Below are 136,209 nucleotides of genomic sequence, written 5' to 3' on the forward strand. Positions count from 1 at the left end.
GAACTTTACATTTGACTAATAAAATATTTTTTAAAACAAAGTATATTTAATATCTGCTTAGAGGTTGTTAATTTCAAAATGTACTTTTAATCTGACATACAATGAGACTTGTATGTATAGTCCAATTTGCTGAAATGACTGTATACACAAATATCAAAAGTTCATTCTTGTAACTTTTGATATTTGTATGGAAGCCATCTTTGGTAAACTAATTTGAACACAGTAATTCTGTAATGTGTTAAAACTAGAAATTAAATTGGCAGCTTAAAACAACTGAGTTTCTTCAACCAATGGCATCCAGTCAACCTGTGTTTGACATGTTCCTTTTAGAGTCTGAATGTCAGAGAGAAATGGACTGCTATGAGTTTCTACAACAAATATCACTTTGAACCAGGATTTCACTTTTGAATGGTCTAAGCTGAAAAAATATAAATCCATATCCTAATAAGGCACCCTGTGAGTTCTGCACTATTTAATAATCTGCAAGAGATATTTTAAATCCATTAAAAGTCAAAGCTATAGTTTGTAGAAACATTCTTGATCTCATGTTTTGCATTGTAAATTCTGTGCTGGTAAAGATTTTTTGCAGAATGCTTGGAATGGAAAGAGAAACTGACTGCATGACCTTCAGTGTGATTACTGCAGTTAATGATTGTCTGACCTCCCAGAGACAGAGCACTTCCATGGTTGTGCAAAATTATGAAATGGAATATGCATTTATTGAATGAATGAAAAAATATATCAGGGTATGTTGGTATATTTATAATAATTTTCAGAGACAAGAAGTTTAGTACATTTTCTTTTTTTGGAAGACGAAAACTAAAACTGTTGAAGTTGATAGACTTCAGCCAATTGTAATTTGCAAGTGTAAAAGAAACATAGGTCACCAAAACTGTCTATTTAAATCTGGCACTCTTTGAACTATATAATTTAGTTGATATAAAAAACATTAAAAGATACGTTACACCAGATTTAGCTTAAACTAGTTTCCGTCTGTAGTCTCTGTGCAAATTAAAACAGACATTTACACAAAGTGAATTTGAAAGTAAGAAGGAAATGTTTGGCAGACGACAGTGCGAGAGATAAAGTGGCAGCCACAGAGCACTGAGGGGGAAAGCATCGCAACAATAAAGGAGAACTGCTCAGTTCATGTGGGCTTTTTTATTAAGCCAACACAACTATCTGAGAATTTATCATTATTGGCCTGGAATATCGAAATTTTCAGTAAAACTAAATTTACAACTTAAGTTTGTGTTGAAAAGAATACGAGTTCTTATTTAAATGAATCGGCACAGAGAATCGACTCGGGTTCGGGCGGCACAGCATTGGTTTCAATATGGCCGCTTCTTATCAGGCCCTCCCTTTCAGTTCAGGAATGTCATTAAAGTGCAAGTCAGGGCAGGAGCTGCTGGATGATAGGACAGCACAAATATGTGAGGTTAATAAAATGTTTTAGGCTACCACATGTGCAATAATTATTTTTTAAAATCCAATCAGTGGATCATTAACTCATCATGTGACATGTTCTACTTTTATTGTAGGGTGATTTTTACAGAGACTTCAACTCATGCGGAAAAGTTTAATCGACTCTTTTCTTATGTTGGAGGAATCTAACCTTTTACAATTATTTACATGAAATTAATGTTTTACGCTTTTGTAAACGTTTCTCATTAAGCATTAAACGTCTTGGCAGTTCACTTTCTCCTGAAAACACGTGGGTATATTATTCAAATCCTTTCCACGTCCACACCTTGCAGGGACACAAACAGAGAAACTCCTCCAGGTAGAGAGGGAGGAGAAAAGCGCAGCCAGGTGTCTGAGTGGCGCAGGATCCTTTCTGTTCTGGCTTGAACAGTTTTACTCATGGATTTAACAAAGGAATCCATCATTTCTTTTCTGGTGGCTCAGGGGGGGAAAGTGGAGAAGTCTGATCTGGAGGCACACTTTAAATCCTCAGTGAACTGCGTCGATCCGGCGCAGCAGGACCGGAACAGAGAAACATTCAAGACTTTGGTGAACAGTGTCGCCTACGTCAAAGCGATCGACGGGACCCGGTTCGTTATTCTCAGAAAAAAGTGCCTGCATTTTCTCGGTGGGAGCCAAACGACTGAAAATGGTAATGATGATAGAAACACGGATGAGTCAGGCGAGCAGGCTCCAGATGTGCAAGATGAAAAGACTGAGCAGTCAGAAGGTTTGGCTGCTTCTGGGGGAAATCCTCCATCTTTATCTCCCATCGAGCTGGCTCTGCAGAGGAGCAAATGTGAGGACGTCAAGGTCAGAAGGAAGCTGAATGTTGATGTCAACAGGAAGGAGAACGATGAAGTCAAGGCCCAGAGCAAACCTTATGGACTTCCTCTGAGAATACCTGTTTCTAGCAGGGTGGAGATCCAAAAACTGAGGGTGAACCCAGAAGACCCTCCCTACAGTCAAAAAGCAGACACCTCCAAGACTAAGAGGAAGCCGTCCTCAGTGGACAGTTGTTCTCCCCAGCTGAGGAGGGCAGCGAGGGGCTGCAAGGTGACAGAGGAACCCAAAGACTCCAGGATTTCCTCCATGTTCCCCCTGGAGCAGCTGGAACATGAGTGGCTGGTGAAGTGTGCTGCGGGCCAGTGGACCCACGTTCACGGCCTGCTGCTCAGCGACTGCCATCTTGCCCAGAAGAAGGACTTCACCTCGGGGTTCACCGTGCTGCACTGGGTCGCCAAGTGTGGGAACAGTAAAATGCTCTCTGTGGTCATGGACATGGTCCGGGAAAGAAAGGTCAACATCGACATCAACGCAAAATCCCACGGGGGTTACACTCCTCTACACATAGCTGCTCTGCACGACCAGGAGTACATCATGGCCATGCTGGTGGGCGAGTTCGGGGCCAACGTCAGGATCAGGGACAACTGTGGCAACAGGCCCTGCCACTACCTGCACAAGGGCATTTCTAAAACTGTCAAGGAGATGTTGACAGAGCCCAAAGCGCCGACCCAATCTCAGGCGACAGACCCTCTGTCCCAGAGGGAGGAGCAGGACGTGCTGCCAGACCTCTCCAGGGGTCTGCACTCCTTTAGCCGTCTCTTCCAGCCGACGGTGATCAGCAACAAAAAGAAACCCGCTCAGAGGTCCGGACTTTACTCTCTGAGTGAGGACAGCGAGGAGCAAGAAGCCTCTGGCTTCAGACACAGAGTGATGTCTAACGCTTCTGTCTGCTGATGAATGATGGAAACATCACTTTATTTAAATTTTCAGTAGCCTGCTGCTGCTAAAACAACCAAACATATTGACAATTACAGCTGTAATAAAGACGACTGAATAAGAAACCTTTAAGGCGGTGTTTACAGACTCTTTACATTATTTTTATGGATATATTAATTTGTTTTCAATCATTTCAGTTCCAGAAAGAATTGCTGGCGACTGGAATCTATTTTCATGAGAAACATTTCTGAATCAAGACTTGACATGTTTTGCCTCTTTAGTCAGAGATGAACAAAAAGGAGCGACTGCAAAAGGAGAGAATCAAAATGTGTGACTCCAACTCTTTATCAGCAAGAAAATTCATTCATAAATCAAAATGTCAGTGAAATGCATGAAAATATTCACTCCTTCTGTAACAAAATACGTAATTATAATGTTTTTATATATTCTAAGTCACTGAGTTGAAATGTTTTGATGTAAGTAAAGTAAATCAAATCTGGCTAAAAGCTTTAAAGTGGCTCATTTATTAAAAGCCATCCAGGTTTTCCTGAAATCTGTTAAGCATCTTGCTGCCAAGATTTCTCTGAAATATTGCTCGGCTTGTTGGGACAGCTGTGATTCAGGCTGATAAGCAGCTGACTGGGACGTTATGTGCAGCTGGAAGCTGTAGAGCTAACTGTATCGTTGTACTTTATGACCAGCAGCCTGAAGCTACAGAGATCTGCAGGGGAAAAAACCCTCTCCCTCCCTGCTGTTTCTTCTGTGACTTATTATGATGTCACTTCCCCGGCATTCTTCATTGTTCCTGCAGCAAGATGACGGGTCAGCTCCTCGCCCAAAGGTTTTGTTAAACAAATGTCTTTTTCTAGGGCAGCGATGAGGGAAAAATAGGCTGGGATGAGTAGAATGAGGGGAGGAAGGTATACTGTCTTTGCATTTGAAAGTAAAAAAATTTTTAATGTCACCAATCAACTACCAAGATTATATTGAGGCACCTAAGAAGATTTTGACAATGGTGGCACTGAGCTGGGGACACTTTCTATAAGAACACAAACTCTCTTAGTAGCTTTAATTGGGAAAGGGACACAGCTAAACTGCAACGCTGAGCCAAGAATACTTCCTGAGGAATAGATATGGCTTCATTGAGAAAATGAATACAATTACGCACAGAAATACTAAGCCTGAAGTACTTTCTATTGCTCTCAAAGAGTTCATATCAATTGTAAAATCAAAATGGCTTCTTCCAGAAAAGAGATGCTGCTGAGTCTCAACATTTCACATCATATGAAAGTGAATGTTGCATTTTTAGTGTCTATTTGAATTTTGTTCATATTTATTTTATTTTACTATCCATGTTTCAGAAAGCTCACCAAAACATAAACTAAACAAGATAAAGCACTTATACAGATGTTTATGCTGGACATGTATAGATACTCGTGGCATGATAACAGGAAGGAGCAGAGCAATCATTCTTAATTTTTTTTTCTACTCTTCCTTTAAAAAAATAAGACATGCTTTTTTTTGGCTTGAATTTTGTTTTATTTGCAGGTTTTAGGTATGGAGTTTTTCATAAGAGTCAATTTCCTGGTCAAACTTTCATTGGAGATGCAAAGAACATGTCAGTGGAGTTAAAACATTGCCCTAGTCTTTTTTTCAGGCCAAATTTAGAGAGGACACATTGTTCTAAAATGTGTCCTCCAAATTTTACCAGTACAGACCAGAACATTACATTTCCTGAAATAGCCTTAGACAGGGAGTTTGTGGTTTAAAATATTTTATCTGTACTTGCTCAAAGCAGCTGCCCTCATGTGATGCCATAATAAAAACACTGCAGCCCCTATGCTTGCAGTGTTTCCATTATCCCAGCAAGCCAGACGTTGATGGTTTCCTGTTAACAATAAATATCAAGTGACTCCAGCAGTGTGAAGTAAAATAAAACTGTATGAGACCTACAGTAACCAGCATGGCTGGCTCAATGTGTGATTTCTCAAAAAATGATTTCATAAATAGCAATTTGCTCTTTTCCACCAACTTTACACTGAAATCTACTATAATTAAATGAATCTGTCAGAAAAATAACCTGCTCTGAACAATTTATAAAGAGTGTGGGGTTATTTTATATCTAGGAAAGGTCATGTACAATTGGAGCCCAAAATCAAATTCTGCCTAAGCCCCCATTGAATCTTGAGCCGGCCCTGATAACAGAAACAACCAGGATCACCAAATAATCATTTAAAATTGTCGGCCAGCAGGCAAGAGAAGACACAATTACTTCCAGACAGACAAACAAAAGCAAAAAATGTGACCAGAGGTAAACGATCTAAATATAAAGAAGAATTTTCAGGCTGTTTTGTTTTCTGCTGATCCACAGCTTTACATTTGTGTTTAGTCTGAATACAATCTTTGGTTAATCTTCCTGGGTGTGGCGGCTAATGACCGACAACTGGGGGTGGGAGGCTGACTCAAGGTGTGTTGACATTCCTGTGGGTGGAGAGTTCAGAGTTCAGACTGAAACCTGAGCCTTGAAGCAGATCTGGTACCTGAAACATCTGTGGTGTATATTTTGTCTATTTTATCAGCTGAAAAAAAGAAAACATAAAAAAGCAAAAACAACCATGTTATGTTCAGTGTTTTCACCAGTTTCTCCCACTGATTCCTGCTGCAGCTTTAGAGTTTTATTCTGTGGTTTGTTTTCAACATCTGTGCTGTTATTTTACAACAAATATCTTGTTTTTGAAAAATCCCCCTCAGTTAAGCTCCTTGTCTTACCTCTACTGCTACTGTTATTACAGGTTTTGTTGCTTTTGCAGTTCATCCTCCTTCCTCTTCCTTTTCATTACCAGTTTGGTGAGGCCAGAAAAAATAGCATCAGGAAAGAGAGATTTTGCATGGAACCTGCAGACTGAACTCTCAGGAAGGGCTTGGAGATAATTAGCCCTGTTTACAGACCAGAGGAAGCCGTTACCATGACTCTGTTCAAAGTTCACACCTCGCATATTAACCACATCTCACTGTTTAACTTGCATGCACGGCTCTTTGGGTTAAACAGTCAGGTAGCTGCTTATGGAGGCCTTCATAGGCTTGTTTTTTATGGTTTGTTTTCACCTTTGAGGATTTCAAACATTCTGTTTCCTCAGCTTGACTCACTAAATCATCAAATCTTTAATCATTTTACCTCCTGATACAAAAGTGACCTTTTGCTTTCGTGGAAACCGCTGACAACATGTGTGAATGGTGTAACATGATGCCTAACATGATGGTCAACTCTCAAACACATTTGAAAGTTGACCAACTGCATCCATTTTTCCAGCTAACCCAGTTTTTTGCTGAAAACAAACATCCCACAGCATGATGTTGCCACCACCATGCCTCTCCATATAATCAGGTTCAGGGTGATGTGGAGTATCTGTTTTCAACACATTGAGTTTGAAATGTTGACCAAACTATCTATTAGCTTCACTTCTGAAAGTGGCTGCAGTTGATTTTATTTAGTGGAATGAGGGTAAAGGAACTGAATGAAAAGCCTGCCACATTATTCAGATTATATTTGTGAAACATTTTAAAATCATAAGTTATTCCCCTTCCACTTCTCAATTATGTACCACTTTGTGTTGATCTATCACCTTAAGTTTGAGTTGAGTAAATTGAATTAAAGTTCATGGTTTATTATGAAAAAGGGGGAACAATTATAAATATGTCCACATTTTGAAAGCAGCTGTGTCGCGGCCGTCTATGTTCCAAAACAAATATCCCAACAAAGGCAGTTGGTGGTAAAAGGTGGTTTGATTTGCACACAATTCTGACTTGATTGTTTTGAAAAATATATATACTTTATTTCTTGAAAAAATACCGACAAAATAATTACTAAAAATGTCTTACAACTTAATTGAAAACAGAAATAATCTTAATTTGATGTTTCAAGCTCAAAAAAATTATTAAAAAAACAAAAAAACATTACAAAACCTGCTATTAACACACCAGACATTTGACAAACGATGGACCTGGTCTGTTCTTATTTATTCCAATTAATGGGAGGGTCTAACAATTACCAACGTAATCTATACAATTCCAAATAGAAAAATTGATTACAAATTTTGGTTCTTAACTAACAAATATATTCTAACTGCCCAAAAGAGAAAACTAAATTGATAGAAATTAAAAGTCACAAAATAAAGCATAAATGGCCACAGCAAGCTGGAACAGCTTTATTGCTACTTTTTAAAGTTTTATGCTTTTATTTTGTTGTGTTTGATTCCTCTCATTATTGTATAAAATATTACTTAAATTGCCAGCAGAGGGCATAAGCGAGCTCTGATTGAAGTCAGTTTACTGCAAACAACTTTTTCTTATTCATGAATGCACAGTTGCATATAAATATATTCAACACATCACACAATTACATGAAGCATACAGCAGCAGGTAGAACAAATCTCTCTTTGCTGCTCATGTGGTTTTGGGTGTAGTGAACACATTTACTGTCTTTCTATTTATGTAGGTTATGTTTTTATTATTAATATTGACAGTATCACATAAACACCCACAGTTTTTGTTGTTGTTTGTCTCTCTGTCTCTTTTCTATGTCCTTCCCAGCAGACTGACTGAACTAAATATCTTCTGACATGCCATTAATTTAATAAAGTCATTTGTGTAACAGGAAGAGTCTCATTTTCCCTTGCTATGAAGCAAATCTGCCTCCCACACAAAAAGGCAACCATAACTTACCAGTGGTTAGTTAATTTATCTGCATGTCTTGTACTGTACAAAAAGGCTCATCCACAGTGTTTGGAGCAAAATTATCTCAAAGGTTTGGGAAATAATTGGAGTAAATATATTCTCTGTTTGGATGTCACAGCATAAATATATATAAAGTGAAGGGGATGTAAAATGAAAACCCACAGATCAACAATGAAAGTTTAATTTATTCACAATATTACAAACGTCATGGATTTTTTAAAACCCCAAACAGGCACAAACAAAACTCTCAAGAGAAAATGGGAGTGAAACAAAGCAGAGAAAACAGATTTTTAATTGTTTGCTATGATCAATATCACCATGGGTTAAAATGGTTTTTTGACTTGGCTTTTATATAGATTTGTTTCATTCTGATGTCAGAGATCTGAAGTTATTAAACTATATTCCCAACAAACATTATTCCTGAATAAACTATATATATATATATATTATATATATATATATATATATATATATATTTTTTTTTTTTTTTTTTTTTTTTTATATATAAACTGCTCCTCCTTTCCCATCTCTTTCCTCAAGTCTTTTTGTTTGGTTGTTAAACAAAAAGACTTGAGGAAAATGTTAGAGGTTTGCATAATTTAGGAATTCCAGCCATCTACAGAAAACAGCATAAGGGTCTTTTCAGCCTTCAGCCGTCAGGGGGGAAAAAAGGACCAAAACAAACTTGTTTGTTTAGAAAACTGTGACGGACGGAGGTAAAAATCTCCACAGAATATTTTCTGTGCTGGTGGCAAAAAGTGAGTCAATTAGTGTAGAAGAACTTTAGCTTTTTCCTCCTACATTTAAATGTTGGAGACGGTGCAGTGAGCAACTTTACTACCTGAGGGAAAAATAACATGGGGATCAGTTTCTGAACACACTCATGATCTCTCACAAAGAAAAAGAGTTCAGAAAATTATCTAACAGCTGTTTGATGACATTGAAAGAAAAATATGGCTGAACTAAATGCAGTACGACTGCATGTAGATGGGTATTTGATTCAAGTACCAAAAGACAGCTGGGAATAAAGACACCCGAAGTAAATTTAACCTATTAAAGAAAAGTGTTTCAAGTATAAGATGTCGCTTCTGCAAAAGGACATAAGAGGAAATACTCCATGATAGCTGCTTTTGTGAGTTTAGTATCTATTGATTTAGGTAAGGAAATATTTAAGATTCTCCATGTTGTGTAGTCAGGACCCTAAAAAATTAATTTACTGAACAGCAGTGAATAGCAGGCAGAAAAAGAATCTCATGGGTAACAGGAAGGGGCCACCACTTATAGATAATGATCTTTAAATTATACAAAGGATTATTTCTTTGACACAAAAAGGCCATTTTAATTGAAATATGTCAAATGCATGTGTGGTCACTTGTTGGCAACACATAAAAAAATATGAACTAGATACAAAAATCATCTAGTGAACACAGATATGAAGGGTGGATTTCATCTAACCCATCTATGTTTTAGTAGCTTTAATTTCCTTGGGACTATATGTAATTAAAATCTTGGAATTATGGGTAAAAAAATTGCAGAGCTGAGAAAAAAGGACATAATACCATCAGTAGTACAGCTGGAACCAATAGCTTAACACACATTTTACTGGTGACACAGTTGGGTTAGATGCTGGTCAGAAGTGGAGCAGAAATGACAAACTGACAAATTACAGTCAGACTGGGTTCACCACAGAATGTTTTTAATGGGTGCCGGTATATTAAGTCTCCAAGCCACCAGACAGAGACAAGATTTCTTCTTTCTGCTCACTGGATTAATTATCACATACATCTCCATTTTATAAACATATTTACTGTGGAGACTTTGCAGTCATCAATTTTGCCTTTGGTGAAGATTGTACTATGCATTTTATGTACTTATTTGTTGTGGACATGAAAATGAATGAAGATGAATGCAACTACCTTGGAATGCAAGCCTGAAAAAAGTTAAAAAGGAAAAGTTGTAAAAGTGATGATAAATGCCCTTTAAACTGAAGAAGAAGGAAAAAAAACATTTTAACGGATGGAGTAAGGCTTTCACTTGAAATTATTTAGACTCCAGTTTGATGTAATGTGCATACATGTATCATTACAAAGTGCTTTTTTTCCATTGAACTTATTATTTCTTTTGGTATTTAGAACCTTAATTTGAAATGCATTTAGAAATACAGACAACCAAAAAGAAGAATATTAAATCTTCTACATCTACAGTACATTTTTCCAGACATGGAACAGCACACCGCCCTCCGTCAGGCTGCTGAAGCCTCATCGCTGCTCAGAGATGATCTTAAAGCTTATTGCAGGTTTCCACAGGTGCAGGTAAAGGGCTGCGGGGCTATTATCTCAGTGGACAACAAAAGTGGACAGTATATGGATTACTACAAGTTTCTGCACAGCAGCTCTATGATAAAAGTTCCAACAGCTACAATAATATATATATCAAGGCACACTGACACAGTTCAATTCTGCTCAAAGTGAAAACAAATGTACAACATTAAGACATGTTTTAATGCACACTGCTGCTTGTGCAAATGGAGATGGGCGAAAAAAGTCCACTCGACTCTCAGCAGATATTTCTGTCCTCCATAAACTCTTGAAAGGAGGGAGAGAGAAAAATGAGTCATGATTGGATTGCATCCAAAAAGCCTGAAAACCAGAGCCACAGTGTCTGTTCCTTCACATGTTCAGACTGTTAGAAAGCGCCTCCAGCTGCTCCTCTCCCAGCCTCTGCTTCTCCTCCAGGTCCTTCTGGCGGATGAGGAGTGAGGCCTTGGTCTGGACGAAGCGGCGGTAGTCCTGTAGCTGCTCGGCGGACAGCTGGCGCGACAGGAAGGTGGAGACCAAGTTCTCCCGGCGGTCCAGGTTATCTTTCAGATCTTTGGCATCCTCCCTCTGTTTGCACAGCAGGCGGTGGCGACTGTCCAGAGACTCCTGCATGGAGCGCAGCAGACTCGTTATAATTTAATGTTTTTAAATCCTATCACCTTATTGGAATTTAATATTTTAGATTATTACTATATAACTGCATAATATGTTGCAAATACAACATTACTGCAATATTAAGGTGTGCAAAATTAATCCCACAAAGGACAGCAGAATGCTGTAACCAGCCATAAGCTTACACTTTGTGGGGAAATGTAATATTCCACCTGTTGGATGGAGTCTCACTGCAGTAGAAACCCACACCTGTCACAGATTAGTGTCAAACACGCCAAAGGTCACAGGGATTATTACAATGTTTGTATCTTTTTTGCTTTTAATGCCTGTATTGTTACAGCTCAATGTATAATTTTTGCAATGCTTTTATGATTCTTTATATTAATGTATCAATGGCACTACATAAATAAACGTGCTTTGCTGTTTCTTACTCAAAACAAATGGAAAAGTTAGGAGTGAGGCAAATATGGAATTGCAGGTTTTTCTAAATAAGTGCAACAAAAGAGTAACATGCATTTGTGTTCAGGACACTATACTCTGAAACCTCTGAAGTCTCCAGAAATCATCTAATCATCTTATCAAGGAAAGTCCACCTTCATGTAATTTAATCTCATAAATTAAGCAGTTCTGTGGAACTGCAGCTTTTTTGACAAGACAAATACGTTCATAAACTAAAGCCTTGCAGCTATAATTGCAGCACAGAGTAGCTTTACAAACTTATAACTCAGAGCTTCAATTCAATTGCATGCAACACTTTTATAATTCTTATGTATTTAAGAAAATTAAAACTTGGTTGTTTTTCTTTCATTTAAAAACTTTGTACCAATTATTACTGAGTTAACACATAAAACAAAAAAAATACATTAAGCTGAAGTTTTAGTTATAACAGTACAAGACCCACAAATTTATTTATTTTTTTTTTAACTTTGGAGGCAGTTTTCTCATTGGAACTAGATAATGTGGAAGTTGCAGCATCACGACAGAAGCTGCAGTGTGTCCTTATGTCAACAGAGGGCAGAGAAGATACAAATGTCATCGAAACTGGACCCGAGTTTCGGTGAGTCAGTGTAAATACCACTATTGCTGATAACAGCAAGAGAGTAAATGAGGCTCCAACAAGCCCTGTGTGTGCATCACGCTCTGCAGTCAGGTCCAGCTTATGGACACATGAACAATGAATGCTTTCAAAAATAAATCTAGAAGTCAAATGCATCCGTGCAAACATGAGCTGAAGATCAAAAAAACAGGTGAGGGTGTTGGTGGTTGAATTACATCACAAGGGACAATAAGGGACAGGAAGTTTCATGTTTCTCAACAAGGCTGACACTTTAATAAAAAAGCAATATGTCTTCATTTTAAAAATTGTACTAAATGCTTAGAAAAAGTTTGCATATAATATTTGTTAATCAATCCTACAATGTCTATTAAAGTGTTTGTCCTGGAAACAGATAAGATAGAAAATTTGGTCATTAAATACAGATAAACTCAAGAGCATTTTATACATTTCACACAGTTAGAAACCTTGACTTCATCAGAGCTGCCCTTCAACTTCTCCCTGCTGCTCTGTTTGCTTTGGCAAAAGTAAACCCAACCAGCGTAAAGCTGAAGGCATCAGAGCCGCTTGTGCTTGTTGTTTATTCAGGAACTCTGAATGAGCTGCAGTAAATCCAGAAATCTGCATGGTTACATAAAATAACGTGTCCTTAGAAGCACCTGCTGACGGTCTGCTGTTAATCACGCGCGTTAGTGTGTATGTGTAAACAGCATTAGGAGGGACAGGCAGAAGCGTAAAAAGAAACATAATATGCAGTGCTGATGTGAGGGCTTTAGAGGACATTAGCTGATTATTATCAAACCTTTAACTCATTGATGATATATTAACTTAATTATATATTATATTTTATGCAGACAGCAAAGAGAAAACTACTTAGACTCATAAAAATAAAAATGATGCCAAGAAAAATAGCGTGCCAGAATATATATATTTTTTAAACTCTTGAAATTTTCAAAGTGCTTCAAGATTTTTTTTGAAATTTAAAAGAGGATTAAAAGTACAAGAATAAAGTTGCAATATTACCAGAAAAGTCATACTATTACAACATTATTCTTGCAATATTATGACTTAATTCTTACAATAGTATGACTTTATTCTCATAATTTCCTTTTCTTTTCTTTTTTTAAATCTACTTTGAATAATTAATTGAGCATACTGTATGCTCAATTAATAATAACTAGGATCAATTGGAATGTATGTGATTGAATTGACATTATTAAATGTTTTATTTTAAAATTTTTTCCAAAGCACCTTCAGATGACATTTATTGTGAATTTGTACCATAAATCAACTCAATTGAGCTAAACTGAATTAATATAGCCCTAATAATCCATTGAATCACAAGAAAGCAGTGTAAAAGTGAAACTCTACAAACAACAATACTCTTAACAGTAACAAGAACAAACGGGCTTCCTACCTTTTCCTCAGCGTCAGTGTGTTGGTCCACGACACTCAGGGCGTTTTGCACCCTGGCCAGCCGGGCAGAAAGGCACAGCAGCAGGTTGACCACTCTCTCCAGGTCCCCGATGAACAGGTTGTACCTCTCCAGCTCCACTGGCAGACAGCGCTCACCCACCAGCAGCTTCAATGCCTCCCCGAGGGCCGCGTTCTCCTCCATCTCTGTCTGCAAGGCTCCACGCGACTCCTCCAGAGAACCCAGATGCTCATTGATATAAGAAACTAATAAATGCTGTAAACACAACAGAAAAATATGCTTTGAGAAACTATTCACAACCTCTGAATCTTTTTACTGTTGCTATGGCTGCAAGTCAAATGTTTAATGTATTTGCAAGAGATTTTCAGCAGTAGAAGACTAAAAGAATAGTGCATAAAAGTGGAACAGAAGGAAAAAATACATGACTTTTAAAGTTGCAATTAAAGTCTGAAAAGTGTGGCCAACATTTGTAGTCAATCTCATTTACTCTGCTGCCCTTATATAAAATTCACATATTATTCTTTACAATAATACCACAAAAATCTGACAAAAGCACTAATAAGAAAACCATTGCTGATAGAAAGTCAGAAATTTCATCTGCAGTTTGTCATGAGCACAGCTAACACAACAAAGACCTGGATGAAGCTGCTCTTACCAAATCAGACCAAAACTGAACTATTTTGTCTACAAACACACTTTGACTGGGCCATTCTGACAAGACTTGAACCACAATTCACAGATGCTTTCAATCTTATCTCGTCTGAGCTTGAGGTGTTTTATAAAAACGAATGGCCACAAATTTAATATCCAAACCAGGTGCAGAAAAATCCTAACATACTTGCATCTGTATTTGCAAAAGTTAAAATTTGTGCCTCGTTTTTCCTTCCATCTCACAACTATGTAATACTTCAGGTTGGTCTATCAAATAAAACAGCAATCAAATGGACTGGAGCTTGTGTTTGTCACAGCATAAAATGTTCAACATGCATAAATAATATTCCAAGGCACAGAAAATGATTAAGGATGAAGATATGAAGTTACAGGAAAGAGTCTGCAGGGCAGCCAGGAAGAAAAACGAGAGCTAGCTGCAAAGCCAAATATTACACAAGTTAGAGACTGATAAGAGGCAGACAGAACATAACGTGATAAGGGACATGGATATCTGCAGGGAAATGGGTCCGCTTAAGGCCAAACAGCAACCAGATGCTATCAATTTAAAATCACCAGGTTTGGTTAAAAAGTAGAAACCCAAAGGAAGCTGTCGTTGTGCAATTTTCATCCTGTTTACACCAAATTCAGGAAATAGGTAAGTCGTATAAAACACTAGGACATATTTAAACTCATTTATATTATTTAAAACCCAGGAAAGACTTTTATGCATGCCAGTAATTCATTCTTCATAATGAGCTCATCATCTGAGCTGCTTTTTTTAATCTAATAATTACCTTCATCTTAGTGATATCAGCTTGGCTATGCTCATCCGTACACTGAGTCTCGCTGTCTGAATGAGGCGGACATGGAGACGGTTCAGCTCCTTTACTCGCTTCGTTGCTAAAGACAAAAATACATTTATGTCAATACAACTTCATTCATCCACACGTTCTCTGCTGTTTTTGCAGTTCAGGCATGATTTGGCAAAAATTTCATATTTGCAGTGTCAGGCTTGAGGAACGCTGAGGAAAGCCACGAGGCATTGCAAAAAGCAGAAACAGAAGAACACTGTCTCCATGTATCTGATTACCCAGCCACACATCCCAGTCTAAGCAAATAACCAGGTGTGTCTGCACATGTGGCGTAACAAAATGTAATGCAACACTGGCAAAGCTCAGTTGTGGAGCCAGTGTAAAGTTTCATGGAAACATTCATTAAGCAGTCATGATTAACTTGTCTGCCCTGTCCAAATGCGTGAATAAAGTCATTTTTGATACTAGATTCAGTTTTTGTCACTTGGAGGGATGACAGGTCAAAATGTGTGTGAAACAAATCCACTTCTGAACCAGGTTTTACCACTAACTTCACCTTTCAGCAGCTCCTTTCTGCTCCTGTTTCTTTTTGTAGTGCTCCTCCATCAGCAGGGTGTCCTCCGACAGAAGCTGCTCCATCAACATCAGGGCAGTCTTACGACTGGACAGTGGACAGAGCGCCCTGGCCAGTGACTGGTCAGCTTTTACCACCGCCTTTACAAGCTCCTCCCACTTAGGTTTCTTGGCAGACGTTTCTGAGCTGTCTGTCTCTCCCTCTTCTGGCATTTCCCTCTTCTCCGTCTCCTCCTTTTGTCCCACCGTCTCAGCTTCCAGATCCGGTTCTTTTTGCTCGTCTGCCTGGTGACTGACTTCTGCTTTGGAGGTAGACGTAGAGGAAGACACAGAGGAGACACTTGTCTGCTTTGTGGAGATGGAGCTGCCACGCTCGTGGGAAACATCGTTTGACTGAAAGGAGTTCCGGAGATCCTCTGTGAGCTCTTCTTCTGGTGGGAGAATCCACAGTGACGGATCAGTGGTGACGCCGCAGCTCAGAGTCACTTCGTAGTTTGTCTCGCCACTTGATTCGTCGACAGGTTGCTCCCTCTCTAATCTTGGGGAAGTCCCACTTCTACTTATAAAAAAAATAATCATAATTAAGAACTGAAAAGGCAGAACCAGGTACATAATAACTTGGGAACCTCAATTAGCATCCAGAAAACAGGATGACAAAGTCTCCTCTTACCTGGAGATAGGTGTGCTTTCACAAGGACGCTTTGTCTGGGTGGGTGTGGAACAGGTGGATTTGATCTCCCATTCACTGATCTTTTGACCTTTGGGGGAAGGTGGGTTGGAAAATGCCTCGCTGGGTTCTCCACAGGAGACTGGAGAGACGGATCCACCAGAGCCCGTTTCTCCTGTTGCATATTCCCTCTGCTCAGAGCTTTGCTTCTGGGGAGGATGTTTCTGGGTTTGGTGTTGGTTCTGTCCCTGAGAGTTATTCTGACCAACAAACTCTGCTTCTTTTCTTGTTTCCTGTTGTCGAGCGTCTCTGTCTTCAGCAAAGTGTGAAATACTCTTGCTGTCATTTCTGTTCCCTCCTGCAGGCTCAGCTGAATTCCTCCGCAGCTGATCCAGATGCTCTGAGCTTTTGCTCAGGGTTGATACTTTAGTTATCTTCGATGCCCCAAGTTCCTCCATGGACTGTCCCCTTTGCCCCACCTTCCGAGAATGCTGCTGGCCTGCAGGGACTCGCTTCTCCAATGGTCGTTCTGCTTCATTCTTCCAGCAGCTGAAATAGACAATAAAAATCAGAATAAAACAGAAGGAAAAAAACATAAATAAAGCTCTGGCAAAGTGGATTTTTAAATATAAATGACAAAAAAATAAAAAAAATAAAGTGACTTGCCAATCTACTTGTAATTTTTAAAATTTTGCTCCATAGCTTGAATGTATTTCAATGGGATCTTAAAAACCAGCACAAATCAGTGGAAAATTGTGAATTGGAAGAAAAATGATACATGGTTTACGGCCAATCAGACTGCATGGAGAGTGTCTGAAAAGCAATTGTGATTAGTTATCAGAGTCTCTCAATAGGATTTGCATCTGGACTTTAACTGGGCCATTGTAGCACATGATTATCCTGTGATCTAAATGGTTCCATTGTAGCTGTATTTTTATTGATGTTGTCATGCTGAAAGAATAATCACCGGCCCAGTCTCATAACTTTTGCATTCTCTAAATGGTTTTCTTCTGTATAACAGCTCTTTTATTCCTGGTTTATGGTGCTTATGTAAATCTTTTCAAAAGAATGTTGTTCACTGGAGTGAGTGGGTGTTAACGTTTTAGGTGCCACAATGAATTAAGATGAGATTTATGCTCGGTGAACACATCATTGACCTAATACTCTCCTGACCTAAAAACCAATTAAAATGTCCCTTTTTGTTGCCACTGGTACATACCTCTGGGTTTCCATGGTGCTGACTGGTTCTGGATTCTCTTCTTTGCCATGTGCCTGCTGTCCCAATGGAAAATATAACAGAAGCATGTGCATTTTGCCAGCTTTTTATGGTTTTATCTTTTTGAGTAGATACATTTAGTTTAAAAGTAGAAACAAAATAATGGGTAAATCTATAAGTGATGTACCTGAAATGTATGTGGTGTGGATGTGGATCTGTTCCTGAGGAAACTGCCCGACTCCCGCTGGTCCAACAGACTCTCTGCAGATGCAGATTTTCCCTGAGGTGGACCATGACTCTCCCTCGGTCTGGAAATGTTTTGGTGGCCAGGATAGTGGCCTGAGCAGGACTGGGCAGAAAAGAACTGGGCATACCTGTTTTGAGAGATTAAAACAAAATTTCTAATTTATCTGAGTATCAAGGTAGAAACAATAAAGCTCTCCCAATGTGTGATTATGTAGTACCTGATGGAGCTACTGGGTGAATCAAGAATACGCCCTGCAGAGTGAGGTCTATGGTGTTTCTTCTTCGTATGTTTCTCATGATTCCACGATTGTGGGCGAGGATTCCAGTCAAATGGTTTCTCACCGAGAGAATGTCTTTGTCTGGATGGAGTTGGTAAATGAGATGTTGGGTGCTGTGGCTCAGCCACTTTCTGGCCCGTCTTTCGTTCCATGTATTCCACAAGGGCCTGATGCTGAACATGCTTTAGGTTAGTCTTTGACGCGCTTGAGACAGATAGAGCTCGACCTCTTGGCTCAAATATCTCCCTCCGTGTTGCGACCAGTCCCTGCTCCGCTTGCTGCGCCGCGTCCTCTCCTTCAAACTCAGCTGCAAGCAATCCTTCACTCTCATTCCCAAACGAACGGCAAACCGAGTGTTTGGGCGTGTTGCCGAGCTCGTTGAGTTTCTCTGGCTCGGAGAAGCACATCTTCTTCTGCTCGGGGGTCAGTCTTTTTCTGCCTCCGATTCGCGCCACTTGAGGCTGAGCCACATTTGCCAACCGCACGTTTTTCCTCTCAAACGATTTTTCAATTTCCTTCTGAATGTCCCCGACCTCTGTTATGCTGCCTTTCTCTGTGTCCTCGGATGTCAAAGATGGAGTGAGTGTGTCTGTTGATATCTCAGAGTCTTGTGATGAGGAAAATGAGTGAATCACTGCAGGCCTGCACCCAGAGTTTTGCGTCAAACAATGTGGCCAAGGCAGCTGCAGGTCTCGCCTCTTAAATGACGTCTTACTCAAGACTTTGCACTGGGCATCCTTAAGTTTCTCTTTGTAGTACTTTTTAAAAGAATCATCCAGGGTGCCGCAACCAGCGGACAGAACATCTCCTCTGTGGTTCCTGCTACCGTCACCTGGTGGAGGCGTCTCATTGTTATTTACTGCTACCTCTTCCTGGACGGATTTATTAAGGACACCTTCCTTCCTTCCACTGAATCCAGGATCTGGATTGGGCTGCATTGCTGTTCGACTGGCTCCAGTTAGGTGATACAGCAGTGGTGTTGTCTCTTTGTTTATTCTCTCACTAGCAATGTCTGCCAAAGGCTGCCACTTCCCTCTGTTGGTATGATCTTCTCCTCTTTTGTAGTTTGGTGACTTGTTGCCCATCACCAAATTGACGTCACTTTGATGAGTAGCTGACTGTGGTGGGCTCTTTCCATCAGGTCCGCAGTAGAATATTGGGTTGCTTACTGTGTGGCGGCCAATCTCACGACTTTCATCCAAGACATTTAAAACATGCGGTGGGGTGTAATTCTCCTGGTCCAGGCTTTTGGACATCTGGACCATTCCCTGATCCACAGGAGTGAAAACCTCCTCATCTTCTGGAATTATACCGCTGGACGTATGTGAACTCTCATAGAAAGGTCTGAAAAAATTATCCATAGTGCTGTGGGATCGCGGTTTGTCTCGATGGTGGGTTTCTAACAAAGCTGAGACCTCCCTTGCAGCTTCTGTCCCACTTATGGTTGCAGAATGTGTCCTCACAGCAGGTTCAGATGGTTTGTACACCCCTGTGACAAAGTAGAACTGTCCCTTGTGCTGAATGCTGCTGCTTAGACAACTCTGGCTGCCGTTCCAGGGACTGTCGGCTCGCTGCAGATCTGAAGAACCATGCACTTCCTGAGCTGAGTGTGTCCTTTTGCGCTCGCTTCGAAAATAACCACCAGATTTAATCTGATGGTCTCCATTACAACCAATCATGCTAGAAGTCTGTTTGGGTGTCAGATGTTCAGGCTGGTTTCTACCATGAGGTGGTGATTGGCTGTGGAGCTCAGAGGCAGCATTGCTGTCCACAATGGAAGGGTTTTCTGGGTTCACCCTGGTCTGGTTGTGAAGTTGGAGGTGCAGCCGGTAGCTTGGTGGATGCTGGACCTGCTGCATCTCGTGAGAGCCTCTCCAAACAGAGTACAATGGTTCAGAACTCAGGTTTGAGCTGCTCTTATCTAGGATCGCCGTCTCTGACCTTGGGGAATTTAGACTCTGAGAATATGGTTGGCCATGGAGTCGAATCTGTTGAGGTTGTTGGGGCAGGGGTTTAAATTCAGTACCATGGAGGTGAGCCCTGCTGTTCTCCAAGTTTTTAGTGGCTATAAAACTATCAAGGCGTAATGGTACTGGTGGGGCCTGACCACTTTGGGACGGAGTCCTTGACTGTACCTCTTTTTTAGGGTGTGCATTGTTGTTGGTGTGCAAACTCTCGTTGCCATTAAGACTATGGTAGTTCAAATCAGAGTTTTTGTGATACTGCTGGGAAATGGCTTCGACAGAGCGGTAGAGCTGATCCATGGTCTTTGAATCAGACTGCAGAAACTGGGTTGGATGGTAAATAGACTTTACATATTTAAGGTCAGCATAGTGGCTGAAGGAGCTGGACTGTAGGTCATCAGGGAGGAAGGGAGATGGGTAGTCTGGGGCAGTGGACCCACCAGAAAAAGAGCTGTATGCAGAATCTCCTTTGCCGTGCTGATGGTGGCTTAGATGGTCAGCAATACTGCTGTTGGACTTGGCTGGCGAAAGCCGGCTTACAGACAGGCTAAGAGGATGCAGGTCCACGTTGCTCATTCTCTCAAAGTGCAAGCTGTAAGAATCCATGAAGGGTTGGGGTAAAAGGCAGGCAGGGAAAGGCAAGGCTTGTAAATCGTATGTATAAGAACGTACAATGATGCATCTGTGCGTCTTGTGGATGGAGGGGAAAACTTGGGGAACTACCACTAACGTGACTGCACCCACTTGTCCTTTTAATCTCGAATTAGGTCATGTTCCTCACTTTCTTGGGTTAAAGCCTCTTGAAAAAGTCTTCTAGTGGAGATAACATAAACACAAACAAAACATGCCGTTAGTCTAAAATCTTGACTCAGAAAGCAGTTCAGGCACACATATGGTTTAAAAACCACAGATAAAGGGTTCAATAGTTTGGCAAAATATGGGTTCTTACACTGCAAGAGGAAAAAAAGGAATAAATTGACTAATATAAATGTTTGCATTGAATAAAATTACCATGACACATGAGCGAGTTATGGTTATCAAGCTTTACCGTTGTTTCTGTTTTTCTTTGTTAAACCACTGGTCTTCATTAAAGTTTTTTCAAATAGATTGAAATTTTGAGAGTTTCAAAAAATATATACATTTTATATTTGAGTCTCCAATGTAGATCTGAGGATCAGAAGGGTTTAACCACCTGCAAAAGGAGGCATGTGCTGTTTAGCATCATTAAAGCCTCTCATTCTCATTAAAGGCTCTGAGGCTGGTTGAGCACATTGCAGAATAAACATGAAAAAATGTCAGGAATTCCACATGAAAAATCTGGGGATTAGTCAGATGACAGATATAATACATGAAAAACACTTCTGAACTTACTCATTTTTCAAGAAATATTACATTGTTGCTTTTTAAAACTTCTGTCTAATAGCTTGATCAAAATATATTTATGACAATAATTACAAATACAATGTTAACATTCCTGACCACATGATGCTCACCCCCTGTTTCAGTCACTAGTTGAACTTTGTAAGCAAGGCTCACCTTAACACTAACCTTATTAATGAAACTTTTACAAAGTCAGTTTTTATTCTTTAAGGTGTCAATTTAAAAAGTGCAGTTCATATTTCAACAACAGACTTCAAATATGGAAACCTCAAAAACAAACGTGGAAAGGATGAATGTCAGAATTAGTCATAGTTTCTCAAATGTGAAACCATGCAACAGTTGAGATCTTTCTTAAAGTATTGCAACAGTGGTACAAAATGAATCTTTAATTTTATAAACTAAAACCCAAAGTTGTCTGAGCAACAGTTTGCTGACTAATGTGACATGACTTAAGGAGTACTGCTAATCTGGAACAAGTCATATAAATGCAACAAAAGGCAACCCTACTTTTTTTGTATTTAAAATCTATACTAAGTTCATATTTTTACAAATAAAAACACAATTTAGTTAAAATGTTGCCAGTATTTAAGCAATTTTGCACCACATGGAAACCTTCTGTCATTACCAGATGTCCAAAGAATTCATTGTTGGTACTGAGATGAGCTCCAGCAAGCTAATGATGGGTTTAAGACTCTAATAACAGGACTCTCTCATGACCCAAATGCCTTTCCATGACTTTGCTGTTCAAACATTTGAAGCTTGATGCTTGTCAAGCATGTACAAAAGTAAATGTTGCTGGTAAAACAAAGAGACACCAACTAGTTATCAAACAGTGACCTGGCAGAATCAATATTATTATATTAGTGATGGGAAGAAAATATCTTGTTCACATCCTAATCAGCTGACTGAGTTTGTTTTCTGGTTTATGATAAATACGTGTTTTGATGTTATGCTTTAACTAAACTGATGACTAAAAACTCTTGCGATGTATTTCAAAATCAGCATTTCCTTCAAGATCTGCCAAGTCTGTGGGTGAGGCTGCAAACCTGCACTAAACATGATGCAAGGTGGCCAATTTGCTTACACACAAAACTCATAGAATGAGAGACTTCCAAGAAAAGTGTAAAAGGGAACTGGAACAATTTATGAAGAGGTTTCTGATCTGCAGTGTCTCTGAATGTTTCCAGACTTTCTCTCTGCTCTCTGAGAATAGAAAGAGGCGACCAAACAGAGGAGCGCTCAAGTGGAAGTGATGGAGGGGACAGGCACTGACAAAATGTACAGAGGGGAGCAAAATGGGGGAGGGAGGGTGAAGCAAAGGGTGACCAGCCCAGACAAATACTCTCACACGCAAACCACAACAAGAGACAGGAGAAGTGAACAATGACAGCCAGAGAGCAGAGATAAGTCGCAAGACTGGACAAACTGCTAAACGTACTGTGAACTGCTTTAATTTCAACAGTTTGCAAAATGAACTTAATAAAAACTTTGTGTAAAAAAGGCTGCAATTAAAGATGGAAACAAAAAAACAAAAACTCACCAAAACTTTAAGGCTAAGTCACTGACTTCGTCATTCCCATCTGAAAAGGAAAGATTTCTTTTGTTGTGTTCCTGCATGCAGATCAGCCAAATTATTTCCGCCTTCTTCCAAAGTACGACCAGAGCAAGTTACCAGGAGAGGCAAGTGTGAGAGGGAAGACTTCTAAGTGGGTCCCTTCTCCCCCCACAGAGACCTGAGGCTGCCTAGTGGGAGCCACTGATTGGCCAGCCGATGACGTCCGGCTCTCAGATGCACAATGAGCGCAGCAGAGGGAATATTTCACTGCTGCCGATAGCTGCTAGTGCTGCCGGCTGCCCGAACAACAGAGAGAGAGAGAAAGGGGTGAAAAAAAGAGAGGCCTCGCATTCCTGGCTGGCTTCAAAGACGGAGGAGAGCCGGGGCACCATTCATTCCCAAGGCCCTGAGCCTGGCGCATGGAGACTAGCCAAGGCAGGAGGGAGGACTGAGAAAGAGAGGAGGGGGATAACGGCAAGTGGGTGTATGGGTGACCTTCCAGTCTCCACCCCATATAGGGAAAAAAGTCATAAAACTAGCTATTCCTCAAAATGACCCCGATTTTTTCTGTTCCTCAAGTTTAGTTTTTTTCCTGTACAATTCATGATAGTGTATCCAAAGTATCCAAAACTGCTGGATTTTTACATATCCTAATAATCTAAACTAAATATATGTAAATGCAATGGGTTCACAAAAATGAGAAGGGGGAGAGTTCAGCAACAAATTGGCAAGCCATATTTACTGGTACATTCTTACTGGACAGAAAATAAAAAGTTTGAAATAGAAATATTTTCTATCTTGGCAGTTTCTTTTACAAAGTTTCAAATATTGCCTACTATAGCCAAGTGTTTGATATTTCTGTTAAGGGCATATTTATCTCGTTCGGGTTTGACCAGTCTTTTTTATTTCAGAGCTTAAAATAAGGTTATCAACACTTAACTAAATCAGCCAAACTCAAGAGCTGCCTTTTTTTTCATACTTCAAAATGAAAGTGTCGACATACAACACAGTGTCAAGCAAAAATCATTAACATTCTTAAATGTCAATTCAGACTTAATTCACCAAATAAAGTAAGACTGACATAAATTACACAGCGCTTCAAATTTCAATTTGACAAGAAATACTGTGCTCATTACATCCCTAATGTATAATATTTAAACACATTTGTTGCACTTAAAAGAAACTTAAAATGAATAATAATGCCAATATTCCTAGCCTCCTTCTGACTCAAGACACATTTGAAACAAACACTAGCTTGTCTTTTAAATGTGATGAATTACTTACACTCAGAGCTAAACCATCCCGTAAACCACTGCCTTCAAGCAGGACACTGCTCAGTCTGTTATGAGATTCAAACCCACTCTGGATAACAATATGAGCTTTCTGAACTCATGTGTGTCCGTTCAGCGTTCAACAAAGACCCCTGTTGCCTTCCCTGTTGTTTGCCATTGAAGCTGGTGCTCAGCTATGCAGAGGTTTTGTTACTGTTAGGACAGAGTCAACAACCAACTACATTCACGTCCTGCTTGTGGCTCCAGCATGATGCTTATTTATGAAAGCCGTATGTGTTTGGAAGAGACGAAGAACACAAACTACACCATCGAGATCAGTGATACATCATGGTGCTTGGAGGAGAGAGAAACTTAAAGATAACACATTCAGCTCATGATGCAAGACTGAATGTGACATAGTTCATGAAAATGAAATGAGCTTTTAACAATATTTATTTTAAAAAAACTATCAGACAAACTTAATAATTATGTTTTGTAAACACCACGGTGCCACAACTAGCAGCGCCCCAAACAATTTCAATAAAACTTAATCTTTTTTGAATTCATGCTTTAAGGGACATGAATTAACTGAAAATGAATTAAGAAGAATTGTTAATTAGTAATCCATGACTTTCTGTTTCCCCAGGCAATAAATATGGTGCAACATAGGTCAGCTATGATTTTACATTTAAACCACAGTTACGAGGCTGGAAGGAATCAGATGCAAACTTTTAGCATTGTTAAGTCATCCTCTATAGTATTCTTTTCTCCCACACTTTTTTCCCACCATATGCTTTTCTGAAAGGTACAAAAAACAGTAGGAGGGAACCTTTAAACTGTATGTAGTTGAATAAATTAATACTAGCGGTAACTAGATAGGGTTTTGTGAAACAGAGTTCCTCTAAATGAGAAATATTTCAATTTTTAAATCTCCAGCTATAATGTCATTAACGCTACATAATGCAAAGAAATGTTTCCAGTTAGAAGACTAATTTACATAAATGAGTCCAGGAAAAATGATAAAAAGACAAAGTTGGTGCAAAGAAGGAGGAACAAAATAATAGAATGAAATTATTAGTTTAAGCATTAACATTATCCCCAGCCCATCAGATTTCTGAGGGACGGGGGACAGGAATAAAGAACAAATCATATTTGCTGTTGGAAACTTTTACCTTTTTTTCACTGATAAATGTCATCAGTTAAGTGGATTGGAGTTTCTTTCAGATCTACTGAAAGGAGATCCTTAACTGCACAACAAGAAGGAAAACAGGAGCCAGGCGTAGCAGAGGAAACAAACTAAAGAAACCTAAACTCACACTCTTCATCGTGTCACTGTGACTCATGAGTTTCTGGAGATGACAACCATAGCAGGAAGAGCAACAAAGAAGAACTTCAAAGAACTTTATATGACCGTTTGCAGATAAGTCATATAAGTCACACAAACTCTTGCCAGTTTGAATTTCAGAATGTCCAGCTATGACATTACTTCTGACATCAAGTTTCCAATAAGCCCTTAAAGACATAATTCCTTTTCCTAATCCAACAGAAACAGAGGAAGCCAGTTAAGCAAAGCAGGAAGTTGTGGGATGTCGAGCGCTCACAGACCAAAGCCTCTGGCACCGTGGAAAGGGAAAGGCACCAATACCTGCAACAGTTTTCCCTCAAAGGACAGTGTCAACACAGAAAAAATGATTTAATTACGTCTGCATCATGTATGCTTCAGAGGGAAACCATGACTGCCAGTTGCTGGGCAGTACTCACATCAGTGTCTAAAATCTCTAGCTGACCAAGACAAGCTGTCACAGTCTAATAAGCTCTGCATTCCTGGCCTGATCTGGCCCAAATAGCTACAGAGACCTTTACTCTACTTTATTTAGTCACTGCAGGTTGCTGGACAAAATGATATTTACAAAACTTTACAGAATGCATGAGCTTTTCACTGTGACAATATGGTTTTTTTTCTGTCTTTGCAGCTATATAAAGTGCCATCAACATGGTTACATAACAACACAATCACGATACAACGGGATAATCAAAAGTGTATAAATAGCATTTTTCTGTATCATCTTTGGTCAACCATTAACCAGGAACTACATTATCCCTTGCTGGGAAATGAGCACAAGGCTCTGTGAATGACAAACTTATTACATTCATCCGGCCTCTGCGAACACAATTACTTTTGTATTAAGGACCCCCAGGGGTTTGCAACCTGATCCGACCACAGCGAGTTTAACTGGATACTGCAGAAATTCCTCAGTACTGGAATAGCTCACAGCTGCAGGACACCGGGTTTTATTTGTGTGTAGATGGGCATTTGATGTAAACGTGCATGCCTTTTGGAGTGAAACAAAATCTAACACTAATTAAAAGGTGACATTTATTACATTTGGTTCATGTTTTAAAATCATGACAAGAAATTACATCATACCAATGTACAGAATTAAATGAATGACAACAAATTAGAAATGTGTCATTTAATGGCCAGAAACCGGAATTGGCCTCAGTTAGCAGTCAACCTAAAGAACTGGGGGTTTTCCTAACGAGCCCAGTGCATCAAAGCTAAGAAGCTTTTTCCACCATTTAAATACCAAATAGCATGTCCATGAGGCTTTTTAAAATAAATAAGACGCTGATTTGGAAATCAGGAAAAGCCTGATTTCATGCAGGAAATGGAAAATATATTGGACAAAGAAGAGTAAGAGCAAAGAGAAGCCTGCCCCAGAGGGAATCCCGGGAGACAGCAAGCATAACAACAACTGACCCACTTCCTGTTTAAAAACAGGCAAGTCTCCATCATTGAGAAAAAAAGCTTATCCTCCTGGAGAAACCCTGTTGATTCAGAGTTTCAACTGCTTTCTTTAGTTAGCCTTGACCTCCCTGAACACTTTTTGTCTGAGGAATAAACAGGGAGGCCGATATGCTTTCCTTATCCTTCAACATTGGTGGTGAAGATTCTTTTATTTTCATTTTTGATAAGTCTAATCCTTTTTAAACATATAAATTCATTGAGTGAATAATAATCAAAAATACATCTAAATAAAAAAAATTTTTAAATGCAAAAAAGAACTGAGGGTTTTTCCTAACATCTGATGTTAAAACTATCATTTTTACCACTAAACCATATGTGTTAATAAATAAAAAATGATGAGGTTAGAGCATACTAAAAATATGAAAGTGTAATATTTATTACACTTTAAACTTGTCTGGTTAATTAATTAATTTGCCTGTTCAAAGTTTAAAAGCTAATCAACTGAGACGACTCTGCATGTCTGAGAGCTGCAGCGGTTAGCTCAGGCTCCAGTAGCCATCTCTGTCCTGCTGCATAATGAACTGCCCTCAGACCAGCTGACCACACACACAAAGGGACTCACCCACAGAGGCCCCTGTGCTCCCTCTGTGACAGCAGTGACTCTGTGACTCTGCAGAATTCATGCAAGGCTTTTCATGCAAGAAAAGTTCCAAATGGTTTAAAAGATGATTCAAACACAGATTAACACAGATTAATTCAAGTCATGAACAGATAATTCTCCATTTTCATAAAGCAGAAAAACTACTTTTATACTTAAAGCCATGCTAGTGACAAAACTAAACTAATTGCAAAACTTTAATTTCCCGACTGAGTAACACTTTATTTGAAGGGGTGTGCTCAAGACTGACATTTAGGAGTCATGAATGCTTATGACTATTGTCAGGAAGTGTATTTCAGTAAATAATAACACTTTTAATGCAAAGTTGATGCTTATAAAGCCCTTTAAATGCAAGTTTTAATGCAATTTTGAATTTAAAGTGTTATTATTTACGGAATTAACTTCATGACAACAGTCAAACATTCATGAAGACTCCATCATGTTCCTGACAGATTTTATGTCATGTTTATGACAGTTTCATGGCAGCCTTATGCACACACCCCTCAAATAAAGTGTTTTATGTCCAGTTATGAATCAGAACATAAAACTAAATCCCTGATCTGATTGTTAAATTATTTTTACTGGAGATTTAGCAGATGTGTGCTGTAGAGCATACATGTTATAAGAAGGGAGGACATCAATCAGTTGTTTGGCCTCATCGAGTGTGTGAAGCTCTGCTCCTCAACAAATGTGCAAGCCGAGTTTTCTCTGACTGAACATAGAGTAATGCAACAATGAGCTCCCCAGTCAGTTGCTGCACACTGCTGGCAAGTTGGCTGAAAGAAAGCTTCCCCAGTTTTTCTAAGCTGACATGAAAAACTAAATCAGCAATTAGGGAACATTTCCAACCACTAGAAATGCACCAATCTGTCATGTAACTGTAATAACTGTGGCAGCTAATAGCTTCTGATGTATATGGGTGTTACTCTATTAAAAGCACATTGTCAAAATTATATTATTCTACGCAATATGTGCTTGAATACTAATCCATTATTTTGTTGGGTATTTATTTTAGATTTCTGCATCTATGTATCAAAATAATGAAATAAGATAACACACAACGGTTACCCACCCAGTCATTACTAATCTGTACCAGCTTATCCTTCCACAAGCAAAGGGTGATTGGTTTTCATCTCTTATGGTTTTTGTTATTCCCAATTGTAAAAATAAATATGTAATATTTTTCAGCTACAGTTGGAATACATATTAATTTTTAATTTTTCTGTTTAAAATTAAGAAAAAAATATTTCACTCAAGATCGTCATATTGTGCAAGCTCCAAACAAGTAATTTTTTTTAAAAAAAAATCACATTTGTGACAGTAATTTGAGACCAAAGATAAAGATCAGAATAAAATTATATATTTATTTACCTTATACCAAAAAGACAAAAACGCCCATTTTCTGGCCTCAGTTACTGGCTGCTTATCAGTAGCTTAGGAGAAAGCTACTAAAAATAAGCAAAGTCCTAAATATTTAGGAGAAGCAGCAAATGGACTGAACTGGGAATCAAACCTGGGACAGCAGCAATGAGAACCATAGGTTCTTTAAATGGTGCTCATTCTCTCCCACTGAACCACATGGTACCCCAGCGGAAAACACCTTGTTTCCCAAAAAGGTATGTCCATTACAAAAGCTCTTTTTGTTTCATTTCCACAATTGTCCATGACAAAAACTGTGATAAGCTTGTTAGACAATTTCAAAATCTGACACAATAAGCACTACAAAGCCAAACAATGTACTATCTTTGCTGGCTAAGCAAACAGAGTAACAAAATATATCAGCAGGCCAAAAACATAATACTTTATGGCAACATGGTGACTAGTGTGTTATCTCTGAAAGTTTGGGGTCTTGGCAGAAGCACATTGAAAAGAATGTGCTGGATAAGCAGGTGGAGCAGGTAACACAAACAGGTTTTCATAATCAGGACACAGGCCTCCATTTGACTGGTAAAGACCAAATATGCAAATATTATTCAAAGATTAAACCCCCACCCCCATTCACATACTTGTGTTTGCTGTTTACCTAACACAGCCGAGCTTTGGGCAGTTAGCAGTTACACAATGGCCCCACTCAGTCGGACAACATGTTCTCACATACAGTTCCCTACAATGGTTTTCATAAACCCTGATGTAGTTCATAATTCATTACAAGAAAACCAGAAACTTGTGCATTTGTTGGGATTTTGTAGAAAAGTGTGCCCAGCATGTGTATCCAGCTCCTGTCTATTCTCTGATCTAAATCATTATCTTGTAGCTCTGACTGTATGTTTCAGTGTTTTGCATTTAAACAAAGGCTTCTTTTCTGCTTGTTTTCTCTAAATAAAGTAACTTCTTCTGAATCTTAGCCATGTCCCCAGTAACAAGTAGATCTCTGCAGCTCCTCCAGAGTTACCTTGTGCCTCTTGTCTGCTTTTCAGGTGTTGTTGAGCAATAACTGACTATGATGTTTTCTACATTGATAACTGATGAAAGAACAATGAGTGGGACTCTTCCAAATATGACAAAAATTTGCATGCAACACAAACCCAGCTATATGAAGTCACAGCATTAAATATCAGTGAATAATTCCCATGCAGCTCTAATGCTACCTGAAAGTGCTGTTGATCTAAACCACCTTTTCCCCAGACATTATTGAGCATGGCTCAGTTTTGTTTTGTCATCAAATAGTTCTCCTCCCACAATCAGACTGAAAAAAATAAGCCCATCTTGAAGTCGTTATATCATAAGGACAAAGATTTAGTGTCAATACCTCTTACATAATGAAATTATATATTTAATCCCAAAGCGAGAAGAGTATGCATGGGAAGAGGTGCCAACCTAATGACGTGCCACAGGCGATTTTTGCAGATGCCTAAGCGCCAATTATGAGCGCATGACTTGCAACTGTAAGCAACTGCCCTTAATTAAAAACCCTTCAGGAAAACAATTTCACTGTGAGGCTTGAGTTAATCAGAACACAGCATGAAACCTTACTGTTTTTATTTCTAGAGAAACAATTTAAAATCTCAACATCAACACTCAGTCCAATGCCCTTTAGGGACTTTAATAAAAGTGGGCGTTTTCCCCTCTTGCTGGATCCCCTGGAGGAATTGTTTTGTTCTTGTTTGCAGATCTAAAGATGTAGAAGTGGGGTCCAATCACATTCCTCGCACGGCCTGACCGGTCTAATATCCGGTCTGATATCGGGCAATTATGGTTAAAAAAAAGTATTGTTGTTGAGTACAGATCCCAACATCTTTACTAAGAACACAGAACACACTTATTGTCTGTAAATGCAGATATAAGTTTCCTCTTTTTTTGCTATCTACCAGACTATGAAGCTTTCAAAACCAAATGTTTTGCAGACAAAAACCCAAATAGGAGAAATACCAAAAAATTAAAAGAACTTAAGTTCTGAAACATCAGTTCTCTATGATATGGTGTGATATAAGTATCAGATATTTCACTAATATGCCTTCTTACACTAGCCAGGATACTTTATGAAGCAGGAAGATATACAATGAGCTGCCCTATGGGGTTGCACCTTCAGGACAACAATGTTTGCTCAGTGTTGCATGGGAGATTTGAATTGCAAACCAATCCACCAGGCAGACAGAGAGATAGTGTAAGAGCTAAGAATTAGCACTCACATTTCCCACACTGCATTGACATGGCTGACCGAGAAGTCAGCAGCAGACCGGAGAACAGGCGTGTCATATGTGTGTCTATTTGATCAAAGATTGTTTCACTTCTGAGATGTTCCCAGGAAGTCTGAAAAATTCAAAATGTGAACAACAAATAAGCAAATTTCCTATTTAGTTTTGTACTGATTCAGATCAACTTGTCAGGATTCCTACAAAGTTCTAAAATCAAGACTCTATACTTTTCAGACTCAAATTTCTCAATTTTCTTTTTAAACTCATTTATGGAAGAAGAAATACAAAAAATCCAAATAAATTTGTGGTGACAATTTCTAGTGCTCTCAGAATATGACAGAAGCATCAATGACAAAATTAGATTATTAGAAGTAAGCAATAACTCCCACAGAAGATCTATGGCAAATAAAGTGCTGCCCACCCATTATTCTTCCAATCATCTAACATTTCTGAGCCTATTTCCTCCTTATCTCCGTCGTCTCCCACTCATTCCTCTGAGGAGGATCAGTTGCCTCCAGTCAGAGGAGCACCAAGTGTTTTCTTAAAGTTTCTCCAGTGCGTAAAAAACATATTGCAGCACATTTGCTTCTGCAGTTACTGAAAGGTTGTGAAACGTCCCGGCAATCAAAGTAAACAGTCTAAGTAAAGTTTATCCTACAAGGCAGCAGCTGTTAAAGGAGTCACATATGGTCTTTTACTCGTTAAAGTGTGATATGAGATGAGAAAAATGCAGACCAATTAAAATAAAATGTGGGCTGATAAAATCTCTATGTATCTCATTTCATAGAGATATAAAATGAGCTCACACAAACCTCAGGCCTGAGCTCTTAGGTTTGTGTGAAAAGATTGAAAAAATTCTCCCTTAAAAGGGTATATTTTACCTTGAGGTTAGCATCAGAATTTGAAATTAATTAGAGTACGACCAAGGGATTATTTCATACCTAGGTGTTTTCCATTTTCAATCATGTAATGCCTCTGCCAAAAAGGTATGTGCTGGGTTTAACTCTATGTATCACATCTAAATTATGAATTATTTAGCTTCATCTAAAACAGAGCAAAGATTTTAGCTCTCAGCAGGTATGAAAGTAGACTTTAATACTTACTGACAATGAATTTAAAAAATAACCTTCATCCTATGGCCTACTTTCTTGAACTTTGTCACAAGTGAAGGGAACCATTAACATTCTTGGCACCACAACAGAAATGGTTTTATGTAGGAAAACAGAAGTCACAGCAGTTACAAATAGTGCTCTCTGAACTGGCTCCAAAACCTGGTCAAAAGTTTATCCTTTATTCTGCGCAAAGTTTGAAGTAAAAATGCCAAAGAAATATTTTTTTTATTCAGAATACTTGCATTTTTTCATATTTTGCAGCATGGACCTTTTCCTATTCAGCCCACCTCTATCTAGATCATCTTATATAGCAGACATTGCAGAGAAAGTACAAATGTGTGTCTAATGGGCCAATAATTGCTAAATCCACCCACATCCTTTGTTACAAATATATTGGGTCTGATGAAATGACACCTAAATTACCTGGTGCTTAGTCTTAACAGTCTTGCTTTTGAAACTGATACAGCAGCCTAATAGCACCGATAATCACACTCAAGAGTCAAGTGATTTCTAATCTTCATTGTGCAGCACCTCATCTGCCACCGTGGTTAATTTTGGGAGACCAGATCACAATGGAGTCATTTTATTGCTGCCAATGAAGGTTTCCCACCTCTGTGGAGAGACGAAGGCAGAGGAGGAGGAGGAAAGGCAATGTTGGTGAAGAGGGGGTCGAAAACTGTAAAACAATGAATCAAAACATTAAACATCACCAGAAAGCAAAACCTGGACTTTGAAACTTGTGAAGGAACAAAACATTTGCTTTCTGGTGTTTAAACTGACTTTTTGCTTTTTATTTTATTCAGTAGTTTTCTTTATTAATTTTTTTATAGTTACAGAAAAAGAACTACTATAAAAATTTTCAAGGGCTGAAGCCAGAATTGTTACATGAACAAAAAAAATGCTTACAATATTTAATGTGGCATTAAAATGTAACAAAATAAGCAACCAAAGCTCTAATTTAACGGACTCACTGCTCTCCTCCTACTTGCACATTCAGACCTGCAGCTGGTACGTCCAGCCATGTCAAACAGATGTAAATGCCTTTTTATGACCCTGGTATAACCATATTAATGAGTCTGCCGCTGGTTCAGGTTTCAGTGACAACTCTTCACAGACATCTTTTCATCTGTGAAACCTGAGAGGAACCTTTAACAGACCCTGCTGGCATGAAGCATCAGTGTGTAAACAATGTTGAACTCCAAATACTGCTGGTCTTTTTCCATGTAGTGGCACTGCCTTAAAGCTATATGCATGCTCCACGCATGTCTGATAAGCAGCAGACTATTTCTATTAACCTAAAAAAAAAAAAAAAACTATATATTTTTTGAAATTACAACAAAACATTGCAGATATGTTACATTTTTGCTTGAGTCTCTGCATTATAACTACTAAAATAATAATAAAAACATTTTCAGAAATGTTGTTTAATATGTCATTTTAAAACAAAAACAAAAAACATTATTTCAAATTATGGTTATGAAATCACAGGGATCTTATACCAGTTTTGTTCATCTCCTGGTTTTGAACAATTATGAAAAACAGTCATAACTGATATAATTTCCTGCAGGCGGTTATATTACCATCTTGAAAACAGACGAAAGAAAAGAAGAAGACATTGCCTAGCTAATAAACTAGCATGTAAAAAAATGCTAATATGAAAAATAATATTTTGTTTGCTACCGTTAGAGACGATTAAAAAAAAAACTCTTCTGACTGCTGTGGAGCTTTCAAAAATGTTTATAATAAAAATGTTTTTTGTATCTCAGCTTGCTGCAGCAGCAAAAATCAGAATGGAGAGTATTCAAATGTAAAACAGTATTCTGATAAGATGCTGACTTTTTTCTCCTTCTTGTCAGTCAGCACCTTGATGTAATGTGATAACAATGTGGTGTCAAAGCTCCAACCTGTCCGCCAGTCACTGCAATGTTTTTCAGGCAGTAGTGTTTTTATTTACTCCACATGATCAAAACTAACAGTAATCCATGTCCATACCTGTTGTCTCTACATTAGATACACAATGCTAAAATAACTGTTCTTGAGTTTTCAATTTTTAAGAATTTCTGCTGAAAATGTCCATACATATGTGGACATTTTAAATATTAAATATATCAACCATGGGGAGCCTAAAATAGCCATACAACAGGGAAGGAGAAGCCGCACGTAGCACTGACACATAACCAAACTCAATATCCTGAGGAGTTCTTGTATCATCAAAATATCCTGTGGCAGCCATTTTTCTACTTCATGTTTCTCATTCTTGTGCTACTTATGGTTTATATTAAGGAGCCTTTCTGCTCACTTGACAAAACAGGGAGGGTCTTATAATAGATCATAATTACAGGCTCAGATTTCACAAATCCTGAAATGCAGAAAAAAATGACAGAAAAAATGGACCATATTGAAGAGAGAGTTCATATTTTAGTGATGTGAATGGGAAGAAGAAGGAAGTAAGGGGAAACTTAAACGTACTCAGAACAGGCTGGCCAAAGTGCACAACAATAAACTCTTTGAAAATTAAAAAGGCGGCGGTTTCCATTCGCCCAGCTGGTTAACCTTTTCTGTGGTATTTTAATCATTTATTCATTCTGCAGAGAAATTGCACCCTGAATATGCCAGCCGACAGTGGATTCTGGCCTCACTCAACAGAATCAAATAAGCTGCTCTTATTCTTCTTGTCAGTGTTTGACATGACCTGTCCAGTAGTTACTACAGTGATGTCACCTTACATTGTAGCAACGCCACGTACGCATTCATTAACTTCTACAACAAGCATCAATCTTTTTATCTCCCTTTTCCAAGGACGTTATCGTCAAACAATCAGCTGATTCTCCTCTGTTTAGTTATTAGGTGACAGTATCACCATGGCGTCACAAAGCTATAAACGAAGTAACTTCTGCATGACATAACCTTCCAGAATGAGCAGGTAAAACTTCTTGTATTTTTCATGCAGCCAGGAATATGTTTGGAGGACTTTGACCAGACAAGAGCTCTTCACTTTTAACATTATCAAACAAGTACTAACTAAATGTAATTTTATCATTTTAGTGTATCCTGTTTCCAAGTTCTGGCAATAACAGGATCAGAATTTAATTCCACTGAAGTGGTTTACACTTAATATGATCAATGATTCATTTATTCTGAATGGCTGCAGGCAGTTTGAGTCATTCACTGCTTTTGCTCCTTCCTTAGCACCTTAAAAACATCTTTATTTCCTGAAAACTTCAGGCAGCTACAAAAGAAGAGAATTCCATTGCAGGAACATGTGAACGACATAAGGGTTGGAATTACAAAAACTAGCGAACTGTTAACTGATTTAAAGCTACGACACCTTCCTGCTACATCCTACTCAGCACACAGTAATGCAACACCATAGCTGTCATTGAAATGAGCTCCCAACAAATATCAGGGAACATTTCAGCACATCTCTGCTGATCCCTCATTACCAGATCAGGCCATCCCTGCAGAGATGGGTTGAGTAAAAGGTCACATAAAGAATGTAAACATCTGAGACTCTACCACATACTCAAACGCACAGAGTAATTTTCCACTGCTTGAAAAACACACCACACACAATCCCCCTTCCTCTCAGCCTAAATCTAGCACCATGGCTACACAGAACAAATATTTTTTCTATTTTTTTGTCTTCTTCTTTTCTTAGATAAAGAGAGAAGGTTAAAAACAAGGCTGATGAAAGAGGTCGGGTTTCACCCCACTGGCTACGTTTACAAGACTTCTGTTATTTTACTATAGCAGTCGCCTTCTATTTACTTCCACCTTTTGTTTCCGCCTCTTTCTTCTGTAATCTTAAAGCAAACACAAAAACACATCAACTTAGGCTCAGATTAATCACCTTCACCAACTATAGAACATTACGAAACATGTGCATTCACTTCCACAAACTGGATTTGCATAACTGGGCATTCAGTTGTTTTAACAGTGGAACAGACTTGGATCTACAGGTGCTTCTGTGGCAACCATTGGCTGGAATCCTGTTGAATATGCAGATAAAAAAATAAATACCTCAGAAATCTGAAAAGAAACATGAATCCAGATTTGAATTAATTAATTTTGATTAATTTAATCACAGATAAGCAGATCTGATTAATTTAATCACATATAAGCAGATTTTAGCCTCAAAAAAGCCTCAAAGGTGTGATAGAGAACATCAGTGAGCATACTGCATCATGAAGTTATGGTTAGTTGTTTACTCCACAAATCTTACTTTTTTCGAACAGTTGCAAGTATATGTTATATTTCAAATAAAGCCATAAAAAGTTATGTTTGTCTGCGTAAGAGGCACAGCAAACATGTAAAGAGATGGCCTGTCCACATTAAAACCAAAATTAAACCTTTTGACCTACATGCAAGATGTTATGTGTACCAAATAAGAAAAACTTGTTGTCAATGATGAAATAGTTTAGAATATTTCAGGTAAAGTTCAGACAAAAGTCCAACTGAGAATCTTCTGCATTACCAATAAGTTCTTCAACATGTGTGACTCAGTTTGAGCCATTTTGCAAGAAAGATCTTGTGACAAAACAAAAACTCTAAAGCATTGTCTGAAGGAGGTTGAATACAAACGCACTGCACACATTTCAGTTTTCCCTTCCACTTCTTAATTATGCATTGCTATATATTGGTCTCTCATTAAATCCAAATACATTATATAGAAATCTACTGTTCTATCGCCACAACATGCCAGAAAAGTTCAATACTTTTGCAAGACACTGTGCATGTATGCATTTCCCAACCAAGATGCAATAAAAAGGGTCTTTCTGCAGGTCAGGTATCACAGCATGTGGGGGACACAGCCAGCGGTCTGAGTGTCGCATCCCAGCAGCAGCAGCGGCAGCAGCACAGAGAGCTCAGTGTGCTCCTCCTTCACACACCATCTGACCATCGCACCGTCAGCAAGAGTGCATCAATTTCTGCCGCTGCACAAAACCCTAGTGTCTGGTTTCTCTCAGTAACCCTGGCCAAAGCACTGCTGCCCTTTGTTCCCACTTTAAATAAAACATAGCCCACTCATTTGGTAAAAAAGGATCCCCTTGTGCATAATTCAAGAGATGGGTATCAGTTTAAGGGAAGTTTTTTTTTTCCTTTCTTGTAAAGTAGCCTCTTCTGCTACAGATTGTACAGCAATTAGAAGAGTTATATCAGTATTTATTGCTGTCCCCTGGATTTTACACCAGCCATTGCATCAGACTGGTGTATATTCTAAGTTATCTACAGAACACGTTGTTTGAAAACAGTGAATCACGAAAGGTGGGGATGTTTTTCCTGCCTCTTATCTGTTTTCTAATCAGTTGATCAACGCAGCCCGACTGGTCATCACAGCAGGTTTCCAGAGAAAAGGCAACAAAAGTTTTCTCAGCTGACAAAAGACAGTGAAGGAAGAGAGATGATCATAGTCTTTGACAAACATTTTGATTTGTTTTGCTACATTCAATAAAGCAACTGAGAGCAACAGCAGATCCACTTCAAGGACACGCGATTTTCCAACAGTACAACTTTAATAACTAAAACTGAAGGATGTTTTTAAGTAAATAATATTTAATCACATCGATATCCCCTTAATAAGTGAATTATTAAACAAAAAGCCAACTGTCGACAACCGAAACTGAGGCGTGAGGGCGATACGGATATGCACCTGCTGCCGCCGAGTCGTTTCACCTACCTGACAACATTCACGCGCACTTGATGACTTTTCTTGTTTTCCTCGATTGGGTCGCCTGTCCTAGAGATAGAAGCAGCGAAAATATAACCGCATGACCTCCCAGGAACAAGTCCTTTCACTGCGCCATGAGTAGTGTGGCTGGTAATGAGCTTTCCGTTTCCTCTCCTCGCAGTGAGATTACCTTAGTCCCTTCCCTGGGGACAGAACAGGCTGAAAGGTAACGGAGAAACGAGCAGACCAATCAGATGCCGTGGTGGGCGGGTCTTTGGAAAGCAGGAAACGGCATTGGTCATTTGATAATTCATGGAAGACCACTGTAAAAAATGTCTCCTGTCCTGTTTTAATGAGGACAGGATCATCGTTAAGGATCAACAAGACCAACAAAAGAAATGTCTTTAACGAGTCAAACTAACAATAAACCGATGGGGAAAGAAAACTCTTAATGCATGCATTGTCTGACATTAAGACATATGATTAAGTATCTAGTGACAAAAACCCCATCAAATTATCTTTAAATATATAACCACACATATTTCACAGACTATTGTTTCTAGTTTGGTATATATTACACTATATTTGTTAAAAGTAGCACTGCTTTCCTTTTAATAATTATTTGACAAAAAATATAGTAAAGTTTGAATCTCTAAATAAATGGCTGATATGGTGAACAAAACAACTATAAGTCAACAAAAAAGATTACCAAATTTATGCAGCAAAAGAGAAAGTTTCAAAACGATGGTATTCTGTATTTTCCAGGCACATAAAGTGCCTTTTTATGACAACTCTTAAGTTGTCATAAAAATGCCTTGCATATCAAAAGAAGAGGTCTTTTTTCAGTACTTATGCAATCAGAAGTGCTGGAAACCAAGGCATTGGTTTAAGATTGGAAATCAAAATGGCAACATAAACGAGTGCAATGGTTATTGAGAAAGGTGAGATGAGCATGACTAAAGCATAAAACTGTAACCAATGGTGCATGGCTCTTAAAAGAAGATGTGCATATTCCAAGATTAAATAAATAAAATAAAATCCAAGCAGAAAACGAACTGAGAAAAAAGTCAAATTTATAAACAATTAGAGTTTATAGTAAGAGTTTTGAGGTCAGCATTCTGTGGACTGAGATAGGCTAATCATTCATAAGAAGCTCTGCAATGCAAAGCTATATAAACTACATTGAATAGTTTTGTGGTTATATGCACAGGAAGATTAACTGAGCACAAATTTTTATTTAGAAATAGACAAATCAAAAAGGCTGACATATTTGGATTGTTTTCAAAGTCAGGAACTGAACAATTTTACGTTTGCAAAAGAACAGTTTGTTAAATATTTAACATGGACATTTAAACCACATTAGATTTGACTATGATACAATAGCTAAAAATCTTTAGATTCATTTGCACTCATTTCAAGTCTAAGACCTACTTTATAAACCTGGCAAGGTCTTTTAGGGCCAGAAACAGAATTTGAATCAGGCATTTTCAACTCCTGTTGTAAACCAAAGTTCAACTAATATCTAGGTTTGAATGTTGTGCATTATTTACCTCCCATTAGGAATTTTATAGTGTAAAACTAGGCACAAAGTTATAAAACTGCATTAACTGACGGTACAACTGCATGTTTTATGTTAAATATTTGTTTGTTGAGAAAAGGTCCCAAACGGAATTTATAGAGCACATACTGGGTAAGCAGAAAATGAAAGTTAGTCCACAGTCAAACAATACTCCTTTCCAGACAATGTGTGGCCTCTGTGACGGTCCTGGAGCCCTTGCCACTCTTCTTGTGTGTTAGAATATCATTTATTGCACACGGCCACCGTCATTTGTGGACTTATTTGATTTTCAGTTTTCAGATATCCCAGACTGAAACAATTATATTCAGTCAGCAACAAAACCTTTAAGAGCAAAGCCCTTACAAAACTCTACATTTAAAAACAACAGCAAGTTATGCCCCTTAAACTTATTTTTTCACAATACTCCTAATAAATACATTTTACTTAAAAGTGGCAAAAACTATTATGAGGAAAAAGGACAACTTATGAAGTTAAATTTTTCAGTTGTATGAAACACAAATCATGATTTTATGTTGGAGTTTTATAACAAAGAAAAAAAAATCTATTCCAATGAGAGCATTTATTTCCTTTGTAATTTTTTAAAGCTAAACTTCAACCCAATGATTAAAAAGACTTAAATGAGAAAAGGAAAAGATGCCTTGTACAACTTTTCTATTCTTTTGTTGATATTTTTATGCAGATACTGCATCAACATCTATCAAAACAGGTCAAACTTTTCAATTTCTTCTCCGTCTTTATTGATTTCCACCATTTAAATTTAACATTGCTCAGCTGACTACTGAAATGCTGCTCAGGATTTGTATTCTGTGCAGACAGAAAAATCTTTATCTTTCGTTGTTCTTGGTGATTAGAAGTGTTCAGGTGAGTGGTTCCTAAAGTTTCAGCTTCTGAATCAGAAATCGACAGCGGTAAAGACTTGTATATCCTGAATTATAATTCAGGATATACAAGTCTTTACATGGTGAAAGTGAAAGGGAAAAAAGTTTCTCCAGCTCTGAGAGGATTTGTCTTTTGAGTGAGTACTGAAGGTGTACCAAAGCACCTTTGGATACAGAATTCCGTTGATTTGAATTAATTCATAGCATTTTGTCATTTGCACATAAAGCAATCAAGATTTGCTTACACATATCCATATATATATATATTTTATTCTCAATACGGCAAAATACAAAGAATATTTAGGACAGACTCCCATTAGTCACAATTAATACTCACTTCACAAGAATGCTTTTAAATTACATAACCTAAGTTTGAAGATCAAACTCAACAGGTACCTTTAAAACATATTGCATCCATCATATATAGTATCTCTATCAGTTCTCTTAAAAGTAGCCAAATTCAGATTATTGTACATTGTGTAAGCTACTGGTCTCCTTACAGAGACGGCTTCTTGTTTTTTTCTTTTTTCTTTTTTAGAAAAGTTCTTCTACAACATACTGTAGAAACTGCTACAACTGCTCTGAGGTGAGGCGAAATCCCTCAGTTTCAAAAGACATGTTGGACACGGTAAATTCATGTCTCTCTTTCTCAGGAGGAAGCAGACAACAGACTGTACATGTCATCCATCCGACACGTGAGCTCAACAATATACACTTAATGAAATACACAGCTCAATATCAAATACAGAGAAGACAAAAAATATCCGCATTTGGATTTAAGAGACGTTACCAATTATGTGGTGACCGTGATACTATGACAGTGAGAAGAAGACAAAGTATACAAGCACGTTCGAAGAAAAATGGAGAAATCAATTTGATTTACAGTGTTAACACACTGGGATTTCATCTGTAACAACTTGGGGGAAGAGAGGAAAAACAAATGTGCATAAAGTCTCACAATATATTTACAGCATTTTTTTCCTTTTCAATTTAATAAAAAAATGCCAACCTGGAGTAAAAAGTTACCCTTAAAGACATGTTATATTTACAATTTATACAACTGTATTTAAATAGAAACATGCAAGTGTTAACATCTTCCTAACGAATGTCCAAAAAGAAGAAAAAAAAAATAATAAAAGCAATAACTTCATCTTACCCTGGATTCGTTCAAGTTAGATCAATTACTACTTACAAAAAATCTCAACAGCTCAGAAACATTTACATCTTGCTATTTCATAAAATATTTGTTAAAAAGGTGAAACAAAAGAAAACAAATGGGCAAAAAAATAAATAAGCGTGAGTAGCAAAACTGCTAAAGATTATTCTAATGCTATTTTCTGTTTTTAAATTTCATTACGAGATAGTGTAAGGAGCACAAGGCGCAGATCTTAACTTACAAAGTGTACCAGTGTATGAAGACAGTGATTGGGTCAGCGAAACCCACTGAAGAAAGGACGACTCCAGCTTTTGTGTTTGGTTATAAAAAACAAATAATTATTATATACACAAATATTATACAACATTACAGAAAATTGCAAAAGCTAAAGGCATTGGCCGCTTGAGTTGAACAGGTTTCTCACTGAGGTGGAAAAAAGGAAGAAAAATCTGAAGCATAAAAATGATTTATATCCCTTTAAAAAATTTTTTTTGTTTTTTTTTTGTAAAAATCCTGCATAGATTAAAAATAATACCTCCTCTGACTTTTTCCTCTTGAAGTATAAGAGAAAATAACAGTATTCCCTCTAGCAACAGAAGTCCAGGGAGCCAGTGGAAAACTCTAAAATATACAAGCAACAAGAAAAATGGTCCAAGCTGGGCCAAACCGTAAGCAGTATTTAGATACAAAAAAAAATAAAAATAAAAAAAGAAGCTAAATAAATCTTCTAAACTTTGTGGCACTTTCTCATTTTATCAAGAAAAATCAACCAATAATTTTAGCACAGTACTATTTGACCCAAGCTTGGGATTTCCAGCATGTTGTCTGAAGAATCAAAAATAAAAGTTTCTCCAAGTAGTGACAATGGCATCTAAAAGTCCATAAGCATTATAACTATAGATGCACCAATCAGTCAGAGATCAAATCAGACAATTTTAACCTTGATCTGCAGCTCAAATAGAGAAAATTATGTTTTTTCCCCCTAGTTCACTAAATGTAATCTATTTTCAGTATATAAAAGTGTCAACCAAGTGAATTTCAACTTTTTGAGATTAACAGATGAATGATCAAAACAAATGATTCATGGATTCATCAAAGAACCTGGAGAACGCATTTCCCGTTTTCCGTGTTATGTTCTTTTAGAAAGGAAAAATATATCCAAATTGGTCAAAATCATCACGTGTGGGTCTGATTTAAAAGAAAATAGGAAGCCTAGTTGGTGCATCTTTAACTATAAGCTTTATTAGCATCAGTAATTCAACATATCTGGAGAACAACCAGCTGTAGTTACTCAATGCGTCTCCAATTTCCTTGTAAGAAAAGTATACGGTAATTTCAATTTTAAAAATGTCATTGCTTAATAACAACAACAACAGTACAAACACATGTTCATATACTTCCCCCCAATGAGTCTTGCATTTTGCTCTAGCAAAAAGACAAATGATCTGCTTGGCATATAAATAGAATCTATAGAGGTCGTTATATTTCTTTTCTGAGATATACAAAATCTTTCTCACATAAATACAACACTGCTAATCTCTTCAATGATAAGATTTGTCCCTCTTACAAGAAAAAAAAATCTCATCTTTACTTTTAATTTGTCTTAGCCCTGACGAATCAGAAAAACCTTGGTTTGTTTTAAAAACTACAGAATAAATAACTGCATTTGCATTGTATGTGTGGACACAATCTGCAATACTTTTGACAATCCCTGCAGTTCCTTAGAAAAATACACTGTTAACAAAGGGATCAAAAACAAGCGAATAACACCATGTGGGAGTGGCCCTTGCTTGAGGAAATTTCTAAAACAATGTAGCGATAAAAGTGTCTCTCAGGAGCTGTTGATAGAATAAGTTTAAATTATTAAGCTAACTTTCTCCAGTTTTACAAGAATCTAAATTATTGACTGTCTCTGACAAATATAATTACACCATTTAAAAAATGATCTTAGAATGAGTCCGCATCACCTGAAGCCCATTCTGGTATTTTTAAATTTGGTCAGAATCCTCCCTACACTTTCCTCCAGAGAGCTGAAACTGACCATCTCTGTAATCCTCTTAAAAAGACTTAAAATTGTTTTTGTTTTTTTTAAAGTATAACTGCCAGCCCTAATTTGCTACTAAAAGATGATTGAAATGCCATCAAGTGAGGAAAAACATATTAAAAAAGAAATCAGATTGTATTTGTGACTTTTCCTGTAGCTCATTTACAAGGCACAAAAATGATAAAGAGAAACCTTCATTTTAAAGCACCTTTGGTGTTTCTGGGAGGTACTTTGGTGAAATAAAGTTTAAAAATAAAGTTAAAAGCCAAAGTAGCCTAAAAAGCCAAAGAAAAAAATCACAGGTTTAGTGTACTCATAAGAAATAATTCCCACAGCACTTTTAGCAGAAGAGATAAAAAAAAGATCTTGAAAATTTTAATAAAAGCGTCAAAATGTGAAGCGAGGCCAGACGTTCTTGGGATATTTGATGTGGTGCTGCTGAAGGTGTGAGATTTTCTAAATTGCTCAGTGTTGTTTTGGCAAGCTGGTGCAGAAAAATGGACACAGTGTTGGAGATATGTCTCAGAGGTTAACAGCATAAGAATACATGGAGGACCAGAGGTGGGCTGTGTTTACAGAGTATGTATCCGTCTTGTGTCTTGAGCACGCGCTAAGTATGAAAGGCTGAGGTGTGAGTGTGTGTGTGTGTTGTGTGTGTTTGTTTGAGGAAGCAGCTTGCAGTGATCAAGTCCTCGCTAGTGGCTAAGATTAGCGTCCAGTCGCAGCCAGTGGAGACCCTGCCGAGTGTAACGCACCAGTTCTGTCATGCTGCTGGTGTTGAAGATCAGAGGACCCATCACTTTGTCCAGCTCAGCGAAAAATTCTGGGAAAGCAAAAGAAAACAAACAAAAGGTAAACAGCAGGTAACAGCTAAGCGTCAAGTAAAAGCCAGAAGATGGTGTCATTAAAAGTCACATCAATGACTCAAAATCCATATGATATATCTCAAATGTTTTCCAGTCTCGAACAGGTTTTCTTCCATTTCTTCCCTGATGAAGAAATGAATCCCCACAGCATGTCGCTGCCATCACCATGTACCATGGAGGAGATGGTCTTTACAGAACATCTATACTGGGATCAAATCAGACACAGAAGGACTATCTCCTAATTAGGAAACTTTTGAGAAATAATTTGGTAAGAATAAAAATAAGATTGAATAAATACACACATCAGACTGTTCAGGTTTTCATTTGGAAAACATTTCTGTCTGCATATATTCTTCAGTACTGATTTTATTTCACTTTTTAAATAATTAAAATGTGAATGCAAGAGTCATGACATCTGGAGCCGTATATTCTTACAACAGATAAGTTTGGAATAACAAACTATAAAACCTGCCCTTTTACCTTTCTGTTCCTTGGAAACCTGCTCCGCCTGGTCCCAGATCTCTGTGGCGTACAGGAAGTTAGAGGTGACCTGGACGTAGCTGGCAGCCATCTGGTGGATACGCTGAGGTATGGTCACAGATGAGCTAGCACTGCTGTTGCTGCTGACTGATGAGTAGCTTCCTGCTGTGCCTGGTGAGAGTTTGGGTGACACAGGAGAGGGCATTCCTGCTGCCTTACTGCAGACAGAAACAGAAAAAAAAAAAGTTTAATGGCTGTTTTTTGGGATATACATGCACTGACTCACAAAACTTGGTTTTTGCATTGCATTACATATGACATGCATGTAGCAGAATATTTAAATTAACATACAATAATAAAGTTAACTTCTATAAGAAATGACAAGGTATGAAAAGTAAATATTTAAATGCAAAGCTAAAGGGGATCACGTTTTTTCTGAAAATCTATCAGACACGTCTGTACAAAATCTTCAAGAAATATTTCTCCTACACAGCAAGATTACATTTCCAAACAAACAGATTCAGGTGACTTACTTTCCCATTCCAGGAGAGGGAGCCTGGGTGTTACTCAGGGAATTCTGTCAGAAGAAAATAAAGTGAAAGAACATTATGTGCAAAGAAAATGCATATTTACAGATGAAAACATCATGCATGGCATATTTAATGACATTAGAAAGCTTTCCAAAGAAAACTGGATTGGAGCTTATAGAAGCTGGATTACCTTCAAATGTTCTGTGAGAGTTTTGGAGTATTTTAGAGCACTGTCTTTCCTCAGCTTGAACAATCGCAGATAGAGAAGAGACTGGCATTTGAGACTGCAGAGAAAAATGTGGACAAAGACTTTTAGAACTCAAAAATAGAGTGACTGTTTATTTACAAACACATTTACATAAACTAACAGCCATGTCTAAGTAGTTTTGAGGGTTCAGGACACTCCACCCACTTGAAATGAAGCATCATCATGTGGTGTCAGTAAATGCACTTACCAAAGGACAGCTAGCCTCTTGTCTGCTGAAGTGGCATCTGGGGCCATGTAGCTTTTTAACTTCATAGTGTATCTGAGTGTACAGGCAGGATGGAGTTGTAGGTTAATAACACAGACATTTTAGTAAAAAAGGACTGCAAGAGATTTACATAAAACATAAAAACATATTCAGGAGCAGCAGCAGAACTTGACAATCTTCACTAAATCTTAGAGCCACTAAAAGTTTCATACAAACATGCAAGCTGTGTTTAGTAATTCCTCAATGGTTTTGTGTGTTTATTGTGGTTTGCTAACCTGATGAGTTCCACTGTTTCAGCATACATCGGGAAGGGTGACTTGGCTTCTTGCGCGCTCTTCTCCAGAGCGTTACCGCATTCGATGAACGAGACCACGGCATCCAGGTAGTACACTGCCTTTTCAAAACGGTTTGTCTGTAAAAGAGTGTAATCAAAACACTAATAAATTGTGGGGCAAATACTTTTATTGTGTCTCTATATACAGAACTAAATGTTGACATTTTATTGAATTTCATACTAACAGCATACGCTTGTTGATTTTGCAGTGGAAGTTTTTGTGTGGCCCTTTGACTCCAGCAACAGAGTACAAATAATGACTTTAGAAAACTGAAACATTTTTAAGCTTGTAAATCTGTATGTGAGAGTATGCAGCTAAAAGATGTTGATTCTGTAACAGGGAGATTATGACTCATGAATTTGAAAAAAAACAATCAAAAAAACAATAAAACTAAATCACATTTTAAAGTAGACCTGCATAAAGCAGATAACATTACAATCTATTCAGCTATTAAACTTTTTGTTGGGGAGCAGAATGTGAGTGAATGACAAGATGTAATATCTAACCAAATAGAGGATCCAAACAGTCCCTTGCAAATCAAATATAACAAATATAGAAACTGCAATAAGGATTGAGAATTAACATCTTGCATAGGACTAATTTTGTGGAAATAATATTAATTTGAACTTTCGGTAAGATGAACTATTAGTTCAGTTGCTAAAACTGAACATTAGAAATACACTGGCTTTCCCAAATGACATGTTTACAATTTTTATTGTACTGTTTAATGAATTTAAAAAACACTATTACTGAGTTGAAACTGTGTTTTGATAACTTCTAGGTTCATAATAAACTTATTTTTTTTAGGTTAAGTTACATTTAAAAGCAGTCTTTAGATTAAGTTTTGTTTACCTTTTCTCTCATTTTAGTTCATCAGCATCAAGAGAGACAGGTTTTTTTATTGGTTCGTGTTATGCTTGATCGGTAGATCAAACACTAATCTACCATATTGATTTCTCTCTCCTCTTCTTGTGTAAATGAAATTGTTAACTGTTTAGAGTATAATTAATGTTGCAGATTAGTTTTAGATAATTCATGTACTTTATGAAGTTTACCATAGCCATTTAATGTCACAGTGCTAAACATGAAACTAAACAAATGTTTTTTTGGTTTTGTTTTGTTTTTGTCCCCCCAAATTAAAAGGTGGGAAAAAAAAACTACATTCCAAAACTGACAAAGTCAAACAGAATAATTTTCCTGTCACCATAAGAAACTGGTCAAATACTCTGTCAAGAGTGATAATACGTTGTTTCAGGCTGGTTTCAAAAGTCCTCTCAACTACACAGCAACTTGCATAAAAACACCACAGGTTCTAGCAGTAAACATTGTTCTTACCAGTGCATCTGCATTGTGCTTGAGTGTCTTAGCCTCTTGCAAGTAGTGATCAGCTGAATGAACCCTGAAGCAAAATTATAAGCAAATTTACTAATGTGTATCATTGACTAAAAACATAATAATTTCCTGTAAAGTTACATCTCTTAAATAAACAAGCTAAAAATAACACAGAGTTCTATCAGCCGATCTTTCATAATGGATTTATCCAGATTTTTTTCAGTCATCCAGGTAGATCGATAATCAACCTCCCTGAACTCCACCAGCTTCCCACTAAGGCAATACAAAAGACCCACAGTGATCTCTCTGTCCCACAGAGGAAACAGATCCTCCTACCTGTCCTCAAACATCATCTTGGATCTCTGAGACCGAGAGCCATCCGTGGAAAGAGGAGGCACAGCCAGCTGGTTAGTAGATATTTTCTCCTGCAGAAAAACAAGACAATTGTTTTGTTACATTATGAAAACAGAGTAATGGACAAAAAACATTGTGATTCTGTACATTTGGACACATGAAAACTATGAAAACAAAAAACTCCCTCACATCAACTTTGCCTTCGCGCGTGCTGCGTCCCTTGTCGTCTCCTTTTTTGTGTTTGGACGTGGAGCTACCCTTGCTCCCATGGCTACCCGCTTTTTTACTCATGTTGCCACTCGATAGCAACGTAGATGATTGGTTTACTGTCCCCTTTCGACTTGGATGGTCCGACTTGGGTGTCCGCTGAGGACCCGATATGGAGGGAGAGGGTACCGGCTCCTCTTTCTTCTCCAAAGGTCTTTTTGACCTGGTGGAATACAAAGCATTTCTCTGATAAAGCTGTAATAACAGATGTATTTTGCAGCTATAAAGTTCTTAGAGTGAAACTAGGAGTAGATGACATGTTAACAATTCAGGTACTTCATGACCAAGATGTAATCAACAAGCAAATAACGCAAATTTCTGGTTTACGCTTAATGTTAATGGGTTTATTTTCTGAATTGTAAGAGACGTGAAAAAGCTTGTGGATACATTTGCTTTTCCTTACAAAATGAGGTAGTGCTGCTGCACCAAGTGGGCCAGAGTGGAGTGAATCATTATAAGGACAAAGAGACAGAATACTCACTCTTTACTGCTGGTTTTATGAGGAGACTGAGTTTTATCATCTGGCTTGAATCGCTTACTCTCTGGCTTCGTGCCTTCCTCATCGGTCTGAAAAAAAAAAAAAAAACATCAAAAAATCTCAAGAAAACTTTGCTTTATAAATGGGTTGTGTCTTTTTTTTATTTAACAACCTATAAACTTGTACTATGCATTACGTATTCCCGCGTTTTGCAATAGTGAAAGATAAATCTCTATTTTATTTGAAATTCTTTTATTTTTGTGGCATTTTTAAAGCCCTGTGGACATTTTTCTGCTTCTTTTTCCCCCTCTAATCCACATTCAAAACCTTAGGAGACACATGTTTTGGTAAAAATTCGATTTGTGGCCTATCCAAATGGCCATAAAATCCAGAAATTATTTCTCTTGCATTGAATGATATTATAAAAAATACTTGAACTGGAATTTATTAGCTAACTTGGAGTGCTTTAATGCTGTGTACTCAGTTGCTATTGACCGTAATACATTGTGGAGCTCAAGCTGACAATTTTCCAGAAATTTGGAATATTAAATAAAAACTTAGAAAGCCCAAATTGTTTAGTGTAGATCTTTAAATTATCTGCCTTGTTCAGTTTGGTTGGATCACCTTCATTCTTGTTTTACCTCCTTTTCTAACACACTTTTTCCTTCTACTTAACTTTCTAAATATATACGGTTGGATACTGGACTCTCTTTTATTGCCTGTATGTAATATTCTAATGTAATGACAAAATGAAATTTGAGTTAGTAGTTGTAAGTAACAAAATTAAATATTTGACATCACTCTGTGTAGTAAATGTAAAAAATGAACTTAAATGAAAAAAATAACTAAAATTAACTTTCTGATGATATTCTAGCTTATTGACATGGATCTGTATGTGTTTGTAAATAGTCTTACATATTAGTATGTGCATTTAATTACAAATGTGAAGATATATTTGTGGTCCATTTATGTACAAATAAACTATGATGAAACAACAGAAACAAAAACATTTAAGCTCAGATAAAATATGAAATGGAATTCAGTGAAAGACAACTGATGATTGTGATTATCAAAGAGAGAAGGGGTAGGATATTTTTTTAAAACGCTTCCATCTTCTCTTTTTAAACATTTTAAGATAATAAAAATATCTTTACATATATTTATTTCCAGTGTGAAGACATCAAAAACCTTCGCAATAAAAAACCATACCTTGTGTTTTCTCTTGGACTTGCTCTGCTTAGTGCTTTCTCGATCTTGAGAATCTTCCCTCTCCACTTTAATCTCTGTAAGGTCCTTGTATGGCCGCCCTGGGATCCTGGACAGCAAGCTGAGATCTATGGGAAATAGGAAGGAAAGGGAAGGGAATGGGTTTATTTCGCCCAAAATAAAAGGAAAGCCTCGGTTAAAAGAAACATACATCACGCCACACAGAGGAAATTTTTTCCATGTTACTGTAAGGCGTTACAGCAGTTTTGACTAACCAATCTTGACGAGTAAAACTTGCTGCTGAGGTTGTCTTGTGGGGTAGCGCTCCTCTGGGTCACTGAGCGGAGACAACACGGGAGAGAAAACGCACACGGGGGTCCGGATGCTCTCCGTATACTTGGGAGTCTGCGACGAGGACGGAATGCTGTCATTTCCCTCGGAATCAGACGAAGAAGAGTCTGTAGAAAGAATTTCACGAGATTTGGTGGGCGCTTTGGCCTTCCGCTTGTCTGTGGTTGTGGTGACAGAAGCTGCCGATGGCCGTGGAGAAGACTTGGGTTCTTTTTTGATGCTTGGTTTGCGTGAGCCTTTTGTGGCAGCAATGGGCCGGAGAGGAGGAATCTCTGGAGCCGGCTCAGTCTCCACTTTCAGACCTCCCTTAGGTTCCTCCACCACTGGGGGCTTCTCAGACTTCTTAGGCTGTTTTTTACCGACTCGTATTCTGGGATTTGTTCCCCCTTCACTTTGGGCGGGGGACTTCTGTCGCCCCCGGCCACCCTCTGTACCCTTGTCCCTGCTCGGTGGTGGTGGGGCTGAGTCTTTGGAGCTGTAGTCACGGCCTTCTTTTTTACACTTGGGTGGAACATTCTTGAACCAGTTGTCCAGCTGCCACTTGTTGGTCACAGGCTGTTCTGGCTGAAGCGGAAACAGGAGAACGCAGAATTAATAGAGGTACTCAGAAAGTAAAATACAATGTTCATAATTACTCTGGACACAAGAAAGACCAAACACTATTCCACATTCTATTCATGCCTCTCACGAACTTAAAATATTATTGATACACTTGTTCAATCAGTTTTTTTTTTTTTTACATAAAATATTGTCAACTAATGGTGTGAACTTCCCTATTTTATTCACCATTTTCTCTCCATGCTGTTGTTTTTATTTTTAAACAATTTTGAGGCAAAATCCTAAAACTGCTACTGTGCATGTTACTCAACAGGGTGTTGCTAGGTATCAACCTTTTAGAGGTGAATAAGAGTGAATAAGTTAGTTGATGCCATCAGCCTTACTCAGCTGGCAGTAAGAGGTTTCACAGCAAAGTCTTTCTTTTGCGTAAATCTCCCAGAATGCTGTGTGTTTCTGGATAACAGTTCTATGAATACTTGGCATATTGAATATTCTATGAGATATATTATCTATTGATATTGGTCATATATCTACCACGATATATATTGTTATTGAACTATTGTTCCATCCTATTTTAAGTAAAATCCAGTTTCCATAATTTCTGTAAAATGGTGAAAATATGTTTTTTATTAGCCATAATTACCCAAGTAAAAGAAAAACAAAACTTCAAATATTTGGCTATGTGTAAATCTATACATGGCTTTCATTTTGTTACTCTTGTAACTTACTGAGACATACCTAACTAGTCTAAATATTTTTTTGCGGCCCCACAGTTTAGTATGATGTTGAGTGAGTGATTACTTCAGGAGAGACGGTCCGTGGGCGCTCGTTGGCCTCGCTGTCCGTCGTGCTGCTCTCACTCTCGCTGTCGGAACCCGAGCTGCTCTCGGAGCCGCTGTGGCTGCTCGAGTCGTCCCTGGATGGCTCGGCAGCTTCACTGTTATTGCTGTTGATGGACAAAAACAGGAAGTGCTTTTATCTTACAAACAGCAACAGGTAAATGTAATTCTCTCACTCTCCATGAGGACAAACAACATTTACATTCACATGTGGCTTTAGGTTACACTTATGTTTTTTTTAAAGATTTAAAACAAAATTTTAAATATTTTTTAACATGCACCATCTTGATCTTTGTTAAATTTAGTATTGTATTTTTTTTTTTTTACAATGCTAAGTAAGTTAGCATTATAATGCTAAACGTAGCAGCTGTCGATTCCCTGTATAAGATTATTGCTGAGATTTATGTCAACATTAAAGTACTAAGTAAATGGCTCTACATCTTATCTTTGTGTTTCAAACAAAAGCAATTTAATACTAGTGAAAGGTTTGGTTGTGATATTTTCTGACTAGCTTCATTAAAAAGAAAAAAGACAAGCTTTGTAGTGCCAAAAAGTGGAATATGTTTAAAAGCTGGATTCATACTGCTAACCAGATCTGATGCTGGCTCTAAGTAGACATTTATAAAAAAGAAAATAGACCAATTTTAGAAAAGGTAGTATCTCAAAATATGCATACTGCAATAATCCGCTTTTAATAAAAATGTACAACGCCATTTGAGTCACAACCTGGTGGACGTAAACAACACTGACTTCTTCATGCTGCCAACCTCACCTTGCTGATGTGTTCCTTGAGGCATTCTTGGGTTCTTGTTCCCCATCGCTGTCCTCGCTGCTACTTACTATCAGATCTTCCTTCAGCATGCTGAGCAAATAAAATTTCAAAACGATGAAAGCTTTAAGTGCTACAACTGCTGCTCCAGGGCTTGAGCTTTGTCTAGTTTTTATTAAGTCCAAGATTACGAATGTACTTATTTAAATTTTAATGTAAATCAATGAAGAAAAAAAAACAAAAACATGCACTTCTGACAAGCCACACACTTACGTGCTATCTTTAGGCTGATGGCTGCTGGAGCTCTTTGATGAACTACCACGCTCTAAGACAAAAGAAATTAAAAAGAAACTTTACAGAAATACATAGTATGTACACAATTAATTGTCAATATAAACAAAAAGAACAAAACAAAAAGTGCAAACATATATTTGAATTGCAAAACTTACTATGTCCACTTGGAAAAGAGTGTGTATCCTAAGGTAAACAAGATAAAACAACATAAAAATGTTTTTCTTTTTCTTTCGCCTTGAAATTTGTTTGATTGGCATATTGAAATCCACAATTTTAAATAGTAATTATCATCATCATTTTACAAAATAAGGTTTGGTTGTTTCCTCCTCATAAAAACAAAAAAGGCCTGACTGCCCTTATGGAACAATCAGAGAATCACTTAATGAGTTAAACTGCTGGCACAATGCTGACCTTGGTGGGGAATGGAAACTTGGAGGGTTCTGTTTTACAGGGAGTGTGGATGGCTGTAAGTGGAGGAGGCCATGACTGAGTCATTTCCTGAAAGAAAAAAAAAAAATCAGAAAATACACACATACACACACAAACACACACATATTGAGGCATAAAAAAACAAGGAATCAAAAAACTGAGATTAGGACCAGGGTATCGCTGAATTATTTCAGTCGATATTGTTTCCCTCTGTACTTTGATGATTGATGAACTATTTAAAAGAAAAAGACCAGTTCTTACATACCTTTAGGATTTCATCGACACAGTTGGCATCACTGGATCCCTGTTGAAAAAAAAAATCATTAATTTAATGATTTGCTGATGTTTTCATAAGCATGATTTCAAAAGAGCAGGTGAGGAGGCTTCCACATAGAGCACCATGAGTCATCCTTCAGACATTTTGTTTTTATGCATCACTACAAGTTAGAATGGTGTTGAGAAAGCAGAAATATGTTCCGTTTATTCTCTTTATCGTCATGAAGAAATCCTTTTCTAGCTTGATCATTTTTATAGATGAAGTCTTACCTCGACAGGCTGGGACGGGATCTTGAGTTTTGTAAGCGAAGCTTTGCCCATGGTCTTCACTTCTCCCATGGTGCTGCTGTGTGACTGGCCGCCGTAGCTTTCGGCCTGTGAGCTCTTGGGTTCGGCCGTTTCCTGGCCGTCCATAGGCCGCACGTAAGCCGTGGGCTTTTGCAGCATGGAGCTGGGCTTGGAGACGAGCGACGGGGGGAAGGTTTGACTTGAGTGCTGCCCGCTGGGGAAAGACGTGTGAACCCGTGAGGGGGAATCCCAGTTAGCCTCTCTGTCTCTGGGTGACTTGTTGCGGTACTTGGGGTGATGCTGTTCAGCAGACAAGGAGCTCCGTGAGTGACTGCTGGAAGAACTCAACGAACCCTTCGCCGGACTTGAAGTGTGAGACTTCGAATGCTCCGAGCCTCCGCTGTGCTTACTAGATTTCTTTTCCCGCACTTCCCCTCTTTGGCTACTGCTGCCGCCGCTATTACTGCTGCTGTTCCTCTGGCTGCTGTGTCCACCTGAGAGTCCGGAACGCTTCTGTGATTGAGAGGAAGATCCACCTGGTGGTGCGCCTACAGGAGTCCACTTACTGCTCTGGCTACCACCTCCACTACCCACACCTCGCTGGTCTCCGCCAAACAACGGCGGGCCGGACTTCTCCTCGGAGGAAGACGAGCTGTTTGAAGGTTTACCAGGAAGCTTTGGAAGAGTGTCACCAATCGGCTCTTTCATCTCGTCGTAATTGCCCAACATGCTCTGGATACGGTTGGACAGTAAATCTGCCTTGCTGGCCTGAGAAAAGAAGCAGATGATGGAGTGATGATTAATAATGAGCAATGAATGAGTGATGCAGATATCAGAAATAAGTAAAAACAGGAAACCGAGGTAATAATAAAAGAGAAAAGGAAAATAAAAAGATTATTTGTGTAGTTTTTGCTACTGAGGTCATACGTTGAAACATAATCAAAAGGTTTTAAGCCTGATCAGCCCTGACCATTAACTGTCAGGTCTGAAATGTAAAAATCTAATCTGTTTTTCACCATTTCTAAGCATGGTGTGTTTACAACACCACTCTGGTAGTTACTGCATGAAGCACATTCAACTTTAACTATGGAGCTTTTTCATTTTTGTTGAATATATCAGACTTGAAAATTCTAACAGCCTTTTTTAAAAATCCTCAGAATTTGGTATAAATTCAAATATTTACAGTGACTAATGCTAACAATATAAATAATTAATAAATTACTTTAAAACACCTGTTCAATACTTTTGTCATTATTTTAAAGTCACCATAAAACCCTTGTGACGTCACCTCTGCTTCAACACCAAAGGCACGAGAAAAAAATATTTTCGAAGCTGATTTTAAATGTGCAATTATTTATCTTTAAGATAAATTAGAATCTGGTAAGATTGTTACGAGCAGATCACAGCTTTTAAACCATGAAATCAGCTACAAAATGATCCTGGATGAGTCTCTAAATTTACCCTAAAGAATCACAAAATTTCACACCTTCATTGAACAAAAGAAATCAAGAGTTATACTACTAGTGACAGATTATACAAACATTTCCAGGACATAACTAGTCTCACCAATCCTGTTTGTTTATTCTGAGCTCTGAACAGTCCTTCTGAACTAAGATAAGGGTCAGCGTCGGCACAGAGGTTAATCAATCACTCTGAGGGCCACGGGTTCCAGTTGATTTGTTTGCAGACTGTGCAAAGTCTCCAGTTTCACATGCAGTCCCACACCTCTGTTTTGTTTGACAGATTCACACCAAGGGTGAGGAAACACAAGCCGTTATCTGCAGCAGGAAATGTTAGCGGCTTGGTCATAACGTGCACTCCTGTACCTCCTGCTAGCATGCGGCCTGGGTCTCATTAGCACAGCTGGAGGAAGAGTAGTAGCACCTCTTTGGCTTCTAGTTTTTTGGTTTCAGTCGATGTTGCTTACAGCAACGAAAAAAGTCAAATTAAACTATGACCAATCAGTGAAATGTTGGGTAAATTTGAGAAAAGTTCACACAAAGGATTATAGTTTAAAACTGCAAACATTACAGCTTCATTATTGTCTTAGTTTGTAAAAATGTTTGATTGCACCACTTCTCACTGTGTTTGCAGAGTACTAGGGCTGTGCAGCAATCTAAATATTGTGTGAGCATATTAAACAATGAGTCCATTGTGCAAAACTGATTGTATTGCACTTTTGTAACAAATCATAACGTGCAGGGGTCATCGCAGAGTCAAAACTTACTGAAACAAAGTGGAGATTTTTCAAACTGCAAGAAAAAAATAAACTTAAAATGAACTCTGTTTTACATTGACCCCACAAAATTCATTGTTTAGTCCCAGATATCAGGCATCATACAAAGGTAAAGTAAATTCTACAATTTTTTTTCACCTAATGTCAAATTGTGCTTACCTGTATTGGGCTTTTTTTTAGAGTAGAATCAGTGTAAACAGAAAGAAAACTCAACATGCCTTTTGTCCTCTTCAGGTCTCATCAAATTGAGGCACAATTTGGTAAAGAGACTGATTTGAGTGGTGTTGCTTATAGGTCGTCTGTTTTAAATTAGAATAAAATGTGCTACATACAACAGCGTTTATAGAAAGTTAAATACTCTTCACTCTGCGCGAATGAGCAAGCATATAAACTCTGCCCCATAAAAAGGTTCCTGCTGCACTGGTCTAGATCCGGGAGGCCGCAGCTGCAGCTGTGTGTGCACACGGCCTTGAAAGCATAACGCTGTAAACTTCCACTTAGCGAAGCATGACAGTCAGAAAGTCAAACTAAAGCTTATATAAGGGTCGCACAAGCAGTTGACAAGATACGCAAAGTACAAAAAAATTGAATCTTTAAGAGTTTCTTTTGTCATTCTTAGTCTGCACAACTTTACCATTAAAGTCAACTTAAAAGCAACTTTCTAAGAAAACTTGAGAAAATCTGTACAGTAAAAAATGTACTTTATTGATAAAGGTCAAGGAGTCTTCCGTCTTTAATGTCAGCTTTCATCTTTCGCTTTGTTGTGGTCCAAAACACACACACATACACCCTGACACTCACTCACCTCTGGTGGCTTTCCCATCAGAACAACCTGTCAGAACACATTCCTTCCTGCTTGTTTGATGGCTAGCTCCAGCTAAGAGAGAGGAGCCACTTACATCTGCTCAAATCTGGTTAGTGGCAAAGATTGGAACTGGTTCAGAGAACTTAAAATCCTCTTTACAATTAAACTGGCTGAGAGGAGCTGGCTGGCCTACATTTGCGCATGCAGGTACAATGCGGAAGACATGGGAGGAAGTGCAACACCAACGTAGTGAACTGCTTTGTTTACTTTTAACAGCTGACAGACTTGAGTTGTCAGCAGACCGTTTTCTGATTTGAAAGTTGGCTACATTAATCACTTAATATTCTTTGAAACAAATCATTATGATAACACATTTTAATCTCTGAGATTATCTGGATTAAAACAAGGTGAAGCATCACTATGAGACTTTTCAGACATGTTGGAACACAACAACGTATCTTGTGGGGGGTGGAGTGGGTGGGGGGGTTGTTGCATTGAGCAGATGACGCAACAATAGCAACTTGCTGTGAAAGCTCTTGATAATTAAGTTTTCATTTCCTGCCTATATTGCAAATACCTGTTAACTGATCAAATACATACCAGCTGTGAGAAAAAAAAAAGGAAAAAAAAAACCCCAAAAATTTACCACTTTGTAGGGTTCAGGGAAGAGGGGGGAATTTGCTGGAAAGGCCTCTCCTCCTCCTCCCTGTTGGATTTCTTGATTTCTCCTTTCTCTTTCTTTCATTCGGAGCACATTCCGGTCCTCACGGTTCATGTTGCTGTCAACACAAAACAGAGCATCGAGTCAACATAAGAACATGCTACGCCAGCTCACATGATCTTAAATGAACAACTTTAGGTCGCACAGGAAACAGAAGTATGCAGAAAGCTCCCTTGTTGTTTTTTCCCCCCACAACATTTTATAAAACATTACATTTTCAAACTGCCATCATATATAACATCAAAAGAAAACACTGAGACAATAACAGAGATGACCTGCGGAGAAAGTAGCCTCTAATAAGCTTAGGCTCGTCACACAATTCAGTTTCCGACTTCTACTGTAAATAATCCTCATGAGCAGATGGTCAATGTCATTTCATACAACAACCAACAGCACTGATGTAATAGTGTAAGAACAATGTTTAATCTTCTCAAAAAACATAGGCAAAGATTATTTTCACAATATTTGTCTTACTGTCTTTTCTATCCTGGCACAAAAAGTATTGAAACTATTGACATGATGAACTAAACTGACAAAAAAACAAACAAACAAATGCAATGAAAGATCAGTTTTTACTAAAACCAATTTAAAAAATACTGCTCTGCTCCTTGTTTTCTATTTGAACATCAATGCTGATCCAATTAAGAAGCCCAAAAAAATAATTCAGGTTTTCAAGGCGTGGTGCAAATACCAAACGTCATACTTCAGCTGCCTTTGGTGGTACTCAGAGAGAATTTTGACCAAACTATTTGCAAAGTAAACATAAATTAAGAGCTCTACAAAGAATCAAGAGGCAGAAAGGTGTGTTGTTCAAAACAAACTGATTTTGGCTTCACCAGTGACGTTTTAAAACAGAATACTGTACCAGAATAAGTGCTGGTCACTACTTAGACCATGTTCATTCATTCATGTCTGAAATTGGATTATGTATCTGGGAATGCCGTTAAATCAAAGTTAGGTAAATTCTTGTTTCATAATAAAAAAAATTTTCTTAAAATTTGAACACTCCAACGCTCAGGAACTATGCAATCTAATAACTATATCTGCAGTTTTTTAGACACAAGCAACATTTAAAAAAAACAATGACAATTAAAAAAAACACCAAAGTGTCCTTAAACAGTTTCCTTTTACTGTAGCTTTTATGTTTTTTGTTTCAATGAACACACAACCATAATGCACCACATTCAAGGCAGTTTTGCAGCATAACAGTGCAAGCAGTTTATATTTACATATATGAAAAAAATCTCATCTGATATTATAATCATATTTTTAAACAAAACACGAGCATTCCTTAATTCCAATCTGACATAGGACCAATGAGTATTTTCCCTTATGTGTTCAATGTTTACCAGAAAGCAGCCACAGAATTTTAAAAATGGGAACAAGCTCATTTCAGTTCAGCTTGTTACCTGCCACTTTAAACAGACAGCCTCTAAATCCATCAGTGAAAACAATAACTTTACGCCTGTTGACGAAGTGTGACTGTACAGCAACCGCCCAGCCTCCTCCTAGATTACTAAACACACTTCATACAGGTGCAATTACAAAGCATGATGCATAATCCAGCATTAAAATACAAGACTGGGGGAAGTATCCATCTGAAATCATGAGCTTCCTGTAGGAAATGCTGAATCAGAACAGAGTTTAAAGGAGACCACTTGTTCAGAGGTTCTACATTTCTAAAACAAAGGTGCTTCACGTCATCAGCCACTCCCAAATACACATTCATATTAGATTCCTTCGTGGATGAGAAATATTCATAAAAGGTAAAGTAACTAAAATCATAACTATTAAATCGAAGCTGGTTTTAATCAGTATACATGTACATCATGCATCATCTCTGGTCTTCATCTGATTTACCATACAGCGATGAATTAGGACAGCACGAAAAAAGTAACAAAGTAGTTTTCATGATGACAAACTTACTACAACTGGCCCGACCACTGATTACCACCTTCAGACATTGAGTGTCTACAACAGCTCACTGTGCAGATGATTTACTAAAGCCACATTTGAGTAAACTGTGCTTAATGATAGTTATTTGGTTTCCTTTACCTCACAACTCACAGGAACAAGCTTTCATTTGAGGGTCTTTCAAGCTATAAATGTCGCCTGCGGTTTAAGAAAAAGCATTGGAGAAATAATGCTCCATACTTTTTGACTGCTGATACCAAGCTATGGTCTCTTTTGTGTACCAAAGTGATAGGCATTGAAAATGGAAACAAGCTCGTTGATGCTAGCAGGGAAAGGATTTGCATGTGTGAATGATCCGCCATTACCACAATGTTAATCAAAGGCCCCTGGCAACCGGATCTTTTGTGAACAAAGCTTGCGTCCATTCAGACCACAAACTGACCTGATCTGTTGATGTTTGTGAGCAGGGGTGAGAGACTGTCGCACTGTGGTAGACCTCTACAGGAAATCGTCACACGCAAGGCTCAACTGACTGTTGCTGGTTTTAGCAAGCTGAAGTAGAGATGTGGAGAAACGCATGAAGCAGCAGTCGGTTTTAGTTTTGAGCCCTTTCCAAACCAGAAAACAAAAATAGTGGAAAAAGAGGGAAGTCATCAGTGGAGAAAAATAAGTTTAAATGAAACTTGGGCTGAGCAACAATGAGCAGCAAAGCATACATTTTGGATAGATTCGAGCTTAGTCGAGCATTTGCGCTGAGGACAAAGCAAGCAGAGCATTCCACCCTTTCACCACTTTGAAACTTTGTAGTTTTGGCCGCTTCATGTCGGACTTTTTGGGGTACAAGATGGAGTCATTTGTCTCGGGACATTTTGTACAGACTAAGCCTCAACTCATAAAAACTGGAGTCCGTTCCCTCTGGCAAATTCAACAGATGATAAAAAAAAAAAACCTTTGGTGTATCGCGGTTTTATGGATTAAATGAAAATGATCTATCAGCAAGATGTAGTCCAGACTTTCTGGATTGATCTGGTGTTGAACAAATAAAAGTCCCCTTAAATGGGGATCAGAACTCAAAAAACCAGCTAAAGGGTGTGATATTAAGTTTTCAGAAAATATATAATTCAAACAGACATGTGAAAATTAACCACTTTAATTCCCATTCAACATGGAAATAAACTGATGGTAGGTGGGATGTTAAGAAAGCAGTTTCAATCTACGAAAAAGCAACGATACCATGGTACCTAAACGATAGCATTTCAGATTATTTTGTATCGTAAACAAGTATTTGTTCATGACAATAGAAAAAATTGTCATGAATATACTTTACTATGCTAATCAGCTAAATTTTAAAAGAGGATATTATATAAAATCAACTTTTGGAGTTCTTTATATTATGTTCCAAGATCATTCTCTTGTCAAAAATACACCTGGAGTTTTTGCTTTGATTTTTTTTAAATGCATGTTTAAAAAAAATCTTTGATGGCAATCATTCAGAGTGCCATTTGCTCACAAGATGCCACCAATTTACCTAAAGGTCTGCCTTGAAGCTTCCATCTTCAGCCCAGTTTACCCCTCCTCCACTCAACTCCACCAGACTGGTGGACTTGAGTGGAGTTAGCAAACACCTGGTGAAACTGTGTATTTGCTCAGCATATCATACAAAACGCTTCTCATTTCTCCTAAGAACAGTTGTAAATGGTATCATGGAGGAGCTCTGTTGCCATTATGCGCTGAACGAGGAGTCTCAAAGAGTCTGCGTTTCTTAAAGAGACAGACACAATTGCAAAGTCAAATTTTGTTTCAGGTCTTTTTTTTTTATGTGTACATCATTTTTATGCACAAAAAGTACCAGTTACTTGATTGTGCTATAAAATGGCACTATGTGCCTAAAAAACACATAATAAAATAATTGATAAAGTTATTGATCATCAACGCAAGTATAAAATGTCTTCCTGCCAGGTACAAACTAACATATGGTTAGTATGAAATGCTGCGAAAACAGCACCAGTTAGTGGCTTTAACAAGGCTGGCTATGAAACAAGCAATATTTCAAAAGGTATCCCAAGACTAAAGGGGTTAAACGGTCAACACTAGGGTCAGCTTCAAAACATGTCGCTGTTTTGAAGCTACATGTGGCTTCAAAACAGCATGAATTTGTGAATTAACCTGTAGCCCTACAGACAAAAAGCCTGTAATTTTGCCATAATGAAACCTCATTTGAAAAATAACCCAAAAAACACAACTCTCATAACAACTTTGAGGATTGGAGGATGTTGTTACTTAACATAACAGGTTCGAGGGGGCATTTTGAACTGACCTGGAGAGAAACAATTCTTGTAAGTGAAAGGTCAAAATGGTTCCTATAAATGAAACTAATCTATACAAACTTACGATTTTGTCATAAACCTCCAAAATGTACAATGTGTGACTTAAATCACTTGTTAAACACCATTTACCTCAATTCTACAAAGTTCCCCCCAAAAATATCTTTATAAGGTGTAGCTTGTTGTCAAACATCAATATCAAACAGATGGTAATTCTAAGGTCACATAATTGCTTAAAGTTACAGTCAGGTCAACTTTGACTTGCATATTTGGCCAAGCCCTTCTACACTAAAGACTAAAACTAAATCCTAACTAAAAGAGTTAGGATTTCTAGTTAAATCTTAAGCTGCAAAGTTTATTAAAATGCTCTTGTTGCTGTCTAACTCGCAGTTAAGTTTAAATACTATTATTATCCATGTGTAACTGTAGTGAAATCAACAGTCTGCCGAACTTAAAAGGTCAAAGTCTCCAGAGTTGAGAACTCCAGTCACGTTGTACCTAAATTAATCAGCTCATCTGTCTCTCTGCAACTCACAACATAACAGCCAGGCCTTGTGTTATATTCAAGAAAAAGAGAGAGCCGATGGTTATCTGATCACCATGAATACAGGACAGGGCCTATGTCACACAGTCATTATGCAAGCTCAAGCAAACAGAGAAAAGAAAACCAAGTTGGGCATAAAACATTGGAGGATTTTGTTCTCGATTGACACGAGATTTAAAAAAAAGAAGAAGAAGAAAAAAAAAAGAGCAACTAAGCAAGAACTTGTGAGTCTTACCCTGACTGAGAGGCCATGGCCTCAACCACTGAAACATTGGAAGAAGAAGGGTTCAAAGGATCTCCTAGGGATTCAGAAGTTCTCTCAACCTTGACCTGAGCACTGACCGCCTCCTCTGAAGCCCCTTTTCCAGTAAATGTTATCTTTTAGCGTCCAGCTGAAAGACTGCAACTCCAGTTTCTTTACTCGACTCGAAGGTACAGTGCATTTCCTTGGAGTGGAGACAAATCTGACTCAGAGAGGGGAGGGGACTGCCTGCTCTTGGTAGATACCAAGTCTGCAAACAGCGGGGGAGTCACATGCAAGGTAAAGTCTAGAGGCTGAGGCTCCTTTTGTTTCCGTTCTGTTGTTCTGATGTTAAAGCATGAATGGAGACCTGGAGAGCTGAATAGAGCCCGGGGGTGCAAATGTATGTGGAAGGCTGTTCTGAATAATCAGAATCAGCTTTATTGGCAAAGTTTGTGCACACAGACAAGGAATTTGACTTTGGAGCCACATTGTCCCGACATTTTAATTGTAAATACATAAATTTAGAAGGGAGTTAAAGCTTTAAAATAAAAGTACATAAAAAGAAACAGTGGAAATGACTAACTGTTTGGGGGACAGATTCAGATAACTAAGAATATGCAATGTCAGGAATGATGGATGAACTGTTATTAAATGTTAAATATCAGTCTGTTTTTAACTGAATGTGATTAAGTTATTAAAGAAAATGGTGAAAATATGCTGGAGTGAAATACATATTACAAAATAAAAATTAAATTAGTTTAAAAAGTATGAAAACGTAACAAGTCTGACAATAAATAATATTTCAAAAAGAGCAAAAGGGGATCAATAAAAGAGAAATAAATCTCACCTCTCTCAAAGAGTGGCACTGTCCACCTCCTCCCATAAAAGGAGATGTTATTTTACACCACAGGCCCTCTGTCTGCGTGATGTCACTGAACAGCCAATCAGAATCCACCTTTCAGTCTACAAACTCCCTCCCTCCTCCCCACTATGCCCCAGGCACAAGGCTAAGCACCCATGGAGTCTGTTAAAGAGACAGTGCGCAGGTTTCTACCCTGCCACTGCTCACTAACAAACATGACACATTTTCATCAGCTATGCACACTGATGAAACAAGTGGGCACATGTGGCATCACCGCATGTTGCAAGAATTTCCATCAAATACATGTCGTGAAAATATAAAACTAGTTAATCTTGAGTTATCTACATACATGCTGGATATATAATAAATCCTCTGTGAGGGGCATTTTTTCATCCTCTACAGCCTTTAAGTAAGACAGTAAGAGTCACAAGTTATTCATGTTTTAAGGTTGTAATGAATGATGAACTGATCAGCTTTTTCCCATCCTATAACGATTTTGTTTTTTTCTGTGGCTTATGCCTTCCAATTATGGTTCATTTTTTATTTCTAAAGACCATAGCACAAAAAATGTATTGATCAAGTTGGTACTTTTAAATCCAGTAGAAAATGAAGTAGGGAAAAACTCAAAATGAGCCCATCAAAAAAAAATTTAAATGATCAGAGCTTTTACTTAGGGAATTGGGGAAATCGATTTTTTTAGTACTTGATTTGCAGATCAATGAGAAAAAATTTTTGTTCTAGTAAAGACTTATTAACCAAACAAAAGCTAATCCTGAGTGATGCTCCTGCAACATGGAGAGAACAAGGATCACAGCTATGTTTGGAGTTTGTTAGCCAGGATTTCTGAAAATATCAGCTTGTGGTTGACAGCTGAAAAGATGGCAAGTATCAATGGCTTGTTTCAACATGGCGAGTCAAAATTGGAGTCGACTCATTTAAAAACTATCACCTGCACTACAAATGGGTTCTTGAAACCTAAAAGAAATCCCACAGTTTGGACCAAAGACCAGATGAAGGAATATTACTGCTGCACTGCAGATTTGGATGGAATTATTGAGCCCTCAGGTTTTTCTCTCTGGTGATATCTGAATATCATCATTTCTGCCATCACAGAAGACAAACATAAATTAGATCAGTGGATAAGACTGGTTTCAAATGTAAGCATGGGCTGATTGCCCATTAATCAAAATTATGGAGATCAGCACCAATTTATCAGCACACATCTATTCAAAACAAATAATCCCCTCAAGTAAAGCACATGTAAATTTTTATACAATTCAAATCATCTGTCCTCATTGATCCCAGCAATATGCAAATCACTAAAAGCAACAGAAGCCCAGCTGAGGATATCCTATTACAACAAGCAACAATTGCTCAGGTTTCACAGTATTCCACTCTTGAAAGTAAGATTACCTCAGAAAACATTGCTTATTAACCCTATATTTAAAGAAAGCTTTTTACCATCAGCAGATGCAATCTGTCTCTGGTATGTCTTACAGAATGAAAAAAGCTGACTCCAGAAATACTGTGGTGTAACACATTGAATGATGTATTGCATAAGTTACAAGTATCTTTGAAACAGAGTCCACATGAATATTTATTAAAATCATAAATGTTTACAAGGCTGAATTGTATCACTCAAAGTTTTACAGGTGGTTAAAAAAAAGGAAAAATAAATGTTTTCACAGCTATGTTGATATAGCTACCAAAGAAACATCCAATGCACCTCAGTTGAAAAGTACGGGGAAGTAATGGGCACAGACAGGGGTGAGAGCCTCCCTCCCCCGGTGCTTTTGAAGTGAACCTGCTGACGCAGGAATTCCACAGAGAGCATCAATTCAGCTGAACATTTCCTCTGTAAGCAGCTGTTTAGAGAGGAATCCTGAGAGCTGCTGTTATAATCAAAGCAAAGTATGAAAAAAATGAGAAACTGTCCTGAAATAATGGTTTTCATGATGTGAAAATCTCAGTTGCAAATTGAAGATTTAATTTCTAGATAAACTACAGCTACCTTTAACTCACAGTTTGTGATCAATAATATCATTACAAAACTCCTAGCAATAATTTTAATCCTTGGTTTGGCATTTGAACTGAACCAGCTCAAGAATCTTTCTTTTTGGTTTAAAACCTACAAGTAAAAGAATTTAAAGGCAAAAGGAAGAAAAAAGAAATGTATTTTGACTGACTCTTCTTTACTGCTAGAAGTCTAGAACCTATATGATCAACTAACATGAAAAAAAAGCTAAAGATGTGATAAGCATGCAAAGATCTTGCACCATATTTTATCATAAATTAAAATTTGCATCTATTCGTTAATGGAGCAAAATCAAAAAGTCGACAACCTTTTTCTCACACTAAGTTTTAATTTTTTATATTTGTACAATGATCAAATAAATTCTTTTTTTTTTAAGAATCTCTTAACTGTTTGAGTCTTTTTCTTTCTTCTTAAAAGAAATTAAAAGTTTTTGTAAAACATTCTACACCTACAATGTCTTCCCTGACCAGTTAAATGCCTTCAGCAGACCTAAGTCTTAAAACAGTTTACATTTAAATTATTCTTTTGTAGAGTCTTTGGAGCTTTTATTTAGTTTGATTAGGTAAGAGGATTTTCCCAAATGTAAAAAGTGAAAATTAGGACTGAAACTGAATAAATAGTCAATTTCCAGCAACCTGTCACCCTGTCTTGCAGTTAGATAATGAATTGATAATAGGGGAAAGGGAGCTTTGATATTACCCTGGATTATGTTTGCTTTTAGCCCATCTCAATCAGTCCATGTTCCAACTCTGAGCTCCAACACAAATAACGCACTGTTCTGGGTGCTTTCTGCCAAAATGCAACTGGAACATGACACACATCTTCCTGTTACCTTGCTGAAAGAATGCGTCATTCAAACCAATCTACTTTTCAGAAACTTTTCAACATTTGTCCAAACCCTTGATTAAGTTTGGTCAGTTTTTAAAAGAAATTAGGAATTCAGAACATTACGTTTGGATTGAATAGGTGTGAAAACAGCAGTTTTAAGGAAATTATAATATTATATTGTCATGCTGACCACAAGACAAATTGAGAGAGGACTACAGAGGACTCAAAGTTAGTAATTTTTAGTATCTGAAAGGCATTTTAAGCTGAAGTCAGAGAAGATCTGTCAAGCAAATGAAAAGAAATATGTATTTTCCACATGTTGATACATGTTTTCCACATGTTGATACATGTCTGCACTTCATTCATAGTGTGAGAGAAAAAAATCAGAGGAAATAAGCAGACGGCTGATCTGAGTTCAGCTTCTGTCTGTCTGAGAGTGCTGGGTTAGAAAGCAAAATCTCAGTTAAATCAACAGTTTTCAGGGATTACACAAGTGTCACTATCTACAGTTAGTACTCCTAACTACAAAAAACAAATATTACTTCTACAACTACATGTTTTGTAATATATGGAGACTTGAATGAACTACTTATGGAAACAACAAGCCTTGAAGACTGGCAATAGATGTATAATTCTAAGTCACAATATGTTGTCTTTATTGAAATGGTGAGAAAGACTATTGAAAAGTTCCTCATGATCTCTAACTAGAAATCTGCCAATGCAAAATACAAATACAATGTTAATAGAGAAGCTACAAAATCAAAACAGGAACAGCACTGCCATATTTTAATAAGTGAACACAGCATTTGGACAATATTTTGTAACCACCAGTGAAAACACTGTTTAAAATATCAAAAAGAGGAATCTTAATCTTAACAAAAAGAGGTGACCAATGTCACATTTGACAGCATAGCAACATTTTTGTTTGTTTGTCCCATTTTGGCAATCCAGGTCTTTAAAATAAATTTTTTCTTTGGCTTGTTGAGAAATTGTATTTTCTACTTACACAGTTTTGTTTCTATTTTGTTTTTTAAGGTACGCTGTTTCAGAACACCTGTTCTGGAACATCATAAAGTAGACTTTAGATAACTCCTGCCGTTTATTTAATTGCTTATTTCAGTGGTTCCCAAATTGTGGGGTGTGTCCCCAAGGGGAGCTGGAGGTGGGAGGGTACAGTGCCATTGCAGGGGCAGCATGGGAATGAAGAAAAAAAAAAAAACACAAAAAAACAGTTACACTAAAGTGTTTCAGTGTAGTATGTTTTGCTGCAACCTGAAGTGTGAAATAAACTTCAGTGGCGTTTGAAAACAAAATGTATGTGTAGGTTTATGTCTGGTTGAATGATGTGTGTGCCCAGGTGATTTTTTTTTTCTTTTTTGGGGGGCATTTTATTGTAATCCATAGGTGGGGGCAGAAAATCTTTGGGAACCACTGGCTTATTAAGACATTCTGACCATTGTAAATGGACTTTATTATCACAGGAGAACTTTGTTACTGAGAAAATGATATTTTCTTTTTCTCAGTAAAAACAGGGTACTAGTCTATGCCTAATCAGCAGCTGCAAAAAGAATGACATTATAAAAATGAAACCCCAAAATTTAAATGTATAACATTGCAAAATAGCAACATAGCACACATAAATTATATCCATGCATTTGATCATTTCAGGTAAACCACTCTGTAGAACATCTTACACTGACACTTTTACAGTTTGTTACACTGATCCATCTTTTTCTTTTCTATTTTCTGCAAAGCACTTAACCTGCTTACAAAGGACATTGTGCTCAATGAATTCCATTAGTGTTTATGAGACATCTGACTCCCCCAACGCAACACAAAGCCTGCTATTGTAATATTTTTGAGGCAAGAACAAAGTATTTCACAGTTCATGTCTGCACCAGATCACAGAAAGCAGAACGGCCTTAATGAGTTTCACCTTCACAGCACTGCGTAGCCACATGGGAGCTTAACTCTCATCCTACAGAACAAAAGCAGAAGAACAGATGCACGAGGTCAGGACTCAGAGAGCTGCAGATTTTTCTGCTGTGTGAGCAAGAGCTCTGAGAGACTAAAAGAAAATACAGCTACTGATGCTGATAAGATTTGGACTAATTGAGTTGGCAGACTCTGGAAGAGCAACTCAAGCAACTTACCCCTGTCAAGCTAAAGAAATATTAGTTGATTATAGACCTAAATATACAACCTTACCAACATTTAATTAAATTCTGACAGCCGATGCTCAAAAGTATCAGCTGTCTCTACATCATGAAAACAGTATGATTTTAAACTCTAAACTGAATCAAACTTTTAACAAAAAGGTAATCTATCATGTCTTTTAGAAATCTGACCTGAACTGGGCATCTCTTATTTCCAAAACATGCAGTCAGGAAAACTGCATTATAGTGTACACTAACTGCTGCAAAGCCAATGAAAACACAGACTCTGTGTGCCGTCTGGACTGAACGAACAAATCGCTGAAACATCTTCACAGAGCATGTGCCCTTTGCCGTGGCAACAGGGGAAACAGCCCCCAGGCAAAATTTAAACAGGATGCGAATTCAGTGCGAGCCGTGTCACAGGGAGCACAGTTACACATTATTAATGTGTTGTTTGCTTTTGCTGCTTGTTTTTGTTAGTATCATTCAAATCATATGGCGAAGTTAACATCTGGCATTAATCTTACTTTGCTTTAGCATCATTTGTCTTCAGTGCAAGCGCAAATACAAACTGTTACACCCAGGCTTCATAGAACTGCATGGAAAACTAACCTCTGTTAAACAATTGACTATTTTAATCAACAGCTTATCTGATTTTAGATTGTATGTTAAATATTGTTGACATATTTGTCAAAGATCTCATTTACAAATATTTTAACATGGCTCAATTAATCAGTCAACAAGCTTCAATTTAGTTTTCCAGTTGTATAAAACAAAGCAAACCTTCAAAGTTTGGCAAGAACATGACAAGAAATGTCATTGACACAACAGGTAGCTTTCTTTGCCAAATTATGAAAAACATGCAATAATAGGAAGTTTGAACACTGACAACAGGGAACTTTTCTACCATCATAAACTGGGAATATAATCATTTCAGCTGGTATAAAATGGATTTAGAGAAAAACTGATCATACAGATTTAATTTCCCTCCTCCAAAAATCTCACCTTTGACTCCTGTTCTCCCAACCCAGAAATGGAATTAAACCAGAAGATACTTAGTAACTCTGAACATTTAGAACTCTATGAGGCTGAACTCTAACGTTAGATTCTTTTTCTTCTTTTGCTCTTTCCTTTGGTTTGTTATTTGGCGTGTATTTCCTTTTAATTCCTGTAAAGCACTTTGTATTGACTTGTTGCTGAAAATGTGCTATGTAAATAAAATTACCTTTACTTGTTGAGTTTGAGAACTTTAATGTGTAAAATAGCAAATAATGTGCTCAATATTCTTTGATAGAGGTAGTAGTTTTAAATCTAGAAGAAAGTGGAAAAAAAATATATTTTTCCTTTCAAGCATGTGCCCATGAAATGACTGTTCAGATTTTTTTTTTAGTACTTGACTTACAGATTACAGATCAAATAAAAAAAATGGCCAATTCTAATTTCTGGTTGATTATTCTTATTTTTACCAGTCAAATTTCTGAACAGGGTAATGTTTAATCCACTTAATAAGGCACCAAACTTCGACACGGGACTGTTTATCATCCAAACGGCTTATGTCTAAGCTCTGAGTCGATTAAATATGTGAGGGTTCAAATCTACCTGCCATAACAGTCCCTGACCTTAAAATGACCCAACCAGGGAGGTGTCAACCAAAATCAACAGGTAAGGAACTTTTGCTCATGTGGCACACCTGATCTTTTTAATATCCATCTATAAATTGTTATATATTGAAGTCAATTATGCTTGTTTTAAACATCTACATCATCATCTTTTCTATTAACGTGTTAGTTCAACATTTTGTATCTTAAAGCGCTTTACAAGTCAAATTTGTATCCAATTATTCAGAAATATACAATTGCACTAATCAAACTTATGTCAATGTAATCCAGTTATATAAACACACAAAGTCTAATTCGACTGTAATGATATTATATTACAGTGAAACTCAACTAATTACATAATCTCAATTCTGGAGATGCCTTTCTCAGTCAATACAGATTTGCAGTGGAATTGACAAAAATCCAGCTTTTGGTGAACATAAAAAAAAAAAAATTGGCTGATTTCAATCTTGATTGATTCAGGCATCTGTAGCCAAATGACAAAGGTTGCTTTGTCTAAGGAAATTCGGATGACTGCATCAAGTTACTGACTTATGTATTTAACTGGCAAAAGGGAACTTCAGACTTGTAGTGCAGGCTCTGGCCCTTCCCCCAGTACGTCGCTTAAAAAGGCTTCCTAGAAACTGAAGTCAGCTTTCCTTCCAAAAACAAATTATACTTTTGCATCAGTATGAGTTTTAATTGGCTGCACAAAGAACAACTGGTGAAACAAAACAAAAGTGTGTAAAATAAACAACTTGCAAATTACTCTTACCGACTTTGGGAGTATCCAGAGTGCGGCTCTTATATAATATTGTACATTATACATACATCAACAGGGGATTCTGAGCTTAACTGTTAACAATGTGACTTTTCCTCGAAGTGTATATTTGTTTTCTCAAGGAATAAAAGGCATTGTTAATACTGAAAACATAAATGTGAGGCTGTTAGACATTACAGAAACAAAAACAATATAGCTTCCACCTTAACGTTTGACTCAGTTTGCCACAACAAAATCTCCAAAACACGTACAAATGTACTCTCTACAATTTAGCTGTAACGAACAGAAGTCAACAGAACCCAATTTCTAATCTAATTTCTGTTTTAAAAGAGGCTAACCTGCAGGACTACCTGCGTCTTTGAGCAGAACGTTTGCTAGCTAGCGGCGTTTAGCTGCTAAGCTAGTGGCTAGCCTGTTTAAAACATTTTATTTTTTACGAAATTTTAAATTAACAATCCCTTCAAACTTAACAAAATTACATAGCAGGGTTATCTGAGAAACGACACCTATCCCGACATTGACAATCCTTACCTCTTGTCTTCTTTTTAGGCCCAAACCATTCTAGCTGTTGGAAAGCTCTTTTCTCTTTGTCTTTTTCCACTTCCAGTTAGACGCAAAATGGACTCAGCTAAACAGCTAAATTACTGAAACCGAACGGACGGTTCCCATGGTTTTCTCAAACCGCAACTGCACGCCAAATGGGATACAAAACGGGATCATTTTTTCTGTCGTTCATGTTCTTATATCTAAATAAAAGTGACTGATAGCTAAGTTAAGCGGCCAAGCAGGTACAACAGACAGGAGTGGATGGCAGCAGCCAGTGTTGCATTCACTATTCGTCAGAAATATGTCAAATACAGCTATCATTTGAAAAATATTGAACAGCTTAAACACAGTTGTTATTTAAATGAAATAGTTAGAAAAACAGGCACCTGAAGGACAAAATAAGAATAAAAAAAATAAATAAATCCAATCTTCAGCAGACAAGAAGTATTTAAAAGGCACGAAATCAAGAAATAATAGAAACTGTCAAAAGACAGATGAGAAAATAAGCTATAATATCGTACATGTGAAAATTCTATTAAATTTATTTAAAAACGTATTTCCAAAAAACGCTTTTAACGTCTAAGTATTATGCAAGAGATGTTTCCTTGTAATTTGTTTCCTTTAATTTACAATTATTTTTGCACATTTTAATAAATAGTTGCACGTTTTCCCTGTTTTTATTCCTAATATTGTGTTCAATGGCTACATTGAGTAAAAATGACCTTTTCTAATTGAGAGAATCAAATAAACCTGTTTTGTAAATACTGAGATCGAGGCCAGCTGCTAGGGATAATTCCACTTGTACTTGAACGCAGCATTTTAGTGACGTAAAGGTTGCTCATCTTTTGACTTACAGAAGGGAATCACGCACGTCTCATTATTCCCTGCTGGTCATTTGAGAGCTTGTCATTTAACCACAAAGATGAATGACCTATTTCGATTGTTACACACTTTTGTGAAATAAATGAAAGGATAAATAAATTAAAATCTGCTTCTATATGCATCATTCCGCTCTGCTCATAGTTATGTAATATGAACGTTGATTTTGCAAGAACTGGTTAGTATATGTTAGCTTTGTGGGTAATTCTGAAGTATTTGAGAAGCAGTAAAGCAATACCTATGAATACTTTTCACAAACCTGTTAATATCGCTTCCTATGATTACATAAGAAGTACATTTAGATGACAAGAAAAAAAATAGTCAAATCAGTAGTTTTTGTTTATTCAAATCAGATTTGAATTAGTATAAAAACAACCATTCTCATAGGAGTTTTATCTTTTAATCAGTGAACATTCCCCCAGGGTGGTGAAGAACCAAGCGGTTTTGTACTTTGTCTCAGCTCTGAATGGAGGACCAGTTCCGTGGAGGTCATTCACTGCTGTTGACCTCTTGGCCCCAAAAGGATTCTATAGCCTCAAAGGCTGACTTCCTCCACACCAAACACACTTTAAAGATGGTCCTGCAACATCAGACATAGCTTGTGACCAGACCAAATCAAGACAAAAAGGGAATATATTTATATGCTTCATTTACATTCCCAAAGGGCTTTTTGCTTCAGTTGGAAGAAAATGTTTTAACATAAGAAAGAGCTGTCAATTATAGGTCCTTGCGATATTCTATGAACCTTTTCACAGTTTGCCTGGTCACAATCACAAGCTTCTATTGATTTTGAAGAAATTTTCTAACATAGAATAATACAAAGTAAGAATGATAATTGTTACTGCTAATGTTTTTACTTGAAAAATATCTTACTTTAGTTCTCTGGAGTATTTGGACTTGATAAAACGCCAAACAAGTATAAGCCATTTTCCATTTTCAGATTCTTATTTGTAATAAATCATGTTATTTTCCCTCCAGTTCAGTTACAGGCTGCACTTTGTTGGAAAAACCTGATACAATTTGTTGACTTTTGTGGTCATAAGGTGAAAAAAATTTAGGTTAATGGGGTAGGAGTACTTTTGCAAGACACCATTTGTAAGCACAAACAATAAGCTAAGTTTAATTATTAGTAAGAAAAAATATTTCAACAGTAGGAATATTTATTTTGTTCAGCATACTTTATAATCTTAAAGTTTAGTCAAACAGGTTGTACAAACCTGCTCATCTGGAAACACTAAGAACAAAAATTCAAAAAATGAACTCGACTAATTGTGTTCCTCTTAACAGATTTTGAAGTTTATTTTCTTGCTAGAAATACAAACATTAGAAAATGTCTCAGCTGCAGAAGTAACAGCAGAAAAGTGTTTAAAATGCAAGAGGAAACAAAGCTCAAGACTAGCCCACACTCCTTAGCACACCGCTGTAATTTTCAACTAGCTGTGATTTGCTTTTAGAAAAAGAACATATATTTGAAACACTGAGTATTGTCAAGAAATCTCTCCTTAATTCCCAACATGTTTATTTCTTCTTCTTCTTTTTTGGAGGTCCCTCATCTGAATCGCTGCTGCTTTCTGAGTCTGAGCTCTCTGATGAAGGGGATGACGAGGAGGAAGATGAGGAGGAAGAAGAGCTGTCACTGTCTGAAGAGGAGCTGGAAGAGTTGCTGCTATCTGATGAGTCACTAGACGAGTCGTCTGAGTCGTTGCTGCTGTCATCGCTCAAGTCTTTTGCCCTGAGAGCAAGAACCAGAGAGAAGGAAATGTAACTGTATCCGTTACATTCACCGGAATGTTCCATGGACTCTTATCACTCTCGTATTAAATTAAAAAGGGCTGGACAGAGGTGACAAAGTTTAACCTTTCTAAATGTTATAGTTGTTCTTACAAATTTGTAGTTGACAACCAGAACTCTACAATCACTTTTTAAATATATATATAAAAAAACAGTTACCTGTATGTATGTTCTGTCTTTAGTAAATAATCTAAAATGCAACTATGATTTATTTCAGCTATTTTGATGGTCAGATGTGTGTTTTGATGATGAACAGACTGCCAACAACAGTGTATGTTAGAGAAATAAAAGAAGAACCAGCCGCTCTACACAGAAGTGTTGCTTCTTTCCAGCAACAAATTCTTTTACAGCTTTCTCAAACTATGTTATGACTCTTGTGTTTGGAGACATAATGAACAGCAAGAGCAAAGAAAACACGAAATAGATCATTGAGGAAAAACTTTCAAAGACATAATCAATAAAGTGAAAAAAGCGGTATGTGTAAATGAGCTAAAGAAAAAAAAACAGAACATAGAAAATAATGTAAACACTTAAAACAATAGAAATATATATATGTATTTTGTTGTTTGCTTTATCCATCAACATGTATTAAAAGTAAGATTGCAAACACTAGAGTGCACTGTTGAGTCATAATTTTTCAAACAGTTGATTTGATTTCAATTTAAGGTTATAAGCAAGAGTACATGTTTCAATAGAGTAAAGCAAGTGTAAATTTTAAATTTGGTTTAAGATTTGTTTGTTTTATTTGTTCAAATTATCCTGTCATCTGATGAAAATGAGCATTCACATATTTTATCATAGAAAGATGAAGCAATAATTAAAATTGGGACATCACTGATGTAGAGGTGCAGTGGGTTTCACCATATACAAAGGTTTTAGTACTTTACACAGCAGTCCTGGGGTTCAGTCCCTGACCTTTAAACTTTTGACTTCTTTCTCTGCTCATTTTCTGTATGATTACTGTACATAAATTACACAAGTGCCACTAAAATATTTCACCATAAACCCCCCCAAAAAAACAATTACAAATTTACTCCTCCCTCTTGTATAGATCTGACCATTTGGACCTGAAATATTTCTTTTGCATGCAAATTGAGGTGTCTGCATCAACCTTTTGTTTGTCAGATAAATTATTTTAGGAAATAAATAAAAATAAAATCCATGCATACATATTCTTTTTCAAACACCTAATAGGCTTAAATTTAATTAAGTTAAAATAAAGAAAAAAATAGACTTACTTCTTTTTGAATTTCTTTTCAATTGAGCTTTCTCCTCCTGGTCTGCTAACAGGAAAAATGACAATGACAATGAATGCATTAAAATTATATTGGTTTGGGCCTCTCTCATTTTATAAAACATTTGAATTGGAATTAAAACAGATCAATAAATGACCATAAAATCAAAATATTAAAAGCTTACACTGCTCTAAAATAAACACTGACATTTGCTGGATTGTATATACTTTTATTGAATTATCATAGGGAATAATCACTGAAAAGTTCTGCAGTCAGGCTTTTAGTGTACAAGTGGATGCGCAAAGGACGAATATCTCATAGCATAAAAGGATGAAGAGCCTTTTACCCTGTGATACTGAGAGGTTTGTTTTCATTTTCCTTCAGCTTCTTCTTCATCTCAACAGTTCTTGACGGTCTGTGCAAATATTTTCGTTTCCCGGTGCACTCATATGTCCAGTGTCCCATCTCCAAGCACTTTTGGCATCTCACATGTTGTTTGTTTGCCTCCCTGTAGACAGAGGAAAAAAATACAAATATTATTTAAGACAGTAAGTGACTAGACCATTTGCATTCTTTTAATTTAAATCAGTAATTTTTATGATGTATATATTTTTATTTTTGTAGAAACATTTATTTATGTTTTAGAAACTGCTTTTATCCAAGAGCAATCATGGCTAAATTCATAATAAAATACACACCTTCCCCTGTGTGCATCATCTTATTTGTATCAGTGGCCTTTTTGTACAATCTGTCCCATTTATATTTTTATCTTGGTCTTTTTAACTTCTATACTACAGACTGACCAAAATACACTCTTTTAATTTAATTACGCTTTTGTAAAACAGGACTAAAGATTTTACCTGATTGTATGACTGATTTCGGAAAGAAAAATGAAAGACCGTCATGTTTTAAATACAATTTTTTTTCCACAAAAAATTTACTGGTTTGGAAAACTATAATTAAAATGCGATGAAAAATGAAAAAATATTTCTTTGTCAGAACTTCCACATCTGATCTAATAGACTAACTAAACACCTCAGCACAAATAATAGACCAACGGAAAATAAAAAAAGATCTTGTAAACAGAAGCAGCGAAGGATCTGCGCTCCCCGTTTTCTCTGCTAGTGTCAGTATTGACTTTCTGCGTGTCAGATGGCATCTAACGACCTAAATTTTCTTGGTATTTAAAAAAAGGAAAGCTAAGCTCACAAACTGTACAACAATTTCACTGTTACTTCCAAATATACAGAATATACTTACGCTTGTCTCCTCGCAATTATTCTGTGCATGGGAGTCGCCATGTTGCCAGGTTTAGCTTCCTCTTCTTCGTTTCTACCGTTAAAGTCTAGAACAGCAATAGCGCCAACTGGAGTCGCAACATCATCATGACGTCTCCATCTTCTTAGAGACTTAGACTTAGACTTGACTTTATTGATCTTGGGAAGACTCCCTCAGGAAATTATAGTTACCAGCAGCTCACAGGCAAAAAACACAGTAAGCATACACAAAAGAATACAAAAAAAAAAAAAAAATACAAATTAAATACAAAACAAAGAATATAAATACAGGGAATATAAATTTCCCTTCGTCTTGTATTTTTTATTGGCAGATGCCAAAACATGTCAAAGATTGTATTACTGCCACCTACTGATATTTTCAATTTTTTTTTAAAAAAATACAAGTGCTTTTTTTGTCTGAATTTCTCGTACCTAATGAATATTTTTTTTTCCTAAATTTGCCCAATATTAATATCCTTCTTATTTTACTTATTCTAATATTATGATACAATTCCTGTATTTTGTTGCTTGTATTTTGAATAATGAGCTGTTAGTCCTGTTGTTACCGTTTTTGCTTCCCTATCTGCTGTTTTGTTTGCCTTAGCACTAATATGTCTTGGATCTTAAATAAATATCACATCGTTTGTAACCTAAATAATGATTATTGTATTTCAAATAAAATATATAGTTTATTATTTGAATGATTATATTTTACACTGGCCAGGTCCAAACTGTTTTAAGGTCTTATTTCTTCTATCCACTGTAAAGCTAATTTCAATAATTTCAACTTTTTAGATCATGGACCCACATAGACAGAAGGAATTAATTAAGAATGGAAACAACCTTACCGTACTGTTTCCATATTTGTGGAATTAAATCAATTGATTTCTGATTACAATTTTGAGTTCAAATTCTAACAAGAATTGAATTATTAATTTGTTTCAGAAATTACCTGGATATATTTGATTGTATAAAAAACTTAATTTACACTAAATGTAAAATAATAAATATTTTTTTTCACGTCTCGTAATTCTAATTTAAGGCATATACTACATTTAGAAATTGTGTAGAAACTGCTCAAAAGTCTCAGGATCTATCTCAAAAAAGCGAGAGTTGGAGAAACATCTCTCACCTCACATGGTTATAGAAAAATCCAGAGACGTCTGGATAACACACCTCTCGCGAGAATTACCGGCGAGAGCGCGAGAAGGCTGTTAAACCACCTTGCTGGTCAGGGTTGCCAGTGCAGATCAGGGACACCGGTAACAGCAGTTTGGATTAAGAAGAGTACTATCTCTTTTTAACACAGAGCAAAACAACAACTCTATCTTTAAGGTTTAAATAAACATTAGCTCACTTTAAGTTCCGCTGCAGACAACCTTACAACCAAGAGACGAGCATATTGTAGAAGATGTCAGTGGTGGGATTTGACTTGGGCTTTCAGAGCTGCTATGTGGCTGTAGCCCGAGCTGGAGGAATCGAGACAGTTGCTAACGAATACAGCGACAGATGTACGCCGTAAGTATTAAACGGCACATTTATTCGTTAAAATCCTAAATAGTAACCTTGTTGGATGTCTTATCATTTTCTGTGTGTTGTCTTCACAATGAAGTCGGATTTTAAAGCCATTTGCCGAACTTTCATACACGACCGTGTGTGATCAATCAAACTTAATTTAACTGTTACTGTAAGATATATTTGTTTGTGCGCTTGAGTCTTAGCTGCAGAAAGGGCTGTTTTGATTTCATATTCAACGCATATATATATATAAAAAAATATCACCGTAGCTACAATTGTAAGCTAGACAGCTAAACGCCTCAGTTTTATTAACGGTACTGACTGTTGGAAAACGTGTTTTAGTTGCCTGATGATCCCGCGCAGGCGGTGCTTCCTTTTGTAATTCTAATTTTCCTACATGCACTGAAGGCCTAAACTCCGGCGTGTCCCGTGTGACAAAACGTGCGTCTTGCGTGAAAGGTTTCGTTCGATGACGACATCAGTGGAGCTTTTGGTGGAATATTCTAGCAATTATTATGTCCACCGAAAAATATAGTTATTAAAAATGAAGGCTGTAATTATTGCATATTCGTTAACTTTTCTTGAGTTCACTTTTTAGACCGTTTCAACGGTCTAAATACACAAACCGTTTGAACGGTTCGTGTTTTAGGGTTTCTGGTTATTTTTGTCTCGTGTAATAATTATTTCAGTTATTTTGTATATTTTGAGATATTAAAGAAGTTGTTTTGCCTGAATTTGTGTACGTGTATTTTTTGGCAAAAAAAAAAAAAACTATATGTGACTTGTAATTGATAATACATAAAGATCTTGAATCATAAAAGTCTTAATTGGTGAATTTGACTTTGGGGCGAAGTCAAAAGGTTGAAGATAATCCTTATATTATTCTTGACTAAAAAATACATGTATTTTTGACTTGAGATTCTTTCACGTAGAGTAAAAAAAATGTATTGTAAACAAAAAACAATACTAAGATATATTTGATGCAATTCAATGCATTTATTTTTAAACAGGAGAAACAAAATATAATCTTGATTAATAGTTCATAGTTACATTGAAATTAAATGACATTATTACAGTTATAATAATGCTCTTCTATTATTTGGGAATTTATGTTGCATCTTGTTCGAAATATACATTTAGCTGACTTTGTCTTTATTAAGTAACACAAATATACAAATATGATGTTAGTTGATTTATTTGTCTTGTCAAACATAGCCTTTGAAATGCAGTACCCGATTAAGAGTGAGGAGTTCTTCAGCTTTCTGCTCCACAGCTAAGTGATTTTTCTGGGACTGGAATAGTTCTAAATAAGCCACACCTGAATGGCTGTGAGCAGAGGACGTGGTTAAGGCAGAATTGCTTTACTTCAGAAACAATTAAAAAGAAACTTCAGACTATATGATTGATACCCTTTTGAGACTATTACAGTTTAAAATCTTGATTAACCATTAAGTGTCTTTGTAAAACCAAAAGTTTTCTTTCTTTTGACAACATATTGTGAATATGAACATGTTTTTCCCAAAAACCATTTGTATACTGAGTCATTTCTTAGTGCCACTTTTTAACATTTGGCAGGCAGTACTAGATATGAAAAATGGCTGTAAATGTACCCTGAAAAGAATGAATGTCGGCTTAAACTAAAGGAAAGTTTAGTAATATCACACAATGAAAATGATTGTTGTAGTTGTGCTTGTGTGTGGATTGAGCCTTGGCTCAGGATATTTTGTAGTAACTTCTGGCAACTAACTTTACCTGTGTTTTACTTGTAGTTACAAACTAAATGTCTACTTAGATAACCTCCAGTTGCTTGATTATAATAATCAAATTCACATTTTATTCATTTTCCCCCAGGTCATTTGTATCATTTGGTCCAAGAAATCGATCGATCGGAGCAGCTGCAAAAAGCCAGGTATATATCGATTCCTCCAAATTTAATGCCTTAGATTTTTAATATTTCGCCTAAAAATCCAAAACTGTATTTTAAAGAGTGAACATTGTCAAACGTTTTTTTTTTTCTGCTCAATCATCATCTCCAGGTGGTGACCAACTGTAAGAACACAGTACAAGGCTTCAAGCGTTTCCATGGCAGGCCGTTCTCGGACCCAATTGTTCAGGCGGCCAAGTCCAACCTGGTGTACGACTTGGCACAGATGCCTTCAGGAGCCACCGGAATAAAGGTGAGATTAGCCCCTATTTTGTTGTTCTAATAATTAGGGTTAAAGGTCAAGTGATGTTGGATTTTATTTGTGGTGTAAGCCAATATTTAACAATCCAGAAAGCTGATTTGTTTATTTTTAAACTTTTTCCTCTGAGATCTTTTTTTTTTTGTAAAGTGTCCTTTTTTGTCATTGGTCAATGTTTGATTGATAAAAATGCAGGCATAACAATTTGTTTTACATATCGTCTCTTCTTATAATGAATTTATTCAAAGCATGAGGGGGTTTTCTGTAAAATAAATTGACATCTTATTGTTAAAGTATTTGTTCTGATTCACGTTTACTTGACAGTTTTAATAATTGTTGAATTATACAAGTTCCTGTGAGTTCATAAATAATAATGCCATCTAGTCCAGCAGGACGTCACCTCTAATAAGTGCTTGGACTTATTTTTACCTTAAAATAAAAAAATTTTATTAAAAAAACAGAATATGAACAAATTTTATACCTCATGTGTACCAGTAAGTTTGCTGACTTTTTTGTTTAGAAAAGGGTAATTCATTGAGAATATTGTGTTTCAGGTGCTGTACATGGAGGAAGAGAGAGTATTCAGCGTGGAGCAGATAACTGGGATGATGCTGACCAAGCTGAAGGAGACTGCTGAAAGTGCACTGAAGAAGCCAGTTGTCGACTGCGTCATCTCGGTATCAAGATATCTGAATTTCAGGAGATTTTAGGACTGTATTACAGTCTTGTTTTTGATGATTTGTTAATGAGTTCTAACGTGACATCATTTTTTTATTTATTTTTTTAAACTTTTCTTCACTGCTTATTAAACCTGAACTCATCATTTATGGCTGTTGCCATCATGTGTCTTTCATTGACATGTGGTTTGGGTTCATTTATGCATGTGTACATACATTTAAACAGTGTCTGGTGTATATGTGGGTTGTCACTTGTTCATATGACATTAGAGCATTTGCCTCCTCACCAGATGTCTGTGTCTGAAAGCTGCATTTCCTCTCTTGCATCCAGTCGGTAAAGAGTGGGAAGTGTGTGTTAAGCTCTGCATGAGAGCACAGTAGCAGCCGTTATGTAATGTTATAGATCTAGCACAGAGGGGCTGTGACTTGTACCAAAGCTAAATTTATAGGTGACATCAGGCCCTGGTGACAGAGAACATGTTACTCGTGCTGCTGCCTGTCTGTAAATGCAGCTCTTGAACCTTTCACCATTGGGACGTTTTGTTTTGGCATCCCAACTTGCTAAAATAGTGACAATATGTGGACACCTTTTTGAGAAAAGCAGTATCTGCACTGATCCCAGATGATAATGGGATCATGAGTAAAAGTGTTGTTTTGGTTTTTAATTTATAAACATCCACGTATCATTTTTCCCATTTCTTGATGAGAATGTATGTGTAAACTAAATTTTTTCTGTTCCTCATTTCAGGTACCAAGCTATTACACTGATGCAGAGAGGAGGTCGGTCATGGAGGCAGCTCAGATTGCAGGCCTCAACTGTCTACGATTAATGAACGAGACCACAGCAGGTACACATGGCATATGAAACTGTTTGACACTCAATTTTTGTTGCTTATACTGCAACATGACAATAATATTTTCAGCTGGGGCAGTGTGTCAAACTTATTTTACTTTTTCTGCTCAGAAAAATGTCTTTAACAACCTCAAAAAATTCCAATGTTTTTTTTTCTGTATATTTATTCCACTTGTTTGTTGTTCCAGTGTCTCTGGCTTATGGAATATATAAGCAGGATCTTCCAGCTCCAGAGGAGAAACCCAGGATGGTGGTGTTTGTGGATCTGGGCCACTCTGGTTACCAGGTATCCGTTTGTGCCTTTAACAAAGGAAAGCTCAAGGTAAGTTATAAAGAACTTTTGAGTGGTTTTGTATAGTTACTTACGTTAGTAGTTGTGCTACCATGTGCTGCTGCTTCAGCTTTTGTACCACTAACTCAGTATAACTTCACACCTTGATAAGACACAGACAAATTAAATAGATTAGAAGAAAATAAACTCCTACTCGGTATTTTATTGTTGATTACTTTTGATATTTACCCATTTTTCTTTCTGTAAGATTCTGGCTACAGCCTTTGATTCTGACCTCGGTGGGAAGGACTTTGACGACATCCTGGTGAACCACTTCTGCGAAGAGTTTGCAAAGAAATATAAACTGGATGTCAGGTCCAAACCTCGAGCTTTAGTGCGTCTTTACCAGGAGTGTGAGAAGCTGAAGAAGCTGATGAGTGCCAACTCCTCTGACCTGCCTCTCAACATTGAATGCTTCATGAATGACATTGATGTTTCCAGTAAACTGAACAGGTGAGTTTTATGTTTATACATAATGAATAAATCCTGACCAAAGATTTGTCAATAAACTTCAAGGTGTTTTATTAGATTTAAAAAAATTATTATTATTATTTATTTATTTATTTATTTATTATAAATTAACCCAGAAAAGGATTACCAGTTTTAAAAATTTTCTGTGAATAAAAATCAGCAAATCAGATTTTTTTTTACTGCATTTATATTGAGTCCCGACTACACTGGTAAACCTAAAAAAATGCTTTTTAAAGTCAGCTTAAAGTTATTGTTCAGGTATTTTTTTATGTCTTACAAACAAAATACTATGAAGTCTGCAGGTCTAACATTACAAAATATATTTGAAAAAATCTATACTTTTAAAGAGTAGCACCAGTCTGCCAGTGCTGAGCCTTTTTTCTTTTTTTTTTTGAGTGTGTATGTTTGTGTTGCTAAGCTGTATCTATTAATAATTTATGACCATGTTCACAGAGGTCAGTTTGAAGAAATGTGTGCTGGGCTGCTGGCCAAAGTTGAGGGTCCCCTGCGCAGCGTCATGGAACAGACCAGTGAGTACATATGACTTTAATAACTACTGGTCTATCCTCACCACCATGCGTAAACACATGAAGTGATTATGAGCATGTAATTTGAGGCAAAGGATTCTTCTAGTCATTTCCCCTTATCTATTAATATCTTATTGCTTTTGCCTCACCTAACTGAATCATGGAACAGTTTACACAAAGCGAAGTGCAACACTTGTGGCTGTTTTAAATCCGACAGCATTTGATAGTGAAGTTGTGACTTTGTAACCCTAACAAGTCGGGATTAATTGATAATCTCGCTCTGCTTCCAGAGCTGAAAAAGGAAGACATCTACGCCGTGGAGATTGTGGGCGGAGCAACCAGAATTCCAACTATCAAGGAGCGGATCTGCAAATTCTTCAGCAAAGAGCTGAGCACCACCCTCAATGCAGATGAGGCGGTGGCCCGCGGCTGTGCTCTTCAGGTACGGCTCAGACATTTACGTTCTCCACAGTTTCGTCAGTGTCACACACAGCAGATTAACTGGTAGTTAGTTCTGGGGAATTTGATGCTTTATTATTCTTTAATAACCAGAAATAAAAGGATTTGGTGTGAATAAAGTCTTATCATTTCAGTTTGCTATTTACAATGACTCTCTTATGCACTGAAGTCTACTTTAGTTGTTGCATACCCTGCTGATTGAAGGTTGAGGCTTTACTGATGAACATTCAGGTTTAGCAGGAACACACCCTGAGTTTTACTGAAAGAGCTGGAAATATATCCACAGAAAAAACGGTGTCAGCCAAAAGACCACACTCTTACAACCATTAACATTCACGTCTTCAAAATAACGTTTACAACTTAAAATACTGCCGATGATCTAAAGACAACTCCAGACTTAGTATACAATAAAACATATGCACAGATTGAGTTACTTAATATTGAAAACATACTTATTTATAAAATAAACATACCTTATGCCTCTGTTGAAGGTGTTACTTTATAACAAGATATATTGTACAAACAAATGTCTTGTCTTTTGTTGTTATGTTAGTTTGTTAACATACAAACTGGAAGTGGTCACTTCAAAATAAAAGCATTACACATAAACCAGAAGTTAAGTGAAGGTGATGAGGACAAAAAAGGGGAAATAAACCAATAAAAAACTGAATTCAGGGTTATTGACATTAATTAGTAACTATTGTTTTCTTATTGTTTTTTTCAGTGTGCCATTTTGTCGCCTGCTTTTAAAGTCAGAGAGTTCTCCATCACGGATGTTGTCCCGTACTCCATTTCCCTAAAGTGGAATTCAGCTGCAGAGGATGGACTAAGGTAAGAAAACATTCATGGTCATAAGGCAATACAGTGTTCTGAGCTAAGCTTCTGCACATAGTTAAGCTTAAGTCTGGATGAAGATGATTGGACTTCATCCAGACTTTAATTGCTAAGTGGATACTTGCATCTCACTTGTATCTCTCTACCTTTTTTCAAGTGACTGTGAGGTTTTCCCAAAGAACCATGCAGCTCCCTTCTCCAAAGTACTGACTTTTTACCGGAAAGAGCCCTTCATGCTGGAAGCCTATTACAATAATCTGAAGGAGTTAAACTACCCTACAGCAACAATAGGTATTACAGGATGCCCATTAGATCAACTGTCATACGATTTTTATTTGGAGTTTTTTTGTCTTGTTTTTTTTTTTTACCGTACTTGGGCATAGAGACATCATCCCTCTGTCTTTCAGGTCAGTTTCTGATCCAGAATGTGGTTCCTCGGGCATCAGGCGAGAGCTCCAAGGTGAAAGTGAAAGTGCGCGTCAACCTTCACGGTGTGTTCAGTGTCTCGAGCGCAGCTCTGGTCGAGGTCATAAAAGACACAGAAGGAGAGGAGCCGATGGAGACAGACCAACCGGTGAAGGAACAGGAGGTATGTATTTGCTTTGGATGCAAGAAACAAAACGTAGCAGTCAGCCAGAGGTGAGTAAGAGAAAGAGAAGGTTTTTTTTTTTTTGACAAGAGATTGACAAAACTAAGTTTGTCAATAAAACAATTCTGAGATATTTTCTCAGTTTTGCTAAAATGTGTTCATATTCTTTCATTTCCACTTCAGTTCTTACTCCCTCTAAAAACTGTTGTGGATTTAAAATATAGGTGATTTAGAATATTTCTGGGGGGTTTTATCTGTGGAAAAGCAACCTTTGCTGACAAATCTGATACTTGAAAAGAAGCAAAAACCTGCATGCACTGGTCTGAATTAGTAAAGCTGAAACAAATTAGTTTGTTGATGTTCTGAAAAAACATCTACAAGGTGTTGTCTTAATACATTTTCTGTATATGCTTTCTTTTGCTACCTGCAATAGAGCAAAATGCAAGTGGACCATGAAGATCAGAAACCCCAGGCTGGAGACACTGACGACAAGAAATCAGAGGCAGAAGAAATGGAGGTAACCTTGTGCTGGGCGATAGGACACTATTCATGCTGCTATGTTGTATATGAAGCAGAAGCACATTTACAGATTGTTCCTCTGTGAGTGTAGTTGCTCCTGATGTCTTTGTAATGAACGCAAATTACAAAAGACAAGAAAAGATGGACAAATTCAAGTGTGCATTAGATCAAATCCTGTTATATAAAGGAAAAATATCTCTTTGCCAAGATAACAATAATAAACTAAAAACACGCTTGTACAGAACTAAACCAAAGATATGTCGCTAGAGTATATGAAAAAGTATTTAAAAAGTGAAGAAACTCATAATGAACAAAAATAAATTCTATAATTTGTCAAGATCCATTCAAGGCATTTCTAAATAATCTGCATCAGAGCCTCTAACTAAACTAAATTCTCGATCCCTGTTGCTGGTGCAATGTCTGTAGTTTTATGTCAGCTGCAGCACAAGTGTTCATGAGCAACATTTGCTCAACGTAATTATAGCTTATGCACATTATTTTGTTGCTTAAACGATTCTGGGTCACAGTCTACGTGTTTTTATCCTTTATGATGACATGTAAAGATAAAAGAAACTATATTGGCTGCTTCAGTTCTGTCTGTCAGTGACAGACTCAGATAAACCTCCACTCCTGTATGAATTAAGTCACACACACCCTTAGAAATTCATTGTAAGTAGAATATTACAGTGTTCAAAACAACACTGGTATACAAGCCAAGTGGGAACACAATCACAATATTACAGGAAGCTAATAAAATGTCCTATTGTTTTTATTTCATCACTCTTCCAGAGCCTAATCCTAAATGACACAAAATCTGAAACTCTGTTTGAAACTTTCCATCCATATCGCCCAGCACTAGGTACCTAGTGGAGAAGGCGCACCAGCTTTATTTATTCATTCTTTTATAATTTTCTAGATATAATTTTGTACTTGATGGTTAGCATGGGGTTTATTAAAATGCTTTAAAAAATTAAAGCTGCATATTTAGGACATACAATATTATAATGTGTTCCCTTTGACACTTAATATTTTTCTTGTTTCTTAAAGTTAAAATGTTCAAGTATCACATTGTTTTATAAAATGACAGTTGATCCATTTGTTCTGAAAACCGTTTCCTCAAGTTGTTTGACTCAAGTTGTTCCTCGCAAAGATATGTTTTTTACGTTTAGTTAGTTTTATAAGCTCTAAAATAATGGTGAATTGATAACAAGATTTTAATTTCTACATAAAATTGATGCATTCACTTGGAAAAGGACAAAAATCAAGTGAAAGCAACAGAAATTTGATGTTATGAAGGTTTGGGGATTGTTAAAACTACAGGTTATACTTTGACCTTTCACGAAGCGATGTGGAAAGTTTGCTGAAACAAGCTTTTAAGTTTCCACATAATATTAATTATGATGAGGTTACTCATTTCAGCTTTTAAGTGATTGTTTAAACATTAAAATTTGATTTTCTAAATATATTTAACAGCTTTTATTTTTCCAGACATCACCAGAGGATGCCAAGGAGGAGAAGAAGAACGACCAGCCTCCTCAAGCCAAGAAAGCCAAAGTAAAAACAAAGACTGTGGATCTGCCCATAGAGGGCAAACTGCAGTGGCAGCTGCCTGTTGAAGAACTTAATATATTTATGGAGAATGAGGTAATGTCCCAAGAAAAATCACCAGGAATGTTCAGCATGCACACATGAAAAAAAGAGTCTGAGATGTGTTTTTTGTTGCTGTATTTGATAAAAACCCATGATCACTTGATGGCTATAAATTACAGTAGAGCTCTGTTATCTGATGTGGTGCTTAACAGTTTACTGTTTTTAAGTAAAGTGATCTGACCTTCGCTGTGCCTTGTGCAGGGGAAGATGATCATGCAGGACAAGCTTGAGAAGGAGAGGAATGATGCAAAAAACAACGTTGAAGAATACGTGTATGAAATGAGGGACAAACTCCATGGGTCACTGGAGAAGTTTGTGAATGAAGCTGTAAGTACAAACAAGATTCATCATTGGATTCAATTAGCCTCTCAGCTATATGTTTATTTTTGACATCTGGGTATAAATGAAATATTCTGTCTTGCGCTCATGTTTTTCTGTTTTGTTTTGAAATTTTAGGATCGTGATGCGTTCTCATTAAAACTGGAGGACACGGAAACTTGGTTGTATGAAGATGGAGAGGACCAGCAGAAACAAGTTTACATTGACAAACTAGCAGAACTGAAGGTGAGTCTTTTGAAAAGCTTAAAAAGTTCAAATTTAAAAGGATACTGAATAGGTTAATCACATGGAGAATGAAGTCTGTACTCTGGGTAATGGGTACAAGTGACTGTGACAAACACTTTTCCTTACTAGTTGGTTCAGATGAAACACTGTCTGTCTGACATTCTGCAGTTTATGCTAACAATAAAACTTTCTTTGCTACCAGAATTTCTTGTGGATGCTCTTCTGAATGTTTAATTTTTTTATTTTCATTAAAGTTATGCGAAATGAAGTAGATTCTACATTACGGCATATCAATCAGACCTGTTCATAAAATATGGTGAGATGACATTTGGAGCAATTTTATATAAATAAACTAAATTATGGTAAATTAAATTACATTAAAATGAATGCTTTGGATGACAAAGTGTGTACAAAAGTTTCCATCTGCCTTTTTGACTTCACCTATGGTCAGGATGAAATGTCTTGTAGCAAATGACCCATCATACCTGAAGAAGTTGAAAGAATCAAAACTTAGAAAACTACAAAATTGAATTGGAGAGGGGGAATATTTTTGGATCTGCCTTTTTCTTCTGCAGAAAATTGGTCAGCCCATTCACGATAGATACCTGGAAGCTGAGGAGAGACCAAAAGCATTTGAGGAGCTTGGCAGACAGATACAGATGTACATGAAGATAGTTGAATCTTACAAGGCAAAGGTAATAATATCTGCATGTTAAAAATAGAATCGCTATAAACAAATGTAATAAACCAATGTATCTGGAAGTTTTGCTGAAAAAGTACAAACAGGTGTTAAATGTTTCTGTATTTTACAGGATGAGCAGTATGACCACCTGGATGAGCTGGAGGTGACTCGGGTGGATAAGCAAGTCAATGAGGCCATGGCCTGGATGAATACCAAAATGAACCAGCAGAACAACCAGAACCTCACAGTGGACCCAGTGGTCAAAGTAGGAGAAATCAAGGCCAAGACAAAGGTACTTGGAGACAAATCTTTTTTGATGTGTTTTCATAGAAAATTAGACTTAAGATCCACTTGCTTACTTTGATTTTTCATCCCGTAGGACCTTTATACATCCTGCAATCCAGTAGTAACTAAACCCAAGCCCAAAGTGGAGCCTCCTAAGGAGGAGAAAACGGAGAACGGTCCAGTCAATGGACAGGCTGAACCAGAAAGCCAGCCTGGAAACCCAGATAAAACAAAGCCAACAGCCACACAGCAGCAAACTGCAGAAAACAAGCTCCCTGAAATGGACATTGATTAAACTTTTGCTGCTGCCAACTTTTGAGTTTCCCATCCATTTGTAATGCTTCTCACCTTGTTCAGACCTTTTTTTCTGAGTTATTTCTTAATGACATGGTAGCCTCTTGGAGACGCAGACAACATCGTCCTTTATCAGTGCTATTCATCAGATTGCCTTCACGGCATGTGCTTTCTTAAATTCTTTGAATACAGAAATATTGCATAACAATAATATTGAATTGATTTCCTGAGGTGGGGAAGTTGCGAGTGTGGGTTGCTAGCTTAGTTCGTGCTGCTTTGATTGTTTAGCTTTTCCTAAAGACCTTTAAGCTAAGAATGTCAGCAAAGTTTAAATTGTAAAATATTGTTAAAATGCATTGGTGAAGGGGGCATCAATAGTTTAAAGTTGTAAATGTCATCTTGCGGGTTGGGTTTTTGTTTTGTTTTGGGGGGGTTTCACCACAAACACTTGTAACTCCTGGGTTATGATGTATTTAGTTCAAAGAAACTTTCTTCTCTTGTACTGTATGTTGGATTTAGATACCAAGAGTTACTGTCATGCAGTATTTCACTGTTCTGCTTTTCTAATTCAAAAGCAAATTATCTGTTTGTTCTCTAGTAGCCTTGTTGTTTTTTTTTTTTCTTTTTTTTCTACTTGACAGTGAGATTGCTGGTGCAACAAATCTCCTTTTTGGGTGCTGTTGTTGTTGCCACATCACTGAAAAATGCAAAAATAAACTTATAACAAAAACTGAGCTGTGATATAATCATTACTGTTCCAGAAAACTTGTAAATGAAGCCCCTATCCAATCCTGCACAAGAATATGAGATCAAATATCGCTAACAATTTGTCTTGTATTGTCTCTGTTTCATGTCCTGTTGTTACAACACAGTGACAGTTGTCACAACTATGTCAACAGTCTAACTTAACTAGCAAACACAGAAGAACAAAATTGCAAATAGCAATAAACTTACAATAAAAAACAATCATACATAAAGAAATTAAAATATATTCACAGTGTATAAAACTATTTTTCAAATAAACCGTGCAACCAGTAAAAAGGAAGTGAAGACGTTAACTGAATATTTGTCTATTTGGAAAAGCTTTATGGTTGATCGTAGGCCATAACAGTCTATCAAAATTATAAATGCACAAAGTAAATTTAAGTATGTATATTTTCCACTAAGTTAAATTTATTATGTTATGTTGATCATTCCCTAAAAATTACATACATTATATTAAAAATATGGAGTACGGTGAAATTATTCTTCGCCGCTCATCATCCTGGCCGGTCAGCCGGATTTCCTGCCGGCGGACTGATAAGGAACATATCCAGCCATTGTTGAGCTAACTGAGATCACCATTCTCCTGGAGGTGGCGCTGTAAGAACCTACAGTGACTCGTCATGAGGAGAACTAGTCAAAGGGGGCAGAAGTCACTTGCGCTTGGGACATATAAGGTAGTTAACGTCTTCATTTTAATTGCAGTGTACTTTTCAGTGAAATAATTTGTCATATTTTTGAACTGCATAACAGTGGTTAGGACGCAGGGCCTAGCGTTGCTACTTAGCTGCAGTAACAAAGCCGCAGTTAACTAACAGAGCTTGCTAGCCTCATGCAGTGACCAACAAGTTTGTTAGCTAAGTCGGAAACTAATCGACAGCTTTAATTATATCATCAGAGTTTCTAAAACACTTTATGTTTGCCGGTGTTGCATTATTAACACACATATTAAGGGGTTATAAACGCATCTTCCAACTTTTGTACAACGTTGCTTTGCTAAAGCTAAGTTACATCAAAAGTCGGGTTGGCTGTAGTAATTGATTCATTTTTTGACATTGTCCATTTTCTTTTTGGTTTGCAGTTTAAGACACAATGCGTTTAAGCCAGTTGGTAAATGAACAGTTTATCGTCCAGTTTATTGTCAGATTCATGAAATGATTGGGTGCAGTTCACTTTGACTGTCTATGCTGAGACAGGCGCTGCTACGCCCACTACATCTCGTACTGTTATTGCTGTAGGTATGTAAATGTCTGAGGATAAGGAAGCCCAGGAGAATGAACTGCTTGCATTAGCAAGTATCTATGATGAAGAGGAGTTCCGCCGCGCAGAGTCGGCTCAGGGCGGAGAGATACAGGTGTGTCTGGAGCTCCCTTCCGAGTTCAAGCTGCTGGTGAAAGGTACATCCATCACTAAGGGTGTGGTTTGCAGTTTATTCATATCACAACAAGAAATGCTAACTACTCCCCTTCTCTGTTGCAGGAGAGAAGACAGCTGAATATAATGTCTGCTTTTTACCTCCTTTGGTGCTCAATTTTGAGCTTCCTGCAGACTATCCGTCGACATCTCCACCAGTTTTTTCACTCAGCTCCAAATGGATGACCAAAGCCCAGGTTGGTATAATGATACCAACTCTTATATTTCTTTATATGAGAAAAACTTCGGCTTCCTCCCATATTCCAGAAATACGACTGGTAGTTTTATTCAAATCTACAAATACAGTTTATGCTATGTAATATTTTATATTTGATTGTTTCAGCTGAGTTCTCTGTGCCAGCGCTTGGATGAGTTATGGGAAGAAAACCAGGGTTTTGAGGTCCTTTTCATGTGGATCCAGTTCCTGAAAGAGGAGACTCTGAACTTTCTGAGCATCCAGTCTCCTCTTGAACTCAACAGGCCCAGCATTAAGGGCGGCGGTGAACGAAGGAAAACAGACACTGAAGCAAAAGGTATTTACGTTTTTCTGTGTTGTTACATTCTCCTGGGAGTCTGCATATCTGCAATATAACGTTGGGTAAAAATGATAAAGAACTAATTAATTGTAACAGAAAGCTTGAGTAAAATATAATAAGAAATTCAGGTTTTGCCGTTTTTTCATCAAATCAATAAGTTCCACAACCAAATGACCCAAAAGCACAAATAATAATTTTTTTATTTATTGTTCTTGTTTTCACTTAAAAACACATAAATCATAACATCTCATTGAAGACAATGCATACATCCTCTTTTGGAAAAGTTTTATGTGTTTATGTTTTGAAGCTTGAAGTTAGAAATTGAATGGTGTTTTTTTTTTCTTTCAAAAATAACATCAAATATTTACAGTAATAATAAGTTGTCTTTTCTGAAAAGATCATGAAAACATTTGTGGATTTAAACAACTTTTGTTTAGCTGGTCTGAGGACAAAAATGTCCCTTTGGATTGTAAAAGGTGCAGGCTCCCAGACCATACCCATGAATTCTTCTCAGTTGACATTTAGGTGATGGAATAAGCTCATTTTTAAAATATAAAATTAATTTTGGAGTGGCTATTGAGAGTCCTTTGTATGATCAGTTTAAGTGTCAACCACCTGAGGCTCCCAGTTTGGTTCAGATGGTGGAAGCTTGGACACAGTCAGTTTTTCAACAGTAAACTCACATTAAACTGGTTTGGGATAGATCACATGTATAAAACTCAAGGCCCGGGGGCCAAATCCGGCCCGCTGTAGCTTTTTATGTGGCCCTCCACAGACTAGACTAAACACTGAGTGTGATTAAATATTATATCATCAATCATATCAATTCAGTTTTTATCTGTTTACTGCCAATTTATATCAATCAATCCCTCCTGTTTCTTCAGAATTTAGTTGATGTATGATTATAGTCCATGATTTATACAGCGAGTAAATAAACAGTCGCATTTATTAGTAGTTCCTGAAGGGACTGAAAAGATCTTCAATAATATTATGTAATTTTAAGAATTCATTGACATAGTTTGTGAACAGGTTTAATCAACACATTCTGGCACAACAAGCCCAGTAAGAGCCTTCATGATCTTGATTTGGCCCAAAACGAAAATGAGTTTGACATACCTGGGATAGATAAAGTTAGGTTTTTGCTCTGGATCTTTAAGCTGTTTGAAAATTATGGATAATGTGTAAAAGATGACTCAATGAAATAAATCAGTTTAAATGACTTTCACTATTTCTAACACAGTGACTCTGTCTGTTGTAGGCTTTGGCTTTGTGACTTTTTTTCAAATGCAAATTACACCTTCAGCTTTATTAGAAGCATCCTCTTAGATTTACTGGTGACTTGGCTTTATGTCAGATGTTAACATGTTTTTATCTTCTTTGAATTAGAAAATTCTTGCTCAGTCATCTGTACGTTTATGTACATTAATTTTTGTAAAACTTAACATAAACTCAGCCATCTGTACACTTATGTACAGATGGCTGAGTTTATGTTAAGTTTTACAAAAATTAATGGGATTTGGAAAAACATGTTTTTCTTCTCTGTCCAGCTGGGACACAGACCATGAGCCAGTCTGAAAAACCAGAGGAGAAGAAAGCAGATGTGAAGAAAGAGAACTCTGACCAGCACTTTTCAACATCCTCTCAGTCGGACCCACGCGCCGTGGTTCTGATGGACCCCCATTCAGACCCCCTACCTCAGCTCCTGGACTTTGATGAGGCGCAGCGGCAGAGGGCATTCGATGGAAAGGTGTTCTGCTGCGGCATCTGTTTTTCAGACAAACTGGGTGCCGGCTGTCTCTGCTTCAAGGGGTGCCAACATGTTTACTGTAAGGTGTGCATGACAGAGTACTTTCAGATTCAAATACGAGACGGCAACGTCCAGTGCCTTAACTGCCCCGAACCTGAATGTACCTCACTAGCCACTCCGTCACAGGTAAGAGCAGCAGATTAATTGTGAGTTTTCGCTACGTTTTCAGTTCACATCAGCAGTTCTCTCGCATCGTGGCTTTTTCATTCAGGTGAAACAGCTTGTGGATGAGGAATTGTTTGCCCGATATGACCGTTTGCTCCTTCAGTCAAGCTTAGACCTCATGGCTGATGTCGTCTACTGTCCCCGTCACTCCTGTGGGATGGCTGTTATGGTGGAGCCAGACACAACCATGGGCATTTGCTCGGCTTGTCAGTACGCTTTCTGCACGCTGTGCAAGCTGGGATACCACGGTGTCTCTCATTGTAAAATAACAGCAGGTAACCACACAGTTAACTCCTGTTAAAAATAGTTTGCAGGAGTGAAACTTTGTTAGAAAAGAAAAAGTAGCACATTACAAATAAGAGGCAAATGAGAGACAAGCAGCTGGGTTGGAGCTGTGGAAAGACTGAAATGAATTACATTGAAAAGATGTGCCAGAGCTGAAATAAAATGTACACAGATGCCAATAAACCCCCACTGGAAATCAGAAAATGTATTTTCTAACTGTCTGAGCTTCTGGTTTGTTCCTCAGATGATCTGCGTAGCTTGAGAGATGAGTACCTGTCAGCCACGCCTGAGGGCCAGAAGTTCATGGAGCAACGCTTTGGGAAGAGGGTGGTCCAGAAAGCGGTGGAGGAATCCTTCAGCAGAGACTGGCTCAAGGAGAACTGCAAATGCTGCCCCCGCTGTGGAACCAATATACAGGTGGATTATACCTCCCCCTAGTGGTTACAATGCTTTAAGACATCAGAACCTTTAAAAATGGTTCCATCCAAATTATGTCCGTTCACATAATGTTGCGGCACTTTGTATCTTTCAGAAAGTGGATGGCTGTAACAAGATGACGTGCACATCTTGTAAGCAGTACTTCTGCTGGCTGTGCCTCGGTGCCCTCAGCAAAGTCAACCCATACAGCCACTTTAACAACCCACACTCACCCTGCTTTAACCAGTAAGACACTCTTACCAAGTTTAACCACATTTATAGGCACTTTCAGTATGGATGGCTAAGAAGGCTCCACTAAATGCTGCTTTTGTTGCAGTAACATAATAGCTTGCTCTCTGCCAAGGTTCCTAGAATATTTTAAAGAAAAAACAGCCACATCATCATAATTGGTTTCTAATTCTTAAAATTGAGCATTTTATACACTAGGTTCTGGATTTCATTTAATTATATTTTGTATTTATGTTCCTCCATTTACAGCTTTTTTTAATCTAGCGACTTTTCAAATAATAAACCACTTTCTCAAGCAAATTTTCAGAAAATTGCAATGGCAGCATTATTGTATGTTATCCATGTCCTGTTCTGGTGAAAATGAAGTTCAACCATGTCTGACCAGAGGAGCTGCCTAAAACCTGTCATGTAGAACCCTTTTGAAGCTCACTGTACCATAAAAAAATGTTAAAGCTCTAGATTTGCTTACAAGCAAGTCTAGAGTGTGTCAAGTGTGTTTGTGCTGTCTGACTGTTTTGTCCTTGGCTGCTGCAGACTCTTCCATGGTGTCGATGTGGATGATGATGAATTCTGGAGCGATGAGGAGGACTGATGCCAACGCCGCCTCTCAGCTCTTCATCTAAATGCACTTTATTCTTCATCACATGGTCATAGGTTCATATTCGCTGGAACTGAAATGCCACCACAGCCACATACATCAAGTGTTTTGATGCTTGTCATGCCATTGAGAGGACAGGAAGACAATCAGCTATGTGAAGTGTTTATAGTCACAGTCATTGTATTTAAATTATACAGGTCTCATTATATGAATTAAATAAACAATATAGGTCTCTGAACAGATAGCAAACAACTGAAAGAAAAAAGTTTAGGATCTTTTCTGTTTGCCTTTACCTTTCACTAATAAGTTATCTTGGTTAGTGTTTGGTTATTGGTCTAACAAGGGTTCTGATTATGAAATCGTTATAAACATTAAATCTCAAGTCAGTGAAAGATTTGCAAAGTAAGGAATAATTTGTACTGTCATATAGATAATTAATCAAATAGACTATGTCCTGTCTTGTCTCATAGCAAATCATTTCTTTACATCATAGGCCTTATAACAACCAGCTAAATATGGAGAATCTACTGAATGTTTTAATTAAAAAATTGAATGACTCTATCCTGATATCCTGTCTCCCCATGTCAGAAATAAAACACAGCACCTTTCTTTTCAAATTCAAAATCAATATTAGTAATATTGCTGTCAAATGAGGTATGTCTCCAAAACAGAAATGTCTTTCTCTATAATGACAAAATCAAAGCACAGTAAAATTATGAATAGTTAGTGTAGTAAAGTTCAGTGCATTGGTTTCTTCGGTTTGCAGCTTGAACTAAATCTATAGTTTGTGGGCATGAAAAAACAGGTGCTTTTTGTAGAGTTTTTGGTTGGCTACATTAGATTTACTGTTTTTTTATTTAATAATGCCAAATAATTATACAGAAAAAAGAGGCAAAAACTAAGACATACCAAATGGTTACTTTATATTTCTGTTATAAAGGAACCCAACACAATAGTTTCAGCATCTTGTGTCACCGTTTGAAGCTGGTTCAGATTAGAACAAACAAATCTTGGTGCTTAGCCTTAAAAAGCATCTGATGGAATTTTGTTACAAGTTCACATCAACACTCTGTTCATTTCTCTTGTCAGAACCCAGAATGACATTCAATGCACTAAAAAATAAAAAATATTCCAATAGACATTTTGTGACCTTTTTCTTTTCAATGTAACACTGTTACTCTTCTTATTGTGTGAATGCTCTGAACACATTCTAACTATTTTTGAGTTCATCTCCACATATATACAGACATTATAGAGAGTTGGAAATCTTCTACCATCTGCTTTCTAAGCCCAACATGTCATTGTACATTTTCATCAGATTTCTTTTGTTTCTAATTTACCTCAGCTTCTTAAGATCTTGCATTCATCTTGAAATACACAATTTTCCCAGAAAACGTTCTGAACTGGTTGATAGATACCCAAAAAAGTTAGATTGCGTTAAGATTTCAAGTTAAAGTAATTTGACACAGCTTTTTAATTAATTTAAAGTAGTAAGGAAAAAATGTATTAGAAGCAGCTGGCTATTAAGCTGAAACTGTGCTGAATTTTAAACCAGCATGTCTTTTTCTAGACCCCATCTGTCCAATAAACAGTTGCTGCAGATTCAGTTTTAAAGAAAATAGCTGATTTCTTGATTCCACATGGCATGACATATATCTGCATATCATTCTTCACAAGAGCAAAATATAGTTTATTCATGGCTGTTATTTGCTTTGTATTGCACTGTTTAACCAAATTTTATAATAAAATATTATTTGACTGTTTGAAATCTATTGAATTATTGGAGCAAACTTGGACAGTATAACAAACTTCCAGAAAAATGCAAAACAAATGAAACACTGAGTTCCATAAATCAAAACTAAAAACCACCTGTTTGGAACAGTTTTTTAACCATTTTTTTGATGGGATTTTGTTGGCTATTGTCTTCATCTGAAAGTACTTCAACAGGAAACAGGGTAATCAGAGAGGGGGAGACAAGTGGCAAATGTTGCTGAGCCGGGAATCAAACCTGTGACCACTGCCACAAGACTAAGGCCTCAATATGTGGGTCATGCTTTGCCTTGTGCCACCACAGCATCTGTTTTTAAACCATAATTAATGAAACATTGAACAACATGTTTGATGTATATGATTTTGGTGACGCCCCTCATCAAAATGTGATTATTTTCTGGACTGTTTTCTTTATAACTTTGTAACATTCAGTTTTTATTATGTAAAGCACTTGAACCACTTTGGTGCTGAAATATGCTATTCAAATAAATATGATCGACTGATTGATAGCAGAACATGACTATCAGAGATAGGAGCAAAGCAGAATGAGGAGTTTTTGCCTTTGCGTTTGCCTTTTCTGGTGACATAGTTGGCATTTTGTCCTTCTTTGAATGATTAGATTAGCCCCAAGTTCCCAGCAGCACCTTGTTACCTGAAACATGACCCGTATTTACCCTGTAATCCAGAGGTGATGCTGTGGCTGAGAGGGAAACAATGAAACGTCAAAAGAACAAAGAGCCTCCGTTTTAGCTGAACCTGAAAAGAGACATCATTGTGTAATCTCTTTAGCCAGAGTTGCTGACTGTAGAAAATGCTTTTTTAACGGCCCCTCTCTCCTGTCCCCATCCCCTGACTCGTCCCCCCTCCTGTCCTTTTACATAGTCAATGAATGACTGATTGACTGGCTGGGCCTTTACCATGAAAGACTCCTGCACTCAGAAACTCAAAGAACCAGTACTGGGAGCACCAGGCCTACACAGAAACTTCCACACATCAGTCCCCAGTTGTTCCTTGTTGGTTCAGAGAAGCAGATCGGGACTGAAAGAAGCAGGTCAGTGAGTTTTGATGCTTACAGCGCTGCCGTCTTATGCTGAATTCTTAGAGCTCGACATTCAGCCGCGATTTGGGCGTTCTTTACCTATAAAATACATGAAATTATTTTTTATATGTTTTGCTCCGAATAGATTTTCACTTTTGATTATATTTTCATCCATCAAGACTGATGTATTAATTGTGACACACAAGTTAAAAGAGGAAACATTGAAAAATGAGATAACTTTTTTCTTTTTGCTTGTAAAACATTAAATTAAGACAATTTCTTTTTTTTTATGTAATTAGGATTACCAAAAATAATGACTTAACCTTTTGTATATCATCCTTCCACCAGCCGTTTACAATAAATTGTTTGAATTTTGAATTCATAATTTCAGAGTTAAAATTAAAGCTTTCTGATGGTCCCTCCAAAAAATTGTTTTTGTTTTTCCTACCCGGTTTTACAGCAAAGCTGGTTTGGATCATTGTTCATTGCCTCAGATTAGGATTTGAGGCACTCAAAGAAAGGGAAAGGTTTCCTCTGTGATGCAAACCAATGCATCACAGAGCATGCATAGGTTTCCAGAAAAATGCTTACATAAAATCACGTATGGCATTTTAGAGCATGTAAGCATTTAAAGAGAAAGTTATTGAAAATTCTCAAAAAATATATTTCCTATTGTTTTGGTATTTAGCAAGTATAAATGAATTCTAACTGACATAAAGCAAAAAAGGGAAGTCAGATTTAATATCTGACAGTGAGATAAAAAAGTTTTTGCCTTTTATATTTAGCGTGTGTAGATATCTTGTTTTGATTATACATTATCTGTTTGAGACTAATGCATTTTTTTAACTAATTTAGAATATCTAGATTTTGTATATCTGGAGTTTGGCTGAGACATTAACCGCTGTACCACTGCGATCAGAAGGAGACTGAACAGTGGGTCAAGGAGCACAAGGAGCCGTATGATGATTGAGAGTGACAGAGAGCTGTCGGCTATAGTTCAGGAGATTTGGGATAATGACGTCAACCGACTGAAACCTGGAAAAGACTACAGGATTTCTCTGCAGGTGTACCACACTCATAGATATCCAGATTAAGATACATCTGTTATATATGCACTTGTACCATTCTCACATTATATTTTCTAAACTGAAATACTCCCAGTTTAAAATTTACATGAATAATGAACATTGGTTAAAAGCAGTAGTTAAGGATCTTCATGGGTTTTTGAAGTGAAACATAAAGTGTGATCATTTGGTGATTTCTCTCTGCTGCAGGGCAAAGCTGGAGACAGTATGGGTGACAATGAGAGCAGCGACAGGGCAGGACTTCCTTTGTTTACATTTGTTGATGAAAATATTTTCAAAAAGGAGACATTTTTAGGTCAGTGCTCAAGCTTTTACTGCTACAAGCTTTCTGTTATGAAAACGTACGGCAGGACTTTTACATATGCCTTGTAATTACACATAGGAGGACCCTTTTTAATTAAGTGTGTTTTTAAAGTTTCACTGGGTTTTATTTATGGGTATCAGAATAAAGTAGGTTAATTAGTCATAAAAACTGACTATCTATAATTCATCTTCACAAATATGTTGTAATCTGCTAGTTTTTCACAAAAATCCTGGTAAAATACATGAACCTTTGAGGTTGGAAAGCAAAACTTTAATAGAAACATTTCCACCTCTAATACAACAGTCCAATTAACAAACATCTCAATTGCTGCAGTGATGTCATGCATTCCTGGTGGCAGGTTTGCAACAATCAGCTCCTCTTAAAGGGAAACCACACCACTGTTATTGCATAATCACACAGCATGCTTAGGTCTGCAGAAAGTGCTTATTTTCTTTCATATCTGATAACATTTTTATTTAAGAAGAGAGAGGTATTTCCAGTGGGAATTAGAGTCAGAAAAAGGCAAATTTATTTTTCTTGCTTATTCTATTTTCTGAAACTATTCAGCACTCAAAGGGTTGCTCTAAGGATTTCTGGTTGGCTGACTTGTTCTGTGTAATTTTTGTGTTTCTGGGATTGGACAGCTTTAAACATTACATAATTTTCTGTAGCACATATGGACCTAAAAATAATGGGAAAAAAACATTATTTAATTTTGCAGCCTTTATCTCCCTTTTGGACAACTATGAAAGTGACACTGGTGAGCCAGAGATTGTAACTCCTGAGGAAGTGGCCGAGAACCACAGGTTCCTGGATGCCATCATTCAGACTCGCACTATGAAGGTACTGGAAATGGACCATTACATCTGCAGTATGTAACTTTTATTTGAAAAATAGGCTTTTTACATATTTAACAAAATTATTATTATGTCATGACTGTATTGTATGAGACAGATAATCTGTAAAAGGTTGATTGCCTCCACTTCTTCTCTGAGCTACTTTTGCCATCTGAAAAAGTGCACCACTCTTGACCAAAAACATCCAATCAGAGGCAGGAGGAGGGTCTTAGCACTGTCAATCAATGCAACTCAGTGTGCTAATGGTGGAGAAACAATGTACCATTCCAGAAAAAGCCTTTATCCACTGTAATTGGTGACCATGCTTACAAGCCTTAGCAATCATGGTTGGCTATTTGGTGGTAGACCAGCTCTCGGCATAGCTGAGAGAAAGTGGGAGTGGGTGAGAATGAGAGTGATTGACAGCTCTAAGACCCTCCCCCTGGCTCTGATTGGTTGTTTCTGACTGAATGGCATAGAACTGCAGAGGAGGACTGGGAAAAGGCAGATGAGCTTGATTTTTTTTTTTTTTTTTTTTTTTTTACATAGAAGTTACATACTGCAGCTTTAAATGCAAACTGACAAAGCAATTTTTTTCAATCAAATTTTTGCTTGATAAGTTCTTTAAATCAATTAATTTTCATCAATCAGTATGGTTCAGTATGAATGAAATATGACAAAACAAAACACTTAAAATAAACTTGTACATAATGCTTTCAGATAGCTCATAAACACCTGGTGGAGAAGCAGCTCTCTCCTCAAGATGATACAGAATTCAAGGAGCAGCTCTACAGAATCTGGTTTGAACTTTATGCAAGAAGAGGATCCAGCAGGTGGGTGGTAACTGCCACAGCATCTAAATATAACTCCATACAAGGAATCTAGCAGCATGATGGCTGCCACCTCACTCAGAGAATATGTCTCAGAAACGTTCATGCCACCATAAAATACAAATATAGTACATCATTTCATAAGCAGTGGTTCCACAGTTATTTTAGCAACAGCTTAAAAATGTTTAGGTGATTCCATATGGTGTTTAGTTTTTTTTTTGCTGTTTAACAAAAAAGTAATCATTATAATAACATGAAGGCAAACATGTTACTAGTCTTATGTTCTTGTTTCTGCCCACAGACCAGACTCTTCAGGATTTGAACATGTGTTTGTTGGGGAGACAAGAGGAGGGCGGACTGTCATTGGTTTTCACAACTGGATCCAGCTGTACATACAAGAAAAGCTGGGTCACATTGATTACAAAGGCTACAGTGTCACTGCAAATTCTCCTCAGGTACAACATCCCCTTATGTATTGGTGAAAATTTGACTCCTATCTATTTAGATTTGTGCACATAACTTGCTTACTCCAACCTGTTCCCCTTTTTTAATCTTCAACGTAGCCTGACGAGAACAAACACATCCTGGCATTACAGTTCAGCTGGAAGAATGGCATAAAGCCCAAGGGCAGCATCTTCATCGGCGTCAGTCCTGAGTTTGAATTTGCCCTCTACACTCTCAGTTTCCTCACCTCACCAAATGAGCGCGTCAAAGTGCAGTTCAGTTTCTATGACGTAGAGATTGTCTGTCACCATTACAACCAGAAGCACATAGGCACCACCTTCCCTGTGCTACTTAGGTACAGGAATCCTCAATGAGATATAACCACTCAACACATGAGCTAACAAAGTGTCACAGGTACTGTTGCTGTCTTTTTCTTTTACACAAAGATACAATAAAAGTTTCAAGACCCATTCACATTTGTTTTTTTTTCTTTCTGTCACTATGTTTACAGACCTGCAAAAGGATTCATGTCCTTTCAGCGTCTCTTTTTATATATTTTTAAACTATAACCATAAATATTAATGTATTTTTTGATTTTATGATTGACAAGTTAAATGAGAATAAGGCAATAAAAACAGCAAAGTGAGACAAATATTTCATTTTGATTATATTTACAATATTATCTCTTTAATCAGACACAATAAATCTAATAATTAGAAAATAATTGCAAAACTGCTAATGTATAAAGAACTGATCCACTTCCAGGTCTCCCTCAAAAAGGAGATTTTGTCTCAAGGGACTTTCTGTAAAATAATGGTTAAATAAGTTTAAAAATCCACCTAAATTTTTTTGTTGCTGAAATTTGGCATACAAATAAATTTCCGTTGCCTATTTTTGAAAAATTATTATTATTGTTTTTTTTTTTTTTTTAGCTTTCTTTGGTCAGTGCCAGTATAATCTTACAAAAAGATTCAAAATTGGAGCAGCTGAAAATATATCTTCATTTTCCACCAACAGAGGGCGGTAGAGAGTTTGTTTTGGCGAATGACGTAAATGATTTGACGACGGTTTGTTAAGTTAGGGAAGAAACGGAAGCTGACGTGATTACTTTTCAAAGTTGAAATACATCTACATTTATTAAAAGTCGAAAATAGAACAAAATGTATGTGAAGAAGAGAAAATGGATAAAATTAAGCTAAAAATATGTAGAAAATATACAAACGGATATATTTTAGGCAGCACTGCAGTAGTCGTCAAAATCAACCGGAAGTAATGCGTGATCTGCTCTGTTTTACCTTAACATCACCAGCTTCCCTTGACAGAAGAGGAACAGTTTTCCATTTTGACTGTCGTATATTTTAGTTTACACAGTTATATAATTTTGTTTCGATTAGGCGTATTGGTGGTGTATTATCTGTTGGACTAACTACCGTTTGGAGCGGAATGGCGGAGTCGAGCGCCAGATATCAGCAGGTAGGTGAAAACACGGCTTCGTCTCAAATTGGCGTTAGCTGCACACTGTTAGCCACCCAAGTAGGGGTGTTTGTCTTATCTCGTTTTTTTTTTTAACACGGCTGTGTTTTATGTTAGGAAGATGAATATCAATCAAAGTGAAAGATGTTATTAGATTTTGTTAAGTATATCCATTTAGATGATAGAAACATGTTAAAACGATGCGAATGTAAGCACACAAGCTAAGACGCCCACCCAAACATCAGATTCGGAAAAGAAGTAAAAAGCTGTCCCTCTCTAAGCTACTCTAACCGGGAAATAAAAACTCACTGATATGACCTGAAGTCTGTACTTTAGAAAGAACATTACGATTTAATTTAAATTTGGCCTCAACATCAACTTACATCATGGGGTTTTCAAAGTTCTGTTTTTAAACAAGTAGAGCCTGAAAAAACAAACAAACAAACAAAGAACCAACCAAAAAAAAAAAAAAAAACAAAAAAAAAAAAAACAGAAACAACCAAAAAAAAAAACAAACAAACACACAAACAAAGAAACATCCAAAAAAAAAAAAAAAGAAACAAACAAACAAAAACCAAGTAAAACCTGAACTAGATTTTTCTACAAAGACTGTGGGTACGTTGAAACATCATATATAATATGCATAAATTACACAATTCGATATAATCGATATTTAGCTGATTTCTTGGTCACTTAGCCTGCAGATGTTTTACTAGTAGTTTGCCCACATTATGTATGAGTGACAGGTGTCCCTTGTATTGTTTCTGAGTCATGATTGTCTATTGTTTTTTTTTGGTGATTGTAAATATTGTTAAACCTACAGATTGTTTTAGTCATCAAGGACAAGGTGTGGTAATCATTCATAAGAAAACTGCAGGTTAATTTTGTGTTCTTCTGTCCTTCATACAAACAGAAAAAACTATATTTTAAAGTATATACACTGCTCAAAAAATAAAGGGAACACTCAAATAACACATCCTAGATCTGAATGAATGAAATAAATATGAAAATAATTTCCACCTGTTGTCTATTCCATTTGCACAACAGCAGGTTATATTGATTGTCAATCAGTGTTGCTTTCTAAGTGGACAGTTTGATTTCACAGAAGTTTGATTTCCTTGGAGTTATATTGTGTTGTTTGAGTGTTCCCTTTATTTTTTTGAGCAGTATATTTTACCTTTCTGTTTATATGTGATTCATTTACATTTTCATGTACATTATGCAAATTTTCTCCTCCAGCTGTCAGCGAAAACTCCCTCCCTACCCACTGTTTACCTTCACTGGCACGCATAATGTTGCTATATCCTGTCTCTGAATGTTGCTTTATGTGCAGAGGTTTTTCTGATAAGACGTTTTGCCCTCGTCCTTCCTGATGTTATCATTTTGTCTTTCTCTGAAAATAAAGGGCAACGCCTACAATGGTTTCAGCCTCAGGCACCCCGTCTTCCTTGGTTTTGTCTGTTTGTCGTCTTCTTTGGATGTGCTGTACTGGAATGAATGTTGTGCTTTGGTATGACAACAATAAAATCATTCTGATTCGGATGTGGATAAATGGGAGATGCAGTGGAACTGATTCTCAACAGCAGTGTATGTCATTTATTTGTTCTCATCATTTTTATGGGTTTGAACTTCCAGCAAGAGTTTATGTTTATACAGCCTGCATGGAGTGACTTGCTATTGTGGTTATTTATGGTGAAACATTAAAAGTGGTTTCACTAAAACAATCCTGAACTTTGTGTGATTTCACCTTCCTGCTGCTGTAACTGGGTTAATTTTTCATCGCTCATCCTCACCATTGATACCATTTGATAGTGTTTTTCTTTCTTTGTTGCTTAATACAAATGCCTGAAAGTAATGTTGGGTGATTATATCGGCTTGGTTTTATGCTGTTATTTTTGCTGACATGAGAGAAATAGGTTTCACTAAGCCTTGAATGACAAGACAGAAGCTGCTTAAGTGGTTTTGTAATAAGTGTAATGTTTGTTTTTTGCTTTTAATGAAGAAAATAACATGAAAAAACGAAATGAGACATGCATTCATGCTTATTTTTCTGACGCTTTCTTTCTTTTTGAGAACTTATTGTTGACTCATAATTTTAAGTTCCACTTCACAACTTGACTTTATGTGACAATTATAATTTACTACCAGATTTGACATCCTTTTAATATGTTTAAAAATTCTCTTGAAAAGTGGAAGTAAAAATAAACATTTTGTGCAAACTTACATTTTGCTTCTTTTTCCTCCAGCTGCCCAACGAGGAGGACAGCGAGGAGACCCCCCAGGTTGCAGCTGATGCTCCTCCTCCATACTGCAGCATCGCAACAGACAGTCCTGGTAAAATTGACTCATTTTAGGTGGATTCTCTAATGCTGAGGTGTTTTTATATCAGAAGCGTTCAGGGGAATTACATTGGCTATGGTCTGCATAGGAGCAACTTAAGAAAACAAGCCTCTACTAGATCAACTTTACCAGACAAAAATGAGTGCCACTCATTTTTTGAGTGGCTAAGGTTTCATTTTCTGTTTTATTACCTAAAACAAAAAACAAACTTTTATCATATGATTAGGACATAAATATGTACTCGTAGTACATAATTATGGTGAAATATAGAAGTGTCTTTAAGCTCTTCAGTGGTTACTATGCATGTTACATGTTAAAGGTGCCTTTAAATGTGCTGCTCTTCAGTGTATGAAATATTTTATTTACAGCCTACTTTGACTACAAGGAAGACGGGGTTTTCCCTAAGCCTCCATCCTACAACGTAGCAACGACGCTCCCTTCCTATGATGAAGCAGAAAGAACTAAAGCAGAGACCTCTGCTCCCCAGGTGACTGGAAGAGTGAGTGGTTCCTTTTTTCTTTTCTCTGTGTCATCCTGTTACTGTTAACATCGACTTACTCTAACATACACTTCAACAGAACTTTTTCTCAGAGACTTTCAGAGTTGCTTGCAAGGCAGGAAGTGTGCAGCGCTCAAGACTGAGATATTTTTATGTTCCTTTTATATCTGATTACATCTGTGGTTTGAACAAAACAGTTTCATAAGACGAGAAACTGTTGTACACGCATGTGAAAGGAAATTCAGTGATGCCTTTGGAAAAAGGAGGTTGACTAATGAATGCTTTAATGCTGAGAACTAATATGTGAGTATTATTTCTCCACGAGTAGAAGTTTATAAACAGTATTATTTGATGAAGCATCATTTGTAAAATATAACTCAGTAAAATATAATCATAAATATGTATTTTCAGCTCAAAAGTGCCTGACTTTATGTGTCTAATGGCATAGCAGCAAAATGCCAACACAAGCTTTCTTATACCAAAACAGTCTTCAAATTTTTTGACCTCAAAACATTTAAAAGAAGCAACTAACTCAGCTGAACCTGGACCTGACCAGACTGATTGTTGTCACCCTGTGTAAAGATGAGTAAAAATAACCTTAAAATAATTATTTTTTATTACAGAAGCCTCTTGAACATTTTAAATTGAGTATATTAAAAAAATCGAACAAGAAAGGACACAGCCTCCAGAATCTAATTGTTTTTTGAAAAATCATACAACAGCATTTTTTTCAGGAAAATTTAAAGGTCAGTTATTCAGAGGAGAATGTACTATTCCTCTTTGCACAATATTTTGAGATCTTTCAAAGTTCTGATGGCCTTTTGCTCATCTAGGTACAGCGACATGCTCATTGTTAAATATAGGTTTTGTGCCTGTTAAATCATTTCTGTATTAATTTGGTCATATGTTTTGGACTGTCATCCTGCTGAAAGTCCCAATAGAGGACCAGTTTGTTTTTTGGTGTTTTTATCTAAAATATCTTGGTACCTTTAACTTAGTCTTTCGTCATGTCTGACTAAAAAACACAATTCCAGTTAAATTCCCAGTAGAGTTTGGAGATTTTTTTGACGCATTCTCAAAAACCAACACGATGGTTTGATCCAGAGAGATTTCATTTTGTATAAGATAGCCTGTTTCAACTTGTAATTTTCTTTGATTGGTTATTGTCATTGTGTTTCTCTGCCACACATTGCTTTTCGCTCAGCAGCAACCTCATCACAGAGAACGCCTGGAGACTTTTGACGATATTATTCACAGTTCACTGGAGGTAATCTGGAGTAGTGTGTGATGAAAGGAAGCTTATTTAGTCCTGGTTTGTGTTGTGAAAACAGAAATGTCCCAGCATCGTGTTATGTTTTCAGTACACCTCCTTCCCGTGTGTTTTGTAAAGTGTTAGTAATTTCTATTTTCATAGAAGACCCACAAGATCTGTGGAGTTAAAGGTTGTAGTCATAGTGACCATGTTGATTTAGGTTTAGAGTGTTGTGATGTCTCCATTTGTCTCCCAGTAGTTTCTTAGATTACTCCATGTTTTCACAATATGCAGGTAGAAGATGTCTCAAATTCAGCATCACGGCTGGACTTAAACAATTTACTCAAAGTACAGCAGCTTTTAAAAGTATTCATACCTTCTAAACATTTTGACATTTGGTCACTGATCTCAAATTTTTTGCTGCCTCCAACAGTTTTCTTCCAGGATTACCTCATATTTAGTGCCACATATCATAACTTTGGCTGAAAATGAAAAAGAACCAGTTCATGTTTTTAAAAACATACAGTAACAAATCTAAGTTTTTGATGATTTTTCAAATTTTTTCTTGTAATATTTGCATTGAATTTCCAGAAATATGTTTTTAGGTCTACTATCTTTTCAGTGCAGAATTCAGTTGGAATCTATGTTTATAAAAAGATTTGTCCTCTTTTATGCTTATATTTATTTTAAGTTGCTAATGAATGCTGGTTCTTGAAAAATGAGAAAACATGTCCTAAACCAGAAATTTGCCTAAAATGTGTGTTAGGCAAATTTAGAAATTCATATAAAGTCATGTGACATTTGCAGCTCTAGACAAGACTTATTTGGCTGTACTGAGAACAAAGTGACTCTAAGTTATAAAAGTTGCAGACCTCTGCTTTAGTGATTTTTGCTGTTGATTTTCCTGATCAGCATTTTGCATAAAGATCCAAAAGAAACATTTTTTGTAAAAATCTCCTTTTACTTCACATTTATCAACTCTTTTGTCGGGCCGGGTCATAAAATGTAATTAAAACTCACAAAAATGATCTTTATATATGACAAAATGTCGAATAGTTCAGGAGATGTGAACACTTTACAAGGTTCTGTAGGGAAGCTCTGCTGAGGTCCAGCTTGGCTAGGACATATTTTCAGCTTTTAAAGTTTTTTTGTGATCTATTGTGTTGCAGGATGAAGACTTTGTCACCAGAGATGATTTTGATGATGCTGATCAACTGAGAATAGGAAATGATGGCATCTTTATGCTCACGTTCTTCAGTTAGTTACTCATTGCTTTGCTCAGAATAATCCAAAAATATTTAGATTATTTGTATTTTGACTACAAGCTTAAATCTTTCCATTTTGATCTTCCATCCGTCCCTTTTCAGTGGCCTTCCTGTTCAACTGGATCGGCTTTTTCTTGTCTTTCTGTCTGACCACTTCAGCGGCCGGACGCTATGGGGCCATCTCTGGCTTCGGCCTCTCCCTCATCAAATGGATTCTCATCGTCAGGGTACGGAAAATAAAACCCAACATCTCGTTGCACACACACAACGCAGTAAACTGTGGCTTTATTTACACACAAAGAAATCAAAAAAACCTCAAACACCATAGTGGTATTTAAAATACTTTCTCTGAAGTGGTTAGCTTGTTTGCGCGGAACTATTTCCTCAAAGATCTCTTGAAGACCATACTCCTTTCTTTGTTCGCCTTTAAAAGGTCGGAACTCATTTCAGTGAAACCATCGCAGGCCATATTTGTTCTAACTGGTTATTTGTGACTGTGTCTTGGGTTTTTAGTTCTCCACATACTTCCCGGGTTACTTTGATGGACAGTACTGGCTGTGGTGGGTGTTTCTGGTGTTGGGTAAGTAGCAAGCCTCTGCACTTAGATGAATCATTCATTTGCTCCTGATTGTGATGCATTTTGGCCCTTGTGAGGTTTATCACAGAGGTGTTGTGAAATCACATGTTGTGTAAATGGCACTGAATCCTGGGAAAAGTGTTGTTTATGCACTTTGAAAATCTCAAGGTTATTTAAAAACGTAGTTTTTAAATAATCTTGACATTTCTTCAGTATTAAGTTTTGATTCGCTTCTATGAATTATCGACTGCATACAGCACTTTGTGTACAGTTTGCTAAAAGCTGACTTTGATGAATAAATGAATGAAATCTTATCAAGTTTTATATTTGATATATTGTGTAGAGTACTTGTTTTTATTGTTAAATTAAAGAAATAGAAATTTCTTATTTTAGAACAATGGTGCCAAACTTTGACAAAACAATAAAAGCAATTTTTTAAAATGTATTAAAAATACAAAAAAAGAATATGTAGTTTGCAGCTGATGACAAAATGAAACAACAGAACAAAAAGACTGATTATTCCTTGTATCATTAATGCCAATGTTTGTGCAAATGTGATTGAGATATAGCATAAAAAAACACAAAATATTGGAAAAGTGCTAGGAGTTGTACCTTTTTATACTTGAAACCATTTCTGAACTCTTTTTGGCCAAAAAAGCTAAAGATTATAAAGAGCAACAGGTGACTCTTTATAATCTCTTCATAATCTTTTTTAAAAGACAACTTTGAGTCCTCCGAATTTTGATATAAATTGTGCAGGTATTTCAAAGACATGAGCAAGATGTCTGCTAGTAAAGCTGAATAAAAAAATGTTTCCAGCTTCACCAGGAATTAGATAGTAATTCTAACAACATTTAGAAAGTGTTTCCATTTTTCAGTCATTATTTTAAGAAAGATGGGTCTTCAGCTTCATGGTTCCCCTTCTTTATGTTCTCTTCAGGCCTCTTGCTCTTCTTCCGCGGATTCATCAATTATGCCAGAATCCGCAAGATGGCCGACACTTTCTCCACTCTGCCCCGTACCCGAGTCCTATTCATCTACTAAGCCCACAAAGAATCAGTATTTCTTATGTTTCATGTTTGTTTCTACCATGACACAAACTCTCAGACATTTTCCAGTCAGAAAGGGTAAGGAGTGTATTTTCTCTCATTGAAACAAATTGAACAGGTTGACTTTAGTCACCCTCCTTCCCTTCTTTTTTTTGGCGATAAACGGTAAATACAGAGAGCTCTCTATGGCGCTTCAGCTTTTCATGGTGAACTGTGAAGTGCTCTCTATAATTATGAAATTTCCAGATGAATGCCCTACTCAGATTTGTTGCAGAAGTTATCTCTTTTTCCACCAGGGGGCACTATTGTATGTGTTATTTTGCCTCAAATTATTGCCCTTTAGTGCAGAAGAGACTGATCAACAACCCAGGTCTCTGTGGGTGATTTGCAGGTTATGGATTGATTTATGCAACATGAGCAGATTTACTTCAGCTTAATATGCTTTTAAATTCTCCAATCAGTGCTGTTGGTTGCTAATGAAATAATAAACAATGCAGTAGATATAAAGGGAATATTTGAAAGATTTTTTTTTTTGGTTCAGCTGCTAAGAGGACCAAAGAGGGCCAGTTGTCACATTTTACCATAAAGATTTATTCTTCATGCATTCACAAATTGTCGGTGTATTTGTTTTCTTTTTTTATTACCTGCTGAAATGTTGATCACAGAGGAAGCTTTTTGGATACGATTATAACTGTTCTCTGGATTTGATGTGCAGTGTGACATTTCAAACTAATAAATTACTCCAACCAATGAGATTTTTCTGAGTAAGTTTATGAAAAGAAACTGATCAATATCATTGCCTAAAGGCACAGCAGTTCTGCTTGTTGTTGAAGACAGAAATAACTAGCTCCTTTTTTTCTTGATTTTCTTTGGGGGTTTATTTCTTACATGTGTTTTTTAATATATAAAGCTTTATTCAAAAGTTCAGATCTTAGAGTCGAGTTTATTACTGGTAGATCATTTTTAGAAGGGGTACAAAGGCCTTTTGGGTTTTTTTATCAGAATCACTGTGGATGACTTTACAGGATTTGTATTTTCAGTTTCAGTATTTTCCTGTTCTATACATGAAAATGTTTTACATTTTTATTGTTTAATTTTCTGTATTACATTGTGCATGTGTTATACTTTTCATACCTGTCATTTTTCCTTCCTCATGCCCTTTATTTTCCCTACAGAATGTTCCTTCCTCATATCCAGTCTTTATCCTTCATGTCTTCCTCCTTTCTTACATCTTTTCATCATCCTTAATCCTATTTGATGCCATTTCATCCATCTTGAATCATGTCTTCACATTGCAGAAATATCTGCCAGAAAATGATTGTGAAATTTTGTGTTTTATGTATAATTAAAGGATAAGGGATTAGGAACTTTAGGAAGAAGACTCTAGAAAAGTGTGTAATTTCTTCATAAAAATATACATTTGACTTAATCAGACTTTTAAGAAATGGTTTAAATCCAACTGTCTCTTGTGAGATGTACTTGTGCTAAATTTAACACAGGAGACATGTGGTTGCCAGAGTGGAGATGATTTACTGCCAGTGGCTGCTAATTACACATGTCAGCTGGGTTTTTCTGTGCAGATGGAACAGGAAGCAAAGGTCGCCCCACCTGGAAGAAATGTTGCAGCAGCTGAAACAATCGTTTGGTATAAATGGAAGCTTTTCGTGTCATTTTCTCATGCCAGATCATCTCTGATTTCCCCCCAGATGTAACCTGACGTGGAAAGTATGAAACAAGAATGAGCCATAAAATGTGCAAAAATAGCTGATTCGGTTATAACAAATAGGGAGGCACAATACATAAATCAATCCTTCGCTTCACTGTTGTTAAAAAGCCTTGCATGTGCATCTCAATAAAATAGAAAGATGACAAAGTCCATTTATTTAATTTAGTTCAAAAGGTGAAACACATTTTCTAGATTTTAGATACACAGTAATATATTTTAGATTTTTTTTGTTTATTTTGACTATTGCTTCTGAAAACTAAAAATTCAAATTCTCAGTGCGTTCAGAAAGCATTAACATTGCTTCACTTAATTCACATTTTATGTTACAGCTGTATCAAATGATGGAAAAAAAACATCCCCTCCAAACTACACCCAACATGAAAAGATTTTTGCTGATGCATCAATACAAAACAACACTCCATTTTCACATGTACAGAAATTCTAACAGCCTTTGCCATGAAGGTCAAAGTTCAGCTCTGGTGCATCCTGTTTCCATTGATCATCATGGAGACCTTTGTACAGCTTCATTAGAGTCCACCTGGGGAAATTCACTCATCTCTTCCTAAAACATGTTTTCAAGTTATTATATGATGTTGTGTGTGGAGTTAAGAGACAAAATACTTTCATAATGTATTTTGGAACAAGGTTTTAGCAGAACAATTTGGGGAAAAAGTAAAGGTTTGCAATATTCTTATGGCCATCACTTGTAACAAAGACAGTTGAATAAATCGCCTGTTCTTACTGCTGTATTCAAGTATGTTAATGAAAGGTTGAGTGGAAGGAAAAAAAAAGCACAATAAACATGGATAGTTGCATATGATTGTCAATTTAAGATGGAGGAGCTTAAAGGAGATGTACAATGTTTCAACATTGTTGTTTCCAGGACATGGGTTTCAGTCTTTGCATGTTAAGTCATCTTGAACCATAATAAAAAACTGCCCCATCTTGGCTAGTCCTTTTTTCAGTTAGAAGTAGATTTTGTGTTACATTTGAAAAAGTCACTGAGTCTGATGGCAAAATAGAGAGGTATGAAGTAAAGTCTGAAATACCTACAATCAGTCAGGATTTGAGGAGCCATGTTGTCTGCGGGTGGTTGGTCCGCTGCGTTTCATTAAGTCCAAAGTCAGAGCAGCTGTGTACCATTAAATTTTAGTGCACTTCACACTTTGCTCTGCTGACAAACTACATGACAATGCTGGTGTCATTTTCCAGCATGACTTGGAAACCTCCCACAATTCTAAAAACACTAAATACCTGCTTTGATGGCTGTGGTACCACTGTGCTTGGTTGGTCAGTAAACTGACCCAAAGAAAACAAAGTTTTTTAAAGGGGAAGATAAGAAACACCAGAGCTAACAATGCAGATGAAAGTCGCTACCAAAACAACCTAAACGCCTCAGTAAGGCCACAGGCTGATCACCTCCATGTCACATTAATTATTATTAATTATTGAGTTATTAATATAAAAAGAAACCAAACCAGACTATGTTTTGCTCTTTGGTTACCTAGCAACGGCCTGTTGGGTAAGTTGCGCAGCAACACTTTAAGGTTTTGAAAAAAATGTTTGGCAGTTTTCAGATATTTAAAACAAAACCTAATTATCCATTTTATATGAATTGCTTTTATGATGATACGTTTTTCATCCATATCATCCAGCCATATTGTACAGTTCATGCATCCCTCTTAAAACAATGACATTTCCAGATTAAAAACCACTTTTTATTGGTCTAATGAAATATTTGACTTTCCTGCATTTCGTTTTTGAATTTTCTCTTCGGCAGCAAAGTCAAGTCTGGCTGAAGCAGATTTAACTTTTTCATTAGTTTATCAGAGGCCAAATAGCCTGCAGGGTAGAGGAAAAAGACAAAGGTCACCAGAAAGACCTTCAACACCAGTCCAATGAATCACCACGTCACCAGATGACCCCGAATAAACAAGCTTCACTTTGCCAGGTGCAGAGGGTCTAACTGTTGACAGAGCTGCAAGCCGACCTCTGTAGAGCACACAAAAACAAAAAAACAAACTTCCCGCTCTGCTTGCCTTGCATCCACTGCGGACCGTCATTCTTCATCATTTTGCAGCAGGGTCACTCAGTACAGGTGATCTTGTTGTCCAGATGTCATTCATAAAATAACTACATTGTGCCAAGACCTGTCTGTCTTGTCAGCCGCCATCGATTTCCACAGACGGAAGTTATTTCTTGGAGTAATTGATGAGGATGATGTGAGCTCGCCAAGTGGTTGCGATGCCTGCATGTTTTAGCTATCAGAAGATAAGAAGAGTCTTTATGATTTACAGAGAGTGTGGGAGTGCTGTACTTTTCTGGCTTTAGTTTAAAAGATCTTGTGTGTGTGTGTGCAAAATGCAGATTTTGTTCATGATAGAAAAGTCTGGCGCTCGAGACAGTGGGAAGACTGGGAATTTGAAACAACTTTAGCCAAATGTATTTCTGATTTGATATGAGGTTTTGTGTTTAATATTGAAATGCCAGTAACTGCATGAAAGCTAGAAATCTCCAACTTGACCTGGTATTAGAAAATATCACTCTCTTAATTTATTTTAATGTGGACATAAAACAATGTTTTTAAGGACTTGCATTTGTCTTGCTCAGTTTTTATTTAAATTACAGTGTGGCAACAGTGTTAGCAACTCTTTCCAAACAATTCTTACTTATCTCTCTCTTGCCAAAGTCTGGTTTTGATTTCAAAAATTACCTCCTTACTCACTTGTTTGGTTTTTTTGGAAACATGGCAATATGTTCTGTGCTCTAATCTGTCCTGGCTAGTAAATTGTGTTATCCATTAGATTGTTTAAAGCCACTTCATTCAGTTTTATTACTCTGCTTATAAATGACATTAATCACTCTCAGCCTTTTCCTATCTGATTTGTAGACATAAAATGCAGCATTTAGGAGCATTGTGTCAGTGCCATCATTGCTCAGAATCTCTCTGGATCATCTGTCAGCAAGCAGGTTTTATTTCCATTGTTGGGGCTCATAGATGTACAGTTGCACCCCTTCGTATGTCCTGACAACTATATTATTCAATTCTCCTCCTTTTCAGAAGGCTTTATGCAGCTTCTTGTATCAGTAGGTTGTATTTTACATGGTTATACTGCCTCTTCTTTGTCATCAGAGGCAAGTGTTTTGCTATTTCTCTATTTGTGTGATATTTTTGTCATTTTTTATTAAAATCTGTCCACTAAGTGTTGAACAATTGTCAGAAAGAGATGTGTAGTACTAAGATGAAGCCTTTAAAGAGGCAAAGGGGCCAGCACTTCAAATACCTTGTAAGCACCAATTCAAAAAGAACAAATAATGAATAGATAGTCAATACTTTATGTTTACATTTAAACAAACAGCATTACTTAACCTAAACAACTATTTTCTGCTTCACTTCCTGCAGGCCATTGTAACATCACCCACCAAGAACATTATGTTCATTGCACTGTTGATCAGCTGAAATCGTGTTGAGCAAGAATGGCAAAACATTTTTGCTTTCAAACTGTTTCAACTGCTTTCTCAAACACATACTGAGACTTGTTGTGAAAAACGGTGATGCAACTGTCTGATAAACATGTACATGTGCCAGCTTTTGTTTTCTTTTTTTTAAAAATTGCATTCTTTCCTTAGATAGAAAAATAAAAGTTCACTCAGAACTGTGATCTTTAGAATTACAATTGATTCTTATCACTGATAAACAAATCCCCCACCTTTATGACTTCCTGTTTGAGAAAAAGTTTCAAAATATGTGCTCAGATTTATTTAAGACTCCACTTCCTGCCAGAGAGCTCCCATCACCTTGAGACAAACAGCCGTCAGCCGGAGCTTCATGCTGTCAGACTGAGTTTCAGATGGGAGGTTCCCAGGATGTGGGGAGGATGTGGGTTGCATCCAAATGATATATCCTTCTCCATGTTCGGTGTTTGATTGGGGCAGAGGGGAGGAGTGTTATCACTGAAGTGTGAGTCATCCTGACCCTCCTCTCCCTCTTTCCCACCACTTCACATGTAAATGTGTCTACGTGTCATACGTGGTTTTAATGAGCTGCACATCATGTCTTTGTACACGCGTGATGCTTGTGTGTGCACAGCGGAGAATAGCGTGAGCTTCCCAGAGTACGGTGTGTGCATACGTGTGAGGCTGGTAAAGCCATGGTGAGTCATCCACAGGCCAGCATCGCCTTGTTACCATGGGTCACACTCAGCAGGTACTCCACCTCTCTTCCATGTCCTCCTCCTCCACCTCCATCACCTCCTTTTTCCTCTCTGAATCAGCGATGACTCCCCCCATTCCCTCTGAGCCCCCCACCAATGACATCATCATCCCCCTCTGCTAACACTTTGTTGTGGTGAATCACACTGTATGCTGAGATTTTTTTCTGCTCCTTTCCTCAGACCAAGCAGCAGTGTTAGCCTGAAGGCCGCGCGTTTTTATCTCTGAGGGTTGGGGGCGACTGGCATCCATTACAAAGCACATGCCGAACTAACATTACAGACTTTGTCCTATCCAAAACAGGTTGGACATATTTTTATTTATTTATTTTTTTACAACAAACTGTAGTTCTTTCTGGGTTACAAGAACCTTAAATTCAAATGCAACATTTCGCTTGAACTTCTTCACTTTAATGTGTTAAATTGGGATATTTTTGTGAATGACTAACACAATAGTGAAGAGAAAGGACAATGATGAAAGATATTCACATGTATACAGGTAAAAAATCAGTAAAGTATGACATCCTATTTATTCACATGCTCATAAATATAATCTTATGTTTGTTCAGAAGTAACCTAAATAGTAAATCGAGCCCATATGTAAAGGCTCCTGAGATTTGTGCATGTTGAGGAAAACTAACAGTCACCCAGAACACCCTGTTCCCAGCGTGAAACACGGAAGTGGCAGCATCGGGATGTGGGGATTCTTTTCTTCTACAGATCTAGGGAGCAAGACAAGATTTGATGAGAGAGTAGATGAAAATTATTATTAAGTAATCCTGAAGCAAAGCCTGTTAGAGGGCGTAAAAGACAAGAAAAGGCTGAAGGTTCATGTTTCATCTGGAATGTACAGCAATAAAATGGTTTTCACAAATTCTCTCCCACAAACTGATAGAGTTTGAGGTATTTTGAAATGAAGAAAGCGATGAAATCTTCTTAAATTGTGTTCAGCCATCATAGTAACTCTCCCTGGAAAATAGTGAATTTGGTGGTTGTAACCTGACAACTTGTTCATCAGGTATGAAGAGCTTTCCAAGATCAAGTCAACTCAATCGTGTTAAATGTTTTATGTAAGCAAGAAAACCCATATTTCATCAACAAAACTACCTTGATCTTCCTGTTTATTATTTTTTAAATCAGAACTTTTGCTCTTTTTTTGCTTTATATCCTGCTCTTCCATTAAACCCCCACTCACCACAACAGTTTGGTCAAAATGTATCATGTCTATATTTATTGCTTTTGCATGTAACTTTTCATTTATTGCCTATTCAGTGTATGTAATTCTATCCCATCTATCTCTATGATTACTTGCTGTTTAGCACTATTTTATATAAGGTAGAATATGACCCGTGTTTCTTACTTTACCGCTCACCTCCATGGACTGCTGACGATATATTCTCTGCAGGTATCCTGTGACTTTCATCGTAAGCAAATTCATTGTGTGTGAATGCGATGGGTTAATATCATGATGCTGTATCAGACCCAGTTATGGATAGAGATGGAGTGACGTCAGAGTAAAAAAAAAGCAGTGTTAAGTCATCTCTATTCTTCGCCTTCAGTCTTAATCAGCTCTAGATGCTGTCTAAAAACAGAAATAAATAGCAAAAAGGCAGCAAATTGTTGTGGTCATACATAGAGAGATTTGCTGGCTGTTGTGTTATGATACATATCTCTCCTTGCCAATGTACAGGGTTCTTTATCTGCACTGATTAGGCTGTTTAAAGGTAGAGAGGGCTTATATTTATAATTAGTGCTCCCAGCAAGTCTTCATGTTTGACAGCACGCCGTAACCATGGGAAGGCTGAATCTTGCACAGCATCACACCCAGATGTGTTCTGGGTAGATTTATGCATTTAGGTTTCATAAAATAAGCCCACCTTGGGATGTTTTTGATCTGCACTCATTTTTCTACTGAGTGGTGATGGTTTGTGTTTGTTCCAGTGCTGTGAATCCACCTGCCGCCTCTCCGGCTCGTGGTGCTCTGTGACTTTTTTTTTTTTTTTGTGAATGGAGGGCTTGCTGTGTTGTGACGGGAGGATGGATGAATGGGAGGGAATAGACGAACAAATGAATGGGAGAGATGAGAGAGATGCATGTGGTGAAGCGGGGAGAGGTGGAGGCTGTACGTCACATTACGTTTCCGCAGTGCATCAAGGGAACTGGTCTGTGTGTGACTCATACCGGCAGGATGGGGAGGGGCTAACAGGAGAGAAGGGCAGGGAGGAGGAGACAGAGATGAAGAGGATGTGGAGAAGAGGGGGATGGTGGTCTTTTTTTGTCCTACCTTCCACTTTTTTTTTCTTTTTCCAGTACTCCATCCCCCATCAGTGATGTATTACAGGTGACCTATTCAGCACAGGGAGGAAGCCTTCTCTTCCTCCATCTCATTCTCCCTCTCCTCCCTCCTCACTCTGTCTTTCCTTCACTCAGCTGACTGCCTGAATGCATGAATGAACGGGCCTCTCTCTTCTTTTATTGCAGCGGGGGGAGGAGGGATTACACAGGAAGCTGAGGCAGAGGAGAGGGGGAAAGAATAAGTGATAAAGAAAAAAAGAAAAGGAGGAGGAGAGAGTTCCCATAGCATCTCAACAGATACACACTGACTGCTGATCCCATCCTTCACACAGAAAACTGTTGCTATGGCGTGCAGACCAAGGCATTCATCTGTGTAGGTGCACATACTCATGCATATCTTATGAATGGATGCGATTCAATTAACTGAGAAGTCCACTGACACATTTTCATTCTTTGACAATAACCAGCAGTTTGCAAAGAAGGAAATAAGGTCACATTCTTCCAGCTGGAACGCAGCATTTGCGATTTGCAGGGTTTTGGTGATGAGTCATTTTATTGCTCTTAAGATAAAATATTATGTTTTCCCAAAGCAAGAGATATGAAGTGATTACATTTTTGGAAGTATTTGTTGTCTGTGAACCTGAGTAATGTCCCATGTTTAGACTGAAATGTTTTGCATTTGTGGGGTCAGTCACTGATGTTGGGTAAGTAAGTCTCTGCTCTAAAACATTTACACCAAACCTGATTCTCATGAAAAACTATGCATTATTACAGCTAACTAAATTAAACTTATTAGCAGTGAGTACAGAGTTTGTTGTAAATGTTGCTTTTAAATATGACCTCTTTTGTATTTGACAGTCAGAGCAATAAGATGACAGTGGAAAAGAACCAAGACAAGAATAACTGAACCAAACTGAAGAAACTGCAGTGATGCAAAGAAAGCCTGTGGCTTTGCTCAGTTAGTAAATGCTGATCAGCTCGCTTGTGGATGATGTTCCTGTTATGACATTTAGTGCAACATTCAACATTTCTTATTGGATTTAGGTTTCCCTCCATATCACAATGACTGCAGATGACATTGTGATCTGCAGCGAGGATGAGGGCCAGGTTGATGTGGACTCTAGAGAGAAAAGGTTAGTGCAGAAATTTAGGCAGAATGTGTCAGTGTAGCAACAAGAAGTAGAGATATTGACAGTAAATGAAGTACCTTTGCAGCATGGGTTGGTGATGGTAGCTTGGGGAGTGGAGGTGAAGAGTGACCAAAATGGACAGGATTTAAATGAGAGTGTCAGAGGGGACACATGGAAAACATTAGATGGGAAAAACTGGGATGATTTTTATCAATAACAGGAGAACAAGAGAGAATTTACAGAAGGGTGGTGAACAGGGATCCACCAAGAAGAGAGAATTAAAGAGGAATGTGTGACATGCGGCAGAGGAGGTTATGGTGAGATGGAAGAAGATGATCTGCTGTGCTGACTTAGCATCAAAAATTAGATTTTTACCAGCTTTCACTGATACTGTTTTACCACAGTTCACAACAACATTGGTGTGATAATTGTGTTTATGTTGTTTGACATGTTGCTTACATGAGTATTTAAAATGCATTTCATGCTGAATCATGGACATATTTTCTGAAGTTTTACATAAATATGCCATCCTTTAGCTGATTCATTAACTTTTTCCAACCTTTTTGGGTTTTGCCATGAGCAAAACATGTCTTTGACACACACAAAAAATATTTTTGTCAAGCTATGCATCCTATGTTCTTCTCATAAATGACAAAAGGGGAACAAACTGTGTCTCTGTAACAAGATACTGGTAGAAAAGTGAGTAATGATCCAATTTAGAACTAACTTGTCTGCTATCTATTAAAACTGATTCATAGGTCAGTGTTTAGAGATTCTAAATCCCCACTCCTGTGAAAACCTGAAAGTAAGTAACTAGATGGAAAATGAGTGAAAAAACAGCCCAATAAAATTGACTGCAGGAAGAATTAAGTCTTCTGATTCAAAAAGTTGCACTCATCTGCAGAAAATATAAAACTGCTGCTATTTGGTAAGGTTTGGGAAAATGACATTGTTTCTGAGAACACAAATAGTAATTTTTCTTATAAAATATGCTCTGACATTGCAGCCTTTTTTCAATTTGATGCCAACCTGGAAAATACATTTAGAATGATGGTGGAACTCATTAAAATTTCAGAATCGTGCTGAATAATGATGTTTTTCAGCTTGGGTTAATCAGAATATTTTCTTTATATTTCTTTGTATTGACATACAAGCATGTTTCTTACTGTTGCATTTCTTTATTTTTCTCAGCTTTAAATAACAAAAATTGTCATTTTGCATTTTTTAATATTAAACCAGCTGTAATTTAAATGAATGTTCATTGTTTTACTAAACTAGTATTTCTTTACTTGGAAATGGACACAAAGCCAAATCAAATCTATGTATTAAAGAGTTATGAGTACATATTATCTCATGTTATTCACTCTGCCGTATATGTGTATGCATTAGTATGATCATGAACACACATATATGTGTTGATGTGTGCGTGTTCCTGGCCGTCTCTGCCTCCACCTTGTATGAGTCAGAGCTGCAGCACAGTGTGGGAGGGGCTGGGATTGGATATCCCACACACACACACACACACACACACACACACACCACACACACACACACACACACACACACACACACACACACACACACACACACACACACACACACACACACACCACACACACACGCACACGCACACACACACACACACACCCACACACACACCCACACACACACACACACACACACACACACACACACACGTTTACATCTTCATACATGTGATGGCCCTTTGTGATGAAGCCCAGATCTCATCAAACCTCAATCTTATCTTGTCAAAAAAAAGAGAAATAGGGTATTCATCGCTTGAACAAAATGTGAACTAAATGAGCAAAGAAATAACCATAATGGAGACAAACACTGACAGATATGTCTCCACTTAACACAGATACGCAGACTTACATACAACGCGCACACACACAGACATATACGTACAGAACAGCATGCTGTCACATCCGACCCTGCGCTCCACAGCGAGGCCTATAATTAGCTGCCTGCAAAGCTGACTGCCTGGAGATGAGCTAACCAGAGAGAGGAGAGAAGGAGAGGAAGAAAAGGAGATGAGCTAACCACATGTAGGTAGATGCTTCTTCACTCAGCGAGGAGGAAGAGGAGGATAGAGGAAGTAGGATGAGGGAAGGCAGGGCGGAAATGACCAGACAGAGATGAAACAACTGCAGCAGAGGATCTATATGATAAAAATAAGAAATGTGAATTACTGACATGGATTTATCCAAAATGTCTTACTGTTCAACATGCTCATGTAGTGAGAAGGTTTTGGTTTTGTTTGTTTTCCAGTTTTTCTGTCCTGGTTCTAAAATGAAGCTGCGTGAATGAACTCTGCTCAGAGGCCGGAGGGCTTTTTATGAATGGGGCTCAGGCGAGACAGCATGATAAAGTATGTCACTGAACTATAATGAGAGCTGAAATGGTCTCTTCAGTAGAACAATTTCATCGATATAACAAAAGCAGTCTTGAGACTTGGCTGTGAATGAATGAGTCAGGATCGACGTAACCACGGCCTGGCCAGGGGGGGAGTTACAGAGCGGGGGGACCGAGGGAGACATGGAGGGAGGGGTTTGTGTATGAGTCATACTCTCTCCTCTCTCATTGTCACTTTACTGCTGCAGCATTGGAGGACGTCTGGTCGACTCTTTCCTTTAACACCATCTTCCTTCCTGTCCAGCTTTTTAAATAAGGTTTAGATTTAAGGTTTTTACTTTAGACACATCTCAGAGTGGCAGGTAGAAAGACGCCTTCTGCTCCCTGATCCCCCCAACCCAAAGTGGTTGGAGTTGAAGTTTGAACTCAGATTGTACATTCCCAAGTCATTGTCTTGGTCTAAGTTTTGTTTTGAACTTTTTCTTCACCAGAAAAGCCATGAACAAAAAATGAAAAAGCCAAATGTGATTATTAAAGTTGAGTCATCAAAAACAAACTGTCATAATATAATGATTGCATTTTCTAGCATGAAACTCAAATGATATAAATCTCATATTCTGCCACTGGACAGCAGATGCAGTGCTCAATAGCTTCAGAAACACTGCATATTTAAACAACCCATTTCATTAAAAATGTCTAATTTCAAACTACTGACATGAGTTTGTTGACCCCATTTTTATCTCACCCCATTTTATCTGGGACTTGAGGTTCCTGCTGGATTCTCTCTGTACATGCCTGTCAGGTTCACTACTGATTTTAAAATTCCTCAGAGTGACTGTTGACGCTTGTCGTTCTCAGGATGGATGCAGGATGTAATCCTCTGATTATTTGACATGTTTCCAGTTTGTTCTTATCCTGGATGTAAAAAGGTAGATGTGGAGAACAGACTTGGGGCTTAATTGCAGATGTTTATGAACAGATTATCAAAGTCAAGAATTTAAAGAAAAACTGTGATGTTGGGTGTAGTGGGTGGGGTTGGCTTTGGGGAGAGTAACTTACAATGCTCAAAGCTCCCATTGTGCAAAGAGTCTCTGCTTAAATCTGTGGAGACAGCTAAAGATTAGGTGATGGCAAGCAGGTCTTCCAAAGTCAAGAACTTGGAACTCATCACCAAGAACAAATCATGTTTTCAACAAGTTGGTTTGTTTTGAATAAAACAAAGCGAGCAAACAGCTCATGTAAAAACCAATTATTTTCCTGTATAAGAAGAAAAGGTCATCCATAGAATCATCTACTGAAGCTAAAGGAAGATTTTGCATGATGGAAGTACCTCCTGGAAACACATGACTGGTGGAAGTGGTGGTAGAGGGGCTTCTCATTATTATTCCATGCCTTCCTCAGCTTGACTAATGGGTGCACTGGGCCCTGAGCCTTCATGGTGGACTGGAGGAGGCATGGAAACAAGATACAGAATGTGTGCATCAGTCACCGGCCGTTAAAACTGCAGACCTGGTGGAGCCACATCATGAAGTCCTTTTTTTTGAGCACAGAAAGCTATAATTTTTAATAATAATAATCATTGATTATTAGTTGGAAAACATTAGGTGTGCTTTTTTTTCTTTAAAAAAAAGCACACTTGTGCACATTTAAAGCACATTTAAAACTGTTTGTCTGTTAGTAACATATTTTGTTATAGTGTGCATGTGGAGTATGTTTCACTCTTTAGCAAGAGGTCAGCAACAGTTCAACCCTACATGTAAAAATATCTGTATTTACTTTGCATTCAATTTGCCTCTTAATCTGGAACTTTGATTCAGACGTTGCAAGTGCAGGTCAGAAAACCAAGTGGATTTGCAAAACAAATTTATTTCTCCTCATTTAATGACTTTAAACAATAAATGGACAGTATGTGACTGGCTAAGATCTAACAGGAGTTTTAGTAGACAGCTTTCATATATCTAGGCTTTATTTGTGGTAAATTACTGGCATATATGTACATCATGTTGTTGGATTATAACGCAGTGCTTAAGCCATAAAAATCTCACTGAGCACTGTTAAATCAATGTTCCACAAATGAAACGAGCCTGGCACACAATCCTACCAAAACATGGCCGTCCACATAAGCTGGCAGAAGACAAGAACAATAATCAGAGAAGCAGCCAAGAGTTTCACGGTAACTCTAGATGAGCCTCGAATTATTGCTACAGTTGGAAAATCTGTTCACACGGCAACAATTACCTGTAGGCACAAATCTGACTTGATTATTTTGTTTAACAAACTGTGGTAGAGATGGAAGCATTTAATAAAATCAAAGGTGAGCAGGTCAATGTATGCAGGCGGAACAGTGAATGACTACAGTGACAAATAACGAAAATACAGGTACTTAATACTCAGGAGGGAGTTGTGAATGACAATGATTACAGAGGGGGAATCAGGTGATTGTGAACAGCTGTGGAAAGGCTGAAATAAGGTGAATAATAAACAAAAAGGGTGATCTACGACTGAAAGAAGTTACAAAACAAAGGGCAAAAGAATAAGACTGATGAAAGAGAACAAAATCCAAAAGTAACAAAGAACAAAACACATTAAACTAAATGAAAAGGAATGAAAATATATGTCAAGGCCATTAAAGCAATTCTAATAAACTGACTGGGGCAAAAATTTGATTGAAAAATGTTTTTAAAGGTGCCTGTAACTAGCAAAGGAAACTATATGCAGATGTAGTTTAGCTTTTAGATCATTCTAATATGTATTTCTGGATTTGATAAATGCATATCTTTTTATGGATAATAAAGTCCTTTGAGGGGAAATTGCATCAAACGCTCCAAAATGCTTAGAGGCAGTTCACAATATTACATTACATAGATATTACATGGGTTTAGAGATGCAGTGTCTTGGGTAAGTTTTTGCGGTCTCTTAGTGGTTGTATTTCACCCTGAAGGCATCATGTGTTTATTCTTATTTACTTATCTTGCATGTCATTTTGCACTAATTCAGAACAGCCAAAAAATTCCTCCAAATAATTGTCTCTAAATCTGTTTTCATGTTGCAATTATGTGCAAAATCTATGTATATTTCCTATGTTATGTCGTAGATCCAATAAGATAATTAGAATTGTTAGATAAGAGCACTTCAAATAAAGTTTTCCTACTTTATCCAGACTGGTTGCTGCTTTTATGAGCAACCGAGCCAGTTGCTGACAGATGTGAAGTGTCACAGGAACACAGAGTCATTTTGAAGCAATGACCAGAGGAAGCAAAGAGGAGGAAAGAAGAAGTAATGAAGGCGTAATTTGCTAACCATCTGTGAAGTGCCTGGTTGCCCTGGGGGTTTCCTCTCCCCTGGAACTTCCCCTCTGCAGGGCCACAGGTGCTGGATAGATGAGGAGGAGATGAGGGTGGCTGGTAAAAAAGGAAGGGAGCAGTAAAGAGGGAAACGCACTGAAAAACAGGCACTGAGACGGGAGAAAGGGCAAAAAAGAAAGGCAGCAAACAAAGAATGAACAAAGAAACCTGTCAATAATATCATCATGGTGTTATTTGGAAAAGGAAAAAGGAAGTTCAGGGTGCTGTTACATGCATCAGATGTCCACACTTAATGCCAGGCTTTGTTGCATAATACTTACTTCTTACTTCTTGTTCTCCAATAAAATGTCTCTCAAAAATTTGGTAAATAAATGTGGTAGAAAAGGTGCAATCGTGAGAGTTTAAAGCAGAGAAATTCAACATGAAAAAATGCAAAGATCTTCTGTAAAGAATGGAAGGACTTCTTAAAAAGTCATAAATTTGACTAAATGTTTTAATTGCTGTGTTAGAAACTGAATCACACATTCACCAAAACCCTGAACTTTACTTAACCCTTGACCTTTGCTGAAAGCAGCAACACCCCGAAAGGAGCCATAAAATTTTCATTAAGAAAAAATAGGGTCTAAATGTAAACAGGTTCACTGACATTGCTAGAGCAGTTCTTTTCAGTTCTGTTCCTGGAACGCGCTTTCCTGCTTTATCACATTAAAACTGAAGAGTCAGTACTCAGCTGCTGCAGAACTCGATGACAGTCTGATGAGATAATTCAATTATCTGAGTAAGGTGTGTGGGAGCAGAGAACCATGCTGGACATGCAGGTTAATAGGTCCAGAGGATCAGTGAGTTGGGAAAATTTCTATTGTGGGATTAGAGGAAGGGGAACACCTTGGATTCCCAAACAAAAAGCTGCAAACATCAGTTATTATAATTTATTTAGTTAGATAATGAAACAATAACCATTCTTTCATCTTTAATGTGACAAATATCTTGTTTGATTCAGGTGAAAAACTACAATATGCATGTGATAAATTTATGTGCAAAATAAAAAAGATATAAGAACCTTATATTAATGCATTCACTGAAGCAACAGATTCAGAATTAAGTCATACTAAACGTCTAACGTCAACTAACATCACGAAGCACACATGGACATTATTTTGAGGCTGGATAGAGCAGACTAGCATAATTTTTCTGGCATGACCTTAACCAAAGCCTAGACCTTATGCTGTTCAAAATTTGTGGATCATGCCTAAAAGCAAAGTTGATGCAAGAAGACCAACCGGTCTGCCATTTCTGCCAGGAACATTTGTCAAATATCAGCCAGAAATAAATCAGAACCATGGTGAGGATACCATGGTACAAAATGTTGGTGGTATCTCTACAAAGAGTGAATGCAATAGTCAGCTTGCATATCTGTTTTTGAGTCTGTATGCATGATTGTAAGTAGGAGAAAATTCACAATATGTTCTACACAATTCCCCTTTTTAAAATGTATTAAACTTCTGTGTTGTATTAGCATTTTCCCTGAGAAAAACAACCTTTCAAATGCATTATGGAAAGATCCAAAAAAGCTGGATTTTCCTGCTTATCCTGAGTCTTTGTAAATTCCTGACTGGCATTGAACACAACCTTACTGCCGTGCCAGCATGAAAGTAGCAAGTTGCTCCATTTTAGTTGGTGTGGCTTCACTGAGAAAACACTGATTTTGGTTTAGAGAAGTAACAAAATGAATCTCAATGTTTTAACTCTTGCCCACAAGTTTACGCCTCATAAAAACATCCAGCAAGGACAGAAATCCAAAAACCTCAGCCGGACCTTCATGTGCTTAAGCTACATCTATGCTGATAAAATACTAGAAGATCAAGTTTTAAAAGTTGCTCATCCTGCCCCAACATCCCCACCCCAACCCCTTAAACTCTTTGCTTCCCCTTGAACACGCACGCAGGTTGAGGTGGTGGTGGCTGGGCTCCTTCCTGCTTTGAAGCGCTCCAGTCAGCCGTATTGCCTCTGACCGCCTCTCTCTCTGAGGGGCACATAATGCCGTTAAGACGCCCCAGCTTCCTCAGTAATGACTGCTTCCTATGCTCTTGTCCTGCCTGCCTGGCTGGCTGGATGGATGCGTGGGTGGCTGGCTGGCTGGCCACCTGACAGACTGACCACAGCTCAACTCACATCTGCAGCAATACTATAACCCTAAAAAACTGAATGTTTTATGTAACCTTGTATGCACATTTTACTGTTACAAACAAATATGTTCTATAATGTGCTTCAGATTCCTTCATTAAGGACTATCTCATATATATGCATCTTGTCTGGAGCCCCCTCAAAATGTTTTTTTCTGCTTTTTCAGTAATTTTCGATTCTGTTTTTGTATCTGATCTGCATTTTGTGCTTGAAAGAGTGGAATGTAAGTCTTTAAGGAATGGTAAAAGACAAAGACTTTGCAAGAATTCACACAACTTGTTTGTCCAACTTTAGGAAGTGTTGAACACATTCTTGCCTATTAACTGATGAGATGGATGGTTTCTTTATTGCTTGGTCCTTTGACTGACTGGGCGATTAAAAAGCTGGCTGCTTAAGTAGCTGACTTATTGGCTGAGGAATGTAGCAGGTGGTTCAGGCTCTGAATGGCTTTCGCTGCTGTGTGAGTACGTGCACATTGAGGATTTTGTCTATGGGTGAGTGCTTGTGTTCATGGTTTTCCCATGGTCGAATTCATCGTGCTGATCTGCAGGCTCCCAGAATTCCTCTCTAATCTGACATGTTTCACATTCACAATTTCTTCCGCTGATGCATGACTCCTCTGCCTTGAGTTTAAGCAAAGACGGAAAGGAGTAAATAATGACAACTGCCTGCCTGACCGACTTTCTGACTCCTTGTGGTTTGCGCTTCGTCTTGTTGGTAGAGTTCACCCAACATTCTGTCTGTCCTGTTTTCTATCACTTCCTTTTTCAGACTCTAAGTGTCATTTATTTCACATGCATTTAAATCAGGAAAAGAATAAAGTGTCACTTACATGTATGAATGAGTAACAGAGAGAGTTACTTCCTTAACCAGCCCTGAAATAAGGCTTTGACTATTTGCTCTCTCTCTGGTTTGCATAAATTTTTTTTAAAAATAGTTATATTTGCAAAAATGTTGCACATAGTAACAAAACATATGGTCAGTACCAAAACATATTTAAGAACAACAAACTACTACAAAATACACACAACTATTCAGAAAACTAAATTTGTTCTCTTATTCCACTTTATATGTCTCCAGTGGAGCCACGAAAAAAACCATTGATAATCACACCAGATGTTGGTAACAGCAAAGGTAAAAAAAAATCCCTGAAATGGCACAACATATAAGTATTAAAAAAATGAAGAAAAGGGACAGAAAGCCAAGAAATCAGCTCAGATCTGTCAGTACTTACAAAGCATTTCTGCTGGTATGTCTAAGTCAATATAAACTGGCTTAATATTATCTTATGGCCTTTAAAAGGATTTCTAATCTCTTTTCTTTTACCTGACCACAAATAGTCATTTTACCTTTTCTGACAGAGGTCCAAATTAATAATCAGAAAAGACATCAAAAAGTAAACACACGGATGACCTTCACTTTATCTTAGCTTTAAAAAGACCAGGAAATTTAAGGTACAGATTTTTCTATGAAAACAATAAGTTCTCCATTTGTCACTATCAAAAAAGACTTTCCACAAAGTAATTTGGAGGTCGAATTAAGTTTGTTTGATTTCTGAATACTATTCCCTGTGTGATTCCACTTTTTTAAACATTGTTTGTAGATTAATTTGCTTAGATGTCTTTGTACGTGTGAATTATTTGGATTATTGATCCATTACTAATATTTGAACTATAAAAACATTGAAACATTACTTATTTTCCCCGCAGTAAATACCAAGGAGCAGACTAATTATAAAATCAACAAAAAATTCTTCATATTTGTGTCACAACAAGAGTTGGAAGCTATTCACAGAACCACAACTAATCACGCACACACACACCCACACGCACACACACACACGCACGAGCACCCCCCCCTCCATACACACACACAGAAAAATCCACTTGATCATTAGGTAAACAAAGGGCAGCGGAAGCAAGGGAACACTCTATCAGCAGGCTATCTGCAGTAATGTTGACTTTACCATCCCTTTATCTGTTACATGAACTCTACTTGCACATAAACATGTTCCCTGTGTGCATATGTGTGTGTATATGTGTGTGTACTTCAGTAGCTGTTGTTAGCTTTCACACATATCCCAAAATTTTATAGCAATGTGTTAGAGTTGCTTTGAGTGCTGTCTGTGTTATCAAGATGGAAATGGACGCTACAGCAATATTTGTGTGAGTCTTAGTGTGTTTTGTCACCAGTGTGAGGTAAGAAGTCAAGTGGTTGTGATATCCATTTTTAATTACCCCCATGATGTGATGCTGTTTCAGTCTTTTAAGGACCCCATGCATCAAGTGAATGAGAAGACAGTAGCACATCCTTCTCCCTTCAATGTTTTGTAATAAGTGTGTCACATTAAAAAAATGTTGAAAGCTACCTAGCAATTTGCTAATCACAGGAAATGCTAAATGAAACATCTTAAAATATATTAATGCTGTTTCAGTGGGAGTACATTAAACAAGTGATGGTTATCTTCACCTTGAAGATCTAGAGATGATTTTTTCTAGATCTTGGTGAGAAATTAATCCTCTAATCCTGGAAACCTTCTGGTGATAAAAGGCCGACTTTGTAACTGTCTTCATGTGTCTCTGAAGGTTCTGGTCTGAGTCCATCACTATGCCCAGATTGAGGGCCTATTCGGATCTTGTGATTGTTTCTCTTTAGGTCCAAAAGCAAGAACTTTGGAAAACCAGGAGATTGCATCAAGTCATTTACTTGCAAACAAGAAGAGCTTTGAGTTTACAACATGTCCAGTCCAAATTGGAAACTCTTTGCTTGTGCAAACGTTTGCTCAGATTCAGGAAGAGCAAAATCACAAAAAAGATCCATTAATGTTCATATTTAGTTTTCCAGTCTCTGCACATCCACACAGTCCTGGTTGGCACAGCCAGAGTAGAGCACAAAATATCAAAAGAAACTTTAAACAAATTTTGGTAAGCAGAAAATGAATGGCTCAACTAAACACATTTCTAAAAATAAACAAAAAGTACTACTGTAGCAAATTTCCTGATTTTATAGAAGTCGCAAAGTTTGCTTCAGTACAGCAGTGCAACTCTTTTGGTGACCAGTTACTGTCTCTATATGACAAGGGCTTTAGAATTTCATATTCTGAAGTTTTACTAAACAGTAATGTGAAACACCAACACCAAGAAATGGAAAATACCTATATACTCTTCATCTAGTTTGTATTTACTAAATTTATCCACAAAAAATGCTGTATGTACTCCACAAACAATAAAGTCAGGAGATGCAGTTCTGTTCTGAACTAAGTCTAGGTTGTCCCAGGATTTTATCCTCCGGCAACATCGGAACTCTGTGTTTACTCATCTCATAATAAGGCTCATTCAGCTGAGGACATCTTGATTAGGTCTGCCGAACGTCTGGTTTTCATTTAGCGGGGAGGATGGGACCAAAGGAAGGCAAGAACAGAGGAGAACAGAAAGAATGCTGTGTGGAAAAGAAGATCTATAAATTAATTAAAAAAATTTTATACATCGTTCTTTCAGTTTTTGAAATGTACACATTCACATCAAAGAATTCTGATTTGTGTTGATACAGGTATTACTTTACCCTATGTAACATTTTTTGCAAAAATGTGGGAAACCTACTTAACTACTGTCCTGAGAAGAGTTGACACAATAAATACAGCAAAGGTGTCTCCACTTGTCGACATCTGTCAGTAACCAATGGCTAGCTAGTGATTTGATAACTCAGTGCAAAACTTTTATCACAAATACTATAATAATTCAATGTGTTTATCTTTAGTCACATCGATTACTGCAAAGGTGTCGTCACAGATCTGCCTAAAAAAATCAATTAGATGCAGCTGATCCACAACGCTGCACATCACCCCAATTATAAAATTCACACACATTTTATATAATTATGTTTTGGATAATTATTGCATATTTTTCTTACAGAAACTGCAAATAGTTGAACTTATGTGCAAACCCTAAACTTACTTTGCATAAAAAAGTTAATCTCCCTGTCTTTTGATCTAGTCTTGAGTTTTGAGGTAACATCCTGAACACTTGGCCTTATTTATAAAGTTTCCCCTTTATGGCCTCTCAGTTCACGTCAGTGCAACTTAACTGGTGGTCAAACAGAAAGCCCTTATCGTAGGTAAACATTCAGCGGCCACTCAGCCGTCCAGCTCCAGAGACAGGCAGAGAGAGATAAACATCTCTGTATCGCCATGCAGAGCTGTGTTCAAATTGAATTTCCGTTCTCCGATTTGGAAGCTTGTTTATGTCCAAAAGCATCTGGAATATTAACATACCCTTGCAAGAATTTCCTGGCATGCCCCATGAAGTGACCACATTCATCTGTGAGTATTAGTGCAACTGTCCACATGAGTTGATGTTTTGGTCTGATAGTCTGCTGGTGACTTAGGACTCTTGTGGATATTCCTGGATGAGGATACAGAACGACCTAAAGACAGTCATGTTTAAACCTATCAAGTCATTTCCAATTTTGTAAATAGCAGGTTTTCCAAAAGTGACTTGTCTCTCAAATTCACAACATATGAACAAAGGTCATCTACTTTATTTGTCAAAATGACCATTAAAAGGTCTAGATTAAAGTTTTATGACTGAGTATGTTTGTTGTTGTATCTTAAAAGGCTTCAAAAATGCTGAAAGCCTGCTTATTGATCACACAGATGATGGTGTCCAACAAATGTTCTTTTACTCTTTTAGCAAATGCTACACTGACACAGTTAAGCATCACTCTCTATATGTTGGGGACTATTAGAAGGTGCAAATCAATCCATGTTTTATGCACCAGTGACTACACATGCCATCACAAAGATTGGAGATTGACTTAAAATAAATCCCAGAGTCTGCTTTGACCATATGACCCATGATCCAGTTAACTACATGGATCAGGATGGGGTTTTCAATAACTCTATTGGCTATGTTGCCAAGCTCTGGCTACATGGATGCTTTTTTTTCATGCTCAAAATTGAGAAAAGCTTAAAAGAGCCTAGAAGAAAAAAAAAATAGATCAGAATCAGCCAAGACTGCAGCCAACGTAGACCGTAGAGGCAACAGTAGAGCAGTAGAGCAATGCTGTACAGAAAACTGAACTAAGTTATTAATTTAGTAATTTGAGTTCAAGTTTATATAATCATTTATAAAATAAGAAGGGATGCTTGGAGACCAAACACATGGTAATTCAACCGTTTTACTCAGGTGTATTTAGTAACTAGAACTTTCAAGGTAAAAATTGTGCTTAAATATTGCTTTGTCAATCAAATCAAAGCAGTTTTTATCAGTAGACTTCTAGATTACATCAATGTGAAAAAGATTCAATATTGTTTAATTTGAAGAAGAACATTTTGCCACAACCGACACTTCATGGTGTCAATGTGGCCCACATTGAAAATGAGTTTCACACTCCTGGTGTAGTCCAAGTCCATGTACAGTCAGTAGACCACAACATATCATCTGATGTAGTTTAGAAGTGGAGGTAAATTACTAGTAAATGTTCTGTCACTCATTCAGCCGAGATGCTGAGAAAAAAAAGTTGCAGCTGCATCTAGTTATTGTGAGTTAACGTGCAGAGAACCGTTTACAGACTGCAGTAGTTGAGGAAACACAATGTGCAAACATCAGCGGATGTCTTGTATTGACAAAGGACACATTAAAAGTAAACCTGGAGTGAAACAAGCAACACCTGTGGTTGTTTCAGTCATCTGGTTGCTGACCTCTCTATGTATCTCCCAGAGTTATGGCAGAAACTTTGTTGTGTTCACACCACTAAACTCTGGATAGTTCCTTTTTTTGTAGCAAAGTTTCATCTTATTTCATAACTCTGCTCGACAAACAGAGGATATTTTATTTATTAAATGAGAACAAAGCAACATTTTCAGATTTTTTTGGGGAAAATGTGTTACTAGACTGTTTAAAACAACAGACAGTACAGTTACATATGCCATGTTATCATCTCTATATATACATGTGTACATATAAAAGCATGCCCTTCTGCTTTTGTATTTTAGATTGACTTTTCTGCTTGAAAAAAAAACATACTCAGTCTCTTTAACTTTTTGTCTCATCCTATCAAGATTTCCATTTCTAGAGCATAAGCCACAAATGATCAAAATGGGTTATATTGTATGAGGCAATGTTTGTGTGTATTTCAATTAGGCTTTTTTATGGTGCGTGCCTTGCCAAACAAAGCCTTGTTCATCAGAATGAAGCTGACACAAGGGTAGACGGGAAGGACGGATGTTGTAAAAGGTTTAAAAACAACTCCCTGCATACTTATTTTGCTCTTGTTTTCCTGCTGCACACAAGCTTTTTTTTATTTCGGGGAGGGATGGAGGAATGGAGGGAAAAGAGGAAGGCATGCTGGAGTGCAGAGCGCTGACAGTATTTATAGCCCAGTGTTCTGACCAAAATTATCAGTGTACCACAAAATAACTTCCTCTGGCCTCACCACTAAATAACAGGAAGCCTTTAATTGTACATATTTATTAATTTTAACGCACACATGCACTGTGTGGCAACACACAGCGGCTGAAAAGTGCTCTCACAAACAGCACATGAAAACATATTCTGGAGTACACAAACATATTTAGCAATGGTTTGCTGTCTTTATAAATAGAGCAGCTCCTGGAGCTCTGGAAACTCTGCTGAATAAACTTCCTCCACTTTCTGGGGTCTTTTTTTTTTTTGCTCCCAAGTTGTCCCTCACTGTCTGCCATACTGATGCTCGTACAAATGGACACGACTGAGCCTGAGCGCATGTGAAAGCGTACACAAACATGAGCGCACTCTGGAAGTCTGACCTCCATTAGAGAGCCATTCAGCTGAGTTTGGGGTCAAAGGTGAGAGTGTGTTAATAGATGACATGAGGGGTCTTTTCTGCTTGAATGACACACACACACACACACACACACACACACACACACACACACACACACCCCACACACACACAAAAAAAACTTTAAAAAAAATATTTTCATCTTGAGAGAAATATGGAAATAGTCCATATTTCAGTGTATGCACATATGAAGATGAGATTTACTAAGTCCAGTCTAAATGCTACATTCATGCCCTACAGGAAGTCAAAAATGAGCAAATACATCACTAATTTTTAATGTTTGGCTGTTCTTGATAAAATGACAACAAAGATGAAATATGTACTTGTGAAGCCACAGAATTAACTTTGGCTTCTATACCTAATTGTGTTAGTTTTCACTTTTACAGAATGTAAAATTCATTAAACACACGTTCAGCTAATGTCTGATTGATGCATCAGTAAGGCCATTATAAATATTATTCAAAGAAATACATAAAAAATCTGCAACTGCAAAGTACTGACTCCAGGGTTATTGCGTATTTGTTTTGATATACTTTGTGAAAATAAGTCAAGCCGCTGTGGTAGATGTATTTTGTAATTTATTATATATATATATATATATAATATATATATATATATATATATATATATATATATATATATTATATATATATATATATATATATATATATATATATATATATATATATATATATATATATATGTGGGTTTCCAGTCCAGAATATGGACTGGAAACCCCGAGATCAAAGTGGGAAACACCCCCAAAGGTGGTGGAGAACGCCAGAGCTAAGATCCTGTGGGACTTCCAGATCCAGACAGACAAAATGGTAATGGCAAACCAACCAGACATTGTCGTAGTGGATAAACATCAGAGGAAAGCCGTTGTGGTAGATGTAGCAATACCTAAAACTTTGCATAAAGTGAATAAAACTATCAGAATGTCCTTCAACCTTTGAAGCATGACACTTGAGCACATCATAAACAGCATGTACCTTGGTTTTTAGGATTTTTGACCATTTTGGCTTTTTAAACTTTTTATATTTTACAATAATTAGACAGAAATTGGAAGAAATTTGAAATTGGAAGGAGGGAGCAATTGCTGAAAAAGTTCCAAGGCTGGGAATTAAACCCCAGATGTAGGAAATACCAACAGCCTTTGTAAATGGAGACTCATTCTACAGCAACTCATGTGCCACGAGAAATGTATCTATGCAAAAGGAAGCTTTTAGATTGTCTACTTATGTCAGACACAATAAACATTTATCAGTTTAGTTTTATTACGTAAGATAAAATCCCTCTGAGCCAATTTAAGAGCCCTTGAAAGGGTCTGCAAACTCTTGAGTTTGTCTGTTTCCTCACCCAGGTGGATGCGTTATCTGCATGTGTGCGTGCGCGTCTGTGTGTGTGAGTAAAGAAAAAAGGAGTCGAGTGGGGTTGCGTAATCACCATGTGCCTGGGTGCCTGGAGCCGGCAGCTCGTTAACCTGCCTTCCTTCCTGCTGTCACCTCAAACTAAATAAACAGAGGCTATCTGCTGTGCATGCACATATGCACTAACACACACACACACACACACACACACACACACACACACACACACACACACGCATGCACGCACGCACACGCCTACATGTGTAAGTAAATGCCCTCACTTGCATTTGCAATCATGCTCATGTAGTTTTCTTTTCATTTGATTTTTTGTGGGTGCTGCACATGTTAATCACCAGAGGCTCTTTCTTTTGAGGAGGAGAGGTCATATATCTCTTTCTAATCCCAAACACACACACACGCACACACTAACCTTGAGGTTTTATTTACCCAATAGGGAGGATGTTACAGTTCAGATGGGCTACAACATGTCATTGAGGAATCCTGCCTCCCTGACAGTTGAAAACAAGCTGCTGGATTCTTTTAGACGTGAAGTTTTCACCGAGATACCTAAGAGGCTATGAAGTAAAGATGGAGAAGAAGTATTTGGTAAAATTTCTCAGTTCAGTTGAACACGTTGATGGGAATTAATAGCACCTTAAAAGCTCCAACAATAAGGCTAAGAGCAAGCTTCTTGCTGACCAACACTGTCTCAGGTGTGTTCATATTTTACCTTCAAAATTTTCTGAAATGAATTAATTCTCTCAATGTAAACCAGGTTACTTTCAGTCATCAACATTTGATAGAGTTTGAAGAGGAAAATACAAATGAGACAGGAAGATGGGGGTGTGAAACTAACCCCAGGAAGTTATTATGCAAATTCTAGTATACCATCATGCCATAAACCCTCTGTAATGTCTGACTTCCAGTAAACAATATTTAGTCCTTTGTTTATTAATGCTCCCACTGCCCATTCCTCCCATCTTCCTTTGTAATTGTTTTAAAAATACAGAAACCAACGCAAACCCCTACT

At 37.3% G+C, this 136,209-nt stretch overlaps 8 protein-coding genes across 21 annotated transcripts; 5 read left to right on the forward strand and 3 right to left on the reverse strand.

Annotated features, from left to right (window-relative positions):
* The first annotated feature begins 1,804 nt into the window (after positions 1-1,804).
* Positions 1,805-3,681, forward strand: LOC129373557 (ankyrin repeat domain-containing protein SOWAHA-like). The gene has a single exon (XM_055051554.1). It carries the CDS (start codon positions 1,864-1,866, stop codon positions 3,202-3,204), a length of 1,341 nt encoding a protein of 446 aa, XP_054907529.1. The 5' UTR covers positions 1,805-1,863; the 3' UTR covers positions 3,205-3,681.
* A 5,550-nt stretch (positions 3,682-9,231) lies between these two features.
* shroom1 (shroom family member 1) lies at positions 9,232-37,958 on the reverse strand. 5 transcript variants are annotated; one of them, XM_055051657.1, is made up of 9 exons: positions 37,784-37,958; positions 17,723-20,556; positions 17,446-17,632; positions 17,262-17,317; positions 16,046-16,591; positions 15,359-15,934; positions 14,785-14,890; positions 13,322-13,594; positions 9,232-10,844 (listed from the first exon to the last, which is right to left on the reverse strand). In XM_055051657.1, exons 2-9 carry the CDS (start codon positions 20,350-20,352, stop codon positions 10,590-10,592), a joined length of 4,629 nt encoding a protein of 1,542 aa, XP_054907632.1. In that variant the 5' UTR covers positions 20,353-20,556; positions 37,784-37,958; the 3' UTR covers positions 9,232-10,589. The 5 variants fall into 5 exon arrangements, with proteins under 5 accessions (XP_054907632.1, XP_054907636.1, XP_054907635.1 ...); XM_055051661.1 differs by having other exon boundaries at positions 17,262-17,314; positions 17,723-20,559; XM_055051660.1 differs by having other exon boundaries at positions 15,359-15,931; positions 17,723-20,559.
* A 2,523-nt stretch (positions 37,959-40,481) lies between these two features.
* aff4 (AF4/FMR2 family, member 4) lies at positions 40,482-71,436 on the reverse strand. 3 transcript variants are annotated; one of them, XM_055051664.1, is made up of 22 exons: positions 62,336-62,560; positions 59,675-59,840; positions 57,244-57,376; positions 53,539-54,324; positions 53,258-53,296; positions 52,975-53,061; positions 52,719-52,746; positions 52,543-52,594; positions 52,273-52,362; positions 51,463-51,607; positions 50,028-50,667; positions 49,756-49,880; positions 48,550-48,635; positions 47,991-48,231; positions 47,784-47,872; positions 47,451-47,514; positions 46,056-46,192; positions 45,763-45,834; positions 45,498-45,591; positions 45,311-45,354; positions 44,778-44,995; positions 40,482-44,254 (listed from the first exon to the last, which is right to left on the reverse strand). In XM_055051664.1, the coding sequence occupies exons 3-22, from the start codon at positions 57,370-57,372 to the stop codon at positions 44,127-44,129; spliced, it is 3,294 nt and encodes a 1,097-aa protein (XP_054907639.1). In that variant the 5' UTR covers positions 57,373-57,376; positions 59,675-59,840; positions 62,336-62,560; the 3' UTR covers positions 40,482-44,126. The 3 variants fall into 3 exon arrangements, with proteins under 3 accessions (XP_054907639.1, XP_054907638.1, XP_054907637.1); XM_055051663.1 differs by lacking the exons at positions 59,675-59,840; positions 62,336-62,560 and adding an exon at positions 71,136-71,436; XM_055051662.1 differs by lacking the exon at positions 59,675-59,840.
* Positions 71,437-73,298: 1,862 nt separating this feature from the next.
* zcchc10 (zinc finger, CCHC domain containing 10) lies at positions 73,299-76,423 on the reverse strand. 2 transcript variants are annotated; one of them, XM_055051668.1, is made up of 4 exons: positions 76,316-76,423; positions 75,402-75,563; positions 75,059-75,100; positions 73,299-73,761 (listed from the first exon to the last, which is right to left on the reverse strand). In XM_055051668.1, exons 1-4 carry the CDS (start codon positions 76,354-76,356, stop codon positions 73,548-73,550), a joined length of 459 nt encoding a protein of 152 aa, XP_054907643.1. In that variant the 5' UTR covers positions 76,357-76,423; the 3' UTR covers positions 73,299-73,547. The 2 variants fall into 2 exon arrangements, with proteins under 2 accessions (XP_054907643.1, XP_054907641.1); XM_055051666.1 differs by having other exon boundaries at positions 75,059-75,103.
* Positions 76,424-77,545: 1,122 nt separating this feature from the next.
* Positions 77,546-89,512, forward strand: hspa4a (heat shock protein 4a). The gene is made up of 19 exons (XM_055051665.1): positions 77,546-77,850; positions 79,702-79,759; positions 79,887-80,027; positions 80,588-80,710; positions 81,459-81,558; positions 81,752-81,885; positions 82,103-82,347; positions 82,819-82,895; positions 83,183-83,334; positions 84,076-84,182; positions 84,343-84,476; positions 84,593-84,774; positions 85,208-85,291; positions 86,782-86,937; positions 87,145-87,270; positions 87,400-87,507; positions 88,083-88,202; positions 88,320-88,481; positions 88,569-89,512. The coding sequence occupies exons 1-19, from the start codon at positions 77,744-77,746 to the stop codon at positions 88,767-88,769; spliced, it is 2,517 nt and encodes an 838-aa protein (XP_054907640.1). The 5' UTR covers positions 77,546-77,743; the 3' UTR covers positions 88,770-89,512.
* Positions 89,513-90,123: 611 nt separating this feature from the next.
* On the forward strand, positions 90,124-96,139 carry rnf14 (ring finger protein 14). The gene is made up of 9 exons (XM_055051421.1): positions 90,124-90,207; positions 90,769-90,927; positions 91,010-91,140; positions 91,287-91,476; positions 93,027-93,412; positions 93,498-93,726; positions 93,981-94,153; positions 94,269-94,399; positions 94,937-96,139. Exons 2-9 carry the CDS (start codon positions 90,777-90,779, stop codon positions 94,992-94,994), a joined length of 1,449 nt encoding a protein of 482 aa, XP_054907396.1. The 5' UTR covers positions 90,124-90,207; positions 90,769-90,776; the 3' UTR covers positions 94,995-96,139.
* Positions 96,140-97,582: 1,443 nt separating this feature from the next.
* On the forward strand, positions 97,583-101,782 carry endou2 (endonuclease, polyU-specific 2). 3 transcript variants are annotated; one of them, XM_055051425.1, is made up of 7 exons: positions 97,583-97,821; positions 98,729-98,873; positions 99,084-99,189; positions 99,920-100,041; positions 100,755-100,867; positions 101,166-101,319; positions 101,428-101,782. In XM_055051425.1, the coding sequence occupies exons 2-7, from the start codon at positions 98,769-98,771 to the stop codon at positions 101,680-101,682; spliced, it is 855 nt and encodes a 284-aa protein (XP_054907400.1). In that variant the 5' UTR covers positions 97,583-97,821; positions 98,729-98,768; the 3' UTR covers positions 101,683-101,782. The 3 variants fall into 3 exon arrangements, with proteins under 3 accessions (XP_054907400.1, XP_054907399.1, XP_054907397.1); XM_055051424.1 differs by having other exon boundaries at positions 98,732-98,873; XM_055051422.1 differs by having other exon boundaries at positions 97,584-97,821; positions 98,665-98,873.
* Positions 101,783-102,584: 802 nt separating this feature from the next.
* On the forward strand, positions 102,585-110,513 carry ndfip1l (Nedd4 family interacting protein 1, like). Of its 5 annotated transcripts, none has more exons than XM_055051427.1 (8): positions 102,585-102,781; positions 105,028-105,115; positions 105,490-105,608; positions 106,825-106,887; positions 108,042-108,129; positions 108,240-108,364; positions 108,651-108,717; positions 109,655-110,513. In XM_055051427.1, exons 1-8 carry the CDS (start codon positions 102,752-102,754, stop codon positions 109,756-109,758), a joined length of 684 nt encoding a protein of 227 aa, XP_054907402.1. In that variant the 5' UTR covers positions 102,585-102,751; the 3' UTR covers positions 109,759-110,513. The 5 variants fall into 5 exon arrangements, with proteins under 5 accessions (XP_054907402.1, XP_054907401.1, XP_054907403.1 ...); XM_055051426.1 differs by having other exon boundaries at positions 102,586-102,781; positions 105,490-105,620; positions 106,828-106,887; XM_055051428.1 differs by having other exon boundaries at positions 102,586-102,781; positions 106,828-106,887.
* The last annotated feature ends 25,696 nt before the right edge of the window (positions 110,514-136,209 follow it).

This window comes from Poeciliopsis prolifica, unplaced genomic scaffold (genome assembly GCF_027474105.1).
Source record: "Poeciliopsis prolifica strain line A6 unplaced genomic scaffold, Auburn_PproV2 SCAFFOLD033, whole genome shotgun sequence".
Classification (NCBI taxonomy): domain Eukaryota; kingdom Metazoa; phylum Chordata; class Actinopteri; order Cyprinodontiformes; family Poeciliidae; genus Poeciliopsis; species Poeciliopsis prolifica.

Coding starts and splice junctions, on each gene's coding strand:
- LOC129373557 (XM_055051554.1), top strand. CDS start 1,864: ATGGATTTAACAAAGGAATCCATCATTTCTTTTCTGGTGGCTCAGGGG.
- aff4 (XM_055051662.1), bottom strand. Junction 48,232..48,549: donor CATAAAACCAGCAGTAAAGA/GTGAGTATTCTG, acceptor GTATTCCACCAG/GTCAAAAAGACCTTTGGAGA. Junction 45,355..45,497: donor CTCTCACAGAACATTTGAAG/GTAATCCAGCTT, acceptor TTCTTCTGACAG/AATTCCCTGAGTAACACCCA.
- hspa4a (XM_055051665.1), top strand. CDS start 77,744: ATGTCAGTGGTGGGATTTGACTTGGGCTTTCAGAGCTGCTATGTGGCT. Junction 79,760..79,886: donor GAGCAGCTGCAAAAAGCCAG/GTATATATCGAT, acceptor CATCATCTCCAG/GTGGTGACCAACTGTAAGAA. Junction 87,508..88,082: donor ACAAACTAGCAGAACTGAAG/GTGAGTCTTTTG, acceptor TTTCTTCTGCAG/AAAATTGGTCAGCCCATTCA.
- rnf14 (XM_055051421.1), top strand. CDS start 90,777: ATGTCTGAGGATAAGGAAGCCCAGGAGAATGAACTGCTTGCATTAGCA. Junction 91,477..93,026: donor AACAGACACTGAAGCAAAAG/GTATTTACGTTT, acceptor TTCTCTGTCCAG/CTGGGACACAGACCATGAGC. Junction 94,400..94,936: donor CACTCACCCTGCTTTAACCA/GTAAGACACTCT, acceptor TGGCTGCTGCAG/ACTCTTCCATGGTGTCGATG.
- shroom1 (XM_055051657.1), bottom strand. CDS start 20,352: ATGGATTCTTACAGCTTGCACTTTGAGAGAATGAGCAACGTGGACCTG. Junction 17,318..17,445: donor CCACACCACATACATTTCAG/GTACATCACTTA, acceptor CCATTGGGACAG/CAGGCACATGGCAAAGAAGA. Junction 15,935..16,045: donor GAAAGCACACCTATCTCCAG/GTAAGAGGAGAC, acceptor TTTTTTTATAAG/TAGAAGTGGGACTTCCCCAA.
- ndfip1l (XM_055051426.1), top strand. CDS start 102,752: ATGGCGGAGTCGAGCGCCAGATATCAGCAG. Junction 106,888..108,041: donor TTATTCACAGTTCACTGGAG/GTAATCTGGAGT, acceptor ATTGTGTTGCAG/GATGAAGACTTTGTCACCAG. Junction 108,718..109,654: donor GTGGGTGTTTCTGGTGTTGG/GTAAGTAGCAAG, acceptor TGTTCTCTTCAG/GCCTCTTGCTCTTCTTCCGC.
- endou2 (XM_055051425.1), top strand. CDS start 98,769: ATGATGATTGAGAGTGACAGAGAGCTGTCGGCTATAGTTCAGGAGATT. Junction 99,190..99,919: donor CAAAAAGGAGACATTTTTAG/GTCAGTGCTCAA, acceptor TTAATTTTGCAG/CCTTTATCTCCCTTTTGGAC. Junction 100,042..100,754: donor TTCAGACTCGCACTATGAAG/GTACTGGAAATG, acceptor TAATGCTTTCAG/ATAGCTCATAAACACCTGGT.
- zcchc10 (XM_055051666.1), bottom strand. CDS start 76,356: ATGGCGACTCCCATGCACAGAATAATTGCGAGGAGACAAGC. Junction 75,564..76,315: donor ATAATTGCGAGGAGACAAGC/GTAAGTATATTC, acceptor CTCTGTCTACAG/GGAGGCAAACAAACAACATG. Junction 75,104..75,401: donor AAACCTCTCAGTATCACAGG/GTAAAAGGCTCT, acceptor TTTTCCTGTTAG/CAGACCAGGAGGAGAAAGCT.